The sequence below is a fragment of the Desmodus rotundus genome, chromosome 8 (assembly GCF_022682495.2).
Source record: "Desmodus rotundus isolate HL8 chromosome 8, HLdesRot8A.1, whole genome shotgun sequence".
NCBI lineage: Eukaryota > Metazoa > Chordata > Mammalia > Chiroptera > Phyllostomidae > Desmodus > Desmodus rotundus.
In genome coordinates, this window is record NC_071394.1 from 21,210,445 (window position 1) to 21,353,736 (window position 143,292).

General features: G+C 35.6%; 1 protein-coding gene across 3 annotated transcripts; it reads right to left on the reverse strand.

Moving 5' to 3' along the window:
* Positions 1-14,833: 14,833 nt before the first annotated feature.
* EMC2 (ER membrane protein complex subunit 2) lies at positions 14,834-68,088 on the reverse strand. 3 transcript variants are annotated; one of them, XM_045181489.3, is made up of 12 exons: positions 68,000-68,088; positions 60,825-60,938; positions 60,235-60,299; positions 58,203-58,288; positions 51,467-51,524; positions 48,132-48,217; positions 47,924-47,983; positions 43,047-43,128; positions 42,290-42,400; positions 41,192-41,296; positions 31,244-31,331; positions 14,834-14,927 (listed from the first exon to the last, which is right to left on the reverse strand). In XM_045181489.3, exons 1-11 carry the CDS (start codon positions 68,037-68,039, stop codon positions 31,245-31,247), a joined length of 894 nt encoding a protein of 297 aa, XP_045037424.1. In that variant the 5' UTR covers positions 68,040-68,088; the 3' UTR covers positions 14,834-14,927; position 31,244. The 3 variants fall into 3 exon arrangements, with proteins under 3 accessions (XP_045037424.1, XP_024427891.1, XP_024427890.1); XM_024572123.4 differs by lacking the exon at positions 14,834-14,927 and adding an exon at positions 27,326-27,512; XM_024572122.3 differs by lacking the exon at positions 14,834-14,927 and having other exon boundaries at positions 30,939-31,331.
* Between the last annotated feature and the right edge of the window lie 75,204 nt (positions 68,089-143,292).

Below are 143,292 nucleotides of genomic sequence, written 5' to 3' on the forward strand. Positions count from 1 at the left end.
AAGGCTGAAGCAGAAGTCATCTATTCCAGCTCTCTGCATCCGTTTGTAGGCAGAACCATGTAAAAAGGTATCACCCCTATTTTTTTAAAGACCTCTCAGGTAGATTTTAAGACCATCCATTGAATGACCTTCCAAGAATCCTCTTAGAATAAAGCATTTCTTTAAACCTCATTTTCCTTCTACACCTTCTGGCCTACCTTTCTGCTGAAAGAACAGCTCTTGTTCCCTTGCCAAAGGCTAATGCCTGTGAACTATGGACTGTTTTTTTTTTTTTTTAACAGTATGATTTCCATAATAAGAGCAAAATTGAGGTAAAAAAGCAAACCTATTCCCTGTATCTTTTTGCTTTTTCCTTTTCAATCTTCAAACTCCCTTCTTTTCTGGTTCTGCACTTCATATCTCAGAAGCCTATTGTGTATTTGCTTTGTCACCCAGCAGACATAACTCTGCAGAGAGAAAACGTGCCTCTGTGGCACATTATAACTTGTGCCAATAAATCCCCACAGTATCAAGAAAATTCCTTTGTGCCGTGACGAAGGCGCCTTCTAACAGCCAAGAAAGGAAACACCAGCCCACATGTGCACCTTAAAAGAAACTTCGTGTACTTTGTTTTCCCTTCCCATCTGACAGCCCTGCAGTCTGGGAAGCTGAGCAGAAATGGGTCTGCTTAGTACTTGCAAAAGAGACAGTTTGAGAATATCTCGTACTGCAGGCTGTCTCTCCTCCCACCCCCTTCACTCATATCCCGCCTGCCCGAGCATGGTGGCGTGAAAAAAGCACATGGAATTCCAGATAAGCAATAGGGTGATTCCATAACCTTTTATGAATCACAAACCCTCACTGTGCTCAGATTACAGAACAGATTTTTTAAAATTTCTTTCAGTTCTAGAAGTCTAAAATAAATTTTTGTAAAGAAAGTTTATTTACCCATATGGTTGGACATAGGGGTTGCTGATGAGCTACTGAACTTGAAGAAGTGGAATAAAGTTAAATGCATGCAACACTGAAAACACTCTGAACTTACATTCTCCTTGTTACCCACTTCATTAGTTTGCTCTGAGTATGCCTCCATGTGTAATTTGCATTTTCCCTCCACTCTGCCTAAGCACATTCTCTATCACCCTCAAGACTTAGTTTATAGATAACGTTCTGCCTGAAGCCTAATTGTTGTTACCCTCATTAAATGCTCTGTCCTCTGAATATTATACCCAAAGTCTTGACCATATAGTTCTGGGACTAATTATTCTCTCTTTTTCTTTTCATGTGTTAGTCTCATCCTCCCATCGAAATGGTCATTTCCTTGACAAGCTGGATGGGAGACAATTAAATTACTATGAGCTTCGGTGCTATTCCTTCTTTCACCACTTTTTAGCTGTCTGACTGTGACCAGTGCTTGAAATTAACTGTGTCTGAGTTTCCTCATCTCTAAAACACAGCTAACAATACTACGTTTACTTGGTGTTTGGGACCCAGTAGATAATCAATAAATACTTGTTTATGAATCAATATTTCCTTAACTATTTAGAAAGTTTTTAAAAGTATTTCAGGCTCATCATTATAGAAAAAATTACATTGAACAGCATTTTAGACCTAAGAGTAGAATGGCCAGGTGTCTTAGTACTGACCTTGCTTTAGATGTTGATGTTTAAAAAAAAAAAAGCACTCTTCACAATTACACTTGCCTTGTCTCTGCCTCTCTCAAATAAAACAAGAGGGCCAAACAAAAATTTATCTGAGTTTTGGTAATTGTTTCTATTCAAAGTAAGTAGAATTTATCATATCTTCATTTTATGAATTGAACACGTCTGCTGAAAATCCCTAAGAGGCCAAGAGGGGATCCTGAAAAGATGCAGGTAGTAGGCAGGGGTTTAGACACCTCTGCTTTTTGATGCACCATTCAAAGGAGGGTGAGCAGTAGGATTGTACATGTTACCAAATGAACATGATAACATTATGTTATCATGTTATGAACATGATAACAAATGAACATTAAGGCAAACCAAAATATCACTCATTTTAGCTGTCCTTTCTTCTGGTGTCATACAGAATACAACCCGGAGGAAATTCTCCAGGAAACTCTTCCTATTTTTTGAGAGTAACAAAAGTAAGTGGCAAGAAAGTTTGGTAAAAAAAACCCTGCTTACTTGTAAATGAATGTTGACACTGATATATTAAAAAAAACCTAACAAGCTGGAAACATGTTTTCTACTTGTGTGAATGAATTATATCATTCTGTTGGTTAATGAAGATTAAAACCTCAGTGCAGTTCCAGTAGGAAGACCCCAACCAGGCACTTCGTTGTTATCATCCTGTACATAACATGTGGTAAGAACAACGGGCAATGAAACCAGGGACACTTTGGTTGGCTCTTCTTGAAGTACCCACCACAAGATTCAAATCCCCAAGTCATGGAACTAAGTGCTGCTGTGATTCAGCAAGCACAGGATGAAAAAGCAGTGCAAGATGAGGAAATGACTAGAGAGGAAGGAAGGATTTGTCAGCGATGACTAGGAAAGTAATTCTCTAAAAAGGCTTGGCTTGGATGTGAATTTAGTTTGGATCCGAAAAGACAAATTGCTCAGCATATTCTGAATGCTGGCATTGCTGGAAAGAGATGTAGCTCTACCAGCAGTGCCAGCCTTCCTACCCACTCATAATAGCTCAGGTTGAGGAAGATGATTCTGGAAAAACCATTTCTGCTTCTTTGATTTCATACTGAATCCTGGAGCCTAGAGATTTTTGTATGCACTCAACTAAAATGAATAGAAATCATATCACATTACTCTTGATTATCCAACTTTAGAAAGGGGATTAAAGATGGAGATAATCCAAAAGTAGGACAAGAAAAAGGTCACTCATCCTCCATACTATTGCCAATGTAATCTTTATTTTTTTAATTTTGAAATGTATATCTAGTGAAATATACTAATTTGGGTCTGCAGTTAAGAGTTTTGACAACACACAGCATCATGTGACAACCATAATGTGATCTTGCTTCAAACCCTGCCTCCTGCTCAACAACGTTCAATGGTTCCTAATGGCTGATAGGTTAAATCTAAATTTGGTAGCGTGATATAAAAGCTCGTCATGATTAGGCTACTGCCTGTTTTTCCAACTTCAGTTCTTAACCACTTTCTCTCATATACCCTGCAGACTAGCCACGCAAAAATACTTATACTTACCTGAACTCACCTATTCTTTTATGCTTTTACCCATTTTCCTGGAACACTCTACCTTTACACCTCTACTCTTCCTAAATTAAGCAGAGAATAGGCTAATTTACTATAAGGCTCCTCCTAATAAATAAATTATTATATTATAAATATAACATATACAAAATAATATGTGTCTCTCTCTTATATATAAAATTATATACATTTATACCTCTCACGTAACAATCCAGAAGTGGGGATGGCAAGGCAGCACTGTTATTCACAGTACATATCGGGTTGGCCAAAAAGCCTATATGGTTTTTTCCTTAAAATAAAAGACACATTTTGACTTCCAATCAAGATGGCAGCACAGGTAAACAAACCTTGCACAACCACATCAAAATTAAAATTAAATTATAAAACAACCATCACTTAGAACCAGCAGAAACCAAGCTGAATGGAAGGAATTAAAGAAACCACATCCATCCAGACTGGTAGGAGGGGCAAAGATGTGGAACCTGCTGGTCTCACATACACATGTGATGGATAAAAATTAGGGAGGGATATCTTGGGAGTAAGGAGTCCCAGCCACACACCAGGCCCCCCCAGCCCAGGGTACCAGTGCCAGGGGGATAAGTCCCCATAACTTCTGTCTGCAAAAACCAACAGGGATTGAGTCAGTGGAAGAAATTTCTGGAGTCCCAAGCAGTTCCTCTTAAACAACTCACACATGAACTTACTCAGACTCGTTTCCTCTGAGCTCCAGCAACGGGGGTAGCAGCTTGAAAAGCACCAGGGGCATACAGGGAGGAACTGAAGTGGCTAGCATCAAGGAGAGAGCTGAAGGACTGCTTTCTCCCAGATAGAAAGGCAGGCAGAGTCATAGAGCTGGAAAACTGGCTAACAGTTGTCCCTGCCCGGGAGATCCCCTAAGGCTCTATCCCACCCATTTACAGCTGTTCACAGTATCTTTTTCATATGAATAGTTGGTCTGGGCTCAAGCTTCACAACTTCCTAAATCCTTTCAAACAAGCAACAGTTGACATCAGTGAGCCCCCAGTACCATACCTCTTGCTAAGTGGCCCCGGGCCCAGCACTAGAAGCAGTTAGCTTCATCTGGAATCTCCTAGCCCAGCACAAGTAGCAACCATCTCAGATTGCTCTATAGCTCAGGCAGGTGGCTCTGGGCAAAAAACAGGTGGGGGCTGACCTTGGCCTGCACCACTGGGAAACCCAAGGGCCTGAACACTCAGTGGACAGCTACAGACCACCACCACCCTGAGCACCACCACTCTGTCCCTGCGCAGCTGATCCTCCATGGAGGGGCAGAGGTTGATGGTCAGTGGTCACAGCCCATCCCTGTAGCCAACTGGCCTAGGTAAACCCCTCTGGCCCCCTGTCATTGATCTGCCAACTGCAATCAAGTTTCAACTACAAGAGGAGGGTGTACTCAGCCCACAGAAAGGATGGACCTCGAGTACCCAGCTAGGGTGATAGGGAAGGCCATGCCACTGGACCCTGCAGGACATCTACTACATTAGGCCATGATACCAAGATAGGAAGTCATAGGAGCTCTACCTAATACATAGCAACAAACACAGGGAGGCTGCCAAAATGAAGAGACAAAGAAACATAGCCCAAATGAAGGAACAGTGCAAAACTCCAGAAAAAGAGCTAAACAAAATGGAGATAAGCAACCTATCAAATGCAGAGCTTAAAACACTGGTTGTAAGGATGCTCAAGGAACTTAGTGAGGACCACAAGAGCATAAAAAAGATTCGGTCAGTGACGAAGTATACACTAATTGAAATAAAGAACAATTTATAGGGAAACAACAGTAGAGTGGATGAAGCCAAGAATTAAATCAATGATTTAGAACATAAGGAAGCAAAAAACAACCAATCAGAACAACAAAAGAAAAAAGAATCCAAAAAAAAATGACAATAGTATAAGCAACCTCTGGGACAACTTCAAGAATTCCAATATATACATTATAGGGGTGCCAGAAGAAAGGAAAGAGCAAAATATTGGAAATCTATTTGAGAAAATAATGAAAAAATATGTCCCTAATTTGTTGAAGGAACAAGACATACGAGTACAGGAAGCACAGAGTCCCAAACTAGATGGATGCAAAGAGTCCCACTCCAAGATACACCACAATTACAATGCCAAAGTTTAGAGATAAAGAGAGAATCTTAATAGCAGCAAGCAAAAAAGCAGTTAGTTACCTACAAGGGAGTTCCCGTAAGACTGTCAGCTGATTTCTCAATAGAAACTTTGCAGGCTATAAGAGACTGCAGAGTCATGAAAATATTTGAAGTCATGAAAAGCAGGGACTTACAACCAAGACTGCTCCTAGCAAAGCTATCATTTAGAATAGAAGGGCAGATAAAGAGCTTCCCAGGCAAGAAAAAACTAAGGAGTTCATCATCACCAAACCATTATTATACGAAACATTAAAGGGACTTATTTAAGAACAGATCAAAACTATGAAAAATAAAATGGCAATAAATACACACCTTTCAATAATTTTATCTAAAAAACAAACTAAGTAAACAAGAAGAACAGAGACAGAATCATGGATACAGAGAGCATTTTAATAGTTGCCATATTTATAGGGAGTATAGGGGAATAGGTGAAGAGGTGAGAGTATTAAGAAGTGCAAATAGGTAGTTATAGAATAGCAATGGGGATGTAAAGTACAGAATAGCAAATGGAGTAGCCAAAGACATATACACATAAGTCATGGACATGAACAATGGTGTGGGGTTTGCCTGAGGGAGTGGTACATGCTGGGTGGAGGAGGGAAAAGGGGTAAAATTGGGACAACTGTAACAGCATAATCAATAAAACACAATAAAAAAGCAAAAGTAATAAAAGATACATTTTTCATTTTCATCAGTAACTGTATTGATTTGGATACTTTGAGTATTTTGGCTATCTCCTGCATGGTATAACACTGACTGTTCTCAATTAACGTATCAATTTGATCACTATCAACTTCAACTGGTCTACCCGACCATAGAGCATCGTGCAGCAAGAAATCTCCAGTATGACCCTTCACAAACCACTTTTGATCCATTCAATCAGTCACGGTACCTTCTCCATACACTGCACAAATCTTTTTTTAATAAAGATTTTATTTATTTATTTTTAGGGAGGGAAAGGGAGGGAAAAAGAGAGGGAGAGAAACATCAGTGTGTGGTTACCTCTCATGCGCCCCCTACTGGGGATCTGGCCTGTAACCCAGATGGATGCCCTAGACCGGGAATCAAACGGGCAACCCTTTGGTTCACAGGCCAGTACTCAATCAACTGAGCCACCAGCCAGGGCCGCAAATCTTGTTTTGCATTTAAGTTGAGTTTTTATGTTTCTTGAAATAATAGGGCATAATATGCTGAAAATGTGTATTTTCTTCCATCTTCAATATTAAAATAGCTACACAAAAATTCACCAATTTTGATTTCTTTAAAGGTATGTTGATATGACAGCTGTCAAAATATAATCTAACAAAATTGTTCTGAATGAAGTTAAAGACAACTAAGTGCTACTAGAGCCATCTTATAAAAAAACCCTAAAACTTTCTGGCCAACCCAATAGTTCAATAATTCCAGGTTGGAGGCAGCTGCTCCAGGTCTCATCAAGTCACAGTCAGTGGCCAAGGGGAAGGAAGCTATGAAGGCCATTAGCCTCCTTTATTTAAGGGAGTGATCCAATGTTGCATAAACTAATTTTCATATACCACTAGCAAAATCTGATCACATGGACACTTAGATGTGAAAGAGAATGGGAAATGTAGTCTCTAGCTGAATGGCTTTGTAACCTTTTAAATATCCTGGAGTTCTCTTATCAAAAGAAAAAAATATTAAAAATAAAAATTAAAAAATCTCTGAATCAAGGAAATGAAAAGTGAATGGAAAAGAGAGACTCGGGAGGCATTTCAGAGGGAGAGCCTTAATGACCATGATGGGGAGAAAAGGGCTCATTCAATGTTTACACTTTGGTGACTAAAAATGGTAGTTGATAAATTAACCAAGAAAGAGACTACAAGTACAAGGAAAAAATTTTAATGGGAAAGTTGAATTTCAGGTTTGAACCATATATTGCAATGGCAATGCATTAGGCAGTGGGAACCACAGACTATGGACAAAATATTTTAGAGCTTCAGATGAATTCTGTATTGGGAGATTAAGTTTCTTCCTTCTCTTACTTATTTACACCCAAAAAAGACCAATTAATATAATAACATCATTTAAGCACCTATAATTCATAGGGCTGAATTATACCATGATGTTGTATATTATTAAAATATCCAGAGATAAAGTGCAAAATATATAAAGCGATGATTTCAGATGACATTTTAAAAGCCTATGAACTAATTGAAGAGATGAGAATAAATTTAAAATTGTTAAACAAAGCCAAGTATATAATAAAGTATTAAGTCCTGAAGTTACATGCTTTGATACAGAATATTATCAAAACTAACAAAAGAGGACTTAATTTGTCCCTGAAGCAGAATATTTAGAAAAGAAAAGGCATCCTAAACCCTTCATATAGTAAGCCAAGAAAAATAATCAAGAGAATTGTCATGAAAGATTTTGAAATAGACAGTGAAAATCTTTCTCCAGCTCTTTCTCTGGATGAGAAGTCACGGGAAATCCCTAAGAAAATTTATGATAGGACCCGAATGGTGTAGCATCACTAGTAGTGGTGATAATAGACAACTGTTACTTTAAACCAATACCTACCACCCGTTCAGTGCCAAGTATGACATACAATTGTTGTATGATTAATTCTTAAAACAATCTTAGAAACACAGAAGCTATAATATTCATGAGTGTTAGAAACAAAGCAAAAATATAATTAAAGGAGGAACTCAGTTTCCACTCAAAGATTAGAGAGAGTGATAGATTCAGTAACTTCCAATTATTCTACTTTCAGAATGTACATAGATCCTGTTACTTTGCTCACTCTAGATTCACACAAACACAGACCTGGGCATTTCAGTGCTCTCCCCTCTCTCCTTCTCTCTTTCCCTTAAGAATTACATGGAGCCCTATGTCCACATCAGGTCCTACTGGGCTGTTTCCCACATACAATCCTGAAGCCTTCACGTATTCTAAGAGCTCGTGACGTTAAAGTTAACAATGGCATCTGTTTCAGTATCTATTTTTTGAAATGCTAATAAACACTCTTTGTTAACTATCCCCCTAAGATGGAACACTTGGCAAGTCTGGGGGTGCAATGCTGCACAGTGATCATCAGAAGCCAGGGGAAGGGGCTCCAGATACAGTCATTGCAGTTCACCACTCAGCAGAGCACGCTGGTCATCACGAGGGTATTAACCATGACTTAGTTTTAAATCATCTGTGTGTGGCTCTTTATTACCTAATGTATACCAATAATCAGTCATTGCTTAAAGAAAGATAACACAGGAAAATGTTGAGATGCATATTAGTGAGTGCAAACATGCTAAATGTGCCCATTCGCCTCTAAAATATCTCCTTTAGATCCTGTAGTTCAATCTGTCTGATCAAAATTCTTTAAAAGCACATCAGTTTTTCTTGCACCTCAACAGTAATGCTAATAAATTATAGTGGTGATTATATCCAATTCAGCTTGATTTTAACTGGGAATAAAAATACTAACATCTATGATATATTTGTGAAGATATATTAATAAGTAGCAACCTTCTTTTATGTCATCACTTAAGAATAAAATACAGTAATTTATAAAACTTTTTGCTAAATCACTTTGTTATATGCTATAGAAAATTTGGTAAATGATTTTTTAAATTTCTGACTTTGTAAAATAATGTATTATTGTGAAAGAGATCATTCATCCAAAAAGGTTAGGAAATAATTATCTATGTCAGTGGTTCCCAAAGTATAGTCCTTGGAACAGAGGTACATGGAATTTTTTAACTTTAAGAATAATGCTCTTATTGTTTCAGAAAAAAATGATACACATGTACTTTAGAAAGTGTACTGTAAAATTCCAGGAAGAAACTAAAAGATTTACCAATGTTCTATCATCCCAAAATAATCACTGCCAAATTCTATTAAACATCTTTACAAATATGTACATTTTTCAAAGGAGTACTTCACATGGGCATACATAAATAATTTCAGAAAAATAGAATAATCATGATTTTAAACTTTTAAAAATTGTTAATAAATTGGAAGGCATTATTGAAATTCAGATCTTTCACAGGAGATATAGTTACTAAAAGAAAAGATTTCTCTAAAGGTAAAAAAAATTATAGAAATATTTGATACCACTTTCGAAACTGTATTTTACCTTTAAAGTGTTTTCTTGCAATTCTTCTTTGAACCCAATCCCTACCCGACCCTAATTTTTGTTATATTATTCTCTTTAGATCAAAGCTTACATTTATATTTTACTCATTTATATTTTGTAACAATAATTTACAGTTGCCTTAGATCTATACTTATGTTTTAAAAAGAAGTAATAAATATAATGCACCATAGGTATTTAAGGTTAAGTGATAATAGCATAGAAATCTCTCATAAATTATAAAGTGCTAGGAAAAATACTTGTTCTACTATATTAATATTTCCCATCATTCTTTCTCTATATTGTAATCCTCCTTATCTGGGGGAGATACATGAAAAAACCTCCAGAGGATGCCTAACACCATGGGTAGTACCAAATTCTATACATCCACACCTATAATAAACTTTAATTTATAAATTAGGCACAGTGAGAGATGAACAAAAATAACTAATAATAAAATAAAACAATTATAACAATACAAGGTCTGTCCAAAAAAAGTCCAGCTATTATTAATATAATGAGAAGTTTGGGGGACATTGATGTAAGCTGGCAGCCAAGGAGAGTGGACTGGAATGCACATGTGTGAACAATGATGACTTCACTGTACTAGTCAGTGGGGGTGGTAGATGCCATTGAGTGAGCATGTGTACGGTGTGTCTGTCGCATTCAAAATGACTGAGTGAGTACAGCAACGAATTGGCGTCAAATTTTGCATTAAGCTTGAACACTCCTCTGTGGAAACTATTCATATGATTCAGAAGGCCGCAGCTATGGGCAACTGGTGGTTGGCAGTTTCATCATGAGCACGCACCTGCTCATGCATCACATCTTGTGCAGAGATTTTGGCAAAACATCAGATCACCCAGGTGACTCAGGCCTCTTACAGCCCAGATTTGGCATCCTGTGACTTCTGGCTTTTTCCCCAAACTAAAATCACCTTTGAAAGTGAAGAGATCTCAGACCATCAGTGAGATTCAGGGACATACGATGGGGCAGATGATGGCTTTTGTGGGAACTGTGTGAGGTCCCAAGGTGCCTACATTGAAGGGGACTGAGGTATCATTGTCCTATGTACAATGTTTCTTTTATCTTGTATCTTCTTCAATAAATGTCTCTATTTATCATATTACATGGTTGGATACCTTCTGGATAGGCATATATGTATATATATATATATATATATATATATATATATATATATATATATGAAATCCATTCATTATTCATTCATTTATGTTATCATTCTTATTCATTACATTTCCAACTAAATTTTAAACTCCTTGCAGGCAAGATCTAAATATTTGATTTTTGTGTCCTTATTGCCTTCTGTTTTATACCTACTGGCACCACCAGTGTGTTCATTTATAATAAGCTTCCAAAACCTAGAAATATAATTCTACAACATAGTTAGGGTTTACACAGTTCTAAGTTAACTTAGTAGGTAGTTAACTGAACTTTGCCTCAGAGACTGCCAGTGTTCAAAAAAATTAAATCAAATACATAAATTATAATGAACATAATCTACAAATCTAAAAATTATAGTAAACATAATTTAACATTACATATTAAATTATATTATAATAGATAATAAACATTATTTATATTTAATATATAAATATTAAGTATATTTATATATTGAAATATGTTATATATAATACATATTAAGGAGTTAATTGTTGGTTCTTTAGATTTAGAATCAACATTAAAATGGTGCTTCTGTGTTCTTAATATTAAAACAGTATTTCTTACGATACTTGAAGATAATCTTTAAGAACATAAAATACCACAGGTTGATGTGGTAGATAACGTTGGGCTTAAAATACTGGCTTGAGCTGAATGTGTACGGACTCTAGAACATATACAGTAAGTATGTTGTTGCTTTTCAAAAGAAATCCCAGACACTGAGTTTACTTTAATTTTCTATCCGGTTTCTCTCTTAAAAGTTGAGGGAAGAATTTTTAATAAAGTCATGTAAATTTTGACTTGTTTCAAGTAAATAAAAGCTTATACAATGATATTAATGATGATTTTTCTCTGGCTAAAATAAATAAATAAAGCCTCATCCTACATACGTTAATGTCAACTGACAGGGCATAATATTAGTGTTTAACTTTGGGGTTTTAATATTATTATACAAGTTTATTATAATGCAAAAATGGTCAGCTATAGGCACAGTAACTACGGCACACAACTGCAGTTGTATTTGGCGTTCTTGGAATATATGGGTCCAAGAAACAAGAAGCTACTGCTCCATTGCCAAGAAGTCAAGTTTAATTTGCTTTCTTTTCCCCTTCCTCTTCAACTGGCTGAAATACAAATTCCACTGCAAATGCAACAACCAGCAAACACAGATGCCATCATAAATACATAGTGCTGCCAAGGAGGAAACCCTACTTTGATGGATAACAGAACTCCCCATAGCAACTGGAAGGTATCCTGGGCAGCATATTTAAGTCTTGAAACTATATTATAAATAAAATGCACGCATTGCTTACAACTAAAAAATAAGTTACTTTTTTTTTTACAACACTGACATTTACTATTACTCAGTGGGTAATTCTGTTGTCTAGTTCATATTCTTAGTGGACTGAGAAATTTATAAATCTTTCATTCTGAACTTCTGCAATACATAACCGCAATCAAGGAGGCCCTGCTATGCCTTAAATAAAATTTGCCATACTCAATAAAGTAACAAAAACCACAAACAGTTTTTGAACTTTGCTAACTGAATTCATAGTCTGATAAACTAATTTGGGTGTTAAAATTAAGCAACCGAAGGACACTGCGTGCCAGCATCAGTCGGCCTTGGCACAAAATGTGAACACAACAAGTATTTATAAGCATCCGCTGTGGAAGCGGTCTGTGCTAGACACTGTAGGGGAAAGAAATTGAAGACAAGACCTCTGCTCTGAAGGAATTCTTCCTCTAGTTCGTAGAAATCACGTATACAGGACACTCATAAATCAAAGCAATATTTCATTAGAAAAATCTGGTCCTCGTGGGATGTTACAAGAAACATCATTTGCCCACAATTGCTCTGAATTCTGAACTCCCCAAAGCAAAAATTCCAAGCATTACCTATCGACAAATACAAAAACTAGAAAAGAATCTTTTAGGGCAGAGATGAAATAGAGGCTCAAGACCTCGTCGGCTTTGGTTTTAAGTCCAAAATACCGTGCACTGAATTTTATGAACTCTTTCCCCATCACAATCACTGTGAAATGTCAATGCTAAGGAGTGGCATCACCAACACAGTGGAGTAGGAAACCCGGGGCCTGCTTCCCCACGAAGATCAGCAAGTAGACAGCTATCCATCAAAAAAACAGCTCTGGGAGAGCTCAGGAGTCCACTTAAGAAACTTTAGCAGCACTGTGAAAAACAGCAACAACAAAAACCTGAGAGTAACTGCACAAAAAGGAAAGAAAGAACAGCTTCATCTTACATGCATCAGCCCATCCCCCAGCCTGGCGCTGCTCAGAGCCAAGAGGGAACTCCCCAGCTAGAAAGTTTCCCTTGCTGGGAAGGGAGAGCAAAGTGAGTGACCAGCTTCCCAAATGCACTTCAGTTTCACCCTACCCAGAGACCAGCAAAGTGGAGACATAGAGGGATATCCAGGAACTAAAAAGAAGGGCAGGGGCTGGTTGTATCAATTGCACAACAGAAATGACCAGCGCTCCCGGCGAGGTCCCTCTGCAGTGGACCCTAGCAGCTTCAGTCACTGCGGAAAACAGCACAGCTGCAACAGAAGCCCCCTGAAGATGACACTGTTTTTTTCCGGGTTCACACACTCCAGGTGCCTGAGTCCCCCTCTCCACACCTTTCAGTCCCTCCCTGCCAGAGCTTGCAATCTGCACCATCATCTTGCCCAGCTTCTGCAGCTGCACGAGTGTAAGACGGCTGCCTGGACTCGCACAGGCTGAGGCCAACTCCTTCAGCTGTGTACTTATATACCCCAACCCGACTCCTGTCACCAAACTCCACTGTCATGTGCGCACCCATGGAAAGACTCTGTGGATACAGGAGTGCACACTGACAGCCAGGGACCCCGCAGCTGCCAGTGCACCCACACTTGGCCCCAACCCTTGCTGCCTGCCCTACCCCACCATTACATGGGAGTCTGCAGTCGGCACCTGTCACCACATAGGCACCTGCAGGTGGCTCCCACAGCCAAGGTATGCACACCAGTGGTTCCAGTAACCAACAATGCCTGCCTTAGTCCCTAGCCCCTGGACCTGGAAGTGGCACTGAGGTACCAACAACCCTTGCATCCACTGCAAATCCCCCAGTGCTCAAACTACATAGCTATCGATATTATGGACTCCAGCAGCCTGAGTCACTGAGACATCAGCCTGGGCCCCCTGGGACCAGAACTGTCATACATGCCCACACCTGGTGCTACAACCAGGGTTATAACACACCCTACTGGGTCCCCCCATACAGGTGAAGGTCCTTCCTTACTAAAGTCAGTCCATAAACCTTGGGAGAGGTAAATGCCTCTTCAAATGTGAAGACACCAATGCAAAGGTACTGAGAATCACAAAGAGTCAGGGAACATGACATTACCAAGGCAACACAGTAAATTTCCAGTATGTGACACCAAAAAATGGAAATCTAGAAACTGTCCGATAAAGAATTCAAGATAATTGTTCTAAGGATCGTCAAAGAGCTGCAAGAGAACAGCTAAATGATTAATGAAATCAGGAAAACAATACAAGAACAAAATGAGAAGTTCAACAAAGAGAAAATATATGGAAAAAGAACCAAAAGGAAATTCTGGAACTGAAACTATAGTGAATGCACTGAAGAAATCAATAATAACTTTAATAACTTCAACAGTAACCTGCACCAACTGAGCAGAAGAAAGAAACAGTGAGCTCAAAAACAGATCATTTGAAACTATCAAGTTAGAGGAACAAAAAGAAAAAAAACAAGAAATGAAATGAAGAAAGCCTATGGGACACCATTAAGAAATTTTAAAAAAGTAAAAAAAAAAAGGATCACTGAAGTCCCAGGAGGAGAAAAGACAAGAAAGGGGGTAGAAAGCTTAAGTAAGAAGTAATGTCTGAGAACTTCACAAACCTGGGGACAGATTTAGACATCCAGATTCAGGGAGCTAATAGGTCACGCCAAAATTTCTATCCAAAATAATGTTTTGAAACATATATTATAGTAAAACTGCCTCAAATTGAAGAGGAAGAGAGAATTTTGATAGCAGCAAGAGGAAAAAATATTCTCTCATACGAGAGAATCCCCATAGGGCTCTCGGTGGATCCATCAGCAGAAGCCATGCAGGCCCGGGAGAATGGGACGATACATGCAAAGTGCTGAAAGCACAAAAACTGCCAACAAAAATACTGTACCTGGCAAAGCTGTCCTTCAGAAGTGAAGGTGAGGTCCACGCTTTCCCAACAAACAATGTGAGGGAGTTCATCACCACTAGTCTCGCCTTGTTAGAAATGTTGCAAGGAGTTCTTCAAGCTGTAACAAAAGGGTACTAATTAGTAACATGAATTAAAAACATGAAAACATATAATACACTGGTAAAGATTAAGTAAATTGTCAGATTCAGGAAATTCTAATAGTGTAATGTGATAGTCTGTTTATCACAACTCTAGGTAAAATAAAAAAGTATTAAATATAGCTATCATTACAATACCTTGTTAGTGTATACATAACATAAAAAGATGTAAATTGTGACATCAAAAACCTAAAGTATAGTATGGAGGAGTAAAAGGGTAGTTTCTGTACATGAACAAAGTTTAGTTAGCTTAATATAGACTGTTATATCTATAAGATGCTTAATGTCAGCCACACGATAAACACAAACAAAAATCTACACCAGATACAGACAATATAAAAAGAAGGGAATCTATTACTACGGAAAACCATCAATTCACAAAGGAAGACAATGAGAGAGGAAGAAAGGGACAAAGGAACTACAAAAGAGCCAGAAAACGTTAAAAGATGGCAATAGTTAGTGCTTACCTACCAACAATTTAGTTAAATATAAACAGATTAGATTATTCAGTCAAATGGCATAGAGTGGCTGAATGAATGAAAAAAAGAAAAACAAGATCCACTATATGATACTCAAGAAACCCATTTCAACTTCAGGGACACACATAAGCTCAAAGTGAAGGGATAGAAAAAATATGTCATGCAAATGGAAACCAAAAGAGAGCAGGAGTAGCTATAGTTGTATCAGACAAAATAGACTTTAAAGTCAAACTGTAATAGCAAAGCTATCATTTAGAATAGAAGGGCAGATAAAGTGCTTCCCAGATAAGGTCAAGTTAAAGGAGTTCATCACCCCCAAGCCTTTATTATATGAAATGTTAAAGGGACTTATCTAAGAAAAAGAAGATTAAAAAATACGAACAGTAAAATGACAATAAACTCACAACTATCAACAACTGAACCTAAAAAACAAAAACCAACTAAGCAAAGAACTAGAACAGGAACAGAATCACACAAATGGTGGTCACATGGAGGGTTATCAGTGGATAAGGGGAGGGGGGAGAATATGGTAAAGGTACAGAGAATAAGAAGCATAAATGGCAGGTACAAAAGAGACAGGGGGAGGTTAAGAACAGTGCAGGAAATGGAGAAGCCAAAGAACTTATATGTATGACCCACGGACATGAACTACGGTGGGGGAATGCTGGTGGGACGGGGTGCCAGGCGTAGGGGAATAAAGGGGAGAAAAAAAGGGACAATGGCTATAGCATAATCAATAAATATACTTAAAAATAAAAAATAAAGTATTAGTGAAGCAATAAAAAATTAAAATAAAAATGAAAAGAACTATAACAGAAGATTAAGAAGGTCCTAATAGAAGATTAATGGTAAAGGGGTCAATTCATCAAGAGAGTATAACAATTATAAATATACATGTACCCAATATCAGACACCTAAATATATTAAGCAATTATTGATGGACCTGAAGTAATAGACAACATACTTAGAGTAGGAAACCTCAATCCCCCACTTTCAACAATGGGTAGATCATGCAGACAGAATACCAAGAAGAAAACACTGGACTTAAACATCTTCAGAGTCCCAGGAGTGCACAACCTGTGGCCTGTGGGCCACATGTGGCGCAGTCAGGATGGCTGTGAATGTGGCCCGACACAAAATTGTAAATTTACTTAAAACATTATGAGATTTCTTGGCGATTATTTGTCACCATGTATTTAAAGTGTGGCCCAGAACAACTCTTCGTCTTCCAGTGTGGCCCAGAGATGCCAAAAGTTTGGACACCCCCGCTCCAAAATAACCTCATAGTCATATAGAGAATATTCACTCCAACAGCTAAACGCATTCATCTCCAATGCACATGGAACATTCTCCAGGATAGAGCATATGTTAGGTCACAAAAACAACTTTTAGCAAATTTAAATGATTAAAATCATACAGCATATCTTTTCTGACATTGATATGAACTAGAAATCATTAAGAGGAGGAAAGCTAGAAAATTCACTAATATGTGGGAATTAAACAGCACACTTCTGAAAAACCAATGAGTCAAAGATGAAATCAAACAGAAATTAGAAAATCTTGAAACAAATGGAATGGAAAACACAACACCAAAATGTATGGGATGCAGAAAAAGCAGTGCTAAGATAGAAGTTTATAGCAAAAAAAGCATATATTTTAAAAAGAAAGATCTCAAATAAATAGCCTAACTTTACACCTCAAGGAACTAGAAAAAAACAAAGTCCAAAATGAGCACAAGTAAGGATATAACAAAGATCAGTGCAAAAAACACTAAAATAGAGAATAGATAAACAATAGAAAAATTAATGAAATCAAATTGATTTTGTGAAAGATAAACAAAATTGACAATCTTTTAGCCAGACTTACCATAAAAAAGAAGGGGACTCAAATAAATAAACTTATAAATTAAGGAGGAGACATTACAACTGAAATCACAGAAATACAGAGGATTATAAGAGACTACTATAAACAATCATATAGCAACAAATTGGACAAACTATAAAAAGTGGATAAATTGCTAGAAACATACAACCTATCAAAATGGAATTATAAAGAAATAGAAAATCTGAACAGACCAATTATTAGTAATGAGATTGAATCAGTAATCAAAAACCCCCCAACAAAGAAAAGCCCAGGACCAGGTGGCTTCCCTTATAAATACTACCAAACATTTAAAGAATTAATGTCCATGTTTTTCAAATTGTTCCAAAAAAGAATAGAAGGGGAGAGAACATTCTCAAGTTTATCTCACAAGGCCATCATTATCCTGATGTCAAAGTAAGATAAGAATACTACAAAAAAAGAAAGCTACAGGCCAATATCCCTGATAAATACACATTTCTCAACAAAATATTCAACAGATTCTCAACAAAATATTAGCAAACCTAATTCAACAACACATTAAAAGGATCACACACCATAATCAAGAGGGGAGCAAGAATAGTTTCATTATATGCAAATCAATTAGTGTAAAGGACCATGTCAATAGAATGTAAGACAAAAAAAATCATACAATCACCTTAATAGATGTGGAAAAAACATTGGGCAAAATGCAAAGTTATTTCATGAAAAAACACTCAACAAATTCCATATAGAAGGAATATACCTCACATAATAGTCTATATGTGACAAACCCACTTCTAACATCATATTCATCTGTGAAAGATTGAAAAATGCCCCCCTAAGATCAGGAACAAGACATTGGTGCCCACCATTACCCCTCCCATTCAATTTAATACCGAAGTTCTATCCAGAACAATTAGGCAAAAAACCGAAAAAGAAGGTATTCAGACCAGAAAGGAAGAAGTAAAGAGGTAAAATTGCCTTTGATTGCTCATATGATCTTTTATATAGAAAATCCTAAACACTCTAGCAAATAACTCTCTGAACTAGAAAGAAATTCAGTAAACTTTGAGGGTACAAAGTCAACACTCAGTTGCATTTCTATACAATAACAATAATCTGAAAAAGGGAAAAATGAAACAGTCCCATTTATAATCAAAAGCAATAAAATACTTAGAAACAAGTTTAACCAAGGTAGTGAAAGATCTGCACACCCAAACTGTAAGACCTTGATGAAAAAAAATTGAAGAAGTTACAAATGAATGGGAAGATATCCTATGTCCATGGATCAGACAATTTAATATTGTTAAAACATTCATACAGCACAAAATCATCTACTGACCCAATGTAACAGCTATCAAAATCCCAATAGAGTATTTCACAAAAAGAAACAAAAAAATCTTAAAATTTGTATGGACCACAAAAGATCCTGATTAGTCAAAGCAATCTTGAGAAAGAACAAACCAGGAGGCGTCACATGTCCTAATTTAAAACTATTTTGCAAAGCTTTGGTAATCAAAACAGTATGGTGCTGGCATAAAAACAGACACATAGACCAATAGATCAGAATAGAGAGCCCAGAAATAACTCCACAAATGTATTTGTGAATTTCATATATTTTTAATTAAAATACTGAGTTTATTTCACATGTACATTTTTGTCTCCCCACTATTTCCATTCGCCTAACCACCACCACTGCTATGTCCTATCATAACATTCTAGACATACTTAAAACCAAGCAAAGGGTGGAGTTCCAGCTTTAAAAACTAAATGGGCATTTTGGACAATACATCTTGGCAGTGGAACCTGGACAACATTTATCAGACATGGCAGGGGAAGTTCTCACTCAGCATTATAAAACGGACAGCCAGATATCAACTATTACAGAAATTAAATAAGATGGAAAATTTTAACAAACTGCTAAATAGACTTCCGCCCCTGCCAGAGATCTGGAATAGCCTCCTGGTCAATTATCCGGGTACAATTCTTCACATAATTAATGAACTTGGCTTCCACTTTGGGATGAGAACCACCATTTTCTATACTTAACTGAAAATTTTTGCTTTAATGCCTTCTACAGAATTAGATCATCTCAGTGTTTTAGGAGTTTCTTCTTGTGTTTTATTTTTCAAGGATTCTTGATCTTTTGATTTTGATGTTGATGGTTTTGAGTCTTTTGACAGGGAACCAGGAATACTCAATGGGGAAAAGATAGTATCTTTAATGAATGATGTTGGAAAAACTAAATAACCATATGCCAAAGAATGAAACTGGACCCCTATCTTACACCCCTCAGAAAAATTAACTTGAAATGGATTAAAGGCTTAAACTAAGACCTAAAATTGTAAAACTCCTACAAAAATATTCAAAAGACGAAAGCTCCCTGACAAGAGTCTTGGAAATTGTTTTGGGGATATGATACCAAAGGGACAAGCAACAAAAGCAGAAATCAACAAGACCACATCAAATGAAAAAGCTTCTCTATAGCAAAACAAACAATCAACAAAATTAAAAGGCAACAGAGGAATGCGAGAAAGTACTTGCAAATTATGTATTTGATAAGGGGTTAATATCCAAAAAAATACAAAGAACTCCTACAACTCAAAAGCAAAGGAAAAAAAAGCAAATAATCCAATTAAAAATGGGCAAAGTTCTTGGATAGACATTTTTACAAAGACATACAAATGGCCCCCCAGGTATATAAAAAGGTGCTTAACAAAACTAACCATCAGGGAGATGCAAATCGACATCACAATGAGACACCGTCTCATACGTGTTAGAATGGCTATCACTGGAAAGACCAGAGGCAACAGATACTAGACAGGGTGCAGAGAAACAGGAGCCCTGGTACGCTGTTGGTAGAAACATTGAGTTGGCACAGCCACTATGGAAAACAGTACAGAGACCCCTTACTACTTTAAAAATAGACCTACTATGTGATCCAGCCATCCCACTTCCGGGGTGTGTATTTAAAGGAAATGAAATTACTATCTTGAAGAGATATCTACACTCTCATGTTCTTTGCAGCACTATTCGTAATGGATAAGACATGGACATAAGCTAAGCATCCACCGACTGATGCACAGGTTTTAAAAATGTGGTGTGTATATATATATATATATATATATATATATATATATATATATATATATATATATATATATATATGCAATGAAATAAAATTTGGCCAAAAAAAATGGAGGAAATATTGCCATTTATGACAACCTGGATGAATCTTGAGAGCATTATGTTAAATGAAATAAATCAGACACAGAAAAATGCTCTATGGTCTCACTTATACATGGAATCTAAAAATGTCAAACTCATAGAAACAGAGAGTGGAATGATGCTTAGCAGGGGCTGGGGACTGGAGGAAATGGCAAGATGCCGGTCAAAGGGCACAGATTTTCGACGGTGAGATGAGTCAATTGCAGGGATCCAATGTACAACATGGTGACTATAGTTAACACTACTGTATTATATACTTCAAAGTTGCTTTGAGAGTCAGTATTAAATGTTCTCATCAAAACAAAAACAAAATGCTAATAATGTGAGGTAAAAGATGTGTCAATCAACCCTATTTTAGTAAAGATCTTGCAATATGTATGTATCAAATTATCACATTGTACACCCTGAACTTTTACTTACACAATGTTGTATGCCAATTATAATTCAATAAAGCAGGGGGAAAAAAAAGAAAGTATCAATACTTTTTAACATTGCCCAGTTAAGGAAGCCTATAGGTCCAAATGCTTTACATAGTGTTTTCCCAATAAAAATATGTAGGTCTATGGATAAATTTTGAAACCTGTTCTTTTAAGTGGTTCCCCTACGAAAAAAGCGTATTTCATGTCCAATTGAAAAACTGTAAGAGACACACACACACACACAGTTCTTTTCATTCACATTTTATTAGCATTTAAAAAACCTTACCTACTTTTACGTTCAAATCTCTAGCTTACTCAATGACTATGTCTTCTGCAATTATATTTTAAAAAGTCATTGAACACACCAAAATTAATGTTCACTGCATGTGTATTTATGTATGCATACAAATCTCATAATTTATACTGTCAAATATTCCCATAATTATTTTAGTTGGTAATAACATACTAAAATCAGTCCTAGTATCACTGAATTAGATTTTTAAAAATCATAGTTCTTAAACCTGATTTGTTATCCATCTCAAGAGGGCATATTAGGTAAATTGCTAATTCTGGAACTACTAACAAAAAAATCTATATCTCATATACAGTAATATTAAGAAAGTAGCACCCATGCAAAAACAAAGTATATGAAGAAATTCCACAATTATTAATTTGATTTTGATTAAAATATGACTACTTTTCATAGTTGAAAACTAGCTCAGCAGTTTTCATACTTTAAAAAAATATAAAAAACATACTCTAGGTGGCGTACTTCTATAAGCTTGTAGAAGAAAAAGAATACATTTGAAAATCAAGCTTTTTATTATTTAGAATCAATCACAATCAAAAATTCAAAAATTAGCCCAGCCACATTTGAGATTTGTTAATATAAAGTTCAGTTGAAACTTAAAATTATTAAGCTAAATGAGGATATAATTAATAACAATACTCCGTAATTTATCTCTTCAGACAAATATTTCCTTGTGATAAAAACCTTAGAGAAATCTCATGTAGAAACATGAAAATACTTAGTAGTAGCCCCCAAATATGAAAAGAAAAAATATTGTATTCAACTATTTTTACATCTTTAACTTATTTTTAAAAAGCCCCTCTCATTCTAATATTCACAAGACGGCACTTGTGCAAGCGCCGGGGCTCAGGCCCTCGGGGGCCACTTTAGATGCAGCCATTTGTTTGGTACTATTTCTATTTCCTGACTGTTAACTCGTTTTCTTACATCAGAAACATATCATGCTATCTGAACTTCTTTTTAGCAAGACAACTTTTATAGTTTTTCTTCAGTTGTTTTTATCTGGAACCACCCAGCTCTGATTTAGTCAGACTAGTGGGGAGATTGGGGAATTATCAACCAATGGGGCTGGGTTGTCTCTGGTTCTCTCTGTCACACTGAGTATGACATGTCGACCAGTATAGTGAAATTGGATCCAAAAATCAGTTGGCATTTGAGTCCAACCCTTGAAACCACTAGTACAGTTACCACTCTGGAGACCTTCAAATTTATTTTAAATTGATGTGGTATTATGGTATGCATCGTGTTTAAAGAACACAGTCTCTGATAAACCTAACTTTTTTGATGATTGACCTGATACAATCACATTCTCCCATAATTGTTAGCTGTGTTTTCATGTAATCCTTGTTACCTGAAAGGGAGCTGAATTCACAGTTAAAGGGAATTATTAGTAGTGTATCTCATAAATTGGTTAGTCATAAACTCAGATTTCTTCAAAGTTACTATCCATTCTCTATGTACAAAGATTCATAATTACTTGGATGTCTCCAAGTAGGTTTCCCTATCAGTGACTTATTTGCCAAATTACTGTCTCCAAGCTTGTATTGGTGGCAGCCGTTTCCTAAGGTAGAGAAGTTTTTCCAGGACCCAGAGTTGAAAATCAGTTGACCCTATTGGAATTCACTTATTTGTGGCTGAAATGGTTTGTTGCAATATGCTTCTAATTTAATTTGGGAGGCATCAAAATCTTTCCAATTATTAATCAGACTTTTATATTAAGAAACAATGAGGACAGAATACAAGACTTGGTATTATTCTTGCTTTCCATTATGCCCACTCTAATACAAAGCTCATACCTTCTAGACCCCACTGTAGTTACTGTAATTGGGTACAAAAATACAAACATACATATATACAGGGGGAGAAGGGAGATGTATATACAGACATCTGTGTATATGTGGGTAGACAGAATTTCTCTTTTTAAAAGGCTACTGAACCAGTTCCATACCTTAAAAAAAAAGTTAAAAAAGCTATTGAAGGCAACTAATATAAATAAATTCAGCTACACTCCTGAGAAAAAAAATAATAGCAATAATTCTATATAGAAACTAATTTTAAAATTACAAGGAGAAAAATATTTCATTCAATATACAAAACAAACATGTATGCCTCTTTATTATGGCATGTTATAAACATGTTCTTTATTATGGCATCTAAGGAAAATAGGATTGCAGAAGAGAAAAATAATGGGAAAAATAAAGCAGAATAAAAGGGGATAACATGAACAGTGTCATACACAACCATAACAAAAGAAGAGAATAACACAGAAATCCACAGAATCATCTGCTTCTTCCAATCCATCTTCAAATAACTCAGTCTTGTCTAGACCAATGGTTCTTAAATTCTAGGGGGCCTCAGGACTAGTACTAGGCTTGTTAAAACATAAATTGCTAGTCTCTCATGTAGCAGATTGGGGTAAGACTCAATAATTTGCATTTCACCAAGTTCAAGAATGACCCTACTTTGAGAACCATTAACTAGAACTCTCAATAGCCCATTAATCACTCTTGACCATTCACAATATCCTTAGGTATTGTGAACTGGAGAAAGAGTTGGAGAAAATCCTGCAGCTATGGAGAATGATCCAGGCTTATGTATCTCATAGTAGTCAAATTGTGAGATAGTATTTTCCTGTGATTTATGTGGCATATGTATATTTTCACTAGCAGCCTTAACCATAATGTTGTTCTTGATATGCAGATTAATTTTTTGAAATGACTTCCTGATTACAATTGCTTTCACCAGCAAACAAAGTGAAGCTAAACTTCTTCTGGAGGGTTTATCAAATAAAGTATTCCATAATGTGCAGAGCATTTTCTTTCCATTCATCCCAATATGTGCTATATGCAGACATTGCTAGAAGCTGGAATGACAATAGTGGACAAGCATATTTTGCCATGTATAATGCACATTTTTTTGCCAAAATTTTTGAAGGGACAATAAGGATGCATACTATACATGGGTGGTAGTGGTACATAAAATTTCTTGTACCATATTATGTTCAAAAATAAATGCTAAAATTCCTTTACAATACAAAAAACAAGTATCTAAATATAAATAAATAAATGAGTTAAAAAATTAAAATGAAAGATGGTTTTCATTTGGGCCAAAAATGTGCGTGCACATTATACATGGGAGTGCATTATACACACCAAAATATGGTCGTCTCTAACCTCATTTAATTAAAGAACCTACTGGGGAAGACAGTGACCTGAAAATATAGTGGCAAATGCTCCAAATGAAAGGTAAGTGATAATGTAGAAGTATACATTCATTCTCCAGAGCTAAGCATTTGATATTTCCAAGTTGTTTCACATAATGATCAGCATACAGTGTTATCAGTGGTTTACTTTAGCCAATCTAATAGGTGTTCAAAGGTGTCATTAAAGCTTTAATTTGCACTTCCCTATTAATAGCTAACGATGTTGAACATCTTTTCATGTGCACATCTGCCATCTCAACAGCCTCTTTCTTGAAGTGTCTTTTGCCCATTTGCTAATTACATTGTTTTCTTACTACTGAATTTGGCATTTCTTTATATATGTTGGACACAATGTTTGCAAATATTTGTCTGTGGCTTGTCTTCTTTAAGGTCTTCTATGGTTTGTCTTCCATTCTTTGACAAGATCCCTCTCACAAGATTTTATTTGTGACAAGGTCCAATTTATTCTTTAAAAAAAAAAAAAAGCACCTTTGATGGCCCTCTTAAGAATTTTGGCCTAACCCTAGGTTAGATAGGTCAGATATTTCTTTCCACTCTTTTTTTCCTAAAAATTTTAGTCTTACGTGTTACAGTTAGATCCATGACCCATTTTGAGCTATTTTTTAATAAGGTGGGAGATCTACATTGATTTATTTTGCTATGAAACATCCAACTGTTCCAATACCATTTTCTAAATACTGAATTGTCCCAACACAACTGTTCCATTGAACTGCTTATGCTCTTTTCTCAGAACTTAGTTTGTCGTACCAGTGTGGGTCTGTTCTGGACTCCATACCCCATGACATTGCTCTGACAAGACCATGCAATCAGCTGCAATACCACACTGCCGTGATTATTGTAACTACACCTTTTTATCATCTGATAGTCTGACTCCTTCAACTTTATTTTCAAAGTTGCTGCCACTAGTTCTTTGTCCTTTCATGTACATTTTAGAAAGCTTGTCTATCTACAAAGATCTGTTTGGGATTTTGATAGAAACTGTATTAAACCAGTATAGATCAACTGGGGGACAACTAACATATTATGTTGTTTTCCAATCCATTTTTTAAGCCCATTCTTTCATTAGCATTTGTAGATTTCAGCAACCATATCATCTACATGGTTTTAATACATTGTTAGGTTAGCCCTGGCTGGTGTGGCTCAGTGGATTGAGTGCCAGTCTGTGAATCAAAGGGTCACTGCTTCAATTCCCAGTCAGAGCACATGCCTGGGTTGCAGGCCAGGTCCCACATAGGGGTCACGTGAGAAGCAACCACACATTGATTTTTCTCTCCCTCTCTCTATCCCCTCTCTAAAAAGAAAAAACAATCTTTTTTAATAATTTATATTATGATACTAATTGCTAACGTGTAGAAACACAATTGGTTTTTGTGGGCCTTGCATTTTGTGATCTTGTTAGACTCACTTATTAGTTCCAAGATGTTCTTGGAGATTTCCTGGGATTTTCTATGTAGACAATAAAGTTATCCATAGAAGACAATTACTTCTTCCATTCCGACTTGTATGCCTTTTACTCCCTTCCCTTACTATTCTGCACCAATGAAGGCACCGAGCACAATGTCAAATTGAAGTGGTTTGAGAGTGCACATCCTTGCCTCATCCCCAATCTTAACAGGAACACATTTAGTCTTTCAAGTCCAATAGTGACTGTAAATTATTATTAGTTTTGGTCAGACTAAACTTCCTTCTATTACCAAGTTAGCTTTTTAATCATAAATGGGTCAAATGCTTTTTAATTATTAGTTTATATGATCATGTGTTTTTTTATTTTAATGTGATGGATTGCACTGACCGAATTTCAAACATTGAAGCAATCTTGCATATCTGAAATAAAACCTGCTTGGGTGTGGAACAACTCAAATGTCTTTGCATAGTGAACAGACTGATATACCAGACTGTGGTACATTCGTACAATAGAATATTACCTGGTAATAAAGAGGAGCAAACTACTGACACATGCAACAGCACCAAAGGTTCTAAAGGGAAATATTTTTAAAGAAGCAAGTCTGAAAGGGTTATATATTGTGATTCCATTTACAGAACATTCTTCAAGTGACAGTTACAGTGATGGAGAAAGGATCAGTGTATGCCAGGCATCGGTGTTAGATTAGGGTGGTACTATTAAGCAGTAGCAAGAGGAAATTTGTGAAGTTCTATAACCTGACATATAACATTTCATAAATAGAAAAAGAGAGCATGTAAAAATTGTGAAATCCAAATAAGGTCTGTACCTGAGTTAATGGTATTGTTGCAATGTCAATCTCCTGGTTTGATAATGTACTGTGGTTACTTAAAATAATAGGGAGAAACTAGTACATGGGAACTCTTTGTACTATTTTACCACCTCTTGTGAGTCTCCAAAGTATTTTAAAATAAAATGTAAAACAGTAGGGAAAAAAGGGGGGATTAACCTCTGGAGAATGAGTCAAGGAAGTCTTTGGTCTATAGCAGCAATTTTCAACCTTTTTCATCTCAGGGCACACATAAACTAATTTGCTGAAATTCTGTGGCACACCAAAAATATATATATTTTTTACCGATCTGACAAAAAAATAGGAATAATTTTGATTCATTTATACCAGATGGCTATTGCTGTGTTGGCTGTTGTCAAGTATGGCAAATTCATGAACTGAAGTAGAGCTAAAGGGTAAGAAATGAGGGGACAGTGGTGGGAAATAGCTCAGAAAATGGTAGGGCTACTTTCTTCTACTCTTAGAAGAAAAGAGGTAGAGTTGGGTACAAGGATATCTGATACTGGGTGTTTTCTTTTTGTGGTAAATTCTTCTTCTCTGTGAAATAGTAAGAAAGCTGTTTTAGTTTGCTATGGCTGCCTTCACAAAGTACACAAAGGACTAGGTGTCTTAAACAACAAACATTTATTTCATAACAGTTCTAGAGGCCAGAAGTCCAAGATCAAAGTGTCAGCAGGGTTGGTTCTTCCGAGGAATTACTCCTTGACTTGCAGACGGACATCTTCTCTTTGTCTCTCCTCAATATTTCCTCTGTGGGTCTGTGTCCTAATCACTTCTTGTAAAGACATCAACCTGATTGGTGTAGGGGTCAAAGCATATAACCTAATTTTACCTTAATTGCCCTTTTAAAGACTCTGCAAATAAAGTCACATTCTGAGGTACCAGGGATTAGGACTTCAACATGAATTCGGGGAAGACACAATTCAGCCCATAACAAGAGGTTACTAACCAAGATTAAGAGGGAGATTGCATACATCTGTGGTGCAAGTGAAAGAGGTTTAAAATAGTTCTGAATAGTCTAAAATAGTTCTCACATTGACTATAAATGAAGTAACGCTTAAAATGGGTAACTTAGTTTAAATCAATTTATTTCAAAATAAAATTCAATTTATTATTCCACTACATTTTTTTTTTGCAAATCATAAAATCTGACTTCTGTTCCCTGTTCTGCGAACAAGGAGTGAGGGTGTCCCTTGAATAAATATATCTGGCTCCATCTTTGTTACTCTAAAATGGAAACAATATATCAAACAGATATATGCCTCTGAATATACTAGAAAGAGCACTAACGGGAGCCCTGACATCCTGGTCCTATTCTTTGCTCCATCACCGAGAACTTAATTTCTCTGAAACTTGATTCCTCATCTTAAAATGGAGTACAACTAAATCATCTTTTTCTTCCCTTCTAAACTCCTATAGTTCTATAAAATGAAATAAAATGAAGTTACTTTCAGAATGAATGGTTTGTGGCATTAGAAAAAACTGTTTAAAATATTTGCCAATAAAAATTATATGCTTCCAGCATACTAAAACATTGGTCTTCCATTTCTATTTTCTCTACTTCCCTCTCGGCTCCCAAGTCAATATTATCGTTATGGTTAAAGCTGTTTTAATATGCCTTTTTCTCACTTCTCTTGGCTTAATTCTTGGTGCTGAGTTGTAATAAGCTATTACTTCTTTTATTATATACAATTATGTACTTAACCTTAAGTGATTATATCTGAAATAGCATTCTAAAATAAGAGTTTTTCATGTTAAAAAGAAGTTAAATGGCGGATATATTAGTCAGAAACATATACAACTAAAGTAACAGAAATCAAGAGTTTGTTTTTCTCGTATAGTAAGTACTGAGGCTGTCAATTCCTTATGTAGGTTTAGGTGTTCAGAATTGCTACCAGAGACCCAAGCTCTCCCTAAACTTCTTCGAAATGTAGCTTTCATCTCATATTTACCATTTCATGGTTGAAGGATGGCTGTTGTTCCTCTAGGCATGTTGTTGGTCAGAAGGAGGAGAAGCAAAATGCTTTATATCACAAAGCTTTGACTTTTTAATCTGAAAGGAAGGCCCTTCTCAACATTCTTCTGTTCACTTCTAACTCTAACCAGGTCATATGCCTACACTTTTGATTTCTGGGCTGTCCAATACGGTGGCCAGAAGTCACATTCAGCTATTTAAATTTAAATAAAGTTAAATTAAAAATTCAACTTTTCTGTTACACTGGCTATATTTCAAGACCTCAAGAGCCACATACAGCTAATAGCTATCTTACTAGACAGCGTAAATACAAACTATTTCCTCCACTGCAAAAATTTTTCTCCCTGCATATCACAGGCCATAAAGAATGAAACCATCGTGGCTGGTATGGCTCAGTGGACTGAATGCTGGCCTGAGAACCAAGGGGTCACTGGTTCGAGTCCCAGTCAGGGCACATGCCTGGGTTGCGGGCCAGGTCCCACATAGGGGTTGTGTGAGAGGCAACCACACATTGATGTTTCTTTCCCTCTCTTTCTCCCTCCCTCCTCTCCCTCTAAAAAAAATACTGAGAACAGTGAAAAATATTTTTTGAGAAATACAATGAAACCATTGCCATTTTAAATCAATCATGATGCATCCCCTGGGGTTGGGGTAAAGTCCTAACCTCCCTTGAGGACTAGGGATCTCTGCTCCTATCTGAATAATATATAATTATATTTATATATTAATTATACATATAATTAATATATAAATATAAGGAAATTAATTATATGTAATCATGTATATAATTATAATATGTATATAAATATGCGTAATTGTATAATTATAAGGACAAAGTGAAGGTAATAGTTGGGCAGACAACTGGCTGCCACAATGGGATTATCACTACATTTAAATTGGGGTCCATAAATTACATATTAACAGTGTAATAAAATTCTTGGCCAGAAGGTATTAAAATTTCAAAAAATAAAGTGAAACTAAAGTTGAGAGGAATGAGGCACTAAATTATTACACAAATTTAACTGTTAAAAAAAACACTATTCTAGTGACTGATGGTAACAGACTTGAGAGAATAAGGTAGTAGAATAGTATGTGGGCACTATTTTCTTTGTAGCAAAAAATTTGAAATGGTTGATTATGCTGAAAATGCAGTTACTAAAATCATGAGCAGAAAGAGTACATCTTGGGATAACAAAGATTAGTTGAGCATTATCTTCATATGACAAGAGTTACTTCACATCTGCTCACTCCTCATGGCAGAATAAAATGAAAAGGACTGCAACATGAAAGAATTACACTGGATACGGATAACAGCAGAGTTATTGTAAAGGCTAAAATGCTAATATTGGTAAGTTTTCTTCCTAAAGACTTTCAGGTTGTTAACTCCTCCATCATCTCCATTTGCCCAAATCCAGCAACGACAAGCGAGAAGTTGTTTCTGTATAATGCTGGTATTAAAAAATAAGTAATACTATTCACAAATGTATTATATGCAATATATATATATATATATATAAATTACAAACTAATGATAAATATTGGTCCTGAATGAACTGCCTATTCTAAAAACTTATATATGTCTCAACAACATAAATAAAAGTTCTTTCTATTCTACTAAAACATGCAAGCTACTGTTGAGGGTATTACAATGATTGATTAGTAGGAAAGAGAAAAGGGAAGAAATTCGAATTATTACTAAGAAGGTAATGAGATATGAGGATTGTTTTTCCTCTAAAAATAGTTTAGATTTTTAAATTTTTCCCTAAAGTAAAAATAACTCAGCCACTGAAACCCCTTTAGTTCCTATTCTCTACACCTCTAAATATTCTTTTATATAATTTACAGTTAAAGGTTCAATAACTATAACTTTTAAATATAACTTTTATAAAGGTTAAATTTTAGTATTATAGCATTTATAAACCATAAAAGTTTATAGGTAGAAATAATTATGTTCTATGGCAAAACAGTTTACAAAGAGATATTACTGAACTTTTTAGTATGACATATTTTAGCATGATTTAGCAGAATAACGTTGTAGCACATAAACTAGTCTATGAAACACTGAGAAAAATCCAACCTGATACTACAAGAGACTCAAGAAAGTATGCCAGTATTTTGTTTCTGTCAGCTACAATACTATGTATTTCCTACCACAGATAAAAAGGAGTTAACTACAAATTGAGTGCTAAAACATCTTCACTATTTAAGTATAACAAAAAGAATCTATAATCTTCACATGCAAATTTAATTAATCATCATGGTTTATTTAACGAGGTTATTTCTACATCATATTATGTTTTAAAAGCAGTGTGATATTAAGAGAATGATGTACAATCAATAAGATTCTTCTTAAATTTTTCTTCCATGGACTTTTCCCATCTTCCTGCTTATCAATAAAAGGCATTTTTAAGTTTATATAAACACATTCTTCACAACTACCTTAACAGAAAGTTAGTATATAAATAGAATTGGACATTTAGTAAATTAAGTCACAGGCCAATAAATTCAGTTGTGCAGTTGTGAAATGTAACGTGAAAGTTTTTGAAACCTTAAGACTGGGTAATCTGCAGGGTTTCCAACATGTCTTCAACAGCCTTGAGAGAGTATTTGGTTTCCTTCTTACTTCGACCTGCAAACTAATTTTTAAAAAAGGCAATTAGGCTCAACTTCAGTGGCAGGTTCAAAAGCACAACCTTACCTTCAAACTGTTAAGGATAGTTAACAGTATCTATGTTATCACTAGCATGAAATCAAATGTTTTCAAACAAAGGTAAAATATAAATGTAAAGTATTTTCTATTAAACATTTTAAAGTACAAGATATCTCTATAATTGTTTAAAATTGGCCGTAATTCTTTAACTCTTTCCAGATTTAATAGCTGACTAGGTAATACTATGTTTCTGCAGCAAAGACCTGTCAAATAAAATTTTGTTACATACTGCAATGATGTAAACATGTTTTAAAATATGCATTTCTAATCCAAGTTGTAATTTACTATATATATGTATATATATACATGCAAATTGGATTGAATTTTACAATGAAAACAATGTAACATTCAATATTATCTTTACATATTTAAACCAAATTCATGACATACTAAATGCAATATGGTGCACATAATCAGTGAGGGAAACACTGCTGAATACCCCATGCTGATTTCAAAATGAGTTTTCTAACTAGACTGACAATTCCCATCATTTATCAGCTTGATTTAACACTACAGATTTACTCGATAAGTAAGTGTTCCTTAAGGAGGTAGGTTTATTATATCTGTATTACCTATTTTCCACATAGTTAAAGCACTGACTAATATTTACTATTAACGACATATAGTATTTTCAAATAACATCTAAATGCTCAATACATTTTCATGTGACTGATCTTTCTTTCAAATACCAATGCTGTCTTAAGTACTTAGTGCTTGATTTATGATGTGTTCCTTCTCTTTTGTAATTAACTTAATTTGGCAAACTTCTCATGACCTGTTGAGAAAGAGTAAGTGATCAAGCACAGGTAACATCATAGAAGCAATAGGTTGCAGGAATTGGTAACCTGCCTCTGACCTCTGTGGCTGCAGCTTAACATTATGACTCCCCTACTTCCTAAACCATTAGCTTCTGTAGTTGAGTCTTGATTTGATAAGAATAAATACAGGGGATTTCTACAGGAAATGCCAGGAAAAAAGAAAAGCTCCTAAGATTCAAAATCCCTTTACCTTTAAGAAGATATTACTAATTTAAGGAATTCAAATGTTAAATATACAAGTAATAACTACAAAAGAGTAACAAAAACAGCACACTAAAAACTTTGCCTTTCCATAAATTCCTTTGGTGAGTAAAGGATGTGGGTGTGCTTATTACTCCCATTATCCAGTTGATAGGTTCACTTTCACAGGGACTTACCAAGAACAGAAAGCCTTTTCTTCTACCACTGCCTATCCAAAGTAAACAGGAACGGTCCTAATCAGATACTTAAAGGTCTAATTCTAAGAAAAAGCTTTGATGGGTTGGGAGAGGGGTACAAAAATAGGATACCACATAGTAACACTTACACAGCAAAAGAAAAATTAAAAATTCCTATAGAGCTAGTCATAATAAGTACTTAAAATACAGTATTTTTCTTGGTTTGCACTGAAACATAATAAAAATAATAAGTATGAATTTGTGATTTTTTTAAAAATTAGCTAATAAAAATATTATCTAGTTTGTATATCAACAGTACTGACAACCAGTGCTATTTAGAATAAACCAAACAAATTTATTGGTGTCAGAATAAATAAAAAGAAAGTTGGAAATATAAATCAATCACTTCAAATTTTGCCTGACATGCAATTATTTTGTCTATTCCAGAATTATATGGCAATTTAACTGATTAAGCTGTAATCCTATTTTTCCCTCAAATCATGATTTAATTTTCTATTTCCCAAAAGGATAGTAACAGAATCACCTCCACAATCATAAATAACATATGGATCACTAGCACAGATGAATTTAACAGTGTACCAAAGAAGCATTTATCTGGATAATTATTGTAAGTTCACATTAAAGTTTTTCATGAGCATTAATCAAACTTGCCTGCCTTTACGGAACATGCTAAACCAATTACCTAATTGAAGAGCAAGTAGTAGCCATATTCTGTTTCATTATTAAGTAGAAACAAAGAAAGAAAAGCAGTTCTTAAAACCTCATTTTCTCTAATTTATAAATGCCTAGAAAAACATCACACTAGGGAATATTTTTCTGTATATTTGTTTATGTGCGTAGACATGAGTCATGACGTTCTCAATCAGATCCCACAGATTTACTTACTAAAATGTCAATCTTTGAAAAGTTATACTTTTTCACGTTAACCACAAATTCTGCATTTTTGTTTTTATACAGTTAGATTTTGCTTAAGTAAACTATTTTCATAATTCCCTGTTGGATCACAAAGAAAAATCACCAAAGGAACACAAATAAAACTTTGATTATCAAAATCAAAGGTCAGTGATTTATTCATTGTAATAACTGGGATAAGTTGGGCTAAAATTTACCTTTACGCAATTTGTGGAAAACAATGTGAGTGTACAAAGTAATAGGATAAATAAAACGAAACACTAGATGAATCTCAGAAACATTACAGTGAGTGAAAGAAGCCAGGCATGAAGGAGTACATAACCTGGGATCTCATTTATATAAAGTCCAGTACAGGCAAAACTAATTTATAGTGATAAAAATCAAATCAGTATTTGTCTGCAGTGCAGAGTGGGGATGACTGGGAAGTGGCAAAAGGCAACTTTCTGGAGTGATGAAGATGCCGTGCATCTTAAATGGGGTGGTGGTGCGAGAGGAGCATATACGTACCAAAATTCAAAAGTATACGTAAAATGTGTGCATATTATTTTATGTAAATTATACCTCAGTAAAGGGAATAAAAAGGAAGGCAGAATAAACACAAGCAGAAGGATGGGAGTTACACAATATGTAATAAAATGCCAAATGACTACGTATTTCTCTTCTCATTGAGAGGTAAAGTACTTTCATCCCTATCTAGGTTGACAGTATGATTTCCTTTCCTCAGTGGAAGATCAGCAACATGCAGAAGTTTGAAAAGCCCTTGCACATTAGAGCTTGCCTGTTTACTGCTCTTGCAACTTTGGGACTACCATGTAAGTGCAGGTTAGCCTGCCAAACGAGACCCATGGACCAGCACGCCAGCCAACAGATAGCAAACTTTCAGATATTTAAGTGAGGCTATCAACCATTATTAGCATAGGACAGAAATATATATAAGCCCAGATGAGACCAGCAGAACTACTCAAGCAAGCCCAAGCCAAACAGCCTACCTACAGAATCATAAGGAAATATAAGTCATTACTTTAAACCACCAAGTTAGCAAAGGGTAAAAGATACAAGTATTTATGGATTCGCATTCAGATAAACAGAACCCAGAGCCTTTGTAGCAAAAACACAGAGTATGTAAGCTTCAAAAGCAACAAGAGATCTTATTTAAAACGTATTACTGGTGTCTAGAGACAGAAATAAATTTTGCACGATGGGCAATTCCTACTTGAGAAGAATCGGAAGTTGCTATACAGAAACCTGACATGACTAAGAGATGTGTTACCTTCCAAGATGACAGAAACTAGCAAAAATTCCTTGTACTATCCTGTCCTGTAGAGTCAAGAAAAGGCAAATCACACCTTCGGGAAAGATGTGCAAAATATCTGAGAGTTATGGAGTTTACGGTGCAAAACTCAAAGACTGAAAAGCGTAAATCATGCTCTCAGAGCTCTTTCCAAAGAACACAGAGACCTTACAAAATGTCTTTGAAAAGAATACTGATCTAATAAGATAAATAAAAATGTTTTTAAAATCTCATTGTGGACTATGGCAGTTGCTGCAGTGGGAGAAACTCCCAGTATCACATGAGAGTCCACTGGAAAGCGGGCTAGAGCCGAGCAGGTGAGCTGCATTGTTCCCTCGCTGGCCCCTCCCCGATAGGCAGTGCAGCAAGGAGGGTTACCTTGTGCGGATGAATACCTAAGGCCCTGCCAGCTTACAACTTATCAGGTGCACCAAGACGAAGAAATATGGCCCAAAGGAAAGAACAGAGCAAAGCTTCAAAAAGAGAGCTAAGCAAAGAGGATATAGCCAACCTATCTGATGGAGAGTTCAAGGCCCTGGTAATCAAAATGCTCACAGAACTGATTGAACTTGGTCAAAAAATGAAAAAAACAAATGAAAGATACCTAAAATGAAATAAAGCAAAATGTTCAGGGAACCAACAGTGATAGGAGGGAAACCAGGACTCAAAGCAACGATTTGGAACAAAAGGAAGAAATAAACATCCAACTGGATCAGAATGAAGAAACAAGAATTCAAAAAATGAAGAGTGGCTGAGGAATCTCTGGGACAATCTGAAATGTTCCAATATCTGAATTATAGGGGTACCAGAATGAGAAGAACAGCAAAAAAATTGGAAACTTCTTTGAAAAAATAATGAAGGAAAACTTCCCCAATCTGGCAAAGGAAACAGACTTCCAGGAAGTCCAGGAAGCTCAGAGAGTCCCAAAGAAGTTGGACCTAAAAAGGAACACACCAAGGCACATCATCATTAAGTTATCCAAGATAAAAGATAAAGAGAGAATCTTAAAAGCAGCAAGAGAAAAGGAGAGAGTTACCTACAAAGAAGTTTCCGTAAGACTGTCAGTTGATTTCTCAAAAGAAACCTTGAAGGAAAGAAGTATTTGAAGTCATGAAAGGCAAGGACCTACATCCAAGATTACTCTACCCAGCAAAGCCATCATTTAGAATGGAAGGGCAGATACAGTGCTTCTCAGATAAGGTTAAAGGAATTCATCACCAAGCCAATATTACACAAAATGTTAAAGGGACTTATCTGAGAAAAAGATAAAAAATATGAACAGTAAAATGACAACAAACTCACAACTATCAATGAATGAACCTAAAAGATAAGCAGCAAAAACAAAAACTAAGCAAACAACTAGAACAGGAACAGAATCAGAGAAATGGACGCCATATGGAGAGATTTCAGTGGGGAGGGGGAAGGGAGGAATGGGGGGGAAAGGTACAGGGAAGAAGAAGCATAATTGGTAGGCATAAAATAGATGGGGAGAGAGAAAAAATGGTATAGGAAACAGAGAACTCAAAGAACTTCTATGTATAACCCATGGACATGAACTAAGGGGAGGGAATGCTGGAGGGTTGGGGGGGTGCAAGGTGGAGGGGGGGGAAAGAGGAGAAATTGGGAAAACTGTAATAGCATAATCATTTAAATATACTTAAAAATGTTTTTAAAAATAAGAATGGCAGGGAGGGCAATATAACTGAACGACAGAGCTTAGATCTTTGAACAATAACTTAAATGATTGAAATGGAGCCACAGCTAGAGATAAGGTGCATTTCAATGCAGGGAAGGGACTGTGTTTGTTACTGAAGAGACAAGGAAAAAGAAAAAGATTAAAAAAAAACAAAGAAAACAAAACTCTGAACCTAGGTATTATTGAGAGCTTTGGGTCTGAAATGAAAACAGAAACACATAGGGGTAGAATATCAATTGTTCATATGAGAAAATACTGAAAACAGTTGGAAACTGTAATTACAGCTTCAGATACATTTATACCTGACACCTCTTTATAGAGGCAGTATACTGACGCAGATAACAGCACCAATGCTAGAGTCAAATTTGCCTAAGTTTGAAAATAGCTCTGTCATTAACCAGCTATGTCACTTTGGGAAAGTAACTGAATTTTTTCATGCTTTAATTTCCTCATTGTAGAGCAGGACAAGTATCTAGCATATAATAACTTTCCTATAAATGTTTACTATTTTAACTGTTATTGTTACTTCAATATTATAATTTAACAAACATAGCAGGAATAATCAAGCGAACTTAGAACATGTGATTAGCAAACACAATGTACTGTGTATTACTGTGATTTGGTAAAAATTATGTATTAACTTCTTTAATCCTCAGAAAACTTTCACTATGCCTATCTTGCAGATGAAAAGCAAGGCCCAAAGATAGTTAATTTATCCACGGTTACAGAGCTAACGAATGTCAGAGCCAAACTCTGGAGTCAGATAACATGGATCTAACAATCTGTGTTCTTCCCTTAACTAACACATGGCACTGGCTTCCACGGAATGGGACCCAGACAGAACACAGAGATGGACACAAGCACTCTGGATAGCTAATGGGTGGGGATGGGGGAACTGACTCCCATTTCACATGTCAGACCACAGAGATGGACAAGAACACTCTGGACAGCTAACAGGGGAATTGACTACTACGAGTATTTCACATCATATGTAAAAAATCAGCCCCAAATGGATTCTGGATCTGAATGTGAAAGTAGAAGAAAAAAAGACTCTAAAGACAAGATTACCTTTATAACCATGTGTAGTTAACAATTTCTTAAGCAGAATGGACAATGCACAAACCATAAAGGAAATGAAAGATTAGGTTGAACATATTTAACTTCAGAACTTTTATTCATCAAAATCATTTTTGAGTAAAAACAAGCAAGGAGTTGAAGAGATTTGCTACATGTATAACAAAGGGCTCATAAATAGGAAACTAAAAACAAAATAAAAAGTCATAAACTGATGAAAACGATAAGGCTTCATATAGCCAATAAACATAAGAAAACTGTTGAACCTCACCAGTCAACAGGTAAATGCAATCAACTGACTAAAAAAATGTATATTCATTTTTTTTAGGGTCCAAGATAGTGGAACAGTAAGTGGAAACTACACTAACCTCCTCCAAGGACCAATCTGGAATTACAACTAAATTGTAGAGAAATCATCCAGAATGAACCCTAGCTGGAGAAAAGCCTTATAACCACAGACAGACAGAAGAACCACTACACCAAAATGTGACTGGTAGGGAGTGCAGAGGAGACGTTAGAGGGCTGGCTAAGCTCCCACAGGTGGCAGCTGAAGTGCCAGAAGGATATTTCAGTGGCCAGGGGGTTCCCCCTGAGAAGTGTGGGATCTAAACCCCAAACTGAGCTCCCCAGCCTAAAGTACTAGAGCCAGAAAGGAACCCAGATAACATCCAGCTATGAAAAGCAGCAGGGTTTCTGTCTGCCAGGGGTGAGACATAGAGAGCCTCTAGAAGGACCAATGCAAGAAATTTCGTTTGCAGCCACTTACCCTGAGCTCTGGCAAAGGGAGGGCAGAATAGACTACAGACACTTGAGGAGTCTGGGGTTGGTGGCTCTGGGGAGAAAACTAAAGGAACAGCCACCAGGATCCCTGTGCTGAGTCATTCCCCGTACTGCAGGAGTCATCTCTCTCAGGCAGAGCACTCCTCTCCAAGTGGCATCAGCCTGAGGGGAAGCAACAGCCCCACTGCAGGAATTACTCTGCCTAACCCTGTGGTGCTTAAGCCCAACTGCTGATTACAGCTTGATTAGATTAATTTATCAGCTTGACAACAAATTAGTTTAAGAGCTAAGGAGGAAAATGGGAAGACAAAGAAACAGACCCCAAATGAAAGAACAAGTGAATTCTCCAGAAGAACTAGATGAAATGGAGGCCAGTAATTTATCCGATACAGAATTCAGAGTAATGATTATAAGGATACTCAACAGCATGAAAAAAGACACAGAAACCATAAACAAGGGCCATTCAGAAATAAAGAATACAGTATCTGTAGTAAGTAATACACTGGATGAAATAAACACCAGAGGATCAAATCAGTGTTTTGGAAGATAAGGTAGGAGGAAAACACCCAGGCAGAGCAGCCAAAGGAAAAAAGAATTTTAAAAAATGAGGAGAGCTTCAGAAACATTTTGGACAACACGAAGCATAACAACCCCTGCATCATGGGAACACCAGAAGAAGATGGCAAGCAAGGGATCCAGAACCTATTTGAAGAAATAATGACTGAAAACTTCCCTAATCTAGTAAAGGAAAAAGTCACAGAAGTCCAGGAAGCTCAAAAAGTCCCAAACTAGTTGGACCCAAAGAGGTCTACACTGAGACACATCATAATTAAAATGACAAGACTTAGAGACAAGGAGAGAATTTTAAAAGCCACAAGAGAAAAGCAGGTAGTTACCTACAAAGAAGCACCAATTAGACTGTCATCTGATTTCTCAACAGAAACATTTCAGGTCAGAAGGAAATGGTGTGAATTACACAAGGTGATGAAAAGGACCTACAACTAAAGCTGTTTTACCCAGCAAGGCTATCATTTAAAATCAAAGGAGAAATACGGAGCTTCCCAGATAAGAAAAAGCTAAAGGAGTTTGTCAATACCAAACCAGTGCTGCAACAAATGTTAAAGGGCTTGCTTTGGGAAGAAGAAAAAGAGAAAGGAAAAATATAGAGGAAAACAGTCTAACAATAAAATGGCACTACATACATATCTATTAATAATCACCCTAAATGTAAATGGCTTAAATGCTCCAACCAAGACAGAGGATAGCTGAATGGATAAGAAAACAAAACCCACATATATGCTGCCTTCAAGAGACCCATTTCAGATTGAAAGATACACACAGACTAAAAGTAAAGGGATGGGAAAAGATATTTTATACAAATGGAAAAAAAAAAACCAACCTAGCGTAGTAGTACTTACATCCGATAAAATAGACTTTAAAACCAAGTCTTTGAATAGACCAAAGAACAGGCTACAGAGAAAGCCACACTGGAAAAGTTATCCTACTCTATCTCTGACTCCCCTATTCTATAAAAACCTTCTCCTAATAGCCCAGGAAAGTTATTTCACTGAAACATGGAGAACAGGAAAAAGAATATGAACTCCATAAAAATTACTAGGGAGAAAAAAAAGAAAATGATAGAAAAAAAATGTGAAAGAAAATGAAATGATATAGGACTTCGGAAAGGAGAGACAATAAACTTGTACCTGGAAACATGAAAAAGAAAACTTAAGCAATCAAATAAAAGAAGTATTTGAAACTAATTTTAAAGGCAAGTTTCTCAAATTAAAAGAGGACTGAACCCACATATTAAAGAGTCTATTGTGTATTTGAGAAAATTAGCCCAAGAATTAATCAACAAAACATACTGTATTTTAAAAATAAATTAAAAATTCCTTAGGATAACCAGACAAAAAGTTAAGTCACTTATTAGGGAAAGAAAATCAGGATGGCATCAGAATTTTTTACAGCAGTATTTTATCTGGAAAAAAAAAAGCAACAATATGTTTAAGAGATTTAGTAATATAAACTAAAATTTTTATAAAAAGCCAAATCATCCTTCAAATATAAAGACTATACCAGGGGTGTCCAACCTTTTGGCATCTCTGGCCCACACTGGAAGAAAAGGAGTTGTCTTGGGCCACACATTAAATACACAAACACTAACAAAAACAAAAACAAAAATCTCGTAACGTTTTAAGTAAATTTACAATTTTGTGTTGGGTTGCATTCATAGTCATCCTGGGCCCCAGGCAATGAGTTGGACAACTTTGCTTATAGACAGGTAAGTTATAAACATGCAAGATGTAAGACGATTGTTTTTCCATGAGGCCTTCCTGAATAATCTCCTAGGAACAGGCTTCAGAAAATCAGGTATGACATATAAGCAAAATATATAAACTTTGTTATATAGTTGGGTTACTTTACTTTTAGGCTTTGCTTCCTCTTTTTTTCATTGAGATACCTCTGATTAATAATACACTCACATACACAATTTGCTTCTGAAATGCATCCTGCAATTAGTTTATCCTTTCTGGATTTTCAAAATTACTTTGTATTTGCCAAATGCAGAACTACTGAGACTTCTAGATGGTGAGGCTAATTATGGGATTGATCATAACAGTAACAGACTCCTCCTGAAAAAAAAAGTGATCCTTACCACGACAACTTCACAGAGTTACAGAACATTTAATAAAGGTTCAAAGGCATAAAAGTCCAAAGATAAACATCTGGCTTTTTGTCTGCAGAAAAAAAAACCCCAAAACTAAGAAATACATTAACTAACTTATATAATAATATAAAATTATCAATACTAACCTGATAAGCTCTGTTTATTTGACTAGCTGCCCAACTCGCATATTTCATGTTGTCCTTTTTTGTTTTTGCACTTGCTTTTGGATTGGAAGCAATATGACTTGCTGACTAAAAACAAAACAAAACAAAAAAATCAAAAACAAATGCCCTTTCCCTAGCAAAATAATTAAAAACATGTAAGGTCACAGTTGCAATGGGATGATAACAAAATTTTTAAAAATTGTACCAAAACAACTTTTAAAATAAAATTACACAGAAATTAAAAATGACAATATTAAAATACTGAATACTCCAAAGTAATGGAAAAAGATGTCTTAAATAATATCTAAAATTATTTTATTAGTTGTCTACTATAGTTCTTAAAGGTAAAATTCCATTTCTTTCTGGAAAGGGGTTTCATTTGTTTCTTCCTGCCTCCATCTCTGCAATCAATTCTTTTCACTGAACCCCAATAAGACAATCATCCAAAAATCCATGAAGGGCTAGGATAAATTTCAAAGAACTGGCCTATTAAAGAAAAGTTTATTTTTCCAGACATTCTGATTGTAGAGAGGAACTCATTTTATATGTATTTCAAAGCTCAGCAAATTCTTCCTACTCCAAAGCTCTTATTAATTCACTTTTCTAAGTTTGTTATTTGTCATAAATAAAGAATAAGAATATTTAATTACATTCTTCTCACAACTTTTTTCTATACCATGAAAATATTTTAGTTTGACATGAGATTTTCCTTCTAATCTTTTATTGCCATAGTTTAAAAATATCTCATACAATTTTACGGTAAGAAATATAACCATGTTGGGCATAAACCCAAAAATGTCAAAACAATCAAGAAATAGATAGGATGGATTTTTATCTGTTACTATCTAATTTTATAAGGTAAAATTTCATTTCTGACACAATAAAAAACCTTACAATTAAATGTCAAATAGGATGTATTAACACTCAAAAATATAATTGCCTTATAACCTTTTACTCATAATTAGAGAAAAATATTCATATGCTTATCAAAAAAAAAGAGAAAAGTGATTAAATAGGATAGCTAATGAATTTTAAATGACATATCTCTTAAAATAACATTAAACATGCACCTTAACTCACCATGTAAAGTCCAAACAAAGCTCTCATATTTCTGTTGTTCAGTTTCAATGCCTGTGCAAAATACTTTCTTGAAAGTTCAAGGTTTTCAAGTCCACCTTGGGTATATTTAACCTGTTAAAAACTGCACAGTGCTGAAACCTGTTTATTTTACTACTTTGAAATATAGCATTTTTCATCATACCATAGGCATTAGTAATTAAAACATATTCTGTAAACAAATACAAGATGTTTAAAACACTTCATCTTAAAATTATTAAAACTAATCTAAATTTTAAAGCATAATTTCCCCCCAAAAACTATTAACAGTCCTTAATACGAAGTCCTTCTAACCTTAGAGCACTGAGTTATATTGCTATCCTTAATAGTAAGCAAATACGATAAATACTTGCTACTTTCTAAAATACTGACCTCGATATGAATTGTCTAGAGTACAAATTTAAAAATCATAATCACTATAAATGTTTCAGAAGCCATTAAGTGGTGACAACTGTAACATAATTCATTCATTATTAGAAAATAGTATACAAATAAAAATACAAAGAATTTCATTGTTTTAAATAGTGCTTTTAACTGCAAAGTCAGTATTCCATTACAGTATTAAAAATTTAAAACTTTTACTCCCACAAGTCAATTTTCATCAGATGTTTTAAATATTTATATGCTTACCTAACATTAAGGACATATTCTTAGTTCCATAATAACACTCAAACCAACAAAAATAAAATCACATACAATTGTTGTTTTTGAAAACACTTACTTCAGCATACTGCTGGCAATATAAGTGGTTGTGTGGATTAGTCATCATAAGCTCCTCTAAACAAAAGGCTGCTTTAGCATAACTGAAAAATATCAAAAGGAAAAATTAATTTTAAAGTCACAAATTTTATCTCAGTAATGCCTTAAAATAATTTAAAAACAATCTTATAGTAAGACATTTTATTTTTATTCCTAAATAATTTAGTTTTATTGATAAATGACTTATTATCCTATATTCATAAATATGAGTAATAGTTTTTTAATGAAATGAGTAAACAGAGGCTTAAATCCTAAAGCAGCCCCCAAACAATCAATATATATTACATTTTTTAAAACTGGGTCACTACTAGGACATCCAAACATTAACAACATAAGCTTTAAGACCTTGGGTCAAGTTACATGTCAAATAATTTCTGGAATTCCACAAATCATTTAATAAAGTAATCAAATAGCTAAGGTGTAAGGAGGAAATACATATTTTATTAAGTACTATTTACTAAAATCATTTACAGACATAAATTTACCAACATAGTCTATTACAAAGACTTTTCATTACTTAAGTTTATTGTCAAACACAAAATCATAATAAAGTTATAAATTTCTAAACCCATGAGAAATAGGTCAAGTTAGTGGCTTTGATATTCACTCTACTGCTACTTAATCATATGGTAAAGAAACAAAAATTTTGTTGAAAACTTAAGGAGAGAACTGCTGCAAAGGGCTCTGGAAAAATGGTTTTATACCATGTGACTATAATCCCCCTTAATGTATTTTATATGTTTAAAGTCACGTGAATACCCCCACTATTTACAGGAAATCCTAAAGAACAGAGGAGTCCTAAGATTTATTCCCAGTGAGGAGGTGATGAGTACCCATCAGAAAAATGCTACTTACAGTTTTTTTTTTTTTTTTGGCATTTGTCACCAATATACAAAGGTCCTTATACTAATAATGTCTAATATACTTACTTTTCAAAATATACATGTTGCCATTTCACAATGGCAACAGTGACTAGTAAGAGCTAACTTTTATCAGATGCTCATTATGTAATATTCTCTAGGCGTTGCATGTATTAAGTCATTTAATATTACCCAAACCCTAGGAAGTGGGAAATTGGTATCACCATTCTATAGTTAAGAAGACTGAGGCACAGAGATTAAACTGAAACCCAGGCTGTGCCACTTGAGACAGTCCACACTCCTCTTAACCACTATGCACACTGCCTAGGAGCACTACACACCACAGTGAAAAATCCTGACAGTGATGGTAGGGAAGATGTCGACGGTAACATAAAAACAAGTACAATGAAATCAACAGGGTCTGAGGAACCAAAAACACCCTGCAGATTACCCCTATATCATAGTATTTTAGATTTATAAAGATTCCTATATATAATCATCAAAGATCATGCAGCTATTTAGCCCTTTCATTTTTATATCCAAAACTTGGTTGTTGACTGTAAGTACATAATAAGTGAATGAACAAATGACTGAATAAATGTCTAGAACAGAAGTATTGATATTTATCTGATATTTACTTTTTATTCTATAAAACAAGGGGAAAGTGATCTCTACTTTAAACACCTAACTTTATCAAAGTTCTTCCGTTCCACAAAAGCATATGCACAGGTTCCAGTATTTGTCACTAGATTGCTTTATTAACATTATGATTTTTCCTTACAGCACTTTAATAATTCCATTTGTTATAAAATTTTACGGTGAGGCTGGACCTACAAAAAGGAACCATAATCACTATCAATTAATTTACACTACTAGCTGCTGCTTACTGACATACATCTAATTTTAAGTACATATCAAGTAAAAGTGTCTTTATTTAAAATGTGCTTTTGTTTATAATATATATTGGTAGTGCTAACAAATTATAACTAATTTTATATTTAACACAAGCATCTCAGTATGGTCAACTGGTATAACATATACCACTTGAATAATTAAATGCACACTACAATTTATAAATCAGAAGCAAACTTAAGTAAAAGTAACTTAAAGATATAAAAAATACATGGCAGAATTCTATATCCCCTTCTCTCTACATAAAAACACTAAATGGGCTTGTATGAACATTCTACCATGGAATTTAAGAGTAAAAAGTATTAGATCTAGACGAGCAACAGTGCCTGTGACCTATCATATTTAAAATAGCTTATAAACTATTTACACGCAGAACATGTCAAAATGTTAAATATATCTAGCAATTCCTAAATTGCTATATTTTTGTCACTGTGTCCATAAAACTTTGCTAAACTGACATACCACAATAATTTATCACTTCTACCAAATAAAAAAAAAGTCCTACCTACTGCAATGGCTTTCCCAAACAAAATAATTACGTGAAAAGATTCTATTTTTCACTTCAAAAAGTCTTAAGATATTTATTTCCACATACTCTAAATCTGACTATTCCTTGATAAAAATAAATGGCCATTTTGTGAATAACAAGCTTTAATATCAAAAAGAGTTTTGTGATATACGATTAAGGTAAAAATGAACACAATTATCATTTCTTCTAAAAAGAAATTTTGCAAATGCTTTTCTATCTTCGTATTTTTTAATTTCTTGGGATTTTTCAGTTCATTTCTCTGGAGTGTTTGTTGAATGTACTCAACAAACTCTTTAGAGATTCAAAACAAAGCAACACTGAATTTGGCCATTACGAGGTGGAGCAAATAAATTTAATGGTAGGCTAAAAATAAAGTATTATCTATTTGAGAACTAAATACAGAAATATTAAAACCATGCAAGACAGAGGTGATATTTTAATATAGTTCTTAGAGGACAGAAAACATGAAAGCAATAAAAATGGGTGTCTGATCACCTAAAAATAAAATGTGTCTGTAAGACTAAAAAATCAATATGAAAAAGACATACACCAAACGAAAGGATATGTTTCTGAAAGAACAAAACTTCCAACAATTTATATAAAGCTCTTAAAAGATGTAACCAGCCAAAATTTGCAAAGATTGAAAAGAACAATGGCACACAGTTTTGTTAAAGAACACTAAGAATTGCTGGTATGAGACTAAACAATTCAGAATGATTTATCAAAATCCCTGAAAATGTACATATCATTTAATCAAGTAATTCTACTTCTAGGAATTTAGCCCAACAAAACAATTAAAATTAAGACAATCCTAACGATAGCTGCTGTTCTCTCTAAAAAAATAAAGAGCATCAGTACAGCATTACAGTGGAAATGAAAAACCACCTACATATTCCCCTACAAAATTTGCTAAGAAAACTAGGTTACATTAATAAGATAGAATAACATAAAGCCACTGAAACCACATTGTAAAATGGTTATTGTGATAAGAAATTTTAGACAAAATATAACTAAGCGAAAAGCATTAGGCTATGAAAGATAATTCTATTTTAGGTTTCTGTTTGTTTCAAGAGGTAGTAAAAAAATCAAAAATAAACTGTAGTTAACTTAGGATGATGCAATTACACATGATTTTTGTCTCTCTCTTTATTCTTTACTGGGTTATACACATTTTCTGCATTTTTAATTTTAAAAATTTGATGACTTGAAATATTTTTAAATGCTTTTAATCACAAATCTTCAAAAGGCACAAAATATTTTAAATGACTGTCATCTGTTTTATGGACCTATAAAATAGGGTTTTTTTACGGCATTCTGAAAATTCAGTTCATGTTATTTAAATTATATATTGTATACTTTATAAACTACGAAAATAAATTACCATTTAAACCAAATATACTACCACTCTCATACATAAGAGCATACTGAGTATGTTTACATATGTGAGCATACAAGCATAAACACATCTATACTGAACATGATTTGGGAAATAATTTCATAAGGGAAAACAGAGGATCTGAGCCAAAGTATGGTAGAGAACTGAAAACTACTTCCCAGAATATAGTACACATTCATGGAATGACAGCTATTATTTTAAATTTTAGCTCCCACTTATCTTAGAATTATGCAGTTTGCTACCTTAATTCTGTATTTCACATTACACACACAGCCCTGGGCAAAGGCAAGACACAGGGGTCTTCATTCTATTTTATTTCATGTGTCAGCTATTTGTACTATGAGAATGAGATTAACTATTCATGCATAGTAAGAATATGTGCATGAGAATCTGATTCTATTCTCTCTAAAAGAAGGAAAGACACAATGTGATATACTTCAGATTCAGAAGAACTAAGAGGGAAAAAAAAAGAGAGAGAAAAAAGTCCTGCCTCTACATGGAGGTTAGCGTTAATGCTGTGATATTAGAAAACCCGCACCAAGACCAGGCTAATCCTCTCACACTGGGATTTCCTCCTGTCACTGCAGCAATACAAAAGCTAACAAAAACATTAAATATCCAATAAGCCAGTTCCTACAGCATTCAACATTCTTGATTATTCTTGGTTTTTTACCCAGGCAACAGAATGCTTCTACTTTGGAAGAGTTGATTCTCTTAGTACTAAGACTAATAAATGCATACAATTGACAGACTTTTTAAACAGCAGGGAGCATAATACTCTTTGTATTATAAGAATAATTTAAACTCTAAAAATTCACAATTTTGATTCACTGAGGATAACCTTAACTTAGCAAATGCAGGCCTTTCTCACTCTAAAGAATACTTTATGTATTTGAAAGAAAAACTTAACTTCCCAAACAAAAATAATTTAAAAAGCACAAATGACCTAGTTAAAGCAATTCACATTTATAACCAATAAATCATTGATTTTTTTTTTCATTTAACTGTTTATTTTGTTCATTGAAAATGACACACGATTCATACCTTCCCACCAACCCTTTGGAAACCACTAGATCTTCTGAACTTATATAGTGATGAAAACTGCACTCCTAACAAAATTTTATGTGTGCCTAACAACTTACTCATGTTCATTGATATAAAGTTCTGCAAGTTCATGCCAGGCTTCTTGGTCTCCAACAAATCTAGTGAGAGAAAATGAAAAAAATAAGTGTGTAGATATTAGGTAAATAAACAGCATGTAGGCAAAAAGGAAAATCAAATGCAAATTCCATTTTAATTAAAAAAGATTTATCAGAATAACAAAACACAATCCTCTTGCAAGACACTCACTGTTCCAGATATTCATTCAGTTCCCGAATGGCCTCCACATTTTTTCCCTGGGCTTTTCTAATGGCAATCTTACGCTTTCTTGCAGCCTATGGGTTGACATTAATAAAGGATTAGGCGCTCATGATTCCTTGGGTTTTCTTAAAGAAGGTAATCTGACTGTGCAAATTATTATCTCAATGCCAGTGAAACTCCATTGTACAACTACTGCTTAGTGGGAGTTTATAAACATACCCCATGACATCCCACCAGGGAATTCAAACATTCCTCTAACAATCACATATGCTTTACTTTTGATGTACACAATGTATGCATCATTTCATTCAAATAAATAACCATCCAGATTCTGATAATTACAAGCCAGCAGGGAATCCTAATCTTTATCCAGCCTAAAGTCCTTTACTCTGTCTCATTCATAAGATCTGTATCTTAAGAGACAGAGGGAAAGTGCAGCTTAGGAAAAAAATCCCACCATGGCCACTTGAATGTCATTATACAAATATGGCTTCTGATTAACTTTTTCACAATTTTAACAGAACAATCTACCTATGAGTCTTTTGAATGAATAATACAGGTCCTGAAAGACATATTTTAAAGTAAAACATTTAAACTTGCATTTTAAAGTTTTTTAAATGATAAATATAAAAAAATCAATGACATTTATTTATACAGTCATCAAGTATGTTCTGAACAGCTACTATTTGCTAGGTAGTATGCTAGACAACGACACTCTAAAGAGAAAGACATCAAATACTGAAAAAACAATGACGGACGGAGTTGTTTATCTAGGGAGTTGTGGCGACATGGAGTAGATCCTAATACATATAGGCTATAGCAGAGTGGAAGCAAAGAGGGTCCCAGATGTGATACCTGAGCTGAAATAGAAAAGGCAAGTAGACATTAGGAAAGCAAATGAGGACATGGTGTTGAGAACACTGCATTGCAGGAGGAACACTGAGCAAAGGCGCAGGAGACAGCAACGTTGTGTGCAATCGAGACTGCATGCTGAGGCCGGAGTGACCAGTCGGGGACTGGGGGGCACTATATGAAGTATTAAATTTACAATCCCTCCATCTGTTTTATTTTATTCAGTGCAGAGGGTTAAACAAAAAAACACACTAGGGCCAGGTTAAACTTATTAATTATAATGACTTGTTTTTTTATGTAATAATACACACTGTACAAGATACAGACAATGCAAGTACAATGAATGGATCCTCTTTAGGCTAATAGAGCTACCTGTCATGGAGTGATGAGAAAGGTGGGGTTTCACACTGAAGAAGTAAGACACAAAAAAACAGGGAGTATCAAGAGACACCCCAATAAAGCCAAGAGCAATATTTACAATAATAGTGGTAACAATATTTTAGTAATAAAAAATGACCTATTAGTTAAAAACGTGTATCCTCAAATATTCTGCTCATGCCAAAGACCTAACACAATGCCTGCTACACAGTAGGCACTCAAATATATTTGAGTAATTCCACTATGTAAAACAATAAAAGCACCATAATACAGAGTCCAGCAAAAGTTAACACCTGCTCGAGTGTGGCTGGTAGGGTAATAATATGGGTGTGATAATTTGTAGTTTTAATTTGACACTTCATCTAAAATATCACATGGTGTGCTTGAGTGTGATATTGTTATGTTAAAGAATTACATGCTTATGATTTTGTAATAAAATGAATGGGCGTTATTTGTGCCAGACCCTGTATAAGCAAAATTTAGAAAGCCTTAAGAATTCATAAGGAAAGTAGAAATAAAGTTCTAAAAGTAACTCAACCTTAAAGTCTTTAGGAAAAGAAAATTATTAGACTTCAAATGACAGCCTCATTTGAAGTCCTTCTGAAAACAGGTGAGAAATAAATGAACATATGATGAAGAAACTATTTTGGACACATAATATCTAAGTTCAACAATCCAACATTATTTGAAACATATTTAATTGTTTATTCCTTTCACTTTTCTGACACTACTTCTACCACAGGCAATATGGTAGAGAACAGAGTCCAGGTTTGGGGTGGGGGTTGGGGGTGGGGGGAAGAAACTGAATCCCAACTACTGCCTCTTACCAGCTTTCTAACCAAGGGCAAAATATTTAATGTCCACAAAACTCAGTAACACCACCAATCTCCAAGTATCACTGTAAAGCGACTAACACAATACTTAGAATATAATGGTATTATATGAATGCTATCTTCCTTCATTTTACCTTTGGTTTGTGCTTAAACTTTGTGTTTTAAGCCTTGCCAAAGGCTCTACCTATGAGATCTCTAAAGAACTGGCACAGGCTTACTTAATTTGATATTAATATCTCGTCCCAAACCTTACAGGGTTTGCACCAGCTGAGACGAAATAATTATATAGATACAGTGAAAGTTGTTAAAAATTGCATTCAAGTATCACAAATGAGAGAATGTCAAAATATGAATATGAATAGCAACTAAAACTTCTACAGTCATAGTCAGAGGTGTGGTATGAACACTCTAATCGACACCATTATGCCCAATACTTATTATGTATTATGTGTTAATATAAGAATTTCTCCTTTTATAAAAGGACAATACAAACTCAAATGGTTTTTGTTTAAAACTTCTAAAAATATTTTTCTTTTAGCAGGCATATGTACACATAGACATAACATAAAGCATTAAAAATACCTGATGTTATCTAAAGTCTCTTTAACTTTTCACTTAATAAAAGGTAAAGGTGAAGGAAGCCATTATGCCAATAGTAAACTGCAATGTTCTCAAAAACAAAAACAAATTTTTTCCGCCAGGGTATTTTTAAAACAAATAATACTATATAAGTATATTTAGAACAAATATTTTGACCCATAAACTAATATAAAATTTGTTAAAATCTGCATAAATTAAAGATATATTTTAATTTAAATATATTTATATATGATATAGCCATTCTTATGCAGATATGTCAGAAAAACCAAATCCAAAACAAAACACCTTCATTAATCCCAAATACTAATTACTGAGATGACTTCTTCCATTTTTCATTAAGATAACTAAAATGTAACTACACAAACAAGTTACTATTTTATAAACTTCAACATAACTTTACAAAAACACCAAGCTCTCCTGGGCTTTTTCACAAGCACATAAAATTCTCTTTCTTAATTTCAATAAGCTTCTTTCTAGTAAGATATCCCATAAAAAGTTTTACTGAAGAGTTTCAAATCTATTGTTTTTAAATGGTCTATCATGAAATATTTAAAATAAGATGAACATGGTTCCATATGTGTTTTTCCACTATTTCCGGAATTAATTAATCCTGCCTTTTGAAATAAACTAGATGATTTTCAGAACAATCAGCTAACCTACAGTGTTAGTTGGATCTTCATGTAGAATCCGATCATATAGCTGTACAGCATCATCATATCTATTTAAAAAGAAAAAGAAACATTAAGAATCATGACCTTAAAATTGAGTGACAAATACTAAATACAGAAAAAAATTAAACTGGCAATACCTTAAATGCATTTACAATTGCTATGCAAGTTACTTCCAATATTCCTATAATAATAAAAGTTTGTTATGGTGTCATTTTTTAATGGAAAAAAGTAACATATAAAGTACTTACAGAAACACTTACTTCAAAAACATACTGATTCAATTTGGCCTAAATATAAAGGTAAAAACTAGCAGCACAAAGAGATGTATTTGTGGTCCTAGATATACCCAGAATTACAGTCAATAAAACATGAAAAGGTTGAATTTTAAATACATTTAAAAGGAAATGGTTATGTATTAATTCCCCTTTAATGAATATTTATAATAGCTTTTCTTAGTTGACCTGGTTTAGTCTATTAAGCCTTTATTAAATATGCATACATAATACTTACTCTTTGCTGGGATAAAATCTCATAAGAAACAGTTAACAAATTTATCAAATGAAAAAATAATCAAATATGACAGCTTGTAACTAAGAAGCCAAAATTAACATTATGTGGTACAGAATCAAAGTAGGGATACGTAAGAAATCACACAGAGAACTTTACTTAAATATATACTCATATATGATTATCCTAATTAGGATGCAGGGAAATAGCTGAGTGATTCTGAAGTACCTAACAAAATTCATAACCCCCAATTCCCTTCCTATCAATTTCTCCACTTCAGAATATGAATTTTTAAAGGAGGCAAAAAACAGTGTTTAAAAACTTTTACAGAAGTGTTTCTAAAACTAGGAATAACAAATGTAGTCGGGATTTCTTCATAAGTTCTCTATGGGAAATTTTTCATTTTACATTTTTCTCTTAACGATAGATATGAATACTCTATATCATCATGTGACATAAGGAACTAATACCTAGTTTTATATTTGAATATTTATGTAAAAACTAAGTGTAATAGTTAATTTTATGTGTCAACTTGACTGGTCATGGGTTACCCAGATTAAACATTATTTCTGGGTATGTCTGAGGGTGTTTCAGGATGAGATTAGCATTTGAATCCATAAACTCAGCAAAACAGACTGCCTCCCCAATGTGGGTGGGCATCATCCAATCCCTTGAGGACCTGAATAGAACAAAGTGGAGAAAGGAGGAATTCAACCCTATTTTACTGCCTCATATCCTATCTCATCTCCCTTCTATCCTCAGACTACAGTTTATACCATTGGCTCCCTTAGTCCTCAGCCTCCAGACTTAGACTGAATTATAGCACCAGCTTAGTTGGGTCTCCCACTTGCAGATGGCAGATCCTGAAACTTCAAAGCCTCCAATATCGTCAAGTGAGCCAATTCCTGATAATAAATCTCCATTTGTACATATAGTTCTGTGTGTGTGTATATAGATGTATATGTCTGGGAGTGTGTAAATATACATCTATATTTGGTTCTATATTACATTGATTCTGTTTCTCTAGAGAATCTAATACACTGAAGGTCCACAAAAATTAGAACACTGTTGACTAGTACAATGTTCTAATACCGGCCTGTCTTTTCACCTACAGGGCTTTTTAAAGAAAATCTGGATTATATCCCCAACAGATGATTCCAGTGAAGCGAGGACAGGAACTACATATTTTTTTAAAATTCCAAGGTACACAAGGTACAATGTCTAAGGTACACAGTCATGTATGAAAATCAATGATTAATAAACCTACTTGACAAAGTCACATACAACAGCCACTCTTTCAAATTAAAACATTACTAAGTAAAATGGTGACATGAGTTTCAACAAAAGAATAATGCTTAAAGAAATTAAAGTTCACTGGGTTTCTTAGAAAACCTGAATTAATACTCAAGAATAAATTATTGCTACCATATCAATATTTTGTATGGTTGGAAAGGGGTAGAGGAATAGTAAATATTAAAATGTGTGCTTTGAAAGCTAGTACCTCTCAATCCCTTACAATATAGTTATTAAAATCATTCATCTTGGACTACAGAATGTGTTCTGCTATTCATATATTTTAAGAATGGTCTAGGAATTCATACTACATTAAATAAAACAAAAAGCAGTAATAAAGTAGAATACTGATTCAGGAGCAATCCTTTCAGATTTCTTCCATTCCGTCCTCTGATTCAAAATTAGTTTCTGCTAACCTAAGCTAACATTATTTTATTTACTTTTCTTTATCTATGCCCTTTGCTTACTTACAGAGAGGATCCAAAGAGATTAAAATGTGAACATACACAAACATATAAGCCAAAGATATGAAACCATTGTTTTATAGTTGTACAAAGACTGCACACATAAGGAACTAATACCTAGTTTTATATTTGAACATTTATGTAAAAACTGAGTGTGATAGTTAATTCTATGTGTCAACTTGACTGGTCACGTGTTACCCAGATTAAACATTATTTCTGGGTATGTCTGAGGGTGTTGAGAAAAATTATATCAATAAACCTGGCTTGAAAAAAAACTAGTACATTTGAGGTACAAGTTAATTGTCTTACCTGAAACACCATGCTAAAAATGTGAGAATAAGCTGATCCTAAAAATGATGTGTAAATTCAAAGGACTCAAAGTAGACAAAATAATCTTGGAAGAAAAAAAAGAACGAAGCTAAAGGACTCACAATGCCCAATGTCAGAACTTAATACAAAGCCACAGAATCAATACAGTGTAAGTCAATATGGTGTGGTATATAATAAACATATATAGATCAATGGAATAAAACGAAATGCCGGGAAATCAACCCTCACATTTACATTTAATTGATTCTGAACATGGGTATCAAGACAAATAAGGAAAGCACAGTCTTTTTAGTAAATGGTGATGGGACAACTGGTTACTTACATGAAGAAGAATGAAGACTGACCTACTTTACACCGTAAAAAATATTAAACTGAAATGTGTCAAACACCTGAAAGTGAAAACTGAAACTATAGAACTCTCAGAAGAAAAGATAGGAGTAATCTTTATGACCTTGGATTAGACAATGGTTTCTAGGTATGACACCAAAAGTAAAGAAAAAGAAAACAAACTGGACTTTATAAAATATCAAAAACTTTTGTAATCAAAGGACATCATTAAACCAGTGATTTTCAACTGTTGTTCCACAAGAATTTTTAAAACACACAATACCTAACTATTTAGTCAGGGTCACTGACCTCTTTTTAGATGTCAAATAAAAAAATGGTAACAGCCAGCACAACAATAGCCATTTGTGTGAATCAATCAAAACTACACTTACTTTTTTGGTCAGATTGGCAAAAACTGTATTTTTGGGGTGCTGAAGAATTTCGGTAGTTGACGTGCACCACAAGATGAAAAGGCTGAAAATCACTGCATTAAGCAAGGGAAAAGAATGGCAGAATATTTTTGCAAATCATGTATTTGATAAGAAGTTTGTATCTAGACTATATATAAAGATCTCTTACAACTAAATAATAAAAAGACAATCTAATTTAAAAAGAATGTGAGCAGATATTTCTCCAAAGAAGATAAAGAAATGGTCAATAACTGTATGAAAAGAAGCTCAAGATTCCTGGTTCCTGGAATATAGCACGTAAAGACCTTAGAAACTATCACTCCCATCTTCACAAGAAAAAAAAGCTAAACAAACTGAACAAACCAACAACTCAGGCCTATCAGAGAATTAAAGTCACAGGGCAAACCGCTGCCCCCAAATTGGACAACAGATGAACACAGATAATCCCAGCTTACTATAGCACAACACTCCACCAAGAATGTCAGAAATAATAAGCACATTCGGTAAAGTTACACAATACAAAATCAATATACAAAAAAATAAGCTGTTTCAATACACCTTTTTTATCTCATGGCACACATAAACTAATTACCAAATTCTGCGGCACACCAAAAAAATGTATTTTTTGCCAACTTGACAAAAAAAGGTGTAATTTTGATTCATTCACACCAGATGGCTATTGTGTTAGCTGTTGTGATTTTTTAATTTGACAATCGCAAGGAAAAGAAGTCAGTGCCCCTAACTAACTAGTCAGCAACCGTCAGGTACTGCATGTTTTAAAAACTCTTGCAGCACAACAGGGTGCAGAAGCACACTGGTTGAAAATCGCTAATATACTAATAATGATTTATCAGAAAGAGCAATTAAGTAAACCCAGTTACAACTGCATCAAAAAGAATAAAATACCTAAGAACAAATTTAACCAAAGAGGTAAAACCCCTGCACATTAAAACTATGACATTGATGAAAAAAATTAAAAACAAACCAAGTGAAAGACATTCTGTGCTCATGCATTGGAAGAACTAATGCTGGTACAATGCCCGCACTACCGAAAGCAATCCACAGAGTCAGTGCAATCCTTACAAAATGCCAATGGCATTTTTCACAGAAATAGAACAATCCCAAAATTTGTATGGAACCACACAAGACCTCTAATAGCCAAAGCAATTCTGAGGAAAAAGAACGAAGCTGGAGGTATTACACTTCCTGATTTCACACAATATTTTAAAGCAATCAAAACAGTATGGAATTAGTGTAAAACAGACACATAGATCAATGTAACAGGATATAGAGCCCAGAAATAAACCCACACATACACGGTTAATTCATTTACAACAAATGAACTCAGAATATACAATGGAGGAAAAATAGTCTTTTTAAGAAACTGTTGAAAAACTGGACAGCCACATGTAAAAGAATGAAACCGGACTACTGCCTTACACCACAAACAAAAAATCAATTCAAAATGGATTAAAGACCTGAATATAAGACCTGAAACCATAATACTTCTAGAAGAAAACATAGGGGTAAGCTGACACTGGTCTTGGTGATGATTTTTTGGATTTGACACCAAAAGCAAAGGTAGCAAAAGCAAAAATAAACAAGGGAAACTACATCAAACTAAAAAGCTTCTATATAGCAAAAGAAAACATCAACAAAATTAAGAGGCAAGCTACAGAAGAAAATAGAACTCATATACCTGGATAAGGGGTTAATATCCAAATTACATAAAGAACTCATAAAACTCAACAGTAAAAAAACAATAGCAGTAAAAAATGAGCAGAGGAACTGAACAGACATTTTTCCCAAGAATACATAGAAATGGACAACAGGTTCATGAAAAGATGCTCAATATCACTGTTAATCAGGAAAATGTAAATCAAAACTACAAGGAGGTGTCACCTTACACCTGCTGAAATGGCAATTACCAAAAAGACAAGACAGAAGTGTTGGTAAGAATGTGGAGAAAAGTGACCTCGTGGCGCAATGGCAGCGAGTCTGACTCTAAGAATGTAGAGAAAAGGCAACACTTGTGCACTGTTCGTGGGAATATAAATTGGTACAACTATGGAAAACAGTATGGACGTTCCTTAAAAAGTTGAAAATAGCCCTGGATGGTGTGGCTCAGTGGATTGAGCACCAGCCTGTGAGCCAAATGGTTGCAGGTTTGATTCCCAGTCACAGCACATGCCTGGGTTGTGGGCCAGGTCCTCAGTAGGGGGCGCATGAGAGGCAACCACACATTGATGTTTCTCTCCCTCTTTCTCCCTCCCTTCCCCTGTCTAAAAATAAAATCTTTTTAAAAAAGTTAAAAATAAAACTACCATTAACAAAAGCACTATCTTGATATATGCACCCCCATGTTATAAAAGCATTATTTACGATGGACAAGACATAGAACAACTTAAGTGTCCACAGAGAGATGAATGAGTTTGTGACACATATACAATGTGATAGTATTCACCCATAAAATGAAGGAAATTTTGCCATTTACAACCACCTGCATGGACCTTAAGGACATTATGCTAAGTGTACTAAGACAGAAAGACAAATACTGTGTGATCTCACTTATATGTGGAATCAAAAAGAACCTGAACTCATATGCACAGAAAACAGATTGGTGATTGCCAGAGGTGGGAGTATGGGGTGTGCGAAATGTGTGAAGGTCAAAAAGTACAAACTTCCAGTTATAAAATAAGTTCTGGGACTGTAATGTACAGCATGGCTGCTACAGCTACAATACTGTGTAGTATATTTGAAAGTTGCTAAAGGAGTAGATCTTAGAAGTTCTCATCACAAGAAAAAAATATCACTATGGGTAGTGACTGTTAACTAAACTTACTATAATCATTTCACTATTCACATATCACAAAAGCACTATCTTGAGAAGATATATGCACCCCCATGTTATAAAAGCATTATGTTGCACACCTGAAACTAATACAATGTTATGTGTCGATTATATCTCAATAAAAAAAAATAGCTTCTATACCTTGAGTGTCTGTGAGGGTCCTACACATATATCATTACTAATTCCCAAAAAATCCTGAAAAGTTGGTAATATCCTTGCTTTACAGAGGAATGAGACTGAAAAACCTTAAAATTAAATAATTTGCTAGGAAAACAACTAATAAATCCTAGAACCCTGAAGCCAGTTCTTACTACAAAGTACAATCTCAATTTCACAAGACCAGACACGGTTAAGCGGATTGCACTTTTAGGTCACATCTTATTTACTGGGAGTAGAGGCCAGGATTTATGCAGAGAAGCACCCTCTCAGGAGCAAGAGATCTTGCACAATCAAAGCTGCTGCCCTCAGTGCAGAAGAATACAAAGGAAGGACCCATGTTTGCCGTTTTACAATGGGATCACATTTTTTACAAGGTTCAGTTACCTTTCCATGGCTTCAAATCTCATGCCAGTTAGTCGCTTGACTCGGTGACTGCCAGGAAACTGTCTTCTCAACTCCTGAAGACAAAACTAAAAAATAATTGGTAAAAAAGACTTGAAAAGGAGTAATTATATTACATATACTGTATTACATATACTAAACAGGCTACAAGGAATGTCCTACGTAAGTCTTCAATGTATCTTCTTAAATAATTTCATTAGCGATCTAATGACATGAAATGAAATTAATCTAATGAATAATGGGGTGAGGGGAAAAGTCTGACATTACAGTGAGAGAAACAATCAGTGCTCAGACACTACTCATACTAGTAACTGGGAAAATGGGCAGATCACCTGTCCACTAGTAACTCTTCAAATACTACCATACTACGACTCCTTAAAAATGCTTAGATAATGTGTCAGGCCCACTTACATGCCTTCAACAGTCTCCTGGTATTTTCTTCCTAACTACGCATTAGCTTTATATAAAAATTAAGTTCTTTGGCAGTACTTTCAAGTCCCTAGCAAGTACTACTAACACTTTGCTTCTTTTTCCCCTGTTGAAATTATCTTATTGTCAGTACATACATCCTGATTTGGGATCATAAAATACAGACACCGTATCTATGAAGTACTAGTCTCTTTTAGGCAAATATCCATAATTCACCCATCAGCAATAAATAAATGAAATATTTATCGAGCACCTACTCTGTTATCAACAATATGAGGGGTTATAATAATCTTAGATATGATAGAAATGGTAAAGATTATAAAAATGGTCAATTCTAGTGTGCTAAAGCATAAGTGACCAAAAATTGCCTTAAACTAGTGAAAAAACTATTAAGTAGTAATAGAAGTACATGGAAATATAGCTTCAAACTGTGTAGCTGAAAGTTTGCCATGGTAAGAAAAATATTCGGGTTAGTCAGAACTGCAAATGATGTTCGTTTACTACTTTGACATCATGCAAAACTCTTACTACTAGGCCAATCAAGCTGTGTAAAAATTCTGAAACATTAAAAAATACATAATGTTACAAAAAGTTATCTAATTTGATCTCCTGATTTGTTTATCAATATGATTATCTAATCTGACCTATTTTATCAAATAGCATTTGGCTATTTCAAGAAAATTTTTCAAAATTTCCCTCAAGATACAAGCTACTACTTCTGTGAATATTCAAAAAACTATGTTTTAGGTTCTAAAAGTAATCCAAAAAGGTTCTGTTGAGTACTTTTTAAAACTGACAGCTCCACTGAAATTATGCGGATAGCCAACTCAAAGTAATTACCTTGAAATGGATAATGCTAAGTCAGCAATGCATATGTTCTCCTGGTATTTCCATTTTCTGTTTCTTTACAATACTTTTTGGCTTAAATGAGGAAGGAGTATGAAATAGTTTAAGAACTCAAAATTATAAAAACAAAAAAACAGAAACCCGTTTCCTGTTTACAAAATTAATATGATGATAATATTAAACACAAATTAATAAATAATTGTGAAAAGCAAAGCATGATGTAAAGCATTTAGCATAGTACCTAGCAGATGAGTGCAAAATATAGCTATTATCATTCTTCTACTTTAAAAGCAGTATTAGTAATTCAAGTCATGCTCTGTACATGTCAGGATTTTACAATAATTTAAGGTATACATTTACAGTATTGCAAAACAGTATTTAACATATATACTATCAAAGTCATTCAGCAACCTGAAAGATAAACTTGTTTTAAACTATCTGCTTCTTACTATAAACTCTGGAATATAGCATAATTCACCCAGTAAGTGGATAACTTTCACTCATTAATTTAACCTCTTCAGTAAAACTAGGACAGTAAATATCTACTTCTCATGATTGTTAAAAAGATTTAAGAACATACTATGGTCAAAGTGTCTACTCGGTCCTACCTACTCCAAAGAGTAACACTGAAAACCAGCTGTAGAAAGCATTCTATACAAGCCATACATTAAGCCTTCACTGCTTATATATGACCCATGAAGCATATTAAATATAAAATATAATCAGTTTAAATACCTACCAATGCCAAGTCATCCCGACCATAGTCCAGAGCTGCAATCATCACCTGTTCATATATGATCCAAACTAGATACATACAGAAAGGGAAAAAAAGCCTAAATTTACCACAAAAATCTCCCAACAGAAGGTAGAAAATAAATTCTTCCTGTTTGATATTTTAGAGAATAGGACTTATAACTGAAAATTGATTTACTGTATTATATTGGCAATTAGGAAAGAAAGCATCCTTATACACTTTTAGCAATGTAAAATATTTAATCTTATCAAGTAAAAATAAAATCTCAAATGATCTACTATTTTAACTGTTCTAAACGATTCTTTATGAAATACATTCTGGCCAGACCAGGACTGCAGCCCTGTGAGCTTTAAAACAAAAATGGCTAGTTGATAGCTTCACTACTAACAGCAATTGCAAAGCCTTCCCAAAATAAAGTGTCATTAGTTTTTCTGAGAAGTTATTTCAAAATGACAAATCACAGATAGACTGATATGAACACTAGAAAAAAATATAGTAAAAGAAGGCTTTTAAAAAAACTGAGAACATTAAACAGACATGTGCTGAGCATAAATGTAATACATTAAAAAACCTACTATCATCTCCAAGCTTGGAAGCATATTCATTGATTAGTTCCTCTCCAACTTCCACAATTTGCTCACTATTTCTTGAGTTTTCTTCTCTCCATTTTCTCATCTTATCACGCATTTCTGAAAACAAAATACATGTTATCATACATACCATATTTTGCCGTGTACAATGTGCACTTTCCCCCCCAAATTCTTTAGGGAATAAGAATGAACATCATACATGGTTATGATTACATACAATGGGTATAATAACGGGTATAATAATCCCATGTGTAATGCACACAAAGAAAGTGTGCACATTATACACAGGAGCACATTACACATGGCAAAGTACAGTATATTTGATCAAGGTGAAGAAATTGACAAAATGAAGTCAACTTTTTTGGTAAAGAAAATAAACTCACATTAATTTAAAAGTCCATGTATCCCAAAGTTAAAAAAGCATAATACCAATTTAACAAGAAAAACAGATCCTTTGGAAGACTAACAGATATTACAACTATTTACAAGTAATGAATGGCATGGGTCCACTACAAAGATCCTCTATCCCTTTAAGCTATTACATATCTTAACATTTTCAAGGTTACAGACAATGTTCAGAATTTGATAAAAGCTAGGGGTTATTTTCCCAGAAAATGCATAAAGTTATACATAGGAAGCTCAAAAATTCAAGGTGCTCCTGAAGTAGACCTACTGTCTCAAGAATGTAAGATCTGTATAATCAGAGTATCATATTAGGCTATCAGCACTGAAGGGTTATTTGTCAGAAAACTTCCTTCATGACATTACGGCAACAATACATAAAGATATACAACTATACAAAGGAAATAGCTAAAAATTAAAACAAAAGGTATTTTTATATTTAAAATAAGAAATAAAATAAATAAGGTAAAGTAGGGGCAAAAGCACTAGCAAACAACAAAAGTCAAGAGAACAATTTGACATATTGTAATACAATAGAAAACTTGAGTTTTAAAGAACAGCATTTTGATAATAATAAAGATAACCGGGGGGGGAGGGGAGAAAAAGACTACTAATCCAGTAAACAAGATTCTTCTTTTATATAGTTAACATAGAATTAACTGTCCAATTCACCAACCACATACGTGCCTTCTTCCTACCTCTGAAAATCTTACATACTCATCTGAAGTATCACCTTCTTTCTTGTTGAATAGATTTTAAAAATTTAATTACTTGTTGCCGAATCAGTTAAATAAACGATACATTAGGCCCCTAGAGAATAAATATAAGAGAAGCACATGGGATTTTCACTACTTTTATATGCACTATCTGAGTCCCTATAATTCAAAGTCTATAAAAAACAAAAATCATAAAATGAAAACAGACCCTAGCTGAATATATAAAAATGGTCTTAGAAAATTACAAATTAATACAGTTAATTCTTTCTACTGAAACCTAGAAATCATCTTGACTCCCACTGTGCACAGGATATAACCTTGAACTGAATCTTACACGTTGAAGAATTCAGCAGGCAAACAGAAAAGTAGGTTACTTCCCACAGACAGAACTCCTGTTGGCAGTTAGAATTAAAGAAACAGAGTGGGATCAGGAGATGAGCAGGGAGAAAGACAATTTAGTTTCTAGTACACCTTGTATTTCATGCTCACATAGAAGCCAATGTTTGAAGGTACAGGTAAACTAAAAAAAGAAAGCAACATGACCAATTCTGCTTATTAGAAAATGGCCCAAGTTCTTCAACAAATTTTAAGGAAAACAAAGGGACAAATGGGAACATAAAGGTCAAAAGAGACTTTTAAAACTCATCAAACTTTATAAAAATTGGCAAGACTAAAGTATACTGTCTGGGGATATACATTTGGACAATAAAATTATTTTAAAACACAAGTGGGTATTGACTAAAAAAATCAGGATAATGACTACTAACAAGAGGAAAGGGGGAGCTATGATTGGCTCGAGGCACACACAGGAGGAACTTCTGGGAAGGATGGCAAAGTTCTAATTCTTCACCTGGGTGGTGGTATCAAGGGTGTTCATTTTGTAATAAATAATTCAGCAGTAAATTTATTCTGTGTGATTTTCTGTTTTCATTTTATTTTATAACAAAAAGACACAATGAGAGGGAAGGGAGTGGGTAAAGGGAAGAGAGGGAGGGAAGAAGGAAGGAGAGAGAAAAAGAAGAGCATAGTCCTTTAAAATTTAGATGAAAGAAAACCGTCTGTCTTTTACCAAATTAAACATTGGTAGGTTCAAAAAATACTAAAGTAGAGTTGCAGTATAATTTCCTTGAAACTCTGACACGGAAATTTATTAACTAAACAGTTTTAAAATACAGAGCTTATGTTTGCTAGAAATGATCTCAAATCTCTCATAAAACTGTTATTGTATAATATTTTGTAATCTGAAAATCAACCAAAACCACCACAGAAATATATTTCCTGTGCCTGGTTAAAAACACATGGTTCCTGACATGAAGATCTCAAGAAATAAAGTTAGAATGCCAAAGTATTAGTAAACACAAATGCTTTGCAGACAATGGCAGCTTAAAACTCAGACACACACATACACATCTCCAAGCTCTATCCCATTAATCCATCAAATTATATAGCCTGCATAGTTTAAACTACCAAAATAAGAGTGTATTAGCAACACTGTCACCGATTTAATTACTGATATCAAACTAATGTTGGAAAAAAAACCCAAAACCTATTCACTTAGTAAACAGAAATCAGAAACAAATAGTGTTATTTTATTTAAATCCAGTGATGAATATCTGGCTAAAAATACTCTTAAAAAATAAGATTAGGAAAGTAGGATTACAACAATGTAGCAGCATAGTATCTGTAAAACTGTTAAATTTACAGTGTAAACTCTAGTGTCTGTATCTAATCCATCTTTTCATACAATTAAGATCTGTTCCTACCCACAGAACACTTCTGACACCAAATGTGTTGGGAGTTTTCCCCACACCGACCATTTCTCCAAGTCCCTGAACACCAACTTGGTGTCCATTAATTCAACTCATTTTGGCACCAACTACGGGGAGTTAGTTAGCATCAGACCCAGCAGGTGAAGGCCTCAGTCAGCCCCACCAGCTTGCCCCCACCCACTTCAGACACCAATCACAAGTCAGGGCCACATGTACTTCTGACAACTGCTATAAAGCTCAGGTTCCTCCAATCTCCATGTCACTGCTAGAATGGCTCACAGAACTCAGGAAAGTGCTTTACTTATTACTGGTTTGTTGTCAAGGATACAACTCAGGAACAGCCAAAAGGAAGTGAAAACCAGAGGCCCTCTGCCCTCTTTGGGCATGTCACCCTCCAAGCACCTTAATGTGTTCACCAACCTGGAAGATCTCCAACTCCTGTAGTTTAGGGGGTTTTACAGAGGTTTCATTCTATAGGATGACTGAATCATTGGTGATTAACTCCATCTTCCCATCCTCTCCTGTCCCAGAGGTCGAGGGGTCGGCTGAAAACCCTTAATCATGCCTTGGTCTTTCTGGTGACCAGCCCCCATCCTGAAGCTATCCAGCTACCACTCATCTCAATAGTGTACAAAAAGACATGGTTCTAGAAATTCTCATGTCTAGAAGCTCTTGTGTCAGAAATCGAGAACTAAGACAAAATATTTTAACAAAAGATGTTCCTGTCAACCCTACCGCTCAGGAAATTACAAGGGCTTAGAAAATTATTTCAAAAGAGGAAGAAGAGGCCCAGCCAGGCGGCTCAGTTGATAGGAGCATTGTCCTGCACACCCGAAAGTTGCAGGTTCAATCCTACCTACTGGAGGCATCGGATCTTGTCCCTTACCTCCTTCCCTCTCTCTCTCACTGACCTCTCACATCTTCTTCTGAACTGTATCCACAAGAACTAGAACAGTGCTGGTGCAAAGTATTCAAATATGTTTAATTAATGTTATTTAGCATATAGGCTAAATAAAGCTAGGTGTGGCTGAGATAACCCAAAGACATTTAACCTTTTTTTAGATCTCTTTGAAGTTGACGAGACCTTTGAATCACCTTTTCCCAAAAATAAGTACATGTTTACATACACTCAATTTTACATATAATGTCAGGGAATTCATAGACCATTTAACACCTATGCCTATATGGCAAGGAGTCTATTTATCTCAAGTTTAATAACCACCAATAATAAATTAAAAAGAGGGCTAAGAAAAGAATCAATAAAGACACCAAAAATTAAAAAGCGAATAGATGTAAAGAACTAAGCAAAGGAAAGGTCTGAGAAAATTGGAACTTTAATGTTATTCAGAAACCAAGGAAAGATTGTTCAGAGGGGGTGATCTGCAATGACAAATGCAGTACAGATGTACAAAGCACATACAGACACGTCAGACCCAGCATTAGGTTTCCTTGGAAACCCCACTGGAGTAGCAGAGCACAGAAACAAAACTGGTTGTTTGAAGGACTAGATAAAAAGAGAAGACATAGGGCCAGTGACAACAAGTAAAATGCCTTCATTTTTAATATTTTTCCACAAATATTCATTTAGTGTCTACTATATGCCAGGTATCATGTTAGGATCCATAGCCTGCCCAAATACCCTATTCTCAAAAAACCTGACTACACCCTCCTTATAACTCTCCTTCACACCTCCAAATCTCCAATAAAACTCAGTAACTTTCAACTGGCTGAATAAATAAATAATATATTCAACTTATTCTATAGAACCCAAGAGACTAGGAGAGTATCAGATGTACCAATTAGTTCTTTTATAAATATGTGATCACTTTGCACATCACAAGAATTACAGTACTCTTTGAACTAATCATTTCCACAACTTTAATTCATGATACTGTTCAGTGGAATTCTTAAGGACACAGGTCCAACTGACATTCCCTCCTAAAAAATATAAACAAAAAGCTATCTCTGGGAGTCCTCCCATGACCCTTTTACATTTTAAAAATCCATTGCCATTAAGTCTCTGAGAGAAAAATCTCAACTGCTCTTTCCTAAAAGTCCCCTAAAAAAGAATCCCGGGAAGGTCTATCTAAACCCTTATTACACAAATAAGCAAACCATATCTTATAGTTGAGTCGCCTAAGTCTATCTAAGATACAAAAGAAATTATTCCAACATCAGAAAAATTACTTACATTCTTTTCTGTAAAAGTTTGTTAATGTTTATTATTAGTCAAGTAACCATTTAGTCCACAAATACTTACTCTGTTCTTCTCATTTGTCAGGCACTAGAACCAGAGGCCTGGTCCCTCCCCCCATTCTAGGAGACAGAAAATTTTAAAATCTAACACAATTGCATAAGCGCTTCCACAGTATGAAACCCCATAGTTAAAGGACCTGGGGAAGGTTTTGCTGCTTGGTTTTGTTGTTTTTCTTCCTTTTTAAGATGATGGTGGAGGGGTGGGGAAGGGCTGTGAGGGAGTCAAGGAAAGCTCTCTGAAACACATGACCTTTGAGGGGGATTCTGAGAAATGAGAAACTATAATGGGGGCAAGAGTGGGGTAATGGGGGAGAACACCGCTAGTAGCACGTGTCCAGCCCTCATACAAGAGAAGCATGGCGCACTGACGAAATGCAATAAAAGCCAGCACTGCCAGCTCAGAGTCAGAGGGAAAGTAGCTGACGACAAAGCTGGAGACATGGGGTAGGAGCCAGATCATCTTTTTATATAGTACTTAGTTTAAAAGCACTTTAACATGCTTTTTTTGTTGTTCCTCAACAAACTGGTGCAGTTCTTATTATTTATTATTCTAAATCTAATTAAATCACTCCTTTCAGAACGCCCATAGGGTATTCCAAGTTACCTTGGAATAGGGTATAAATCACCTCGCCTGGTAGTACACATTTACTCATTCCTCAAGACTATGTACTTGACACTATCATCTAAGAAACCTATATTGAATATGCCTTCAAAATGGCACTTTCTTAAAACAAAAAGCATGATATATTCAACACATTTTTTAAAAACATTAAAAATAACAGCCACACATCTACCATCCAGCTTAAGAAACAGATCGTGCCAAGTCTTTTAAAACTACACACTGACACATTTGTCTTCTCCATTAGACTGTGAACTCCATGAAGGCAGGGGCTGTGTGGGACTTGACTTCATATATCCAAGATCTAGCACCAAGCACCTAATACTTTTGTTTAATATAATGGAATTCTCCAATACAGGTGGAAACACTGAGGTTCACAATGTGCCACAAAACCAATAACAAATCATTGAATTCCGCTCAAGTGTAAAAGAATTTACCTTTTCCCATACATGTTTGCAACTTTGTAATGCTGGAGAGATGTATTCACCACCGGTTAACATATCTTTCGGTACACGTTTTCAGCCCACTATTTAACCACTGGAAGAATGCATTCCGTAAATAAGCTACTGAGGTCTACTGTTAAATACTGGGAATATAAATTTCAATTACAGAAATTTCACGCGTTAGAGAAACTCAAGGCTCTTCTCTCAATAACGTCTGCCGCTCAAGATTTTGAGAAGGGAAAAAATTGTTTGAAAGCTTGACTGCTTCCAGTTTTAAAGAACACACTCCACCTTACATTAAACTAGGATGGCGAAAAAAGTCCATCACACTTGCGCGCACGCCCAAGATAACCAGCTCTTTTCCCCTTCAGAAAAGGAATTCCTGGTATGGAGTAAGAAGGAAATGTGTTGTGTGCAAAAATGTGTGTCATGGAGGAGTGGGACACGGAGTAATTAAAAAGGGAAGAAATCAGACACTCAGCTTCGAAGAGGGAGCGAAATGTAAAGTAACATGCAGAAGAACAGATTTGTTCATGGGTCTTTTACACACCTTTTCGGCACAAAGTTGTAACCCTTACTACACAGCACTTAATTAAAAGGCCTTACAGGTCCGGGATTTGTTGGCTGCAAAGAAGCTTCAGCAGGAACCTACTCCGCCTCCTCCGCGCCGCCCAGCAGCCCCTCCCGAATCATAAAGGAAGCGGCCCCGGACCCTTGGACTGGCGCGGAGGTAGAACGGTCCATCAGTGAACACAAGCGGTGAGTGACGCCGCAGACACTGGTCGGTGGCCGACCAGGAACAGATCAGCCTCAGACACCAACTCAGCTCGGCCCGCTCAGTGAGAACTCCAGTGCTGAATAGAGACCGGAGATTTCAGCTCCCCGAAGGCAGAAGGTGTCTCGCACCGCTTCCCATAACTTTCGGTCTTCCCGTGCCCGCCCCACCTGCAGTTACCTTCCCAAGTGACGTCGTACAGCTCTGAAACCTTCGCCATCTTCTTAGAACCTAGGGGCAGCAGGGTGAGAGGGCGGGGAGGCGCGTCACGTGACCCGTGACCAGGGGTAGTGAATTACGACATCACTTCTCATTGGTGGAGAGAGCGAGGGAGGCGGGATCCGCCGTGCACGCGGCTATGAGGAGTGGTTGTCGAGCAAGGGGGCGGGGCGAGCGGCGCGGGGCGTGGGGAGGCTGAGGACGCTCTGGCTGCCAGTCCCGCAGCAGCGCTGGATTGGGTTGAGGTGTTTATTTCACCTTGGAGTTTTAACAAGTGCAGGGTTGTAATGTACACTCCTGATTTTTCATTTTTCTCTACACAAGTGTTCGTCCTCCTCCCACTCGCTAATCAGTTCCTTTTCCTCGTCTTGGCCTGCTTCAGCTCAGCGTTCTGCCCGAATCCCTTGTTTGTCTCCAACTTTCTTCTTTAATGGCATTCGCTCCCCATTAAAGTTTTAATGTTCGACTAAACTGATGCCCTCCAAATGTTTTGTTAAGTCTCTTTGAGGACTAAGTGGGATTCAGCGTTTGCACATTATGTACCTGTGGTCCAGGGCTTTATGTTACAATACTGACTGTGCCATCTCATACCCTTGGTTAACGTTCCTAGTAGATCAGTCGGCCTGCCTCTCTAGATTTGAAACTCCGTAAGAGCAGCCAATATGTTTTTATAAATAAGTGAATAAATACTGAATAAATGTACGAATGAGACCATCAGGGCCCCTGCACTTCCTTCCCCTGAACCTCACGGGGGAGCTTCCTTCCCCGCCCTTTCCCACCTGACTAGTTGCTGTCAGGAACCTTTGGACCTACACAATAAGAAATGACCTGGGGAGGAAACAAAACAATTTGAAATTCATAAGTATATATTTAGTATTCGAAGCAATGAGACCATGAAATTGTGAAGGGGGAGTATGTAACGTGAGGGAAGAAAGCTAAAAATTTCTGCTTATCAGCCATTGTTAAGAGTTAGTGAAAAGAGGCAATCAACGTATGAGAAAGAAGCAAAGAGAGTCATTTCCCACAAGCTAAGGAAGTAGTGTGAAAAAAAAAGGAACTGTCTATGGCACTAGCTGCAGAGGAGATACGTAAAGATAGAAGAGTGAATTTATGATCTTGGATTCAATTCTGAATGACGTCATTCTGTCCAGACTATACAGACATTAAAAAAATTAAAAAACTAAAAATCCTTGAGTCAAAAAATAACATTTAAATTCTTCAATAAAATAACCTGGTATGATGGGAAGAATAAGAACTCTATCAGACAGAGTGCAGGCTCCATCATTTAGTAGCGGGCTGACTTTCAGAATGTTTAACTCTGATCATCAGGGTTGCACACATATAAAAATATATTTACCTTGCATTGTTATCAAGGTTAAAAGAGACTGTGTGCCATTCTCATGGAGGTGTCAGTTTTGTGGCAAATTATTTATATATATATATATGCTGATGACTCCCAAATTCATAAGTCCAGTAGTCCTTATTGACCCATGTAACCCAGTTCTGCTTTCTTGAAATATTCATTTAGATGGTTAACAAGCATCTCAAAGCTAACAATACCCCAAACAGAACTCTGGATTCCTGCCAATATCCCCCAATTGTTCTTCCCTATCCCAGCTGATGAAACCATTTTCCTAGTTGCACAAACTAGAATTCTGGAAAGTGTCCTCGATTCCCTTCTTTGCCATCCATACTATATCCAGTCTATCAGCAAATTCTGTGTTGTATTTCTAAAACATTCCTAAAATCTATTTCCTTTTATATTCATTGCTACTACCTTACTCTAAGCTGCAACCAACTCTCACCTGAATAACTAATAACCTAAAGTCCTTAGTTGCATTCTTGCTTTGTTAAATTTATTTTCTATACAGCAGCCTTACAGGTCTTAAAAAGGAAGGAAGGAAGGAGATCAGACTACAAAGTTCTTTGCTTACAACTCTCAAATGGCTCTCCCTAGCAACAAATATGTACTCTAAACACTTTACCATAGTTTACACCGTTTTACTCAGTCTGGCTCCCTCCTACATCTTTTACCTCATCGCTTACCATTCTCTCTTCATCCCCTAGCTATTCTCACCCATTTCCTGTTGTTCAAACATGCCAATCTGCCTTAGGTTTGACATTTGCGCAGCTATTCTATTTTTCTGGAATGTTCCTCTCTATAGCTTGAAGTGGCTGTCTTCTTTTTGTCGTTCATATCTCAGATTTAAATGTAGCTACTCATACAGAGTCCTACCTTGACTATCCAATGAAAAGTTGCTCTAGTTAATGCCTGTCACATCATTTTGACACTTAACACTATATGATATATATTTTTATATATTTTCTATATTTTCCCTCATTATATAAACTCCTTGAGAGTATGTACTTTGTCATTTTAACCTAGGAACATCCAACCTAGAAAAATACCTGACACAGTAAATGCTCATTGAATGGATGAATGAATGAGATAATCAAAAAATGACAGTTTGTATTAGTGATTGTTGGGGTACTATTTCATAGTAGTACCCATATAAACTCTACTGTTTGGTTATGGATAGGAGGTTTTCTTTTTATGTCTGATGCTTTCCTAAAAATTATAACAATGAGTGCATGGACCATGCCAATTCATTTTATATCTTCCAGCTTCTTACCACAGTATGTTGCATATACATACAAATTAATGTTTGTACTAAACTGTTGATTCCCAACATTTTGTTGGACTTTTTGAGGGGGTGAAAGCCCAAGGAGGTATCTTTTAAAAACTTAAGAATGGATTAGTTATAGTTATAACTAATTCAGGGAGTAAATATTTTCTAGTCACTTTAAATGTCATTATAGTTAGCTACTTACTATCAATCTGGCAATAAATTGTATATGACACTAGGTTGAAAAGGTCATTTTCAGAATTTTTGAGCAGGAATATAGAATAATTTCATAGATTTAGGAGGTACTAAGTTTTTTGCTTGCAACCTTATGAAGAAATATATTTTATCTCATCATACAATATGGATACATGTATTTAAAAACTGAAACTTACAAACTACCTTTATAATGTGTCTTGTCCTCTATATTTTCTACTCAATTTGAGTCAATTCCATTTTTTATAAGAATATTAGTTGCGACCCACTATTTGGGTAATGACCCATATTTTGTAAAGCACTAATGAACCCTATGTATTTTCTAATCTGAGACGCTGAGGTGAAGAGAGTTTTTCTCAAGTTCTTGCCATTTGTAGGTAACAAAGATGGAAAATTCACCTGCGAACCAAAGGGCCACCAGTTCAATTCCCAGTCTAGGGCACATGCGTGGGTTGGGGGCCAGGTCCCCAGTAGGGGCTGGGCGAGAGGTAGCAACACATTGATGTTTCTCTCCCTCTCTTTTCCCCCCTTCCTTTCTCTCTATAAATAAATAAAAAATATATTTAAAAAAAAGAAAATTCACATAGAGTAGATGAATTGTTGAGATCATGGATGAAAGATGAAATATTTACAGGAAAAAGTATCTTTAAGGAAATTTTGTCACCAACAGTATTCTCTGAAGTGGGGAAAGTTGTTGTTTATATATTGTAACATTTCAAATATCTAATAAAACCTGCCTTCTTCAGGCACAGTCAGGAAAAAAACTGGTATGTCAGTGACAGTATTCTTCTTTAAAATTGTATAATGTAATTACAGCTGTAAATAAAAAAAATATCTTTTATATATAACACCATGCCCTGAAAACATAAACGTCAATCATACTTTCTATAAATCCACCTTTAAAAGATGTTCCCAAAGTTTTGCCTTCATGCTCTTACCCCTTTGAAAAAGAGATTTCATGCATGTATGTTAAAAATATATAATCCAGTTTCTCTGATTGAACACTGCCCAATATGGTGACAAATATCAAGGAAATATCCAAGCAGCCAAATATTAGACTATGCCATGTTAGGCACCATTGGAAGCACTACCTCATTTAATGATCTTAAAAAGCTCGGTGAAAAAGGACATGACAGTGGACTATGATATGCTTTTTCTAAAAGTGATGCTTTCTTTTCTTTTTTCTGTGTGACCATATTTGAATAGTTAGAATGATAAAATACATCATAATGAACTAGAGTCAGAGAGGAATAACTTTAAATAAGCCCACATTTTCTTTGAGATAGAATAAGCTTTGATTATTTATCAAGCCACATTGGCCCATAAAGCACTTTAGAGTGTTTCTGTTTTATAGTGAGTGTCTACTTAATTCAATTTATATCTTCAGACATTATAAAAGATTAGAATGACTTCTTAAATTTAATAAACCTGTGGCATTTATAAAATGGACATTATATTTAATAGGACATCATAACTGATTTTGCAGTATTCAACATTTTTATCAACATTTTGAAATGTCGATAAAACATTTTATGAGAAGTTTTTCAACATTTAATTCAACATTATTATTTATAAATAAATAAATAATTTATTTAGAACCTGCTATCTCCTTTGTGCTGTCTTAATCATAGTGAATTAAAGTGTCCCATATTATACAGCACAGTTTATACCATAACCTGTATTTGCTTTGACAATTACCCATCACAGTAAATTGGTCTCACTACAACTCTAAAATTTACTGTAGCTACAGGGACAACAGTGCAGTGATTGTGGTGGAGAGGGGAGTATAAGGAGTCTAAATGGTAATGGAAAAACATACAATAAAAAGCATCATTAGGCATTAGAAAGATGGAAATTAAAACCACAATGAGATACCACCTCACACTGTCAAAATGGCCATCATAAACAAATCAACAAACAAGTGCTGGTGAAGATGTGGAGAAAAGGGAACCCTAGTGCACTGTTGGTGGAAATGAAGACTGGTGCAGCCACTGTGGAAACAGTATGGAATTTCCTCAGAAAACTAAAAATGGAACTGCCTTTTGACCCAGCAATTCCACTGCTGGGATTATACCCTAAGAATCCTGAAACACCAATTCAAAAGAACCTGTGCACCCCAATGTTCATAGCAGCACAATTTACAATAGCCAAGTGTTGGGAGCAACCTAAGTGCCAATCAGTAAACGAGTGGATCAAAAAACTGTTGTACATTTACACAATGGAATACTACCCAGCAAAAAGAAAGAAGGAGTTCCTATCCTTTGTGACAGCACGGATGGATCTGGAGAGCATTATGCCAAGTGAAATAAGCCAGGCAGTAAAAGGCAAATACTATATGATCTCACCTATAAGAGGAACCTAATCAACAAAACAAGCAAGCCTATTATAACCAGAGACATTGGAATAAAGAACAAATTGATAGTAACCAGAAGGGGGGAGGGGGATAACATGAGGAAAAAAGGGGAAGGACCGTCAACATGTGTAAAAGACACATGGACAAAACCAAAGGGGGGTAGGGTCAAGGGTGGGAGGTGGGGATGACTGGGGTGGGTGGGAGTGGGGAGTGGTGGTGGTGGGGAAATGGAGACAACTGTACTTGAACAACAATAAAAAAGGTTTAAAAATTTACGATAGCTTTTAAATCATGTTGGTGTTTCTAATAGTGAATCATAACCATATCTCTGTATTTAAGGGGAAAATCTTACTCATTTTATCTTCTTTCCATGTCAATAGATTTTCATTGTAACATTTACATTTGGGAGGAAGTTTTCCTTAGAGTTTTATTTACCAAAAGCCCAATTAATGTGGAATTGTTTTAGGAACCTTTTGAATATTGTTTTCTATTACATTTTTAAAACATTATGTAACCAAAACACAAGAACCTATGGCTCCTTTGCTGACACAACCATAGCATTTAAGCACTTCTGGTTTTTCCAAGTTTGCTGTCATTTTCAATATATATGTTTTAAAATGTGCCAGCCGTTTATTTCATATCCAGTTATATTATTTTAGAAAGCAAAGGAGAGCCTCTGGGAAACATTTCCAGTGAGGTCACTTTGGTTCTTTCACAGTAGAATTCACAAACTGATAATTGCCCCTCTGTGCCATAGTTGTAACAGTGAAGAGGAAAGTACATCCAGAAAGAGTACACCCAGAATTTCTCCCACATGGGCAATAAATTAGAACTGTTTCTTTCTGAGATTTATAACCATACTTGAGTCCACTTTTTCAGGCAGTATTTATTTAATTTCCCCAAAGTGCATATTCTGTTCTGGTACACACATACATCTGTGCAGATGTAACAGTTCTTGTGCAGAAATGCATTTTTGTAACCATTCTTCTTGGGTACCAAACATCCAGGAATCCCTATGTACTATAACTGTCACCCGAATGGTCTACGGAACCCATCTAGGCTCCATTTTCTACAACAGAACTATAACTGAACTCTGCTTGAAAATGTTCTATAAGCAAATTGCATTACGGCTAAGTTCATGCAAAAATATACAGTCCCTCTCCTTGGTCTTTTGGAAGCATCATTCTAGCCACAAATGAGTAAGTTACTTGCTCAGATTTGTAGTGCTGAGGCATCTGACCCTTGCCTTCAGGCCACAGGTCATTTACTTTACTGGTCATCTTTTTCATACTGACCAGTCTTGGTCATACTGACCAGTGTTGGCCAAAATTGGTTAAAAGGCAAATAAACACTTTGGGCATTAAATGGCCATCTCGTCTTTCAGATAATAAATCATGTGCTCTTTTGAACATAGGAGAGATTATTTATTCAACTCCATGAATTTTGGGGGGAGAACAGTAGTTTCCTGGCAGAAAGTCTGTAAAAAAGCGGCCCAACGCCTAAATCCATTCTATCAACCCCATCCATCGCCACCTAATTCCTAAGTATACAACACAATCTCAATTTTTTTAACTTTATGTAACATATTTTTTTAAATTTACTTGAAATTCTTTATCTTAAATCTATGAGGTGAGGAATAATATAGGTGTGCTTCAAAATGTCTCTGAGTTTAAATTGCTGCCACCTCACTAGAAATTCTTTCAGCAATTTTAATAACTTCCTTCTGCTCATTGTGTTTCTATTAAAGATTTATTTTGCATCTTTTAATAATGGATTTGAACATTTGTCCTGTGGGTGGAGGCAGGGACAGGCAGCAGGGGAATGATTTAAGTTGATGTAATTTTTCTAGCAATAGCAAGATAATGGAATGTTAAATATAACCTCAATCTAATCATGGGAAAACATCATGCAAACCCAAGTTAAGAGCAAAAATAACTGACCAGTACTCATCAGGGAGTGGCCGTGTCATTATATATTGCTTTTCTGAGCTGTTAGACAAATGTTCAGTCTTAAGGACACATTAACAGATTCTAATGTCGTATATGTGATAGAATTAAGAGCATGCGCTTACAGTTATGAAAGAATCCTCAAGGTACTCCATATTAATTACAAATTGTACGTACCATGTCAGAGAGGGTGTGGAGCTCTTTTACATTCTAGGCAATAGGAATGGATTTTTTTTGCCAACATACATGTACATTGCTCTCTTCTACAAAACTTTCTGAGTTTCAATCCCAGGTTACACATTCTGGCTTTGTAAATCAAGTAATTTGAGCAAGTCATTTTAAGTTCACGAACCCCTAGTTCCCTCACATGTAAAATGAGCATCATAATGTTAATACTTGCTGATTATAACACGGATTATGAACAGAATTCCTCACACAGAACCTGACATATGTCATATAGCACTCTTAGTGTTGCATACCAGTTACCGATATGTATACTGGTATGTTACTGGTATGTGTACTTGCATACCTGTAAGTATCTGAATACTTACTATATATCAGGCACTGTACAAATTGCTCTTTATAAATTATTTCATTTAATTCTTACAGCAACCTCACTTTACAGATGAGGGAACAGTTGGCAGTGGTTAAATAACCTCCCCAACACACTATGATATACTCCTTCACATAGTAGATTCTTAGTAAATAGTAGCTATGTCATTTTGGTCCTCTGGGAAGCAGATGTTGATGTAGTTAGGAATGCAGGGGGTTTATTAGAGGTCACTTTGTAAAAGATAAAAGGGGGAGGGAGCAGGATAGGGTTGAGAAAGCTTTCAGACCATGATTCACACTTGATACCTGTGAAAGAAAAGAGAGTAGGAAGCAGAATTGGACAGAAAAGGCCTCACTGCATAATTTAGGTCTGATGAAATATCAGCCAACTCAATGAGAAAAGCTCCAGAGCAAAGAATACCCATCAGAGGAGGCAGACATTGGGCAGAAGTGGCCAAGCACTAGAACCCCCACATGTTCTGTCCCTGGCTGGCAGCTGTCCAGAAGAGCACAGCCTCAGCACAGAAGCAGAGATAATCTTGAAGGCTTTAATAGCTAGAAGCTGTCAGCTCCCTGCACTCCTTGCAGTGGAATAGCAAGTTCTTTCTTGAAGGGAGATTCTAACAGTGAACCTCCATAGCTGCCACGGTAACCATTATTCTTTCATTCTGGCTGTAATCTTTCATTTTTGATGAGGGGTAGAGGTGTGTGTTCCCCTGAAGTGCTAGCTAGATTCAGAAGCTATTTGACATATGGAAATTATATTTCAACTCTACAGAATGTCTTTTTCTGGTATATGATTAATAGCTCAGCAATGGTTGCCTTGTGTTGAAGAAAAGACACAGTAAAATATATATAGCCCACAGAGGCTTGACAATTTGCTTATTTTTATGAGACACAACTCAGTAATGACTCATTCTTTTCTTGGGTTGGGAATTAATGCTACTACCATTGATAAATTACCTAGAACTTCATATTTCTTTTTTCACTCAGATTCCGAATATATCCAAATAATTTAAAATTTTCAAACATCTTTCCAAGAATAACTGTTTAACTCTGAAACATTATAGCATTTTCTAAAACTCTCAAGATCTCCGTGAAGTACTAGGAAATTCCAAAGACATTGCACTCAGAATGCCCCTTGATAATTCAGTGGGCATCTGCCACACTATCACTGATGATTGCTTGTTAATAAACTTAAGTGAGGCCAAATTTTATCAATACTTTCCCCTCAAAAAAGACCCTCATTGTTAACTTGCTCTTCACCCTTCTATATGCTAAGGCAGCTCTGGTTAGCATTTGCTGTGCTAACTAAAAGGCCATTACAAGTGGTCCGTATTTGGGCTGCCAGAGGAATGATGTATGGTCAAACCTTAGGTCTCAAATGTTTCCCATTTCAAACAATTTAGTTCTCAACCAAGTTGTTCACAGAAAAAATGTCTTGGTTATCAAACAAAACTTTGGGTTTCCATCTGATAACCTTTTCACGATAATACCTGTATGATTAGTCACAGATCTGATTTTCAAACAAATTGCTTCTCCAACAGTCTTCTGGAATGAATTAAGTTCAAGAACCGAGGTTCCACTGCAGTGCAATTGGTACCTAATGGGAGGAGGCAGAGTACATCCCAGATTCACATGAATAAAAAAGTTATTGAAGAATTATACATTTTAAAGAAAGAGTTATAGCAACAGAAGAGGAATGGTGAACAAAGAAAACTTTGGCAGCTAATTTTAGGGAACATTTACAGGAGACATAGTAGCTATAAATCTCAGTACCCAAATTCAGGTGTGCAGCTGCAAGAACTACATTTGCATTTATATAAAACTGAATTTCTATCTGAGGTACCGTTCTTGAAGGAAGACAAAAATTTAATTTCAGGTTGGAATTTACTCTGCACTATACCCTCCTTTTTCAGTTCTACTCTGACTCATGTATGAAAGTGATATTCCAAATATTTGACAACCCATAGGTCAAGGTCACTAACTGTAGTAGGAGCCTTCAAGATGATTCCAAAAGAGTTTTACCTTCTGGTTAGTACATCCTGTGCAGCCCCTCCCATATTGAATAGAATGACTGGTATTGTTAATAAGATATTTCAGCAATGATGGAGTATGACTTCCAAGGCTAAGTCATAGAAGACATTGTAACTTCTGCCTTGCTCTCTCTTAGACCATTCATTCTGAGGAAAGGCGGCTGCCGTATCTTGAGGACATATGAGCAGCTTCACAGTGACATCCACGTGGTGATAAACTGAGCCTCCTGCCACAGCCAGCACTAACAGGCCGGCCATGTGAGTGAGGCATCTCGGGACTGGTCCCCGGCTGCAGTCAAGGCTGTAGACCCAGCGACCTGGATTGCAAGCTCATGATACACCTTGAGCCAGAACTGCCTAGCTAAGCTGCTCCCAAATCCCTGACCCACAGAAAACATGTGAGATAACAAATGTTTATCGTTGCTTTAAGCTGCAAATTTTTGGCAAGAAGTGTTATAGGGCAATAGATAACTGACATACCAACCCATCGGATAGGGTGCAGACACTGGCTTTAGTGATCATGCAGCATCCTGGAAGGTCCTCTGCTATCCCAGTCATAAATCCTTTAATTTGTAGCGAGTGGGTGATTCTGAGTAAATAGTGATTTATCAATAAATACAAAGTAATTTTTGAATTTATTAATCAGTACAGCCATACCCAGTCAGTGGAGACCTTATTTCTCTCCACAAGCACCTTCTGTGACTCTCCTAACTACTTTTGGACCACATGGCCATCTGAGGTTCCCTCTGTAGACACACCTTCCAGCCTGTGTGCTCTTACCTCCCTGAGGCTATGACTAGACATAGGACATCTTTCCCTGGGGGCCACCAAACTCTACCTCTATCAGCTGCCCTTGACCCTCTTTCTCTCCACCCATCCTGCCTCCATTTCCCAGCCCTGCAAGAGCAATATTTCAGTCTCTGGGAGATCCCCCCACATTCTCAGGGCTTTATTCCCTAGGCATTGTCTTACTTGTGATTTATCCAGAGGCACCCACATATATCCTATTTGATGGGTTTTGAAAACCCAAACCAGAGAGAAAGTTTCCAGAATTTCCAGTTTTCTCCCCCTGAACAATGATTTGGTCTGGAGGAGGGTGAGGCAGCTTTCACTCTCAGGGAGACAAAGAGAGGAGGAGAATGAGAGAAAGAAAGAGAGAATATCCCTTCTTACTTCAAAAATGTTATCCCACTGCTCTGTCTCTAGAGAAGTTAATATCTGCTCACTAAAGAACTGTTGTACTGGCTGGGACATGATCATTTCATCAAAGTTCAGCAGGCTCTTATTATAGACACTTGCTTTAATTCTATGATAATAAAGAAGCCCTTTGCTTTGCTTTTCCAGGTACCTAGATACCTCATGTTTTTATTGCTTTCCTAGAGAAATCCTTGCCTGACTTCCCTGGGTAGGTGCCCTGCTCATATGCTCCAGTATTCCCTGACTTTCCTTTCCCTAAGAACACTTACCCCACTGCGTTATTACCATTACTTATTTGTGTCTATCACTAGACTCTAAGCTCTATTCAACACCTGTGTGTCGTGTTCACGATCTGTCCCAGAGACTCAGTAAGTATCTGTGGAACGTCAGAAGCTCTGTTAGATCACTGTTCACTGACCTGGGGCTTTATGAACCAGTACAATTTTAGGGCAAGGGTGGAGGACCAGTATAAGGTTGCAATCTTTTTTGTCTTGCTGAGTGAGGACAATTAAAAGTAACAGCTACAATTTAGCTTCACATTATTGCATCCTAAAATTGCTGTTTTAACACCAAAGGAATTGAAGGATTTACCAAAGAACAGTCCCTGAAAAGGAGTTTAAATTTAACTTCTTTACCAGAGACCAATGGCAACTTCTGCCTGAATTGGCACCACATGGCAGACACCTCTGAGAACGGCTCATACTTCTTAAATCCCTTCCCCCTCTCAGATTAGTTAAGGCAATTTGAAATAGCAATTTGTCTATTTTCAAGGTGGCAACGTATAGATTTTTCCTTTAAAGAAGCACTCCCAAATAGCTAAAACTTGCCTTCTATCCTTATTATCCGTGTTTTTTTTTTTTAAAAAAAAAGTCATTCAGTGTCTTCATACATGATTCTCAGCTGGTAACCATTATCCTCTTCGAGATTCTTAATCCTTCCCAGTAAATCTCTGAAGGAGTGTACATATTAGAAAGTATGAACTACTGTAATTTTGTTTATTTTAAAAACATGTTTGGGGAAGGGTTGCTCCAGTATGATCTAAGAAGAAAAATAATATTATGGTTGAAGTATCTCATGATGCAAAACATTTCTGGCAAATTTATTTTGGTTATAACCCATCTCATAAATTCAGCAAAATTCATTTTGGTTAAATTTTACACTAACAGTAAATGTATTATTAGTATTTCATTTCACAAGTCACAAAAATTCTTGATCTCAGTGACAAAATAGTGGAAATATAAAGTTCATTTTCATTGGAATTGGAGCGGAAGGTACTTGTTATCTCTGCAGATAGGTGTGGTATCAACAAATGACAAAGACGATACAGAAAACACAAAAGCAAGGTTTCTGTTTTCCATTTTACTTATTTTGAGGACACATGGGATAAATTATAGCAGTCTTTGGGAAAGCAAAGCCATTAAAATTAGAAGATGGAAAAGATGAAATCAATGATGATGTAACCAAGGCCTTGATGACACAGGAGCCTCCCTTTAAGATCCTGCCTGCCTTCCATGTCCATTGTAGTGCTTAAGGCTAGGAGAGATTTCTGAATCTGACCTGTACCTTCACAAATCTATGCTTTCTCCTTATTTTTATTTTACTTTGTATTGTAACTTCTTTGCTGTCCTTAGGAAGAAAAAGAACGGAAGCCTTAATATTCTAGTTTCAGTCCATTTTTTCTTACAATAGTAATGCTGAAAGCAAAGACACATTATTTTCTGTTATAAAACAGTTTGCAGATAAATTTCACAGCTAAAGTCCAGCCTCTTAATAAAATTGTAGATCAAACAATATCCCTAATGCAGGAATAAAAATTAGAAATCCATGATCACTATATACTGTAAACACTCAAGAGGAATTATCTTTTTTTTTATGTGGTGTTTTTTGCTTCATCAGCATTATTTGAAAAATAAGAATCTAGTACATTTAATTCTGGTTTGCAATATACAACATGTAAAATTAATTTTGTGAAAAGTAATCTATTTTAATGCATTGGTTGTCCCAATTGTGATACTACCAAATATTAACTTAAGGAGTAATTAATTTAGTAGGCAGAAATGGCATTTATGATTATTATGATTAATCTAGTCTGATTCAATTTAAGTATAAGGCATAGGTTAAATTTGCACTATAGATATTTTGTTAATGTAAACTACTCTTGAGAGTTTCATGTAGCTCGTAAATACCTAATAACACCTTTCACCATTAATTTTGAACAAAAGTTTCCCATTCTAAATATGCTAGGAAATGAAAAACAAAATAAAATGATATCATTTTTCGAGGCATGTTAATGATAACAGCTAAATATTTTTGAACTATCAGGAGCTAAATTTAGTTTATCACTTATGAAAATAGTTATAACTGGCAGCCAAATATCAATGCACAGATACTTCAGTGTCAGCACAGACAAGATTATCAACCCGAGCTGCATGCTAAGCACAATCAACCAAAAAACCTAAGTTCAACCAGAGTCCACTGGTCTGAGTTGGAGAGTTCTCTAAAATTTCAGATCAGTCATTTGAGTGTTCACATGAAGCTATGAGGCAGTTTTTTTAATTAGAAGAGATAAGGAATTTTTAACTTGAGGAAGAAAATGTATCACTCAATAAAATATAAAAACTTTTTTGGCCAAAAAACGCAGGCAGATGAGCTTCTGAAATATATTTTTAAATTACCAGTAGACCAATCTTTGAGGAGACAGTTGTTGTTGAAGAAAAAAAAGTCACTCAGGAATAAACACCCAAATTAAATTATAAGCATGCAAATAATAATCTGAGTAAATGTATGATAGATATAAGGACATGCTATTTCTCATAATTACTGCCAAAAGGAAACTTTTTTGAATTAGTTGATTTTTTTCAATTGCAACTAATATTCTAAAACAATGATATTCTTTGGAATCCTAAAATTTGTCTGGATTTCTGGATGTACCAGTTGATAGTAATATGAACTTATGTAAGTTCTTGACTTTCTCATTTGATAGAAGATAATAATACCTACCTCAGATGGTTATTGGGAAGGCTAATGTGAAAACATCTGTGAAAGCATAGCACAGCACGTGACACGTAAATAAAATAAGTGGTTAAAAATAATCATTGCAATGAAATCATAATTTATGTTTTCTTTTCCGTTCATCATTCAGCTCTAGGACAGGATGATCTAGCAAACTGTGTACTATTTCCTTGGTGACAATTAAGTAGAAGCCTGATGTATATCTAAAAATAATATATTTAGAAGAAGAAAAGATCATTTCTATTTGTTACATTTTTATATGCACCTTTCTAATACATCTACTTTGAATTTGTAAGATCTGCAGGCAGTTGTCTGGAATTTTCAGTCAGATATCCAGGAAGCCCAAATGGTTTCTTAAGTTTATAAAGGAAGCAACTATCTAGTCTAAGCTAACTTGCCTATGAAAATGTGAAATGCAGTGAGATTATAATCACACCTGTCTCACATCTCCTCCCACACCTAACCTAAAACCGAACCTCTTTAACCCATAAAAAAATTGCTGATAAATCCCGCTAACACAGATTTTTCCCCCCCTCTCTCTTTTCTTTGGAATTCCCATTAAATGTCCTGAGGATTCTACTTCAGATTTGTGAAAAACATTTACTCAAGGATGAAAAGAATGACAAATATCCCTCTTTGCACTTTTCACATTTCACCTCTTCATTTTGGATACCTGTTAATCACTCCAATTTACTGAGTGTCCACTTTGAAGGAACTGGGCTAAGGAGGGAAAGAGACCTTTTGAGCCCTTGTCAAGGGAGCTGAGAAGGAAAAGCAAATGTGCTAGTCAATCTACCTATTTGTCAACCTCTTTTCTCCTCCCATTGTCCTTTCGGAGTGAAAATCAGGTCACTCCGAAACAAACCTGAAACAAACCCACCTCCCCCGCCACACACAGGACAGCCCACAGATGATTGGATCAATTGTAGGCACCTAAATCAAGCTGAGAAAATCAGATTCTGTCTTCCAAGCACTTGGAATTGGGACTTGTAGCGTCAATGCAAAATCAAATGAGTTTCTGTTTCATGTTAAAACTTAGCCATTTGTAGCCTGTGCGGTCTGCTGCGGGCCCACAGGACTGCTAGACACTCACATTACTACGTGTTACTGGGCAAGAGAAGGAAAGAACCCTGGGATTATGTTACCTCCGGCTTGGGGAGGACTGAGAGGTTTTTTTTCCAAAATAATCAATTTCCCAAGCTTTCACAGGCTTTCACCGGGCCCGCCTTCCAACCAATACATTGTTTCTCCAGGTTAGACTGACAGGCCCCTCTGGTCGCCATTTCGGCCCCTTATTGCCCAGGCATCATAGACGCCCGTCCCCCGTGCTGCTGTGACTTCTACTGCACAGGTGCGTACCTCCCTCTTCATTGTTCCATTCCATTCCTCCGGTGTTCCTGCGGAACAGACTGGTGGTCCGCTGGGGAGTGTGTGAACCCGTAGCTTCCTGGCTAAGGAAGAAGGCTCATGCTCCCCAGTCGATTATGCTTAATAATGTCTAACTCCCTTTGCTTTCTTCCTTCATTAATACTAGCTACTTAACACTAACATCATTGATTCCATCTTGTTCAAGCCTGCATTGTTGCCAAGACCTTCAGGCTGATAGCTCCAGCTTTGTCTTGCATAATCATGCTAATCGTTAGAGGAATTCTGCTTGAATTTTACAAAAGCATGCCCTCCCATTTTCCCTTCCCTTACAAAAAAAGGAGCCTGAACACCCTACTTTCTTAAGGTGGGTTTGAAGAAGTGCTAGGGCTCCCATCTTCTCTGTTTGCACCGTCTGGATCAATGGACCTTTCCTTACTCCACACTATGACTTCTTGAGTTTTGACTTCTGCAAGTATTGAGCACATAGCCTTTGGACCAGTAAAAAGTTCATCTTTATTTTAAAAATTCTTTTCATAATATCTGAACTTTACATATGTATGAAATATTTAAGTCTTGAATGTTCATTTTCTAGTCTCTCTTACTCTTTGTTATATGGTTTTCCCCTTCTGAATTAATTTTAATTAGATTTTTATTTTTATCAAATGTATGTACATAGTTTTTATTAAAGCAAATTTTACTAAAAGAATTACAAAATGCCAGTAGTCCTCTCCATAACCAAACACTATTCTACTTTCTGAATTCTTCTAAAGGTATATTTCCCGTTGTATTTCCCATATTTCTAAATAACATATTTTACTTATGTCTCAGTATAGCAGTGTTATCTCTTCCACTGCTTCCTTTCCCCTTTCTCCATGCTTTCCATATAGGGTTTACCTTATTTTACTGCCCAAGTACATTTCGTCACCATAGGTCACTTAGGACAAACAGGACATTTTGCACAGTTAGGACACTGCTACTACTTCTTCCTTCTTGTACAACCCTTCATTATTTTTTCTAGAATTTACAGCTACCTAAAGTTTTCTTTTGACAGTTTTTATTCATTTTTTATTTGCCTAAATTTACTCTAATTTCAGTACTGTTTTTCCAAGTGCTCTATTACCAATTTCTTCTTCCTCTACTTTTATTTTTCTTCTATTCTCCTGTTCCAGTCCAGACTGTTCTTTACATGTCAGTCCTGGGGCATTTTCCTGTTGAATTCTTTAGCTGATTTTATTCTATCCATTTACTTGTTTGAAAGTTGGATCTTTTATTGGATCCTCTAAGTTCTTTACTTTTCATCTCTTGTTTCCTATCTCCTTGATCTTTTTGTTCTACTGTCTGGGAAATTTCTTCAACATTATCTTCCAAATCTGGTATTGAAATGTTCATGGCTCTTATTTTTTATTTCCAAAAGCTTTCCTTGTCCTCTGTTCTGTTTTTCTAGCATGCTTTTCTTGTGTTATGCTTACAGTAATCATCTGTTATTTCTCTGAGACTATTTCTTAAAGTATGTTCTGCTCCTTTCAGTGCCTCTATTTTCCTTAGGTATTTTATTTTCTCTCTATCTAGTCTAATGTCTATCTTTCATGTTGAAGACTTTCTTCAAATACCTTGTGATACTTAGCTGTCTGGTATTTAAGCAGAAAATGCCATCTGGAAGCACTATGTGTTCATGAATAAGGTGTCTCCGCTGTATGATGATTGGTAGTGAACCTGCTTTAAAAAAAAAAATAGGATCTTGCAAAAGTGATTTTCAGTAGGTCCTTTCTTTAGGGTCATGTGGTTCCCAGAAAAATATTCTCTTATTCTTCCATCCGGGAGAGTACATGCTTCAATGCCCGCGTTCCAGAAGCAGGGTAGAGAAGGGGGCTAGCATCCGACCAATCAGCATGAAAAATTGGACTTAAACCTTTTGGCTTCAGCCCCATTTCTCTTCCCATACCTCTTACTTTCTCTGGTTCAGAGCCTCTTAGATGTATTAATTCATCTAGGAGCTAAAACATTGGTATCACTGCAGGCAGGAAGGTAGGGAGAACTAGAGAAGGAATTACTTTTCTTAAAAGTGTAGGGAGTAGACAAAATCTAATATTCTGGCTGCTTTCAACCACTCCTTGTTTTCATTACTGAGTTTCACTGCTGGCTTCCCCAGTACCTTGTACCTCCATGTCCTAAACCTTTCCAGGTTTCTGCAGGGCAAATTAGACTACAACTAAAAAAGAAGAAAGAAGAAGAAAGACAAAAAGCATGTTTCTTATGGATAACCTATGCAGACACCCAGGTTACAGCTTTCTTTACCAAATACTACTTTCCATCTGCCTTCCATCCCCCAAAGAATTCTGCTGAAATCTTTCATCATCATTTTTGTTCTTTTTTTTATTTCTTCACTTACTGTATTGTGGCTTCAGGAGAATGAGGAACTAGATGCATGTTTAATCAGAAGTTTTTTCCTCACTTCATGTAGTGTGAATTCACATTCCCTTCTAAAAGATGCTTCTGCTCATTGCTCTTGCCAAGTCCTGAATTCATCCCCAGGGTATAATACTTGAGGGATTTCAACATGAAAAATATTACCGTGAAGAATTTTCCTGAATTTATATAGAGAAACTTCAATTATAGTGTCCTGTAGTTTTCCTCACCAAAAAGCATGGTGTTAGCCAACAAGAAAAAGCACCCCATAATCGTGGTAGCCACAGTTGGCAACGTTGTGAATTTTTAGGCAATGAACACACTGGCTCAATGAGTGGAACAATGATTCAGTGAATTTGATCAAGCTGAGTGATGAGGCTCTAGGGACATCTCCAGAGGAGGAGAATGCCATGTGTGTGCCACTGATCCTAGGAAATGTAGCTCTGCTTCTTACACTGCAGCCCTAAAAAATACGGTACGGAATTTTAGGTTACCAAGCTCACTGTCTACCACTGGGAGTCATCTGAACTTTCACATATTCATCAAGACTTTTTATTAGACTTTGAGTAAAGTCTGGTTGTGAACTATATGCTAATATAAATATTCATGTTTGGAAGATACTTTAGTCCAGTTTACCAAATAAGCCCGTCTCTTCGTTCTTAATTTTGCCCTGCTTCTGCTACCATGTGATAGATGCAGGTGTATTTTACTTAACCTACATGTAACAAATATAAACTATTATCTCTCTGAATTTATATATCCTGTATATTGATACCCTGGGATAAATAACATACAGAAACATTATATTTGATATATATAATAGAGAGTAAAAAAATATTGTCTTGTCATATCCCTGTTAATGGGATGTCCTTACAAAGCCATAGTGTGTCTTCTTTCTTGGTTAGGGAAACCAGTAAAGAGGCCTGGAATGCCCTGTATGAATCTGAGTTACCTCTGTCATTTGGGATAGTGTTGCGGCACATTGCAATTGATAGAGCTGCAAGCACATTCTTTGGACTGTAAGGAGATATGCTAGAAAGCCACTGTTTTATTATGTATAAAAATTAAATATGTACAATAATAAAACAGAAATGAGTTAATTTACTTTTTAATTATTGATACTTTAAAATTATTTTAAAATAATGAGGACAAAAATAAAAGATAAAGCATGAATCTAAGAATGTTTTAGTAATAAGTGAGAATGAGCTGTTTTCCATGAATTGTATATATTCTGAGTTTTCTCTTGTTTCTATTTGTGAGTTACTTGTGCTTCTATGTAAGGCCAGCCCCGCACTTGATTACTAGATTCTACGCCCTTTCTTCGACTCAGGCTGTCATTCTAGCAATTCTTCCCTCCCCTGCTCAATCATGTCCCTTGCTCATGCATCATAAGCATAAAAACACGTTGTAGTTCTTCCCATCAGACTTTTGTACACTCATTTTCCCAGATAACTCTTCTCCAGGACATACGTGACCTTCTTTTTTCAAAATCCATTGGTTCATTTTAAGTCCTCATCTTACTTCACCTATGAGCAGCATTTTACACAGTGGCTTCCAGGACACTCACCCTCTTGGTTTTCTTTCTGCCCTGGTGGCTGCTTCGTCTTGAACTCCTTTATTGGATCCTTCATATCTCTTTTGCCTAACAACATTACAATGCCCCAAAGCTGAGCGATTGAACATCTCTGTAATAACATCCAGATACCTAGGTTTACATGTCATCTACCTACTGGTGACTTCTAAGTTTCTATCTCCCCCCACCTCAAATCTCTCCTCTGACTTCAGGTCCATGTATATAACTGCCTACTTGACATTCTTAATTGGATATCCAAAAAAGCATTTCATACTTGACATGATTAAAATTGAACTCCTGATATTCCATACTTCAATCCCCATCCAAGCCACCATCTCCCATTGTCTCCCCTTCCTCGGTAATGGCAATTCCATCCTGAAAGCTGCTCAGACCAAAAAGCCTTATAGTCATTTTTTCATACCTCCAGTCTGTCAGCAAATCCTGTTGACTTTACCTTTGAAATACATCCAGAATTTAACCACTTCTCACCACATCTATTTCGCCTGGATTATTGCAACTACCCCTTATTGGTTCCTGTTTAACCCCTTGTTCTCTTACAGTCAGTATGAAAGCCAGAGTGGGTCTTTCAGAAGGTAAGTTAGATCACAGTTCTTTCCTCAAAAGTCCACAAAAATCCTTCAATTCTCATTCTAAACATGAGGTCTTACAGAAACCTACTGCTCTAACATCTTCCTGTTCTTATTGCCTACTTATCTTCCCTTCCCTCTGACTCGGCAGCCTCCATGTCCTGGTCACTTGTTCGGGAAACATGTTGGAAATGGTACCACCTCAAGGCCTTTGCTCTTGCTTTTCATTCTGCCTAAAAATTACTTTTCCTCATGCTCCCAGCTTCCTGCAGTGTCAGTCTTCTCTCACCCTTTACTCCCACCCTCATCATTTCAGGGCTTGTTCCTTTTCCTGTTTCATTTTGCTTTATCGTCACCTTCTTAGTGAGAGCTTCCCTGATGACCTTATTTAGAATACTGTAACTCACCCTCCATCCCATGCTGGGCAATTAATATTTCCCTTTCTGCTCTGCTATTTAACAGCACTTCTCACAATCTCATATGAAGCACAGTTTGCTTTTTCAGATTTATATTCTGTGTCACCTTTTATTAGAATATGAGCCCCCAAAAGAGGTGTCATTGTCTGTTTTGTTCAATATTATATCCCCATAGCCTAGCAGAAAAGTAGTTTCTGGCATATACTGGACTCTCAATAAATATTTTTAATAAATTAATATATACCGATATATTCTTTATTTTTAACATATTCATAGCCAGCTTTTAAGTAACCATAGTCTACACTTATTTTGATAGATTATAGACTATTTATTTTGTATTTTTCTCACTGTAATTTATAACTTATTAATAGATTTTCTTTTTAATCATAGATATAATAGATTTTTAGAGCTAGGATGGACCTTTTAAGGTGAAGAAAATTTTGGCCCCTGTGGACTATTTATTGAACCTCTTTGGATCTTAGTTGCTTTATCTGTAATTGAATAAGTCAAAGGCAAGGTGTAAATCTAGCCCATTTTTTAAATCAATATTCAGTTTGTATATCACAATATTAGGAAGGTTCACATGTAGGTTTTTTTTTTCCACTATACTCAAAACTCACTATTGAAATCATTTTCCATGAAGGAAACTTTCCTTTCACTAGTTTGGGAGGCAGAGAGGATAATGAGAGACTTCAGGCTGAATGTTTTTATTTTGTTAGTCAAGTGGGAGATGAGGTCTTCAACTGAAAATGAGAAGGCTAGTAATAGGAAAGGGCATTTGGAAAGAATGGAAAAGATTGAGAATAATTAGTGTGTAAAGTAAGGTTCAGAATTCATTGAGTTACTTTTGTTAAGTGTGTATGAATCATGCAAATTTTTTTCAGGGGAAAATACATGAAAGTAGCAATAGGAGGGGGAAATTGAGACAACTCTAATTGAACAACAATAAAATAATTTCAAAAAAGAAAATAGCAATAGGAAATGACAACAGTTCTTTATATGAGAAATAAAAATAAAAGTATTTTCAGGGCTTAAGGAAATGGTATATTTAAGTAACTTTGATAGTATTAAAAGAGCTTTATATTTTTATTAGTATTTTTAACATACTTTAGGTATCAAAAAGTAAAGATGCTGACCCTTTAATCTTATAAAGTCTTTCATGCTTGACTCTTAGGTCTATGGAAGGAATTATATTTTCCGGGCCTTGGAACCAATTGTAGTTTCTTGAAATTCAATTAAAAGTTCTCTTGTCTATTTCTAGAATCTGAAATCATGAACATTTAGTTCCCTCCTATTCTAATTCTTTCATTTGGTCATTATCCAACAAGTAGTTTTGGAGAATCTCCTGACTGTTGCATACTTCATAGAATTTTAGAGAATAAAAATGTGTAAGTATTGTTTTATGTGTTGTGTTAGTAATTTGGTAAGGGTTCTTATCTGAAATTGTACTTAAATGTTTTCTGAACAAGACCCAGAAAGAATCCCTCTTTGGTCTCACTCTCAGTGTTCACTCTGTCTTCAAATATTATCAAAGCTACTTCTAATACTTCTGTCCTATGTCTTCTCTTTTTCATGTTCATTACCACTAAGTTTACACTCTAGTAATTTCCCACCTCAAATACCATAAGGGCCTCTTAACTGGTTTCTCTCTTCAGTCTGACGTCTCCAATCACCTTCACATTGCAATTTGGATTGCCTTCTAAAATCCAAATCTGATGTTATTCCCCAGATTAAAGTCCCCACAAACTCTTTGTTTTCCAATGATACTGAACCTCTTGAATTTTCTCTCCTGGATCGTATTATTTCATACATTGTACATGTTTTTCCCTTTTCTCTGCTCCTCACTCCCCCTGCCCAGGATTCTATGTTTACCTAAATTCAACCTGTCCTTCCATACTACCAGCATTACCAAGAAACTTCCTTGAGCTGTTCTATTCCTACTGCCTTTGAGTTAGGACTGTGTGAGCCTTTTGAGTGCTTCCATATCACTATGTTAAACACTTCTAACATTCCATTTATCATGCTGTATTTTCAATAATAGTTGACTTGCCTATCTCCCACACTTATAAATGAGCAAGTTGAAGGCCAGAAATGTCTCTTTGAACTCTGCATTCTCAAAAGCTCTGCAGTATCTAATAAATAGTAGATATTCTTTAAAGGCAAAACACTTGAGAACTGTCTATTGTATAATGCTTCTCTGAGGGTGGTATGATAATACTATGTCTCTATTAAATCAGTCCTCAAAATAACTTTAAGAAACATTACTGTATTTTTATAAATATACAAATATTTATGAAATAGAAATATATTAAAACATAAAATAAATACACAATATTTAATATATTATAGAGCACTATACAAACTTCTGTACAATGGAAAAAAGAGGTAGCAAAGTATTTTCAGTAAAAAATGATCTTAGAAAACTTTGAGTTAAAAATATTTAAAACAATTTCTTAAGTATTTCTGACTGTTTTTTGGTAGGGTAAGTTCATTTAGGGTTTATTAACCCACAGGCATGATAGGACATTTTCAAAACTCCAAAAAGTTTCTTCCATCCTCTTCATAGTCACTCCCAACCCACCACCCCTAGAGCATGACAAACACTGCTCTGATTTTGTCCCTGTAATTTTGCTGTTTCTAGGTCACATAGAGAGTTTGTAGCTTTTTGCCTGATTTCTCTCACTTAGCATAATGTTTTGAGATTCATGTTGATATTGCGTGTATTAGTGATTAATTTTTTATTGCTAAATGGTATTAAATTACTACATGAGGATACTGCAACTTGTTTATCTTTTCAGCAATTGATGGGGTTTTTTTTTTTTACAGTTTATGGCTTTCTGGATAAAGCTGCTATGAGTAGTTATAAATGGGTCTTTGTGTGGACATGTATTTCCTTTTCTCTTTGGGAAATGCCTAGGAGTGACATTGTTTCGTCATATGGCAATTGAAAAGACTATAGATTTTTTAAGCAGTTGAAAATAATTAAAATTTTTGTTTTCCCCATTGAATTTCCTTGGTATGTATGTCAAAATCAAATGTATATATTTCTGGACTCTGTTCTACTCTATTCATTGATATGCTTACATTTAGGCCAATACCACAGTGATTACTATAGTTTTCCAGCTTTATTTTCTTGAAATCAGGTAGTGCGAGTCCTCCATTTTTGTTCTTTCCAAAAATGAATTTGGCTATTCTGGATCCTTTATGTTTTCATTAAACAATTTTTAAAATAAGAGTGTCAATTTCTACAGAAAAGCCTTCTAGGATTTCATTGGAATTTTGTTGAATCTAGGGAAAAATTTGGTGAGAATTGACATCTTAAGAATATTAAGCTTCCAATTCATGAATTTGGTATATGTCTCCACTTATCTAGGCATTCTTTAATTTAATTAATATTTTATAATTTTCAGTATATTAATGTTATATATTTAAAAAGATATATCTGTAAATGGTTCATCTTTTTATGCTATATAAATGGTTTCACTTAAATTTCAAATTGCAGTTGTTTCTAGTATTTAGAAATATAATTGAATCTTTTTAAAATTATAATTTATTGATCATGCTATTATAGTTTTCCTGATTTTTCATCATTTACCCAGCAACCCCACTCCCTCAGGCAATCCCCCCACCATTGTTTATATCTATAGGTCATATGTATAAGTTCTTTGGCTACTCCATTTCCTATACTGTACTTTACATCTCCATGGCTATTCTGCTTTGACTCCGTGTCTTGGTAGTGCTGCCTAATGTAGTAGGTGTCCTGTAAGGTCCAGTGGCACAGCCTCCCGTATCACCCAAGCTGTGAGGTGTGCCCTTTGTGTGGGCTGAGACATGCTCCTCTTATAGTTTGAGCCTTGGTTGCTGTTGGCAGAACAACGGGAGGGATTTACTCAAGCCAGTCAGCTGCAAGGTCTGGCGGTGATCACTGACCACCAACTTCCTCCCTCCATGGAGGATCAACTGTACAGGGGCAGGGTGGTGGTGTTCTGATGTGGTCTGTAGCTGTCCACTGGGAGTGCTGGCCCCATGGTTTCCCATGTGGTACAGACCAAGGTAGCCCCCACCTGTGTTTTGCCCAGGGTACCCTGCCTGAGCTATAAAGCAATCTGAGATGGCTGCCACTTGTGTTGGGCTTGGAGATTCTCAGATGAAGCCAATCTGTGAATCTAGGCTGCCTGCTGATTGTGCCTGCCCTGGGGTTCACTGAAGCCAGCTGTTGCTTGTTTGATAGGATTTAGGAAGTTGTGAAGCAGGGGCCAAGACCAGCCATTCTTATGGAAAAGCAGTTTGGGTGGGCCTATAAATTGGTTGGGGCAGAGTCTCTGAGGATCTCCAAGGCAAGTCAAATAGTGTTAGCCAGGTTGATGGAGTCTCAGATATGGCCCCAGCTTGCTGGCTCTGTGGGAGGAGGGTTTAGAAAAGGGGCAATGGCCTCTGCTCGACTAGATGCCAGACACTTCAGTTTCTCCCTGTATACTGTTGGTGCCTTTCAAGCTGCTACCCCAGTGCTGGAACTCAAAGGAGGTGAGTCTGAATAGGTGAGTCTGTGTGTGGGTTCATTAAGAGGAACTGTTTAGGGCTCCAAAAGTTCCTTCCACCAAGTCAATCCCCACTGGTTTTTGCAGCCAGAAATTGCGGGGACTTATCTTCCTGGCACTGGAATCCTGGGCTGGGGGCCTAGTGCAGGGCTGGGACTCCTGTCTCCTGAGATATCCCTCCTGAATTTTATCACCACATGTGGTTGTAGGACCAGCCCGTTTTGCATCTGTGCCCTTCCTACCAGTCTGGATGAATGAGGTTCCTTTAATTCTGTAGTTGTCAGACTTCCAGTCAACTAGAGTTCTGATGCTTCTGAGTGAAGATTATTCTATTTTTTAGTTGTAATTTTGATATGGTTTTGCGAAGAGGCAAGCCGTTTCTGCCTATGCTGCCATCTTGACCGGAAGTGCCTAATTGATTCTTATATAATTAATATTCCATCCTGCAAGTTTACAACTTTCACTTATTAGTGAGTGGCTGTTTTTTGTAGTTTCTGTAACATTTTCTATACTGGCAATCATACTATCTGCAAATAAAGTTTTATTTCTTCCTTTCTGATCTGAATTAATTATATTTGTTTTTCTTGCTTTGTTTCACTGGATAGAATCTCCGGGACAGATTTGAATGGAAGTAGTGAGAGGAAAAACCTTGCCTTGTTACTGATCTTAGGGAGAAAGCATTTAATCTTTCACCATTCAAAATGATATGTAACTCTGGGTTTTTTTGTAAATTCCTTTTACTGGGTTAAAGGAGTCCCCTTCTATTCTTAGTTTGCTGAGAAATTTCATCATGAATGAATGTTGAATGTTGTCAAATTATTTTTCTATAGTTATTGAAAACACCATATTTGTTTTCTTTGTAAGCCTATTAATATCCTTAATTCTCATATCCTTTATAGAGTATATTTTAATCTCTAAGAGGAACAACAATACAGATTTTGACCACAAGGCCCTCTTTTTCATTGGACATTTTTTAGAACAAATAATCTATAGAATATACTGGAAAGTGTTAATGTAGAGAATAAATGTGTAACATGGACATAATCCTTTTTAAACTCATAGGATTATTAATAGGGGTAACCAACATAATGTATTATAGATAAATCACTTAGCTTAATGCTAAGCACATAATAAAGGTTTAAGAAGTATTCAAGCATTAAATTTATTTCATAAATTAATTTGAGCATGATTCTACATTTATGGTATGCTTACTCTTTCAAAGTCACTGTTAGCAATATTACAAATATTATTAACATGAAAATTAAAATGATTTGTCTTTTTAAAGATTTTACTTATTTACTTATTTTCAGAAAGAGGGGAAGGGAGGGAGAAAGAGGTAGAGAAACATCAATGTGTGGTTGCCTCTCATGCTCCCCCTACTGGGCACCTGGCTTGCAACCCAGGCATGTGCCTTGACTGAGATTAGAACCAGCAACCCTTTGCTTCACAGGCTGGCACGCAATCCACTGAGCCACACCAGCCAGGGCTGATATGTTTAATATGTGACTAAGTTACTTTTCTTTTCTCTTAATCCTATAAAGAAAACTGATACGTATTCTGTCAGAATTGCCATAATTTTTTGTGTATAATGTGCACTTTTTTGCCCAAATTTTTTAGGGAAAATAAGGATGTGCATTATACATGGGTAGGTAGTACTAATTCCATATCTATATAAATGTTTTTAATTTTTTTATGTATGCTTATGCATTAAAACTGTAACTCTAGAAAGCAATGATGATATCCATATGCAAAATAATACCCTGGAATATGATAATCAGTTTTGTTGAACTCATGACGAACTTGCAACAAAAGCAGTTTTGACCAATGATTCAATGGAATGAAATGAAGAGCAACATATTGTTATCAACAGAGTAAGAGAGATGATGATGCTGATTGTTATCCACTTGATAAGATAGGTGATTTGGATTGTTACCCACTTTATAAGACAGGTAATGCTGACTTTATTACCATAGGGTGAGCTGTGTGACATTTCTCTTAGTACACTTTAGTCAGGAAAAATTATTAGAAAATTCCTTGGAAAATGTCAAAACGGTTTTTGTATACTGCAAGCTTTAAGCTAAATGTTAATAAATATGCTAAAAACCATGGCAACAGAGCTGCTGAGAGATACTCTGGACCTCCTCCCACAGAGGGTGTCATCAGATTGTGGAGGCAACAGGAAGAAAGCTTCTTTAGATGCCAAGACAGAAAAACGCAATGGGAGGGAAACCTCCAAAGTTGCCAGAGGTGGAGCAGGCAATGAATACCTGAATTCTAGAACAACATCAAACTATTTTGACCAAGATGATACAAGAAGAACATAAAAGGATTGCATGGGAAAAAAGTGATGACTTCTCAAGGACACCTAAGTGATGCTTTAACTTTATGAAAAGAGAAGTTTTGAGCATGAGGACATGGATGAAACTTGCCCCAAAATGTCCAGTAGTCTTTGAGAATCAAGTTTTGGAATTTCATTCTTATGTTTTCAATCTTCAAAAGACTTACACATTTGAGCTGTCCCCAATCGCCAATATGGATGAGGTCCCATTCACATTTGATGTGCCATCCAACAGAACTGTGGGCGTTAAAGGAACTAAGACCATGGCTATTAAAATGAGTGGTCATAAGAAAACATATTTCACTGGTGTTCTAGCCTGTTGTACAGATGGGACAATGCTACCACCTATGATCCTCCTTAAAAGAAAAACATTTCCAAAAGGAAACATTCCAAGTGGAGTTATTGTCCATGTCCATGAAAAAGGATGGATGGATGAAGAAAGCATGACAATCTGGTTTAACAAAGTTTGGTCACGGAGGCCTGGAAGATTACTTAAAAAAACAGCTTGTTTTTGATCACTTAAAAGCTCATGTTATGCAAAGTTGGACTTGAAAACCCAACTTGCTATGATATCTGGTGGGCTAACCAGACAACTGCAACCTCTTGATGTGTCAGTAAACAAACCCTTTAAGGCCCTAATGAAGAAAGAATGGACCTCACGGATGCAGTCAGTTGGTAATGATTTAACACCTACAAGCAGAATCATGAAAGCATCCATCACCCAGGTTTGTGACTGGATCCTAAGATCATGGAGTGGTGTCAAGAAGGAAATGTTTGTGAAATTGTTCAAAAAATGCAGCATTAGCAATGCTATGTATGGAACTGACTCTTCAGAAGACACTAATAATACAGAAATTGAAGAAGACGATACTCCTGATATTGACAGTGAGGAAGAGTTCTTGGCCTTCTATGATGCGTAAATGTTGTAAATATGTTGCTGGTACATAAAATTTCTTGTACCTTTTATCTGTTCTTATGTTATGTAATTATTTGTTACATAAAATTTCTTCTACCAAAATATGTTAAAAAATAAGTGCTAAAATTCCTTTATAATACAAAAAACAACTATCTAAATATAAATAAATAAAAATTCAATTAAAAAATTAAAACAAAAGAAATTTTTCCTGAAAGTTTGGGCCAAAAATGTGGGTACAATTATACACAGCAAAATACAATATAAAGAACAGTTGTTTTCACGACTCAGATTCACCAGATTTCAACTTTACCCTTCAGAGAGAGGCCTGACTAAAAGGTTCCTCAGCACCAACATGATTGTTATTTTAACTTATTTCACAGATTGGAAATAACTTTTGTGAAATTCCTTCCACATCAATAAAAGGGGTGAGCATGCCCATTTTATGGGCTAGCCTTGTTCATGAGGAATAAGGAGAGAGTTGACCCTTTCGTGTTCTCGCATGCCCCATCACGTGTGTAGAAAGGCTTCAACTATGTGGGAAATCGTGGAGATCATTATCTCATCTTTAACCGTCACTGTTCCAGAGGAAATGGAAACACATCCATGCACTCTTGGAAAGCAAGGATATGATTGTTGACCACACCACACACACACACACACACACACACACACAAATAAATGCAGCTTTACTTTTATTTCTGACTTGCAGAGTCACAAACTGTCTTCACTAGTGTTATACAACCACAGATAACTTTACTGATCAATCACAGGCGGAGTTTTCATTTGCCTGGCATAAAGTGCTCATTCCTTTTAGTGTAAGAATTCTCAGGAAAGGAGAACCAGACAATTGTAAGTGACACATCAAATAGCTCTTTCCTGTTACAAGTGTTGCTTTAAAACTGAGTAATTATTTGGCGCTGATGATTTGCTGTCCCCAGGACAATAGTTTTCTGATATTTCAGAACAGCAGTTTATAATAATGCTTACATATGGGTTTGATATTGCATGTTGTTAAAAGATTCAGCAGGTCTAGCCTGGAGTTTATTTTTTAAGTGTATGGTAATGATGTGCTATATTCCAAACAGAAGGGTGTGTGTGCCTTCCTCAAAGCAAGAATAATTGGGTGCTGGTAAGTACTCACACTGCCTATGTTATTTGAGAGGTGGGGCTTGGGTCGGGGGGAGAAAAGATTCATTAGACCTCATTCACTAGCTCTGGGAATGCATAAAGGAGAGGTATCTGGATCAATAAACATACTACGTACGTGGTGCGATTCTGCCTGAAAGTGGTCATAAGGCCAGGAGAACAACTTTAAAATCAATAAACCTAGGTTCAAGTCCCACCACTACTATTTACCTTTACTGAAGATATTAATTTCTTAAAGTTCTTTCCTCTGTAAAATTTTCTTCTTATTTAATCAACCTTAACTCATAGTTTTATGGTAAAACTATAAAAAGTGACATGTAAAATACTTTATAAACTACAAATTGCTGTAATATTATTTTCTCTTACTCAAATGCAAAAACTTAGAAATAACCTCTGTGGCAGTTTTTAATAACATTTACAGAAAGCACAAGGGCCAAATTGTTTTTGTTTTTTCATCCATTGTCTAAATGAGTACAAATCTGTATTTTGAAACATTTATTGGTATTTTCTGAGTTATGTAGTTGACGCTATGAATCTATAGTTTCTAGCATTATTATTTTTCCTTCCTAGTGGTTATAAGCACTTATAACCCCTTGGCATCTGGCCAGCCTCCCCTTGTCTTGAAAATAACTGTTAGTGGCTTGTGATGACTTCAGCTAATTCCTGAAGAAACCTAAGAGGAAAGAATGGGAATGTGTAAATTGAGAACTTCTCAGTTTATAAAAGCATCTCTTTTCTCATGTATTTTAGAGCATTCTTTCATTTGGAGCCCCTCCACAAATCAGATCAGAAATGAGTTTTTCTAAGACAGACATTAAAAGTAAATATTAATACTTCAATCTAACCAATAGGACAATTGAGATATTCTTTTTACTTTATTTCTCATATTTAATATAAAACATCTTTCCATTTATTTTATTTCTCTGCATAATTATAGCTTATTTCTTTTGGCTTCTTATTTGAACCCTGCCAGAATATCCTGAATACATTCAGTAGTCTTAAATGCATTATTTCCTATGGATATTTTAGAGACAGAGCTATTTGAGTTGCTTTTAATGTTAGCCTCCAAGTGCCATTATACTCTATGCCTGATTTCACTTATACATACAAAATTTATAAATTTGTGTTCATCTGACTTCTAAGTGAATGTTTTTGAACTGTTGCTATGTTTTTCAAAGTACTGCAATCAGATCATTTTTGTTGACCTCATGAAGCAATGACCCTTCTCATTGAATTAAGAACTCTTTGGGTAGGGTTCTTATAAACTTACAAAATATTATCTTAAGAAGATCCTTTATCAATCTCTTAAAACACAGAACTACTTTTTAACTATGTTTTTATATGCTAGGCATACAAAATGCTATATTTTTATTGCATAGTCGTGTAGATTTTAAAATTTAATTAGTGAAATTTAATTAAATGAGTGCATGGCTTCCATTAATATTTTGGATAACTCATCTAATCAGTGAGATATTCTTAGACAAATGTTTTTGTTTTGATTATGCCTTATTAAAATGGTTAACGGTTAACTATAATACACATGCCAAAGGTTTTATTCACATTAATAACTCTGTCTCCAGTAATTTCATTTGCTTTTGGTAATTGTGGAGACTCTTTTTTCACTCTGTGAAAGCTTTTAATTTTCATTTCCTATTTTATAAACATCATAATCATTATTGACTTCAGTATTCTTATATTTTTTCATTCCTTAATTTTCCACATAGATACGCCAAGATAAAGGATTCTTTACTTTTAAGTTTCTCTAAATGAAGACATTGGTGTAAACATTAAATAACTTAATTGAAGCTCCATGAAATATATCAAAACACCCAGATAATGTAAGAGATGTGGCAGGTATTACACAGGCTTCGAAATTTTACGTAGAAAGTAATGTAGCCAATAAATTGTGGAGTCAGTACTCAAATCCAGATCTTCAGACTTCTACACCTATGCTTGATTTCCCTCCCTGACCCCTCAAAATGAATCCATATTCTTTTCTTATCACATATGTAATACGTGTTCATTTTTAAACCTTAGAAATTAGAAAGGCAAAAAGAAGAAAATAAAAAACAGTAAATCCTAACCACTATTAACATCATAGTGTATACCTTCTTAATTCGCACTGCCTAGTATGATTGCCAGTAGCCACATGTGGTATTTACATTTAAATCAAATTAAATTAAAAGTTCAGTTCCTCTGTTACACCAGCCAAACTTAAGTGTTCAACAGCCACAAATGGCTAGAGACCACTATGTTGGACAACACAGATGTAGAATATTTCCTCCATCATGGAAAATTCATTCATACTCTAACTGTAGACATTTTCCATGCATGAAGAAGGGCTTACACCCACAGGGGTGTATATACACATATCAATTCATATTTTAAAAATAAAATGGGGTCATACTGTATAAATATTTTTAATCTGACTTTTCATTGAACACATATAAAGATGTCCTATGTTAATATATTTAATTTGCATAATCATTTTAAAGCATGAATTGTTCATTGTAGCTATATGCCATAATATATTTAATCAAGCTCTTATTTTTCGTACTTTTAGAAGGTTACCATTATCTTAATGTGATACACAATGCTACAATGAACATCCTTGTATGTACAACTCTATACATTTATCTAATTATTTCCTTAAGATGAATCTCTAGAAGGGGATATTTTTTGCTATAAAGACCAAATTGATCTTCAGAGAAAAATGTAGCAATATACATCTTTACCAGTAGTGAGAGAACTCACCTGTTATTCCTATATTTACTAACATAGGTCTTAGTTAATTTACTTTTTAAGTCATGAGGACTTCATTTACTTTATTCTTGGTCCATCAGTCTTCTTGGAAGTCTTAAATTTAGGAAGTAGGATATCAGCTGAATAAATTACATGGAGAAAAGTGTGTGAACTAAATCTGGAAAAAGTTAAAATGAGTTTAAAATTACATATGCATATATTTTATATAGTATATAAATCATATGAAATAGATATGTCTATGTAAACTTAAAATTACATAAATATAAAAATATATGTAAAATTATATTAAATTATATAGATATAGATATAAATCGCCACACATCGACATTTATAATTAGGAATAACTTTCACTTAATACTTTAATAGGCACATTATTATTTTCTGCAAAACATAATTATGACAAATTTGCCACTACACAGACCATTTTGAAACCACAATAATACGTTCCAGGGTGTGTTATTCTGGGAAATTGCCATTCTGGGAAGCATGAAGTCACTTGGCCTTTAGGTTGGTACATCAGAATATGCTCAAGGAAAGTAATACCTAATCAAAAGTCATGTATTACAATTGCTACTTAATTAAAATGCATTAAATTTTAGTTCTAACAACACCTACTTATTCCATGGAATTTTTTAAATGCTGTGTTCTCTACATGAAAGTTTTTATTAGTCATTAAATTTTTTTCCCTTGAAGTATCAAAACTTTAAAAATATACGGTAAGCTATAAAACAAACCAGAAACCAAGTTTTCCTTAATTGTGGTAGAATCTGACTAGCTGGTTCCAGTTTCCTTGCTGACTGACTGATGATCTCTGCCCTCTGAGCTCATGCATTCTCAGATTCTGTGTCTTATACTCATCCTATCACATGACCATAGGCAGTGTTACTTCAATACATTACATTAGCTCAAATTAGTTTCTCTGATGATCTAATCATCATGTGAAAGCCCTGAAGGAATGGAATGTAAGACAGGTAAAGGTCGATGAGAAAATAGAGGCTAAGGGCCATTCAAGGGCAGAGCTTCGTAATAGGAGTGGGATTATTTGGTGGGGGAGGAGAGGATTGGACAAAAAAAGACAAATTAATATATTTACATTAAATTAGATCACTGTATGAGTTTTAGGTTGAAATCATTATAGTTTTGTTGACATTTTGTTTGGAAGTTTTGGGGAGAATGTCAGATTTTTTGGGAGTTTTGATGCAGAAAGGAAATTATAAATGGTAGGAAATAAAGTATGAAGAGAGATGACATTCCAAGAATAGGGATTATATGTTTGAGGTTGCAACAAAGTCACTTTGAAATAAATGAATATTTATGTAAAAAATGTGTTTCCAACTCTTACATGAAGGTGGATGAGAAATAGAAGGTTTTCATAAAGAAAGGCAAAAGTCATCATTGTATTAATGAAATTCTTTAGATTTAATATCTTTAGTAGATATTTTATCTACTAGGACCAAAGATGAAATTCAACACTTTACCAAAATAGAATTGTTGTTTGGAGATTTAAATTACAGATTTAAGTCACTCTCATTGATAATTAGAAACTCCAGAGTCATCTTCTGGCATAGAGAGTGGGGCAAAAGTAGGTTTACAGTTGTTCATATGAAAAATAACACAATAATTAATAAATAATAATACAAGAATACACTGTGTTTTGTGTACTCACAACCATAAACCTACTCTTACCCCACCCTATTTATCAATAGCAATTTATTAGACAAACTATAAAGGATCTCAGAAACTGTAGTTATTGATTCAATATCCATTTTTTAAAAGCCTCTATACAATAAATGATTAGTTTCAATTTTATAAGGTAAAAGGTATACATTACCTTTTAGGGCATAGGTTTAAAATTTATCAATCCTCTGACTTAGTTTTATTTTATTTTTGCTTGACTTTTACTAATCTGTTATCTAAGTATTACCTATAAAGCAACCCAGGAATACTAAATAATTTTTCCACGTGCATTTAATTAGTGTGACTCTGAAAGTTCCCACAAGTCAGTGTGATGTACTTTGAAGTAAAGCAGTCGCTCAGAGAGAAAAGTCATGGCAACATGCAATTGAGAATAATTGGAATATGATTGTGTTCTTATAATAATGATGCCATAACTATAAGACATTAACATTAGATTCAGAATGTAAGAAGGGAATACGCCCCCTTCCAATAATAAATCTCTTAGAGAAATTTTTAGTTTATACAAGTTTAATATTTGAGAATGGCATAGCAATCCTCCTCTTGAGCTCTTTTTAAAAAATTAAGTTAACAGTGAGCCTGATAAAGTTCCTTTGAGAAAATAAACTTTACCTCTAATTTAAAATTCTATAATTCCATAATTTTATTTAAATATATTTCTAATAAACTATCATTATAGAAAACTTGTCTTCCTTTAAGAGGAATTGTAAGTAATTGAACAAAATTAAACCCCTCCTTATATAGTATACCAATTTTGGATTGGCAGTAAATTTCTTCATGCTACTGAGTAATTCAAGTAGATACAATGAATAGAAATCAAATACTTTGTGTGTGTGTATATGCTTGGGAAGGAAGATCAGAAAAGAGATAGACTTAAAGAAAGTCTTCAGGAAGGAGATGAGGCCTAACTGCAATTTTAAACAATAGACAGGAGGTTGTTAGGTAGATTGTAGTAACACCTAGTAGATACTGAGCTTTTATTATGTGTCAGCCCCTGTTCTAAGTGCTGCATACATATTAACTACTTTAATCCTCAAGATTCTATAAGGTAGGAAATATTATCTTTATTTTACAGATAAGACAAGTAGAGCATCTGGCTCAGAAATGTCCTCCTAGTAAACAGAAAAGCTAAAAGCCAATCCCAGAGAGTATGACTCTGAGTGTTAGAGGCCAGAGAAATGGTCTTCAGTCTCTCCCTCCCTTAAGTTCTCCTTGTTGAGAAGGTTGAATTAATTAAAGCACCTTACCTCTACCTATGTTTACCCCTCATTGACACTTTTTCACAATTCTTTATTTTCTACAAAAATCAATACTTTCAATCTATTTTATTACAAGTGTCATGTATGAATAAACTGAAACTTTTTCAGAACTTTAGGAGAAAAGCATTTTCCTCCCTAAAAGCATTTTCCCCCCTAAAAGCTCTTTTAAATCAAAGGGCTTTGGGCTTCATAACTGCTGTCATTGAAATACACAGAATTCTGATTCCTTCTTTTCCTCACATTCATGCTATAGCAACCATAATCCTCCCTGAGACAATGGAGACTTCTAGCTGAAGAGGGAGTAGTAAGGCACAACTAGGAAGAGTGAGAAAACAGAAGTGTGTTTATAGAATTCAAAATATTTTTAAAAAATCAAGATAGTTTCAGATTGTCATTAGTACTAAGATGGAAAAAATCTGGATGAGGAGGAGAGCAAATGGGAAAAGAGACTTAAAGAAGGTAGTCAGGGAAAACCTCTAAGAGGGTGGTCTTCGTTCCTTGACCCAAGGTTGAGGATATCCAAGCAGAGGGGAACAGAGGCAGGAAAAGCAGAACACTCCAGAAACAAGTTTAAAGGCCTGAAAAGAGCAAAGACTTTCGTTCCTGCAAGGAAGTGGCAGAACACCAGAATAGCTATGAGCAATAGAGAGAGGACGTGAAGAATTAAAAAGAAATCATCTGGCAGGGCTTTTTAGGCAATGGAAAGGAATTTGAATTTTGTTTTAAATGAAATGGAAGCCACTGAAATTTAACCAGGAAAAAAAAAGGTATGAGCCCATTCACATTTTAAAAATATAACTCTATGGAGAATATATTCTAAAGTGGACATGTGACTTCCAAGTGGAAATGTAAAACGCAGTTGGAGTTTGGGTGAGTGGTCTGTGTTGGAGACATTGTGTAGAGCCCTCTAAGGAGATAAGATTACCTGTAGATTCAGAGAAAAGGAGATCCAGGGCTAATTCCCGATGCTGTCCAAACTCAAGTGCTTACATAGAGAAGGAGAGGCTAATGAGGTCCAGGCAAAACAGACTCTCTTGGGCCTGCCTACATTTAGATGTCATAAAGCATGGAGTGTTGATGCGTATAACTTTTGAGCTGTCATGCTCATCTAATCTATTATTAAATGTGACTTTGCCAATATGAGTTTTTTATTTGAGCTTATATTTTTGTCTTGTGAAAAACTGAGCAAATATGGGTTGGATTGAATTAATGGTATTAGCAATCAATTTTTGGTCTGTATAAATTAGTGTATATTAGGTAATATAATTATTAAAGAGGTGAGGGTACAGTTTATACTCAGTGCCTTTTAAATGTCCAAACTTTGAAAATGACTATTCTGACGTTAAAGACATCTGTTATGTCAGACTGAAGTTAATAAGAGTTGCAATTATTTTTGTTATTATACAATAACATTTTATATTTTAGGAGAGTATATAATCTGTCCACAATATAACCACAGTCACTTTAGAAAGATACTGTGTACTGTGTCTGGTTGTCCAATTATCCCAACCCATCCAAACTTTAAGGGGCAATTTTCCCCTTAAGCTAAATTTTATTACTTTCAGAAAGTTTATTGTTTTAAAGTTAGACTTAATGTGGGGTAAACTGTGTCATAGAAAACACAAGGACACAAACAGCAAAAAGAGTTTCATCTGACGCATAAATATCAGCATAGAAAAAGCAATATATTTATCCTGTCTCGTTTTTGGAATTTCAGTACCAAATTAAGCTGGACAAAAGTTCCAAGTTTTCTTTAGGCAAAATTTTTTGTTTTCTTAAGCAGCAGTTTTCACTTAATTCAAAATAACTCTGTGGCAAATGCCCAGATTTTAGATTAACACGTGTAGTTTCCCAGAAGAAATGTCAAGTCCTATTGCACACCCTTTAATGTGGATTGATTAGATGCAGTGTCAGAGTTCTATTAGGAACATCTGAAATGAAGAATGCCTAGAAAAGTGGGTGCATCAGTGGTAACATTAATATTTTGTTTCAAGAGAGGGGCTGATTTTTGCTAAAGCTGCACATTTCTCTGGGCTTGAATGGATTGGATAGAATTTCAGACTGAGTGATGAAGTACAAACACTTGCATTCAGATTCTTTGTTATTTTACACATGTATACATGGCTGTCAAGGGAGTTTCTGGTTCCTTGTGATATTCATTAGCTTTGGGGTCTCTTAAATCATCCAGCTGTAACATACAGCAATAGATGTGTACATCCAATTCCAACACCTCCAGGTCATCCTACATCTCCCATGGGTCACATTTGTCAAACTTAGTCTGTGAGGTTTTTGGACCCAGAGTCTTGTCTTCTTCAGTGCTGAATTCACAACCATATTTTTTTACTGTCCCTAATTACACTTTAATTTTATACTGGAAGACTCTTTCTCCTTTACATGTAAAATTTTCCAAGACTAGATCACACATGCAAAAACAACCAGTGCTATTTACCTTTTTAAGCCATAAACTAAGAAAAATAACAACTATTTTAACCATAAATTGACCTTGATTCTGATTGCTATCCACTGTGGCCACAATTTAAAGATTAAAATATATTTACCTATAATTTAGAATTAATTGCTTTTTTATATCTTCTCTTTTTCATCAGGATCACAGATGGAAAAGTTGGTTCCCATTTTTTAGACATGAAATATAGACCAAAAAAAAATGTACCTGCCTGTGTGCTACACTGCCTCCCTTCTTCTTTTTATCCTCCGTGAAGTTTCTTATATTTACCTTATCTTCCATAGGAGTTGCTACACTATTTTCTATAATACTAGCTTGATTACTCATTTAATATCAAGTATTTATTGAGCATCTACTATGTGCCGAACACCTCTGCTAGATCCTGGAATTAGTAACAAGAATTTTAACAAGTTAGACTGAGTTCTTCTTGTTCTGGAGCTTGTGAATTCACAGGGGAAGCAACCAGATGGTCGATTACATTCTAGGATGGTAAGTGCTACAGTGGTGAAGGTACAGGTTCTAGATGAAAACACAGAGGGACTTCTACCTTAAACAATCTCTTCCTTCCCTATTTTGTTTTTCAGTAGCCCTACTACTGCAGCATCACTTGCTAAGTACTCATCATTTCTTTTCTGTAACAACTTTGCCTTTATGCATAATTTTACTTTCATTATACCCCACAGTGGCATATCAGTCTCTTAAAGTCCCTTCTTCTATAAGGGACTTCATACTTGGGTTTTCTGTGTGCAGATTCATTAATGTGGACCCCCACCCTTTTTTTTTTTTGGTACCAACTGCCAAATGAGTGACTTGATGCTCTGTCATTCTTCAAATGTCTTTATAAGGGGCGGATGCTTATAGCAGTTTCTCCTGGACTCTGAGAGGCTTTTCTGAAATGCCATGAGACACCAAAGTTCTAGAGGTGAACTTAAAAATCAGTCTTACCACGGGTCCACTCCACCTTCCACATTCTGAACCTTGTGTCGGATGCTCCTTGTTATTTACCATCAGTATGTCTGTTTGTTGCCCAGTAGGCAGAGACATAATATGTACCCATTTACTCTACAGCCCCTTTATCACAAAGCACCGAGGAGATGAGCAGGTGCTTCAGCTTTCACACAGTAGTCCTTCAGGGTAACACCTGATACAGGTTCCAGACTTTTTGCTAATGATATCATTAATTTTTTTAAAAGCTGCCAACTAACAAATCATTTTCTGTATCAAGCACTTTTACAAACATTATTTTATCAACTCTGCCATTCAGGTATTAGCATCCATATATTTTAGAAAAAGAAGGTGAGGTTCAGAGTTTCGTACCTTGTTGCCCAGCTGGAAAGGTGGCAGAGAGAACCCAGGCTCTGAGTCCAGGTCCTAGGCTCTCTTGCAATACGCCACTCTACCTCCCTGCATTAAGCGGTCTTAGATCAGTCCAGACCCTGAGACCGCGCATCAAAGCTTGCAATGTGTGAGGTGCCGTGTTGCCTCAATGTTTGGGATATTTAATTAGTATTTTACTTACTTGAAGGTAGAATTCCCCAAATGCAACCTTTGGATACTTTTATTATGACTAAGTTATTCCTTAACTTCCATCATGGATTTTAATTAACAACCTAGCCTGCCAGTCCCCCTTCTTCTTGGTTTCTCCCCTTCATTCCCCTCCTCTAGAGACCACTTACCTGACTCTAACAACACTGACTAATGATTGTATCAACACACACACCTGACACCAAACACCCTACCCCATCTTCCATATGAAACTCACTGAATACAGCCAAGTCATACCCGAGCCCAAGTTGCGTGTTCAGTGTGATTTTGACCCTTGTCACCTTCCCTTGGGATCTGTCCTAGGGTCCAGTGGCATTTATCTTGGTCTTGCCCACTGTTTCTCCCTGGTATGCTAATCAAAGAATAATATTCCCATGGCCAAGCTTATCTAGATTTTTAAAAAGGAGATATATATGTTACTTCAGACATTATTTTTTTGCTCACATTTTTCTTGTTCAGTTTTTATGCTTTCTTGTCCTCTTGCAAATGGATCCTCCCTTTACACTTCTGCCAAATTCATGTTTCTGAAGCTTCACTTCCATTATATCATGCATGTAACATTTCTGGAGTTTCCTATGACCTAAATATTCCTAAGTCTGATGTGCAGAGTCCATTATAACCTGAGAACTTAATAACCTGAGGCAGATGGATATGTTCCCTATTCTCTCTCGCCCTAGCCCACTTCAAACCTTTTCTCACTTCTTTGCACTGACCGGGAGTACCCTCACTTTCTCTCTTCCCTGCTTATCTAATTTCACCCAGTTTTTAAAGCCCAGTTTTACTGCCACTCAGAAGTCCCACCTCTATGATCACACTAATCTCTCTACGTGGAATTTATTGTCTGTGCTATTTCTTAAAAAATGCAGCTGCTTAAAACATGAACCAAACGATTTTCTAAGCTAAGAATTTTCAATGGATTTCCATTGCATTTAGGTCAAAATCCAGTCTCCACCCCATTGGCTTCACATGGGCCCCTGTCCACCTCCTAAGTTCTCGAGCCCTAATTGATTAGCTATTTCATTAAGAAGTGAAATGGGGATTCAATCTCCAAGAAAAAGAAGTCAGCCAGAAGGTTTTCACCAAAATTCCTTGTATTATTTTTATCCAAGTTAACATTAAGTAATAATGAAACTTCACTCTCACAGTTCCTCAGACCTCAGCGGGTAAGAATTCATTATTTTAGAAATCTGAAAAGTTACAATTGTTATTTCTATCCAGCCCCTCCCTGTCTTAAGATGGGAAGATAAAATAAGGTTCATTTATGGTTGGGGTCTGTGAATGTGCTTGGGAACTTCTTACAGAGGTCTGTGGAGCTCAGCCTTACCCAGATGAATGTCAGTGTCACTATCTAATTACAATGTTTCTTATTTGGGATATCGAGAGGTGGGCTTTTATTGCTTTCTCACTTAATAAACACACAAGTAGGCCAGGATATAATGCTATTCTTTTTCTTGGACAGAGAATGGGATATGAGAACTTTATAAAACAGCACTTAATTTTTTCCCTCTATTAAACATTTTATAAACTATCTCTTGGAATATAATGGTTGGATCTTGTACTGCTTTTACTGCTTTGTTTGAAGAACCAAGGTGCGTTTTCTAATTCCATCACTTCAAAAGCAAACCCTCAAAGCCTCCATCTGCCAGCAGAATCTACCAAGGATCTTTTGCCTTATCTCCTGTCTCTGGCTTTTTACTGCTCTTACCCACACTGGCTTCCTTTCTAGTCCTCAGCAGGGCCAAGCTACACCCCCTGCCCCCTCAGGTCTTCACATGTCTGCCCAGAACATGTTTCCTTTCCCCTCTCTTCGTGGCGGACTCTTCTCCTTCTAGGTGTGCCATGTTCTCACACAGACCCTCAGTGACTGCCCGGTCTAAAAGGGGTTTCTTCTTTTATCTGTCTTAGGAACCTCATAGGTTTTTTTTTTTTAACAGAACTTTTAACAACTATTAATGATTCCATTTATTCACTTATTTGCTTCTTCAAAATTTCTTTTTTACTGGAGTATAAGTTCCACAAAGGCTAGCCATGTCTGTTGTACTAACTCTTCAATACTGAGTGCCTAGTGCCGTGCCTGACGCAGAGTTTGCAATTAGTAAATACTTGTTAAATGACTACTTCCCATTTTGTCAGGTGTAATGGCTACTGTTATTTTCTGTGCCTAAGACTGAATTACTCTGTAATATCTTTAAGGAGATGGAATCTTAAACCTCTTGATCAAGGGTTACAAATACTTATTGAACGCTATGGTTTATTTACCTGTCAGAATTGCAATCCTTCACACTCTTTAAAATCAGTATTTCATTACAATGTTGGTTGATACCTTCTGGAAGCCCCTTAAAATTAAATATAGTTGTCAGGGGAAGATCTAGCTGTTTTAGAGCTTGAAGCTCACATAATTTTTCAAGGCCTAGGGAGGGAAGTGGCTTTCTTAAAAAAAAACAAAAAAAGAAAGAAAAAACATTGGCTACAAATTAGGTACTGGTCCTGAGGAGGGACCTGTGTGAGTGAAGGGAACCTAAACCTTAAACTTCCTTTAGCTAGCTCCACGATAAACCTGCTCTGTTAATTGGACTGAAATCTTGGTTACAACTAGTTTCTTCTTTCACTTACGTCCACCGTTTGCAAGACTAATATTTGAGCCACATTCATCTCATAGGTAATTCTCTCTGACCGTCGATGCAACCCCGCCCACTCTCCCCACTCTCATCACTCCTGTTTACAGCATTCAACTAAATGTCAACTGCATATCGGTATGAGAGGCCAAGCTCACCGCGACAGCTGTTAATACACTGATACTAATCCAATGACGTCAGTGGTTTTGTTGGCGTTGCTCTAGCTTCACACTGGCCTGAAAATCTCATTCTTCCTCTCTTTGTAAAAATTTGCCTAAAGTCTTAAGCTTTCTATTTTTTTCTCTTTTAACTGTCACTCTGCATTAAGAATTGGCATTAATTTTATTGACAACAGTAACTATTGTTTTTCTGTTTATTTTTTCTCATAGGACTTGAATTTTTAAAAAGGAAGGGTAAGATAAATACATAGTAGCCACTGCACTATTTATGTGACTTTTGTTTCCCAGCTCCTTTATTTCAATACTTAAAGGGAGTTTCCGTTTATTGATCCATGAGACAGTAAAGGTAAGGGGAAAGAATGGGAATATACTGGATAATTCACTAAGAATTAGAGTTTCTCAAATAAAATGTCCTTGCAGCATCAGAAGGGCAGCCCTCTGCCTTGCTGCCCATATTTTAGGCCAGGGAATTACTGACTTTTATAGTGAGCTGGAGTTCAAGGGGTCTGGACACGATCTGCCAGCTATGAGGCAATGTTTCAGTTAAAAGATTTGTCTCAGAGATGGGGAATGCTGAAACATGGGTAAAGAAAATAAATGTCTTCAGGGACACTCACTGACAGAGAGCATATTTATCCCACATGAGTACCTTGCTAGTCTAGAGAAATCCAGAGATTTCACCTCTGAGGCAGCAGTTAAAGCAGAGAGCGATGGAAGTGAGGACAATAAAAGGGAGAAGGCCGGGGAATGACTGGGGTGCTCAAGGATCATGATATTTTGTTCTCTGAGGAGTCCCCAGGTATGAAATCACACAGTGGGCTGTTGATATATCCAACATTTCGCCAATACTACTGTATGCCAGGTACCGTGCTAGACAGTAGGAATGTGAGCAGCATACAGCACAGTAGGAAAGAAACACGCTTAACATGTGCTTTGTGGGTGGCTTATATCACATAGTGGTCACGTGAAGAAATAAGTGACTTTTTATTGGGGATCAGGGAAGACACCACAGAAGAGAAGGCCCTGAACTATATAAGTGGCAGACACTGTTGACTGCTGATGACTTGGATAACTTCTCCTGAAAGCACACCCCCAAGACAATGATTTGGGTGTGGACCCAGGAAGCACTACCACCGTGAGCAGCTGGGGCTCCATGCCACTGGTGTCCTTCTGGGGGACAGTGTAGAATATGCCTCAGGAATTTTCCATTAATTGGTGGAGCCTCTGTCTTCATGAGTTGAGGATTCCTTCTTGTTGAGGAAGCTCTGTGGGAGTCCTTCAGAGCAGGCCTGTTGGGTGTGGTTGGAACACCTGTAGTTTCTGCTAGTGCTGTCTATTTGACAGCTATTCTCATTTTTATTCCTTGTTAATAGAATTCTGGTTTGGTATTCGAAAGCCCACTAGCTAATGGGCCCCTCTCCAGACCCAGTAAGTAAATGTTGATTAACATAAACCCGTTGTTATTATCCCATTTCTCTTGTCAGTGATACACTGCCCAATAAGATGTAACGGGACTTTTGCTGGGAGTCTTCTGAAAAACTTTTCCTCAGTTTAAAAATTGGACAAGGTCAGGGATTCATGTCTTCTCTGCTGCTCGGTGTGGCTTTGGGAGGACGTGCTGCTTAGACCTGCAGCAGCCATCTTGCTGCCTTGATGACAAGATCCAAGGTGTTGGGGATGGCACGGGGTAAGCAGGAAAAACTCAGGTTCTTGACAATTGTTTTGAGCTGATGAATTTATAACTTTGGAACCACCGGCCTCTGGACTTGTCGAAAACTGAAATAATAAGGCTGAGTTTACTGACGGACTGAGGAGCACAGGGCAGAGGAAGGGGCTGAGACTGACTTGCTGAACTCGTTGGAAGTGTCTGGGGGAGAATGACTCATCAACTGTTTACCTGTTCTCTCACCAGCATAATTAACGTCTTCTGCATAAATACATATAAAATAAACATTTGCCTGACTTTAAATATTGTTTCCTGGAACCTCCCCTTCCCCATTTCTAGAGTTGTAACATAGGAGAATGGCTTCCTAGATCCCAGGGGACTGAAATCTTTTGAACTGCACCTTCAGATCTCACTCCGGACTTAGTTTGTCCAACTGCAGCCCCACCCCTCTCCTGGCCCCTTTTCCTTCCATGCTAGCTGTCACAGGAGAGGTCTCAGTGTATTGTAAATTGCTCCAGCCCTTGCCCTGTAGAGATGAGTATGCATCTGAAGCAGGACATGAGGGAGTGAATGTCACCATGTTTTTAAGGGCTAGACTTCCTGGGTTCTGAAGGTAGGGTACACATGTTTTAGGTTGCAATCTAAACCAATAATCTTTTAAAAATATTTTATTTATTTATTTTTAGAGAAAGGGGAAGGGAGGGAGAAAATGAGGAAGAGAAACATTAATGTGTGGTTGCCTCTTGTGTGTCCCCAATCAGGGACCTGGCCTGCAGCCCATGGGACCTGGCCTGCCTGTGCCCCGACTGGGAATCAAACTGGCAACCCTTTGGTTCACAGGCCAGTGCTCAATTCACTGAGCCACACCAGACAGGGCTAAACCAGTGATCTTTTAGTGTTTTCTAGAATAAAATAAACTTGGTGTGGGAGAAACCATATAGAAAGGATGGAGGATTTTCTTGGGGAGGACCCTGGGAGAAGTGAGGACAATAAGACATGGAACAAGGAGTCCTGAGATTCAGACACCAGGACCCTATCCCCCACAATTTCCCATAGCCAAGGAAGTATCTGGACTTATGGAACATAGTAGAACCACTGTGGGAGGGACGGTTCTACTGTCAAGGAGCCATGTTACCTTCAGAGGACCTAGGTTAGACTAGAACCTGAGGGTTGCCCATCCAGTAGAATGCATTTGCTTATCCTCCTAAAATGTGGGGGAAATAATACATATTTTAAAGCAGCTATTTAGAACAGTTTAATAATTACTCTTATCCTTGACAAATTTTCCAATTTCTGATAATTTTCTTCCTTGGAGTCAAGGTAATCAGAATGGAGAGAAGGAGAGATTTTTCCTCTAAAGTATCAAAACATTTTAAAATTACAACAATTAAGACAGTGTGGTGCTGACACAAAACCGGCCAAATAGACCAATGAATGGAACAGAACCAACAGCCCCAAAACTCTTGTCTATTCATTTGTGACACTATATAAGCTTGGAGAAAGCATAGAACTCTTCAATAAGTTATGCTGGGGCAAATCATATCCATATTGAAAAATAAAATAAGGTTATGTTTGCATGTACAAAGGTAACTTCCAAGTTAATTAAAGATCTAAATGAGAAAAGCAGAAGTTTTAGAAGAAAATACATAAGAGTATCTTATCACTTAGGCTTACAGAAGGATTTCTTAGGGGAGACTCAAAAAAACACAAATTTGGAGACTGTATCGATAATTTTTTATACTAAAATGGAAATTTACTGTTTATCAAAGACACCAAAAGTGAAAAAAAATGAGCCAAAGACATTTGTCAACAAAAGATTTAGTATCCAGAATATATGAAGAATCCCTCTAATCATTAAAAAAGAAATGAAAAAGTAGCAATAAAAATGAGCAAAACAATTAACCCACCAAGTAAATCTCGATGAATTTATGAAGAGAGATTCAATCCCACTAGTAATCAGGAAAATGCAATCAAAACAATAACAAAACCTAATTTACTACCAGTAAATTGGCAAAAAGAAAAAGAAAGAAAAAGCAACAAGTATTAGGACGGAAAAAGTATCAGGAACTCTCATATGCTGCTGATAGGAGAGTAAATTACGTGAAATGATGTTGGGGAGAAATTTGGCAATGTCTGAGAAAGTGAGGATAACCACACCCCCAGGCCCAGCAATTTTGTGCTAGGTATTTCTTAAAGAAAGTCTGGTACATATGCACAAAAATTGTCTAAAATAGTGAAAAATTGCAAATGACACATAGTCAGCAATAGAAAAATGGATAAGTAAACTGAGGTATAGTTATAAAATATATCAGAAAATAAATTTAAACAGATTATAGATCTGTTTAAATGAATTAACTATAGAGTTGCATGTTTCGGCCTGGATAAATCTCAACGATGTAAATTTGAGTGAATGAGGCAAGGCACAGGATGCATATATAAAACTTCAAACATTTGTAAAAATGAGTCTAATTTTTCAAAATATACAAATAGCTATACAGCAGAAGTAAAAAAGGATGCATGAAAATGATAAAGATTAAAGTGAGAAGAGCAGTTACCTGTGCAGCTGGAGAAAGAGACTTTGGAAGGATAAACAGGAAGCTTAAATATGTATGTAATGTTTTACTTCTTTAAAAACTCAAGCAAAATAGGAAATGTCATTTAAGCAAGCTAAGAGGTGGTTATGTTGTCTGTAATGTTATTCCTTATTCCTTAATGTTCTTTATGTTTGAAACATATATTTTAAAGGTATATTTTACTTGATAGTGGTTGTTAATTCAAGTGCCTAGTAGTTCCTGTCAGGGAATGTAAATGCAAGAGGTCTTCCCGAGGGGACCCCGGACCCCTCCAAAGAAGGCAACTGCTATCCAGCCCCAGTTATCTGCTGCCAAGAGGGAACTCAGACTTTGTGTGGCCAGATTTTTCCAAAGTAAATGAATTGGATTTTTTTAAATGGGAAATGTCCTGATTTTCAGAAGTTGGCAACTAATTCAAATTAACTAAACAAAGCAAAATGAAAAACTATGAACACACAAACAATAAATAAAAATGTCTGCATTGGATTCAACCCACAGGTTACTAGTCTGTCACTAGCTGAGCTGTGAGGTCTTCTATCATAATCTCTTTGCATGGCAAATGTAGGCAAAATATTGTAAAGTCTTTTATTGTGGAGGGCATTATTCAAGTGGAGAAGGTGAAAATGCCCCAGGGCTTTGCAGAAAAACCATACTAACCAGACTCCCTGGAGCCCTGCAGAGAAGAGCTTTGGCTATGCTAGGATTCATTCTTAGCTTTTTGTATAGTTTACAGTCTGCAAATCCTTCACTGTGAGGACCTCAAAAGAGAAGCCAGACTTTTCCATTGACTCCAAGGCTGTGTCAGCAAATGCCAGGCCCAGCAGGCCCTTTCTATTGTATGTTAAGGCTCCAAACAGCTGTAAATAGTTTGTGCCAAGATCTCTACAAGTGTGACAAACTCGCAGCATTCTACATACCCCAGGAGGCCAATTAAAGCTAGGAGACCACAGATCACAGTCTCTGAATATAGTCACCACACCTCTCAGGGCTGATGGCCATGATATTTTTTTCTATTCTCTCATCAGAAATGAAGCCTTGGATTAAAAGTTATTTATCCACAGGTTTTGGTTTAATTTGTAGCAGAGGGTTTTGAACTGCATAGCTCCTAAAAAGAGACCATTGCCTAATGTCTACTCTATACATTTTCTTATCAACATGTTCTCACGTGAGTGAATTCCATAGCTTCTTACAGGTTACCTAGTCCATGGAAGAGTTGGGTCAGTACATTATTTGGACAGAAACTACAGTTATTATCATTTTCCCAAAAGTGCTGAAAAATCCTTATGCTATAGAAATCATTTGTGAAACCTTTTATGAGAATAAATCATGCATCTTAATTTACAAGCTTTCAGACCAGGAAAATCAGCCCCTCGTAAAGGAATTTAATTCTATTTCTGTATTAGCACATCTCAGATATCGTTCAATTCTTTATCACAGTATTCTTGTGTTTTTGGACCAGTTTCATGAAGTAACATATTCTATTATATAGTATTAGCTGCATGGGGCTGGAACAGCCAAATGGGGATAAAATGAACTAATGATCATATGATGTTCTCATGAATATTTGTACCACGGCCAGCTGCTATGATACCTTAGAAACCGTTGGTGTAAAGGGACACTCATGGCAAACTGGGAGACTTCTGGTATGCACTATACCGAAGGCAGCAGCGGGTAAGTGGAGAACACTAAGGTAGAACACACACTAAAAATAAAATAAATACAAAACCTAAGGGCAAGCCTAACAAATGATTATCATTCTTTGAATAGACATTTTCATATTTGGCTATATTCTCAATGAAAAGTAATCCAATTCCTTGAAATTTTTTTAAAGTAAAGAACTAAGTCCTCAGATCTATTGATTGCATTGTTTACAAGTGAGTATAGTTTCCCATTTTTTGTTTTACATACAATTTTCACATGTACTTTACATACATTTCCATAATTTAACATTCACTGCTGAGTAATTTTGAAAATCAGTTATATACAGAACTTTGAAAATGAGAGAGTTGTAAGATTATCTTACGTAATCAGAAAAATGCTTTTCTCTCAGTTATATATATAATTCATAATAGGGATTATTTATTTTCCAATTTATTTTAAAAATATATAAAACAAACAAAAAAATCTATCTGTACTTACGTTGAGTAGGTATAAACAGATAGAACATAGTTAGGAATGGAAACATCAATCTGGATCATTTAGGAAAAATGAACCAACTACCACTGAGAAAAAAAGGATTAACAACATACATTAGATTTCCTTATACAATTGTATAGGCCTGTTCTTTATTTTCTTGTTCAGAAGCAAAATAACACCCCTCCCAAAACCGCCCCCAGCAAAATAATAATTTCTGGCCTCCTTTTGCTATTGAACTAACAAGGAACTAACAGAGCAGTAATAATTCAGCTCTATGTGGTTAGTCAAGCTTTGTCACAGGGGAGCTTTGGAACAAAACACTCAAGCCCCCCTATCATTTGTCTTGTCAATGCGTTTCCACTCTTCTGCCTTGTAAACAAAACCACAATTTTATTTGGGTAGCAATCCCCCAGCACCAGGCCCAGGGGATAAATTCTTTCTAGCCTCTATTAATCATAGGCATCTCATTCTTTATTAGTCTACAGGTGAGCATGCAATCTAGTTTGGGGAAATAAGACATAAAAAAAACTTTGGAAAAGAATGTCTCTTTGCCTGTCATCTTCCTTCCTGCTTTGAAAACTCTCATGTAATGTTGTAGCATCTTGTGGTCATGGATAAGAGTTGGGGGCACAGAAACCAAAAGAATTCTAGAAACATTGACTAATACCATGACATCGTTGAGCCTTTGAGGATATTGCCTATATTCAGATTTCTTGTTCAGTGAGAAAATAAATATCTGTGTGTTCAGACCATTCTAACATGACCTAAAACTTACAGCAAAAATATTTTAACTAATACATTCAACATAAAAATATGCTAAAAAGAAAACCAGAACCAGTACATAACAAGCGTTGATTAGGTCACCATGTGCCTAGTTCTGTTTTCACCATTCAGGTTCTCATTTGTGCCTCACAATAATCCTGTGAACTATATGCACTCTTATTATCTTCATTTATCAATAAGGATGGTAAGGTACACAAAGCTTAACAATATGACTGATAAAGGGGTAGAATTAGATGCTTAACTGCTATACCCTAGATGTGTTGTTTGATGAAATCGCCATTTTCAAATATTTATAGATCAACTTAAAAATTCCTTTTATTTGAACTTGAGAAAATGAAATGATTATAGCTGAAACTGTCAAAGAGGAATGTTTCAGGTCATGAAATCTGATGGAAGAAGAAGAATGAGTTCTCCTGTAGTGGTGGCTTACTCCAGTCTTTATTTTACACTGTGATCTGTGACTGTGCAGGGTTTTGGCTCCATTGTTTTATAATTTTTGGCAGTTTTTTGGCAGAACAGTACGTCGTATTCACTAAATAGTACTAAATCTTAGTAAAGCACAGGTACAGGGAAACTTTCACAACTCCAACATGTAAGCAAAAAAAAATTAAAAAGCTATTAATTCAACATAAAGTGATAATCACATTGTCTCAAATACAGTTTAATGGGAAGGCTGAAAAAAGAGGATCACCACCACAGTGTTCAAAGAATGAATTTTCATTTTTGCTTATGACTAAAAATCAGGAAAAAAGGAAAAGTTGACTTTTTCCACACCAAGCAAATAAATTGCGACTCCCTCCAACAGGGGACATATTGCATACTTGGGAAATAGTAATGTGGAATGAAAACTGTGCTGCTAATGGGTCATTATAAGGAAACCAAAATTTAAAGACATGATACATATTGGGTACTCATTCACGCATAGACTTTGAATGCCCTTGCCAGTATATTTCTATCCTAAACGTACAACTTATAAACTATATTTGTCTCTTTTCCTTAATGGTTCATTTCCTAAGTTTCATTTCTTTTGGCTTTCCCCAGAGTACTTGCTTTGTAATTGCATTAAATTGCATTAATTCTTGCCTGATTTGTGTTTAGATACCAAACTTCCATCTGTACTTTGATAATATAATGGTATACTTACAGCCTAGCTTTTATTTCATTTTGGCTTAAAGATTTATTTTATAGAACTGGGCTTATTAAAATAATCCACTTTCATTAAAATGTCATAAAGATAGAACCAGTACGGAAGGGAATTTGTCTCATTGTAAAAAATATTGATAAAATAATCATGAAGAGTAGCCTTTTTTAGAACATTAATTTTGGGCAAAATTAAAAAAATCTCTGAATTATCAAAACTATACTGATTAATATCTTTAAATAGCAGCTGCAATAATACCAAGCACATAGTCAATTTTTAAGTTGATATGTCTCTTCAGAGGGGTATAGGCAAAATTTGAAGTAGATCAAATTTGTCTTCTCTTTTGAGGCTTGAATTTTTTTGTACTATATTGGAAAGCCTATACTCACAGTGGTCCTTTGAACAATTTCCTTAGCATGTCTGTGTCTACTTTTCTCATTAAAAAGAAAAACAGGTTCGTTCAACAGCCTCAGAGTTTTATGATAATTGCTTGAGCTGATGTTTGTGAAGCAATTTTATAAAACACTAAACATTCTAAACTTTTTTATCCATTCCCCTTACATCCTCAAAACTTATTCGCTATGTGACCTTGTTTTGGAAACTGCTCTCGCACTTATTCGTGTTTCGAGTTATTTTAGCTGAAGGAAAGAAGAGCCGATAATGGTAATCCTGAAAAGCCCAAATTTACCAGCCTTCTACGGTAATCAAACACATTTGCTCAGCTCCCCATTCTGTAGACACTGGGAAAGTCGGGACCCTCCGCAGTTTCCCAGGTGTTTTTTGGGGTGGCGGGGGCATGGGAGAGGCTTGCAGGATCCAGACATCTCTCGCTGCCAGTCCCAATCTCCATTCACTGCCTTGCTTCTGTGACCTTTCTTTGTCTGTATTCTTAACCCCCTGTTCATTTCCCAAAGCTGCACTAACAAAAGACTGTTGGGTGAGTAGCCAACTTTTTATTAAAAAAATGTTTGGGGAGGGGGAATATGCCCAACATAGAAAAGGAAAATATAAAAGTAATCATTAGAAGATTGTTTTAAACTGGGCTGTCTCCCCATCTTAGGATATTTCTCACTGTCTTTCCCCTTTTAAAACTCTCCTCCCTGTCCACAACTCCCAAACCTCCAGGCTGGACTCCCACACCCCCAAATCAAAAGTTCCTATTAATATATTATTAACATAATTATTATATCATTTTATATATAATTTTCCCCTTCAGTTTTCTTCTTTCAGACTATGCCTAAGGACCCTGCCATCAGTTGAAAATGTTAATATGTTTACTAAAGTATTTTTCTAAATAGAAGAACAGTTAGAGAACTAAGCAGAAGCATGAAATTAGAGTTTACCTTTAAAATGGCTTGAAACACTATGCAAATTGCTTCCATGTGTCATTTCATTTAACCTTCACAACGGTCTTGTGGGATGGGTACTATTATTATCCTACTTTTACAGATGATGAACCTGAGGCCAAATCTATATCTACTCACTTGTTGCTGTTCTTTTAATATTTTTGTTAAAGAAGGATTTCATATAAACTAGATTGAAATAATATTCTGACTTAAAAGGATAAGCTGTTTGGGATCTGATCCTTTCCAATCAAAAACAGAAGTCATCACTCCCATTGATGTAAAATAATTCTGCCACTGATTTTATAGATAGACTGTGATTAGCCTTGGACCACATTTATTCACTGATTGTATACTTGATCTTATCACTCATTCTGCTGTTTTATAGTTATTCATGATCGTCTTTATTGAGTTGTGGATTGCCACAGCTTTGGAGGAAATTGACTTCTCTACTTCTGTATGTGACAGGAATTCATGAGTCCTTGTGAAACATGCACAATTAGTTTAAAATGGTGCCAATATTGTTCCTTCTTTTTTTCTTTTTGGCATTCTCAAATTATTTGGTTTGTTTATTTATTATTTTTAAAGTATTTGTGAAAATTCAACATGATTTTGTGGCATGATGACAGAGAATTGGGAATATTATGTTCTGATCTTGTTACTCTCCCAAAATTCCTGAGAGATATGAGGCATTTTTTAAAAAACTCTCATTTTCTGAAATGTTATTTTCAATGGGGAAAAATGCCTCACTGCATAAAGTTACAGAATACATTAAGTAAGAAATGATTTTAAAGAGATTTTAAAACTGATTTAATGGAATTTTACAATGTGCAAAATTAAGACATTTTATATACAATAATAATGGGTTCTACTTATGAATTACAACATGTAACTGCTCTTAATTATACTCAGTGAAAAAGGACTTTAATTTATGCTCCGAGTAATCTTAGTCATAAGAAAATTCTAATAATCTAAAATGAAGGAGATTTTTCTTTTTATCAGTTCTTCATTCACATAATTTAAAGAACTAAATTGTTCTACAAGATCATAGAAACTTTATTATGAAAAAGGGTACTTTTAGAGAATGTTATATACTTTCATTTTCCCAAGAATACATGGTGTTGATGCTACTTTTATTCCTTTCAATATTAAGCATCATCTACTGATATCTCACTGGGGCAGAGGGTGTGGCTCTCTTTCCTCTCCCCACCCCGTCACACATACACTTGTTTCCTATTCCTTATCCTTCCAAAATACTAAGCACAATTTTAGTTAGATCATTGTTCAGTGTTCACATAAAAGTAACTTGTAAATATCGTTGAAAAAACTATGATTTCTATGTGTTTACTACTAATGTTTACATTTTCCCTGGAGTTAATAATTGCCTCATTTTCTTAATTTTAATTTTTAATATATTTATTATTGATTCAAATTCAAACCTTGAACTTTGTGCCAATTATCTAAATCTCCACATAAGAGGGTTTTTTCCCTCCTCTACCTACCAATTCTTTGTCTTTTTGCTACACTCTCAGAGAGATTTTCTCAATGGTATCTTTCATCAATTACTCTTTAAATCTAATTTTATGTTTTAATTCCTAAGAGCTCTTGCTTGCCTCATGTTTGCACTAATTCTCACTCCATGAGGATATTAATGATTGTTAAGTTTTCATCTGGCATAGCCTCTGTTTCCTCCAAAGTGTTGCTTTTTTTTGTTTTTGTTCCCTTTACGTTCCTTGTTGAAGCCTTCCCTCAAATATCCAGTAATCTTGATTATCTGCTCATATTTAAGGATGTAAGACTGGAACACTGATGGAAGGTCTGAGCATGAAGGAGAATTACCCACTATGGGCTCCACAGTAGGGTGGCTTGGCTAGGATATCTTGTTGATGACCTCCCAGTTTCTTCACTAAAGCGTCAACAGAGGTATCCCTTACCGAGAACATGGGGGTGATGCTCTATGCTAGAACATGACTAGCATAGAAGTTTTAAATTGCCTTAGGAATTCTAGAGTCATTTTATTCCTACTTTAATGTTTTGCTCCTAGAATAAAATTGACTCTAAAAACAAAGAATAGTTACTGGGCATATCTAAAAAAAAAAAAAACACGTGAAAGAAGACCCTATCCATCTCAAATTTTTTCCCTTATTCAAATCCCAATGAACTTAATTTAGCAAATGGAATATCTCAGGTTAAATTTTTCTAGAACTCTTAAAATTTTGGTGCCTGCTTTTCTTTCTCACAGATGTCAAAATAATTCGATGTGAAATTATTAAATTCAGAATTGTTATTCATTCAGTAAGGTTCATCCTTTGTATTAAATTGGGTAACTAGGATAGATAATATGTATCTCCCTAAATAGATAATGTTATTATAAATTGTATGCACTATTATTTTTGAGATTCAGAAACTCTTATTCCTATAGCATAGTTCCAGTTTCTGATAATAAAATTGTTCTAGTCAGATAATGGCATAAATCTGTAATTATTTGGGGAGAGAAGGACAGAGTGTCAAGGGTTATGGCTGCTTAACCGACAGAGCAAATTGAAAATCAGCATCTTGAATGATCTATCTGTTTTTAATTCATTAGAACTCGGCACCAGCTGTAACCTAATAGCCACAGCACGCATAACTGCCTATGCGGCACCATCTCAGACAATACCATTGTTTATCGTACCTTATCCTTACCTTTTCAACACTCCTAGACTGTAGGTTCGCCCTTTCTCACCTCTGTCACTTTTCTTATATTCCCGGTTTTTATTAAAAGCATTCTGTTTATAATTGGTTACAAGATCCCCTAAACCTGGATTGTGATCCTATATAGTTTCACCAAGTTTAATCATTTAAAAATTTTCATAAGTTATTTAGAATGGCAACCTAAAAGAGAAGGACTAAATCGTCACTATAAATCAAAATAAAATACTAAATGTAAACAAATCATCAACTTAATTCTTCCCTAAAAGTGAGGAAATACACTTTCCCAATGAGTGTAGATAAGAGCCACTTGTGTTGACCTGGAAACATAGTATTGGGTTGGCCAAAAATTCCATTTTTTCAATAAAATAAAAGGCCCATTTTTCATTTTCATAAATAACTCTATTGATTTGAATATTGTGAGTATGTGGGCTATCTCCCGCTATTGGCTTCTAGTGGGTAGAGGCCAGGGGTGCTGTTAAACATCTCCCAATGATAAGACATCTGAACAGTAAAGAATTATTTGGCTAAAATGTCAATAGTACCAAGAAACTTCACAAACCACTTTTGACATGTTAGATCAATCACAGCACCTTCTCCATACACTGTAAATCTTTTTTGTGTGTTTCAGTTGCATTTTTACCTTTCTTGAAATAATAAAGCATAATACACCAAAAATGTGTATTTTCTTCCATCTTCAATATTAAAGTGACTGCACAAAAATTCACCAATTTTGATAAGTTTTTTAAAAGTGCATGCTGACATAACAGCTGTCACAATACAATCTAACAAAATTCTTTTGAATGAAGTTGAAGACAACTAAGCACTACCAGAGCCATCATACACAAAAAATTAAATGAACTCTTTGGCCAACCCAATAGAACTAACTAGCTGGAGAACTCTCTATTTTTCAAGCAATCATAACCTTGACTTCATTTACCCTCTAACATACTTCACTTTCACCTTCTCATCTCTCTCTGCTTGTACTCCAGGCCCAAGTTTCAATATACAGGAAAAAGGCCACGATACACATAAGCACATCAGAGGGATTACTTTTTAACACGTGCCAAAAAAAAAAATGTTCACAATTTAAATCTAGATGCCCTTAGGTAATTTCACTATAATGGTCAATGATTTAAGTAATGTTTCTGTCTATTATTCCTATTCATGTCTTGTTTCTATAGCTATAATTCCAACAGCATCTCAGTGGAGAAGCCCAAGTTGGTACTTTTAGGTGCAGTGAAGCTTGCTTGGCCTTCAGTTTCTCAGTTGATCAAAGGAGTCAAAACATCTGGAAGTCCATCAATGTCTTCAACTTGAAACTTCTAAAAGTTATCAACCTCATCACCAAATGGCATTTAATAGGCACTGCAACGTCATTGACCCTACAGCTTTTGGAATAGGAGAAAAAGCAAAAGGAGTGGATATGACAACCTGTCCAGCAAAGCTGCTGCTGTATGAACATGATTTCACACAGGCCCCAAAAAGAAAGAAATTCTTGGATTGGTAAGGTACATGCTTTTTCACTTTAAACTGATTGTTACAACGGGCTTTTCTGGCTCTGAAAAGAAATAAGCTGGTAAAAACTTGTCAAATGCTATCATTTATTGTATATGCCACTTGTAAAATGTGTTTGTGAAGAACTTGCCCTTTCCATATGGTTTAAGTTATTGGTAAAGTAAAACTAAACAAGTGCATTTTGAAAACATGGTGTGAATGCCTTCCATTTTGCTTGTTTATAGCTGTCCACAGCTATCAGTGTTTTATTTCAAAATTATTAGAACAATTACAGGGCATGAGTTGTGTGCTGAGCTTGAAAATATGACCAAGAATGATTCATATGGTAAAGACTGTGTACAAAAGTAGCTTCCTTAAATAAAAGGAGTTATTCTTAGCACTTTATTTTATCCAAGGATATTAATAAATCTTGCCCCTGAGAAATTCCCCATCTCTTTTCTATTACTTTGATGTTTTTCTTATTTTTGAAAATGAAATTAGACAAGAAAATGAAATAAAAATACAAATATTGTAAGAGAGGAGAAAGTATTTCCAAGACATGTGGTTGTTTATCTAGAAAGTCCAATAAAAGCAAATTAAAATAATGGGAAACAATTAGAATGCAGTAAGCAAACTAGTTTAAAAAATAAACAAAGAAATCATTAACTTTTCTATAGAAACCAAAAAGTTGGTTTGAAATTATGTAGAAGGAAAATATCCGACTTACAATCGAAATCAACAATCAAAAATCTAGGGATAAACTCATTAAAAAACAAAGAAAAAATTAAAATTCTACTGAGGTGTCAATATTTAGGAAGACATAACAGTTATAGAAAGACATTATTGTAATGGTATCGATTATTTCTAATGTAACTTATAAATTAATTCTGATCCCAATTAGAAAACTGATTTTGTGAAATTGAAAAAATAATTTAAAAATTTTTGTGGCATATGATTGGATACATGAAATTATTGAGAAAAAATTTGAAAGAAAAGACCATTTTCTATAAAGTAATTAAAACACTAAGAGATTGAAACAGGAATAAAATAAACAATAGAACAGAACAGATCATAAAATCTAAAAATGAATTCAAGCACATTTGAGAATTTAGTCTCATCTGTGGAGGAAAGACTTGATTAGTCAATAAATAGTGTTGGGACAACTGGCTAACCATTTGGAAAATAATTAAGCTAGATTCCTGCCTCACTCATTACACTAAAATAAATTCCAGATGGATCAAAATAAATTTAAACAAAAACCATAAAAGTAGTTTTAAGAAAACTCAGATGACTGTTTTTAATAAAATTGGAATATGAAAGCCTTTTAAAGAGTGACACAAGGCCCAGAATTCAAAAAGAAAAGACACAGTTGTGACTACATAGAAATGAAAGTTTTCTCTGTATTTAAACAATCAGTAAAGCCAAAAGATACAAAAATACTGGAAAAAGTGAACATGACAAATATGATAGACAAAGGGCTAATGTCTTTAATACATACGTTTAAGTCTTTTAATTTGAAGATCCATTAAAAAAATGAAAACTCAGTAGCAGAGTGGACAAAGGATTCAAAGTGGCTGGCCTCAGGGAGGAAAAAATGCTCATCATATAAACCAGCAGTTTTCAACTTGTTTCATCTCACGGCACACGTAAACTAATTACTAAAATTCTGCAGCACACCAAAAAATATATTTTTTGTTAACCTGACCAGAAAGATAGGTATAATTTTGATCCATTCCCACTGGACAGCTATTGCCATATTGACTGCTATCATTTTTTTATTTGACAATCCAAGGGTAAAGAGGTCAGTGCCTTTGACTAAGCAGTCAGGTATTGTATGTTTTAAAAATTACTGCACCACAGTGGTTGAAAATTATGATATAAACCTATAAGAAGACACTCGACCTCACTTGAAATTTTTTAAAATGCAAAATAAAATAGAGCAATACAAATTTCTGTAAGCATAAATAAGTGCAAAGTTTAAAATTTGATGATATTAAGTATTAAAATTTCTATATTCGCATAGGCAAAAATGAAAATCATGTTGTTGATGGTTTGCAAAAAGGAGAATAAAAGTTATTTTTTGAAAGGCAATTTGGCATTGTTCCTCTAAATATAAATAGAAATTCCCATTGATCTAGCAGTTGCACTCTAGCCATTTAAGCAGCGGATACACTTACATAAACGTTCAAAGATGTATGTGCAAGCTGGGTGTGTGTTCAACCAGTAGGCAAATTATAGCTATGGTGGTGTTAAAACACAAAAACCCTTCTGTAAATGATTGCACACTGAGTTCCCTAGTGCCTCACCCAATTCCTCAGCCACCTTACTCTCTTCAGGGGCCTCTCTGTGACCCAGCAACATAGGCCAATAGGGAGCCACAGAATCTCCTGCCAGCACTAAAGTTGGGGTCTATTTTTTTATCAGTGTCCATGACATAAGAATTATTAAATATTCTCAACATCACCTTTGTGAATAGAATGTTCATTGTGACTTAAAAATATCTAAATACCTATTAATAGGCCAATAACATAATTTGTAGTATGATAATATTGTGAAATATTATGACACAATTTAAATAATAATGAAGTAAATAAATATGTAGTGATGGGGAGATATATCCACAATATATTTTTAATTTAAAAGCCATGTTGTAGAATATTACATATGTTGTGATTCTGCTTATACATTTTTAAATGTTCTATAATAAGAGGTATTTTTAATATACATGGAAAATATCAGGAAGGATACACAATAAAGAGTGAACTAGATAGTAGGAGCCTGTGGAGGTAACAAGAGACTTCTACTTTTTACTTCTATACTTCTATACTACTTTTTCTCTTCCTTTAAAAATAATCTGTATTACTTATAAAATAAAAATATTTTTAATTGACATGGAAGTATTTACCGTGGTATTACATACCATGGAAGTATTACCATATTTTGATCAAGAGTCTTGAAATCTGGCTCCATGGACCCACCAGCAGTCTAGTGAAGACTATGAAATACTTCTCACAACAATGTTTTTAGATGCTGACAGTAAAATGCGTAGTAGTGCAAAGCAAACCAGTTATATTGGAATACAGTTGTCAAAATATTAAAAAGAAAACAAATTTGTGATATAGTAATAGAATTGTTTTCTTTATTGACACATTTAATAACAATATTCTATGGCAGGTCTAATAACTAATGTACAATAATTTCAAAGAAGTAATAAGCATAAATGATAGTTTAAGATACCTACAACAATTATAATGTGCTATGAAAATATATATGACTTCCACTCATGATGCAGTTCCAGACACTACAAACAGTAATGTGGTTTGTCATTTACGTTCATAAGTGGAGGAAATGCTACGTTTTAGTTGGCTGTTAATGAAAGTAAAGGTATAATCTTTCTCATCCAAGTGCACAGATCTTCTGAATTCTATCCATGGACCATTTGGGAGAACATAGATTCCAGGAATTTTGCCTGTTGTATTTGTTTGAAAATATTAATCCCTCATTTGCAAGTATTTTCATGTCATTCAATGTAGCTCTGTGGTCCACTTGCCTAAAGAGCGCCATAAACAGTTATAAAGAGAGTAGAGTCCTCAGAAATGGTTCCCAGATCACTGTCCTTTTAAAAAGGGCCTTAAATGTAATAGTGATATAAAAGTTAGTCCAACTTTTCAGAGTACAGTGCACCTACAGTATTTTATTTCTCTTTTATCTCTCTACTTTCCTATTCCTTTTATCCACTATCTGGGTATGGGCTTTTCATTCCAGATAGGCTAAGAAATGCTAAGCTTTTATGCTAGCATTTCCCTTTCAGCTATTCCACTTCTAGTCTTTTTCACATTTTTAGATCACCTTTTAGCTTGTTTTAATTCCAGCTCTTGATCTTGGTTTCAATGGTGGTTATAATTAACTCCTTATAAATCACGATGTTAAACCTTACCCACTGCAGGCATACAATTGGAGGTAGTATTTCAGTAATAGGGGTGGATTTGCATTGATCCATTCACACTCCAACAGGGCCCCCACTGTGACTAATGACACAAAGGGTCAAGGTGACTGGGATTAGTGGTTATAGCTTCAGTGGCTATAGAATAGATCAAATTTAATGACCACACCTAAGAACCTTTGCTTAGCCCAAGGTTGACATAATGCTCTCTAATCTAAGACTTTAAAAAATATTGCTGTCAGAAATTACTCTTTTCTGAAATTATACCAAATTTTGTTAGTTTTACTTTTCTTTGCCAGTTTTGGAACTGGGTTTAAATGGTTAGTGTTAGTGTACTTATTGCATGAGTGTGTGCAAGTGTGTGTGAGTGTGTATGTATGTGTGATATTGTTACAAAGTAGCTGTGACTGATCAGGGTGGAGATTATGTAGATATATTTTGATTTCAGAAAATACGTGTTCTAAAATTAAGGAGACTGGGAAATAGAAAAGAGTCATATGTAGCGTGACTGAGTCATATTGATAATTAAATACTGGAATGTAGTGTAGCTGAGTTCCAAAAATAGTGAAGCTCTTAGTAATGATCCAAAATCTCTGGCCGATAAAGTCTCCAATGATCTTATCCATTCAGTCCTGGCTGTGTAGCTTCTTGTATAAGATCTATCATTATCATTTACCACTCTACTTGACCTGGTTTCTGTTACTTATAACCAAATATATTCTAAGTGAGGTGTTTGAGAAAGTTACTAATTACAAGTTTGTTTGGTGATGACTATGTCTGAGTATTCTTCATTCAGTTTGTTGGGGCACACGTAGTCAGTACATAAGGGGCTATATGGTAAGATGTTCCCATAGGTTGGAAATAAAGTTTTGTTCTTTCAGTGAAAGAAGTAAGAATCATACGTAATCACTGAAGTGAAGAAGTGATCCACTCTAAACAATAGTCTATAAATACATGACTGAGGACATTTTGTAGCCCCTTCAATAAAGGTTAATCTATAGATTTAATCCAGTTAATGAAAAGAATGATTTCACAGAGAGAGTGATGAGTAAGTGCAGAATAATACATTGAGTAAGAATTCTGACAAATCTTTCCCACTATCCTGAGTGGCCTGGGAGTACCCCAAAAGGCTTTTGGATCTATCCTGACAGTGGACATGAGTGTACTGGCCACACAGAATATTTCCCTTCACTTTGATTCATATTTACACAGCAACAACCTTCTGATTATGATCGTGTTCCTTATGTAGATTTTCCATTAGGGAAAGAATACAATAGCCAGATGACAAACAGTGTTCCAGAGCACTTAGCCATTATATTTATTGAAAGTTAGTGAAATGGACTTCTGGGTTGCACATCATTTTCTTGTGAGCCTGGTTAACAGGAAATTTGCTGAGCACAATCTTTACTTTCTGCTGTACTCTTGTTTTCTGGAAATTATCCTAGAGTAATTTCCTGGATAGGGTCCATTGGAACTTTCATATCTTGCATAGCTGAAGGTGTCTTTATTATGCACTCATACTTGAGTCACAGAATTCTTGATTTAAAATAATTTTTACTCAGAAAAAAAAAAGACTGTCAGCTGGTAAAACGCACGTTTGAAAGCTAAGGAGCTAATTCTAGGACAGGAGCCATTCATGTGTAAAGTAAATATAATTTTAATGATGAGATTAGATTCACTGTAAAATGTTAAATAATTATAGAGGGTGGGGCAAAAGTAGGTTTACAGTTATGAGTGCACAAAACACAGTTTATTCTTGTATTATTATTTATTAATCATTATATTATTTGCCATATGAACAATTATGAAACTACTCTTCTCCACCCTGTAGTATAAGTAGAATAAATTTATGTCTTAAAATATACTTAAAATAATAATAATTCAGCAAATAAGTCACCCATATATTGTGACATAGTGGTTCAGATTTTTATGAATTAATTCTACTTTTTCCCCAAGATTCCAAGTTAAAGAAGCACATTAAGAACAAATTCAACACGAAAGGCTCCAAAAGATCAAAAAATACCACTCTAACGGAAAATAAAACAAAAACCAGGAACTATATTTGGCTCAATCTTCCAGGACGCAGAAAACATGTATGAATGATGTCCAATAAGAACTCTATCTCTAATTTAGGTTTTGGGAGTGGGGGAGGGTTTTATTGTCATTTGTTTCTTTTACTTTGATTTTATCAGAGACATTCTGATGTAATTATACACAGAAACTGGCCCAGAGTGGATAGGCTAACCTAATAAGTCTTATTTTTATAATAAATCTTATTGCATAATTAAAAAACTAAATAATGTTTACTCAGTATTTTGGAGTCCTATCGCAGTGTCATTTAGCTTCCAGTGTTGCCATTGAGAAGTCTGTTGCCATTCTGATTCCCGATCCTTTAGACAAATCCTCTTTTGTTTGATGCTTTTCTCAGTGGAAGTTTTTGGATCTTTTCTAGTCACTGCATATTCATTTGATAGCTTTCATGAGGATTATTTTATTTTTAAGAACCCATCTTATTGATTAGGAAACTGACCTTCAGAGAAATTAAATAAACTTCTCAACCATAGAACTAGGAAGTGCCAGAAGCAAGATTCAAATGCAATCTAATTTAAGAGTTAATGTACTTTCTTTTTTTTTTAGGTTTTATTTATTTTTTTTTTAGAGAGAGGAGAAAGGAGGAAGAAAGAGAGGGAGAGAAACATCAATCTGTTGTTGCTCCTCACGTGCCCCTCACTGGGCACTTGGCCCACAACCCAGGCAGGTGCCCTGAGTAAGAATTGAACTGGCAATCCTTTGGTTCTCAGACCCATGCTCAATCCATTGAGCCACACCAGCCAGGGTGATGTACTTTGCGTTATACTATAAATTAATATCTTAAGGTATCAAGCAACCTGGGATTTTGGTTTGTCTAGTGACAAACTGAAAATACCAGTGATTTGCCTTGGTTTTTATTTGCTCTTATATTTAATCTAATTCTTTCTGTGAAGAATTACACTAATCCATGGTGTAGGTGCCAAACTACCACTTTTCTTTCTTAATGAAAATAACTTCAAATTATTATAAAGAAAATAATTTTATTAATTACTTGTGGAGTCTCTACTACCGCCAAACTATCAAGGACTGTGTATACCAAGATAAGTAGCCCAATTTCATATTTCTTATATATTTCACAATATCAGTGGATACATGTTTAACACATCAGTCATTCTATCCCAGTTTCATTCTCTTTAAAATGCAGTGTTCAAATTTCTTCTCACGCAAGAGGGCCTTTTAATTTTAATGTGCTCCATGCTGATTAACATCTTAAAATCAGTTGTCTGTCTTCTAGAGCACTGTGAAATGTGACTTGTCTTTTATGAGGTGTGCTAAATGTGTCTTCCGTTTCTTTGGACTATGTATGTTAAATCTCTGATACCTCTTCAAAGGCATTGCTCTGAAAAACAACTGGTTCAGAGTGACAGCTACATTAACAAATAAAGAGGTTTATTTTTTTTATTTTAGCAAGATGTAATACAATCCTTTTACAGATGGCAAAGCATCAGGGTTGAATTTCATTTGCTACAAGTATGCTTAAATAATGTGCCAACTACATTTTACTAGAGGCTGATATTATCACCAAACTATATACACTAAAATTTCATGTACTATGCAAAACAACTATTAAAATGAGTCCTTTATTCCATAATTCTTAGTTCAGAAGGAGGAAAAGATTGGTTTCTAAGGGGGAAAAAGTATTTTAATAAATCACATCCTAAAGTGTGTTTTATGGGATGGTAATAAATATCAGAGGAAACTAACAAGTCAGAAGAGGGTTTTATAGCCAAACTGGTTAAAATCTGGGATTTTTTTTCACTGTAGAATTTTTAATTTTAATATTCTATAATAAATCCATTATAATCTCTATAACAAGAATGGAAATTTGCATAAAATGTTCCAAGACTAATTATTTTTCCTTTATCAAAAAATGCATTTGTAGGGAATTCTTTAGAATATAAAATGTTCCATGGATTATTAGCATCTAGGACAAAATAGAGCTCCTGGGTCCTTTCCTAGGTCATGCCCCTGTCATTTCTACCCCAGGAAGCCTTCCATCAAGGGATGGAATATTTCCTCTTAAATAGGAAACACGTTATTCATATTTCAGCTTTAGGACCTTTTTTCTCATCAGTTTTCATCTATTTTATCATTTCTTGATGCATATTTTCTTTTTATACAACCAGTGTGCAAAATTAATAGGCTCAATATAGCTGTATGGTTATAAACTATATAATTGGTCCAAGTACTTTTGTGCAGTACTTCACAATTTCCAAATCATGGTTGTATACACAACCTCATTTCATCCTCGTAGCCTCTTGCATGTTACACAGGTGATCAAGTGTGCAAGGCACGAGGCGTTTAGAAGTTAGCTTCCCCAAGGTGGCAGGGCGTGTTCTCTGTGGAATACATTCTGCCACTCAGCACTTTGGTTAGGCTTAAATGACATAATGTGTATAAACGTGCTTTGTAAACTCTAAAGTGATACACAAATGTTAGTCTTTGTTACTAGTTATGAAACACACAAATGTGTTTCTTAATCTGACAATTCTAACACCAGTTTGTGCTAATATTTTGAATTCCTATTTCAGCTTTAACAACTTTGGAAGAACAGATTGCCAGTGAATCCGAATAAGGAGTTATGGTAAACGAATCTAAATTTCAAAGTTATTATTATTTTTTAAAAGCTCTGTATCACAGGTATTATTATACAGTAATACAAAATATATCTGCTTTTCTTAGTTGAAACTGATGCTAGCCAGTGGTCAAAACATTCCAGAAGAACTGGTCACGAAGCTAACACTGGAGAAGCTCAGCTCCCTAGAAGTCTCTCACCTTGGTATGTTTATTTTGCACATCGGTGGCTGTCAGAGCAGCCTTGAAACTTGTGTTTTGTCTGAGGCACAAATAATTCCTGGAGTTGCTATTTCTTTTGTCCTGGCATAGGTCCCAGAGTCTGCATTCAATTGTGCAGCTCAGATAGTTTTATTTGCTTGTTTACTTGTTTTTTTTTCATACTCTACATTTGTAAAAACAAATTAAGTTTATATGATCCAATCTTCTTTTCGCATTGTGTTTTCCAGCAAATGCATAAAAAATCTGCTGTGGTCATTCTCCCAGTGCTGACAGCTTCTACTGACTGCTCTCCCCTTCACCCTGAGTGTGATTACTACAGTAAGTCCTTTCAGTGGTTTAGGTTTCTCTGTATTAATCCACACTTATCAGGCAGGAATGGAAACTAGAATAGCTCCAGCTTACCCTCTGGCTCCAGACATTGGCAGGCTTCAGCCTGTTCATCCAGTCTACCCTCTGACTCTGGACCTGAGAAGTGTCCCTGCCCTCAAACAGATGCTGAACAGAGGCTTTGGAATCATTCAGTAAGGAGGGGTGAGCTGGGCAAGGGTTGAATTCAAACTAGGGCTAGACATGCTGTCCTTTGCCAAGACTAATTTGACTGGAGAACCTACTTTAAAAGAAGTCATCTTTTTATCTAAAGATCAAGTGGTACACTTGGGCAAGCAATACTTTAGACTGTTATAGCACATCAGTTATAGCCTTCTTAAAATGCAGTAACAGTAAAACTTGGGAAAGAAACTCTCTCCCTGTTATTAATTGCATATTCATCTTATAAGCAAATTGTTGCAACAGGTTTTAAGTTTACATATGTAGATTTGAAGAACTGAGCCCTAGGAAACACTGGATTTGTGGAGAAAAGATTATAAAGCTAAACTAGCTAGGTTTTATGTAAGAGGTCCAGAAAAAAAATGCTTCTCAACTGACCTGCTTTAAAATGAAAATTAACTTACTCCAAACTCTTTAAAGTTTCGTCTGTGAACCAGTTCTTATTAAACATTCTTCCTTTCCTCAAGTGAGTTCTTACTATCTCGTCATTACTGAACATCCCAATAGGAGACATAGGTTTCCTGTCGAGATAATTTGAACCTAATTCAATTCTCAAACACTTATTTTTTTCTTTTTATTGAATTTATTGGGGTAACACTGGTTCACCAAGTTATACAGGTTTCATGTACACAATTCCACAACACATCATCTGCACACTGCATTGTGTGTTTACGATCCCAACTCAAGTCCCCGTCCATCACCATTTATCCCCCCATACTTTCCTCCACCTCCCCCACTGCCAGCTCCCCACAGAAATCACCACATTACTATCCTTATTTTCAGTTGTTCAAGAAGCCCAGTGCATTTTAAGAAAAGATTTTTTAAAATAGTCATTCATCTGTGATTAGGTTGCCCTATTCTTAGAAGAAACCACTGGCCAGCCATAGGAAACCTAACAAGAAGTGGACCCCAATTACCTTATTTGTTTATTCAATTAACCCTTATTGATTCTATTTTGTGTCTATTATTGTGCTACGTACTGGGGTGAGTGTGAAAAGAGAATGAAAAGACAAGCCACAGACTGGAAGAAAGGCTTTGCAAAACACATATCTAATAAAGGACTGGTATACAAAATATACAAGGGTTGGCAAAAGTCAGTTTAGTTATTTGTATGGAAAATAATACAGTTATCAATAAATAATAATACAAGAATAAAGTGTGTTTTGCATACTCAGAACTTTAAACCTACTTTTGCCCACCTCTGTATAATGAACACTCAGAACTCAACAATAAGAAACCAAACAACCCGTGAGAAAGTGGACAAAAGATCTGAACAGGCATCTCACCAGAGAAGATAGATGACGAATAAGCATATGAGAAGATTCTCAACTTCATACATCATTAAAGGATGTCAAGCCAATACAACGAGATACCACTATAGAACAGTTAGGATGTAGTGACACTGACAGCGATTAGAATACAGTGACATGGAAACACTGACAACACTGTATACTAGCGAGCATATGGAGCAACAGGAATTCTCATTCATTTCTGGTAGAAACACAAAATGGTACAGCCACTTTAGAAATCCGACAGTTTCTTACAAAGCTCAGCCTAGTCCTACTATAGGTTCCAGCAATTGCAGTCTTTCGTGTTTACCCAAAATGAATAGAAAATGTACTTATAATTTAAAAAACTTGGAAGAAATCAAGATGCCCTTTAATAGATGAATAATTAAACAAATCATATTACATACATTGAGGAGAGTATTGTTCACCAATGAATAGAAATGAGCTATCAAGTCATGAGAAGAAGTGGAAGGATCTTAAATGCATGTTGTTAAGAGGAAGAAGTCAATCTGAATAGGTTACTTGCTGTGCGGTCTCAACTGTGAGACATTTTGGAAAAGGCAAAACCATAGTGACTGCAAAAAGGTCAGTGGTTGACAGGGAGAAAGGGAGGGATGAATAGGTGCAACACAGGATTTTTAGGGCAATGAAACTATTATATATAATACTGCAGTAGTGGATATATGACATTGCGTATTTTTCAAAACCCATGGAACTATACAACACAAAGAACAAACCTAATGTAAATTAGAGACTTCAGTTAATAATAATGCATCAATACTGGCTCATCAATTTTAGGAAATGCACCACTGTTATGCAATAATGTTAATAATAGGAGAAACTGTATATAACATTGGGGCAGGGGAGAGGAGGTATATAGGAACTCTACTTTCTGCTTAAGTTTTCTGTAAAACAAAAACCGTTCTAAAAGGTAAAATAAAGTCTGAAGGCTGCTAACTTTAGGATTACATTTTGGCAAGGACCGGTATTTCTAGGCCCTTTGTTTAAAAAAAAAAAAAAGGACACAGCCCAAGTTCAGGGCTTAGACTCTGTGAGAAACAATAACAATGTCTGTGACAATATTGTTATAGTATAACATACTGTCTTCTGTACTATTAATTTTCTGTACTAAAGACCATTCTTGAATGGACCACAAATATAGTTTTGATATGGACCCCTCTATTTTAAAGCAGACTATACAACTTTTGTTAAATTACCTTTTAGTTCCAGTTTCTTTTAAATCACTTCAAATCTAAAAATGATGGGAAATGCTTTAGGGTTTTTTTGTAAGATTAATGCACCCTTTCCCTCCCCTTATGAGACCTTTGACTGGTGCTTTAATTCTAAGGGAATGTACCCACCAGTTCTGGGATGTCTGCCCTAGGAGATTAGCTGGTGGTTGACTTCTTACTATACATATTCAGTCAGTCTATGATTGGCCAGAAAATTTCACATTATTTTGCACCACTTGAAAGCAAAAGGGGAGGAAAAAATCCCCGAAAGTACCCAAATTGCTATTTCCAAGTGTCCAAGTGCAATTTCAAGTAACAATTGAGTTTGACCAGCTTAGGGCTACCCTGTTGCTCTAGCTTACTCTAAACCTGTCTTTAATCAAGTTAACCACAACATACAGTCAGGGGAGAGGTAGGCATCTGCTAGTATGTCCCTCCTTATCAATCCAAAATGCTACTCAACTTCATAACTCCCCACAGCACTCTTAGCAGCCCAACTTCCACTTTTGTACCTCTCAACCCATTGCCAATCTAAATTATTATGGACCTATATTTTTCAGGAGGATAAATCAAGGGAACAGAATTTTGCAATCAAAACTTTTTTCAGAATAATGTGGATTATTTTAAGGTATGTTTTTAGCAGATGGTAAAAAGGACAAACCGAAAACTTAACTAATTGGGTCCTAGTTCCAAGAAATTTAGTCCTGAATTATGAATTTTAATATAAAAATGTTGACAGTATCTCTTAGTGACACATATTTCACTCAATGAATAATGCTGCTTTGAACACTTGTATACAAGTTTTTGTGGGGCTGTATGCTTTAATTTTTCTTGGGTAGGTACTTAGGAGTGGAATTCTTTTGTCTTATGGTATTCTGTGTTTAACATTTTTAAGGAACTGCCAAATTGTTTTCCAAAGAAGCTGAACCAATTTACATTTCCACCAGCAATGTATGAGGGCTCCAATTTTTTTCACTTGCAATATTTTTTATAAATTAACTTTCTCAAAAACTAGAAGGAGTAAGAAAATCAAGAAGAAAGACAGGAAAGAAGATAGGAAGGAAGAGAGGAGGGTGCATAATAACTAAGACAGCTAATGCTTTCCTGTTTATAGCATTTTTCTAATGATGGATTAGATGTTTTTAGAGTCAGGTGTTACAAAAATAAAGGCTAAACTGCACTGACCATTATTTCCTACATTATCAGCCATTTTCTCAATGAGATCATGATTCTAAATATATTATTTGATATATGAAGTAGAAAATGCAAGAAACAAAATAGTGTTTATAATTAGCTGTGTTTTCACACAGGTTTGCAAAGTAAAGAATCTGGAAGAAAATGCACCAGGGGTTTAATAATTGTTATTTCTAGAAATCAAGATTACACATGGATTTTTTCCTCATCTTTTTGCTTATCTATATCTTTTAAGAAACAATAAGCATGTGTAGTTTTTTCTTTTTTGTACAGAAATTGTGGTCTTCCTTCCAGTAGGCTCCATAGCATTCATTCTCAGCCTGGCTGAACATTCATATCACCAAAGGAGCTTTTAATTATACCAATGTCCTAACCCTTGTTCCTTAGAAATTCTTACTCAATTGATCTGAGATGATTCTAATGTGCAGGCAGAGTAAGAGCTACACACCATTCCTTCAATTCCCTGCTATTTTATTTGTTGAGTTTTGCTAGAGGGGGGGAAAAAACCCCTTCCCTCAGGCTGACAGCCTCCTGATGTGAGCTTGGTTGAGGCCATTTTATTTATGGTTTGCAAGGTATTATCTTTACTGGGTTACATCTGGAGAGGCTTCCTTAGTATCAAGAGGCTACTTCAAGAAACATGTGAAGAGGTGTCCCAAACTTTCCTCTGGCAGTGTCATGGGGAGATCAGCAACTTAATGTTGAAATGAAACCATCTGGCCCTTAAGGAGTTTTATATATATATAGGAAAGTGCAGATTTTAAGCCACTCTTCAAAATAAAGCTGTCTTTGGCTTAATAGATCATCATATTTAGACAGTGATTTGTCGTGCACTCCTCTCCTGCATGGTAATGAGAGATGCACAGAAGTGGTCTGGGGCTGAGAGAGAGAAGATGGGAGTAAACGCTGAAGGCCTCCGTGAGAACATCCATCACTGAATATTCTACATCTGTTGTCTTTTTTCTTTTGTGTATAATAGGTGATTGGAGAGAAACCAAATCCATTATAATTCTTGATTCTGGTCTCTATTGTAAAGTAACATACTTCTTGAATGAAGAACAAAGGAGTCAGCCTCAAGGCTGAATAATAGGACAGTGTGACTTTGTGGCCAATACCTTCAAAACTAGGGATAGCTGATGCTCCTGTCGAAGGATCTACTCTTGCAGACTTTTAACTTGAAAAACTGAAAGCACACATTTCCTGATAACTCTGAAACTCTTTATTAATTTCAAAATTTATCTGTGATGTCCTGAAGTTTCACCATGGTGTGTCTGAGGGTGGAATTTTTGTTACCCCACTTTTCTCCTTGAGTATGAAGGTTCATGGTTTCTTTCATTTTCAGAGTGTTGTCTCTCTCCCAATCTCTCATTCTGGAGAGAATATTTATTAAATTTATTAAACATATGCCACAGGGACTCGTTCCATCCTTCAAGTGTCTCTTTTATTTGTAATGAAATTTATTTATTTAGCAATAAGTCCATAATAAATTGAGAAAGAGCAATATGTTAAGTACCATGTTATTTAACTGCATATATTTTATTTTACTTTAATTTTTCAGCTCTGTTTTCAAATGTACTAATTTAGCTCTTTATCTACATTTAATATACTAGGTAGTTTGCATATTAAGCTCTTCCTTTGAATTATTATGTTTTTTTTATTTCTAGGATTTCCATTATATTTTTTTCATAACTGCCTCTTCTTTTTTGGAAGATAACTATTCTTTTTTTTTAAGATTTTTATTTATTTATTTTTAGAGAGAGGGGAAGGGAGGGAGAAAGAGAGGGAGAGAAACATCAATGTGTGGTTGCATCTTGTGCACCCCCAACTGGGGACCTGGCCCACAACCCAGGCGTATGCTTCCAGGCACTTGGAATTGAAATGGTGACCCTTTGGTTTGCAGGCCCACACTCAATCCACTGAGCTACACTAGCCAGGGCAGGAGATACTGTTCTTAAGATTTTTATTTTTCCTTTATTTCTACCTTTGTACATTTAAAGCAAGTTGTTTCCACATTGTTCTATTTTATATTGATTGTAACATGTGAACTCTCCTGGTTGGTGAAACTCCTAACTCTCACAGAGGTCTGTTTCCTTGACTGTTTCAAATTTTAGACTTTGACTCTATCTTCAGGTTGAATTGTTTTCAAAGGATGTGTCCTGATTCAGAATTAAATCATTGTTGTGGGGTATTTTTGTCTACTTCTGTCAGTTCCATAGGTCTCTCAACCAGTTTTTAATAATAATTTTTTTAAAGAATTTCTTTAAACATTTTTTTATTGTTGTTCAATTACAATTGTCTGCATTTTCTCCCCACCCCTCCACCCCACCCCAGCCAAACCCACCTCCCTCCCCCCGCCTCCACCCTCCCCCTTGGTTTTGTCCATGTGTCCTTTATAATAGCTCCTGTAGACCCCTCCCCCCGCTATCCCCTCCCCACTCACCTCTGGCTATTGTTACATTGCTCTTAACTTCAATGTCCTGATTATATTTTGTTTGCTTTTTTCTTCTGTTGATTATGTTCCAGTTAAAGGTGAGATCATATAGTATTTGTCCCTCACTGCCTGGCTTATTTCACTTAGCATAATGCTCTCCAGTTCCATCCATGCTGTTGCAAAGGGTAGAAGCTCCTTCTTTCTCTCTGCTGCATAGAATTCCGTTGTGTAAATGTACCATAGTTTTTTGATCCACTCATTTGCTGATGGGCACTTAAGTTGCTTCCAGTACTTGGCTATTATAAATTGTGCTGCTATGAACATTGGGGTACATAGGTTCTTTTGGATTAGTGATCGAGGGTTCTTAGGATATAATTCCAGCAGTGGAATTGCTGGGTCAAAGGGCAGTTCCATTTTTAGTTTTCTGAGGAAATTCCATACTGGCATAAAAGCAAGCACATAGACCAATGGAATGGAACAGAGAGCCCAGAAATAAACCCAAGTATCTACGGTCAATTAATATTTGACAAAAGAGGTAGGAGCATAAAATGGAGCAAAAATAACCTCTTCAACAAATGGTGTTGGGAGATCTGGACAGCTACATGCAAAAAAAATGAAACTCGATCACCAACTTACACCATACACAAAAATAAATTCAAAGTGGATGAAAGACTTAAATATAAGTCACAACACCATAATAATAATTTTTGACTTAAAATTCTTTTACCAAGCTTTATATGTGAATTCAACCCTCTATCCCACATAGTATCAGTGTAGATTTCTCCAAGATGATTAATTTTCAACCATGACCTAGGACAGGTAGCCCATTTTTCTTACGGAATTTCCAGTCCAGTAGAAAGAGCTTTTCTAGTTCCCTCCAGATTCTCAGTTTTACAGGGAAATGCACCTATAGCTTTCCATGACCCCAAGCCTGTAAACTTTTTTGTTTTCCAACTCTCTCTTCTCGGGTTAAAACCTCAGTAATTCAGAATATCCAGGTCCAGTAGTCCCATTTGGCTTTAGCTCCCATTCATTGCTCTGGCATCAGATTGAATCTGTTCATTTCTGGCACCATGTGGTTTTCCTTTTTTTGTTTCCAAGCTTAGATATAGATATGCATATTTTTAGTTGTTATATCCTATTCAGCAATACTATACATTTGCAGCAAGCCAGCAGGAGACTAATCAGCCATAATGCTAAGACCTCAGCTTCATCTATATGATACCACATAACTAACTTAACTTTTGCATACTTCTTTTCACATTAAATAAACCAACAGGTCTCGTAGGCTGCCTGAGATGCAGCCTGGAATACTGTCACCCTGTCTTCACATGTCATGATTGTCAGAGATTGCAAACTCCTGGAGGACAAGCACTGCACTACATGCAGACGTGCATTAGCATCACTGGAATATGGGAATAAACTTAAGAGTAGTGTGCGTGGTGTTACTGAGGATCCTGTTTGCAAGGAAAACATCTTTCTTAAAGTCAGTAGCTGTCTTTTTGGCAACTCAATTTCATAGATTCAGACTCAAAGAGTCACTTTCTTTTCGGTTTGGCAGTGGTCATTGGTGTCCTTATAGTATTTCCCAGCTTGTTTAGAATAGACATGAAGTTTTGCTCCCACTTTTGCTTGCTGCGACCAGACCTCGAGAATCTGCAGAGTCCTTAGGTACTAGCCACAGCCATCAGTGGCAGTTGCTTGACTTAATATTTGGTCAAATGTCCTTCTTAAGCCTGAAATATAATAATGAGAATTTTTGTGGGGGGGAGGGGTGAAATTATGAACTATAAAACCAGAGTGACAGGAAGGTGCTAGGAGAAATGTTCAAAACATTGATGTGATTTATGAACATGTGGCAAACAGATGTGGTTGAGCAATAGGGAACCCCATCTCCTTTTATAAATTTGGATCACATTTGTGTGTCTCCCGCATCCCCCCAACCCCAGGTTCATAATATGCTTTATTAAAATGCTCTGCAGGTCATATGGATGATTAATAATTGTTGATGACAGAAATTTGGTTTTGGTAAGCTGCACAGTGAAAGATAAATACAACAGGGGTATTTTAACCTCTGTGTATTAAACTTATTAGAGAGAGGCTTCTCTGTAAGATGGTCTGTGTTGAGATTACATGTGATTTATGGAAATGTCACCAATGACCCTGGTTCTGGAAAAACTCTTAAAATCTCTTTTGTTGTAATCATCACTTGAGTTTCAGTTGTCACTAGGGAAAACAATTTTTGAAAAAATAACAAGAGTAGTTAAAATATGCGTCAAGAAAAATAAATACTGGGTAGCTATCTGGGGATAAAAATGCAAAGCAAGCCCTGAGATGGGTATTGGAAATAGCAACTTATTTGTAACCAAATCTAAATGTGGTATGCAAGAGAAGAAAATGGGTAGGGAGCCTTGGATTATTCTCTTCCCACCTCTGACACATCTGGAACCTTTAGATAAGCCTTTCAAGTCTTTCTACCTTTGTGAAGAGAGCAAATGTTTTGCAATTAGTGTATGTAATATAGTTTGAAAAAAAAATTTAATAAAACAAAATTTTAATAAGCATTGCATCTATATAGCAAGAAATTCACAGGACAAATTCATCCTTCTCAAGTCCTCAATTTCACTTGTGTAGAAGTAACTACTGTTAGTTTGAAATTATTAAATAAAGGTCCTAGTATTATAAGCCAAACTTTTAAGTAAGAATATTAAAATTTACCACAAATTGCATTTAGTAACCTGTACTGTTCACAGTGAGGTAACACTCATTTGTAAAGCTGGTAATTATAAAAAGATCATATAGTTCCCACCTCACTCAAGTGATATTTGAGGAAGTTTTAAAAGGATAAAGGAAACAAATTTTTAAATAATGAGAATAATCCTCTAGGCCTGATGATAAGTGACTTGGTGAATTTCTGCTTTGGCCGGGACTTTCATAGGCAGAACTAAATGATCACACACTCAAAACTTTTGATTTGCAATTTGTAAAACCACTCCATTCCTTTCATCCAAGAGTATGGCTGGCAGTTGCCTGGAAGTCACGGAGAATGACTGCTAGATCAGGGCCTCCTACTAAGTGTTACAGGAGTCAGCACGGGGCATGTCTGTGCTTAACAAGGGTGCTTCAAGGAGGAAAGGAATGGGGAACCCCCATGTTTTACACTATGCCCTCATTTTTCATTCAATTAAGGGAAACTATAAAAACAGTAACAACACTGAAAACACACATGGTAACAATATCCTAATGTGTGTGAGAAACAATGCAGAAGATGGACTTAACCACCTCAGAAATGTGGGAAACCACTCAGGGGTCTAACTGGAAGTCTGGCATTTTGATTACCTGGACACTTTCCTTCAGCTCTGTTCACACCATCAGCCTCCTCCCCACCGCGATCAGTAGTGACCAGTAACTTGGTTTTATACCTGAGAGGGTAGGAGAGCTTCCCTCAAACTAATAAAAAAAAAGTTCGATTGCACTTTTTGTGTCCTTAGAGTATTTTGTCCTCAGTCTGAAACTGGGTTAAGACATTTAGATGCAAATAACTGGAAAGCCTCTTGGTTCTTTTTAAAATTGAAGTTCCTCAGTGGTTGACTATTGAAGAATGATTTACAATTCCTGGAGTACTTTGTGGGTTTGGATTATAAAACCAGTTCTTAATATCCACACTACTTGGAATTTGGAACTTGAATAATAGCTAGTCATTTCTAAAATGTGGAATTTGTCCAATTTTGAGTAGATGCCCAAGCTGATATGTTTTCAAAAATGTAAATCCCCCATCCAGTAGTTGTGGGAGCCAAGGAAGAAGCAGTCCTTTTTTTCTTCAAATTGTAAAATAATTTGACAAAAATTATTTTGTTAGAAAATTAGAAACTAAACAGTCAGACTTACTGGTGTAGTCCCCGTTTGCCGTAGTGTGGCCCTACGATAACACCAGACACCTCCATGTCTTACCGGCTCACAACTTGAGAATGGGGGAGGTGGTCACATCATCTTGTATATTTTTAATAACAAAAGCTAATGTTACATTAATCCAGGCTTTCAAAAATAAATTCAAATATTCTGGTATCCCATCAGTATAATAGTTCTGAATCACCCTAGCAATGGGACCAGCTCAACTCTTGGCTACTCTTAGTTAACATGACTAAAGGAATGCCTGCA

Coding starts and splice junctions, on each gene's coding strand:
- EMC2 (XM_045181489.3), bottom strand. CDS start 68,039: ATGGCGAAGGTTTCAGAGCTGTACGACGTCACTTGGGAAG. Junction 60,300..60,824: donor TTCCAAGCTTGGAGATGATA/GTAGGTTTTTTA, acceptor GTATGTATCTAG/TTTGGATCATATATGAACAG. Junction 51,525..58,202: donor AGATTTGAAGCCATGGAAAG/GTAACTGAACCT, acceptor CTTTTTAAATAG/ATATGATGATGCTGTACAGC.